The sequence below is a fragment of the Brassica napus genome, chromosome A10 (assembly GCF_020379485.1).
Source record: "Brassica napus cultivar Da-Ae chromosome A10, Da-Ae, whole genome shotgun sequence".
Lineage (NCBI taxonomy): Eukaryota > Viridiplantae > Streptophyta > Magnoliopsida > Brassicales > Brassicaceae > Brassica > Brassica napus.
The window spans coordinates 8,363,735-8,500,347 of NC_063443.1; the positions used below are offsets into that span (position 1 = coordinate 8,363,735).

Sequence of the window (136,613 nt, forward strand, 5' to 3'; positions counted from 1 at the left end):
TAAAGCTTATGATTATGAGCTGGCTCAGCTCAACTCGATTTTTCATAAGCATGACCTTTCTTTTTAAAGCTCATTTAGTAAGTGAACTTAATGATCGAATTTAAATTGATCATGAGTTATATGAACGATCTTTAATGAACATGAACTAACTCATGAGTTTGGTCATTTTTATACATTATATATGTATATGTGTGTGTGTGTATAGATGACTTATATTTTTCTTATGGATAGTTTCTATATTAATCATATTTATCTTTTAAAATTAAAATGTAAAACCAAAAAAATTTAAATATAAATAAAAAAATGTATAAGAATATTGATATCAATCCTTATATCATATATCTTTAGAATTAAAATGTAAAACAAAATATTTCTAAGACTTTCATGCGGAATATATATTTTTATGATTTGAATAGATGAAGACTTTGAAGATGAATCATTTCAAACCTCTTATGTGAAATAGATTTTTGGATCAATAAAGTAGCTTTTATTTAATAAACTACTAGGTTTTGTTTTTATTCAGTATTTAATATTAATGGTGGAGGCAGAGGAAGTGCTTCCTGTTACAGGGTTGACTGAGCAAAGCGACACTGAGATCATTGCAAACGACCCTGGTGCTATGGAAGAACCTGGTGCAAAAGCGACAAAGAAAAAAGGTTTAAAGACAGGGGCTTTCGGTGGAGCTACCAAGAAGCGTCTTGTTCAGAACCTCCTCTCTCCCCGAAAGAGCAAGATGTCAAAGGCGCCAGTGAAGAACGGAGAGAAAGGTAATGGAGAGGGTAAGAAGGCTGGAAGTAAGCCTTGAGTTCTTTTGGAGTGGTGTTAGCGCTCTAGCTCTTTATTTTAGCTTTAAATAATGTCGGATTACTTAATAAAATCCAGGGGTTTTAAGTTGGTTTTTGTTCGTTTTGTTTCTTGGTTGGAGCTGATTTGCTATCAGTTAGGGCCTTTGTTTGACCTGAAATGTAGGGTCTCTGATTGTTTCCATGTTATGAATAAGATGATCGAATTATGGTTTTTTTCATGCGGGATCCTTTTGGTTCAGTCTGAGTGGATGGAGTTTGGTACAAAGTTGTGATCACAAGGATCTATGCAGGATATTTATGGGCTTGTGGTCACTATGGTTGGTTTGTTCTCGGTGTGTTGGTTTGGATTGGTTGTCGGCGAGTCATTGTGAGCTGCAGTGCAGTGGTATAACTTGGATCAAGTGGACTGAGGCAAGAGATAGTTGCTATCTTTGGTTAGATAACTACTGTCTTTTTACTATACGTTTGTTTGGATATAAATATTCTGCATGTAGCTGTTTGGTTGTTTATCTATTTCAAGTGCGGAGATGGGGTTTGGTGGAAGCCAGTTCCTTGTAATGGTATTGATATGTGTACTAATACCTAGCCTTTCATTATGGGAGTTTTGTTTACGTTTGATAGGTGGATGGTTGCGTTATGGGTGGTGGTGTTATTATTGTGGTGTTAGTGTATGGAGATTGTGTTTTTCATGGAGCATTTGTTTGGTAATTGGTACGAATGGTTTATGGAATTGTCTTTTATGGTGTATTTGGAATCGTGTTATGAGATTCGATGTCATTGTGGATAAAAAAGGAAACGATGAGATTTGGGTATATAAATGAATTTTATTGGTTTTGTCTTCTTTGGTATAGTAGACAGATTCTTGTTTTTTCAAATGTGGATAAATGAAAATCTTGAGTTGGAATTGCAACCTTGGTAGTCATTGGACCATTAGTTATTTGAGGGAAATTTGGTCTAAACATAAACCAAATTTTATTTTTCTTTCCGAAACAAAGCAATAATTTGATTTTGTCCAGTCTTTTCAATTTCATTTCGGTTATTCCCATCTTCACACAGTTGATCCTCAAGGAAGAAGTAGAGGTTTAGCTCTTTACTATGATTCAACTTTAAAGGTCAACATCATTTCTTCGAGTAATAGAATTATAGATGTGGCGACAGAATATAAAGGCAAGCGTATATTTTTGTCATTTGTGTATGGAGAACCAAATCAAGGTCTTTGAGATCAGGTTTGGAAGAGGCTTACGAGGATGGGTATTATCAGGGATGAACCATGGTTTATTATTGTGGATTTAAATGAAATTACGGGGAACCATGAAAAAGTAGGGGGACTCTTCGTCATGCGGATTCTTTTATTTCGTTTAATAACATGATTCAAAATTGTGGTTTGATGGAGTTTCCGAGTCTAGGAAATACTCACTCCTGGAGGGGACGAAGAGCGGGGCATGTGGTTAGATGCCGTCTTGATCAAGCACTGGGGAATAATGAGTGGCATAACTTGTTCCCATGCTCCTATGTAGAATATCTGGGGATGATATGGTCAGATCATAAACCAATTGTGGCAACCATCGATGATAAAGTTCTTAAATTTTGTCGGCAGTTTCGGTTTGATAAGAGATGGATTGGAAAAGATGGTTTGATGGAATCTATAGAGCAAGGTTGGGCGTTGAATAGAGGTGGACAGAGGGGAGGAATAGTTGATAAAATTCATAACTGTCGTCATGAGATATCGGCATGAAGGAAGGATAAACCACCATATGGGAAGGAAGAAATAAGTACTTTACAGAAAGACTTGAGGATGTCCAGAATGATATGACAAAGTCGCATGAAGAAGTGGTGGAGGTTTCCCGTAAATTGAAAGAGGCCTATACAGATGAGGAACTTTATTGGGAGTAAAAGAGTAGAAATACATGGCATATATATGAAGATAGGAACACTAAATTTTATCACACTTTAACTAAGCAACGACAGATTCAGAATATAATAAGCGGGTTGTACAATGAGGAGGGGGTCAAATACTGCATGGATTTGTTTCATTCTACCTCGCCGTCTGACTTTGATGGTTTTTTAGAGGAGGTACCGGAATTGGTAACTATGGATCAAAACCGGAAATTAACGGCTTTGGCAATGGAGGAGGAAGTGAGAGTGACATTATTTATGATGCATCCTGAAAAGGCGCCGGGTCCAGACGGTATGACTGCTATATTTTATCAACAGTCTTGGTCGGTAATTAAACTTGATGTGGTTAATATGGTAAATGATTTTTTACGCTCTGAGAATTTTGATGATAGACTTAATTTGACGAATATTTGTCTAATTCCTAAGACTGTTCGGCTAAATCGGATGACGGAGTTGCGGCCAATTAGTCTATGTAATATAGCCTACAAAATTATTTCAAAGGTAATGTGCCAGCGATTGAAAGGATTACTTCCAAACCTGATTTCAGAGATGCAATCTGCTTTTGTTTCGGGAAGATTAATTTCGGATAATATTCTCATTGCTCAGGAGATGTTTCATGGATTAAGAACTAATAATGCCTGTAAGGAGAAATCTATGGCTATTAAGACGGATATGAGTAAAGCTTATAATAGGGTAGAATGGTCTTTTATGGAACGACTTATGCTGAAAATGGGATTCTGTTCGATTTGGGAATGTGTAGTCTAGCGGTATTTTTCCCTAGTTCTTAACCTTCGGAACTCGAGTAAGTAGTAACACACTTATTGCCATTTTTTGGATTATGTTTAATGAAAACAAATTTACGATTTTATCTTCTTCTTCTTCTATTTTTATGTGATTTACAGATCAATATATCGCATTTTTCAGAAAATTTCATGATTCTTCACAATTTTTACAAGTGACTCTTGTAAGTTTTAGTCAAATATAGTATAAATATTCGATCCATTTCAGTTTAATTATCGTCGTAAAGTAAAATTTTTGTTCCTGTGCAAAACTTATTGACTTGTATTCTAATATATTTTCTATTGGTTGAAATGTGGTTATGTATATTAATAATGATATTTCTATTTAATAAATATATAAAATTAAATATTTTCTTAATCTGTGTACCAAGTCTAAAACGATAATTAAAATAAAACAGAAGGATAATGATTTAGCACTTCAAAGTATGATTTTCCAAGTCTTTTCATTTAACTAGATATAATTGAAATTTTAAAGTCACACATATAAATTAATAAAAAGAAATTTTAAAAAAATTTCAAAATAAAAATATCAATACGTATTCACCTAACCACAAATCAACCAATAACTAAATAAAATGCATAATATGAATAGTTATATAGCAAAAGAAAAATTAGTATATTTTTACAATGAAAATTAAAGACGTCATCTAATTTGGAACAAAGTTATTTTTTTCTAAAACATCAAATATTAGTTCCCTCTCTGTTTTGTTCTCTTTACTCTCTATTTTTCTCTTTACTTGTGTTGTTTGTCTTAACACAAACTTTAGTTTGTTTTAGAAAAAGAAAACATGAGCTTTGGTTTATTCTCTTGCCTTTGTTGTAATTTAAAGACATAAACACTTTTGAAGAGAAAAGAGAGAACTCGTTAGGTTTAGATGTCTACATTGTTACTTTCTTACATGAAAAATAAAGTGATATCTTTTATCTCTACCAGAAAAGGAACGTGTGAGAGTAAACAGAGAGAGTAAGTTTTTGTAAGTTGAAATATAAATACAAAAAACAGAGAGAGTGCAGAAACAGAGTGTTAAATGAACAAGAGAACACAACAACAAAAAACAGAAGTTCGCCGTGTAACCTAATACAACGGATATTATTATAGGATATAATGTAACATGTACAGTTAATATCAATGCTGGCTTCTGATGGCAAGACTCCTCCTATGGTGATGCATTACGACTCCAGTCCGGTTTGATGGTCTGGCTCTCTGGTAGTGAAGAACGGTGACTGTGGTGATAAGATGCAGCATCTCCGAGTCGTCTCTTCCTCCATGCACTAACGTATTAAAATTATGTAAAAAGAAAGGAGGAACGAAAGAAAAGAAGAATGAGATCAAGCGGAAAGAGAGGAAGGAAGAGAAGTACAACAACAAAATCATCTAATCACCCTTGACAAAAGTGGTGCGGCTAGGTTAGTGTAGTGAGGGAGATGTTTACATTATATATATAAATGTTGCACGGTTTGACAAAAGAAAAGAAGAGGTTTCTAATTTATTGTAATTAAATAAAACCAAACTAGTTTGGATCAAAAAAAATTGAATAAACTCAACCATGAATTAGAAAAGAAAAAACCGGTCACTACAGTTTTCATTAATTTATTTAAAGTTCTATAAGTCCTAATTTTATTAAGGTTTCATAATGGTTTTTTGCAATTATTACACCACCTTATAAGTTTACATAATATATCTTATAATTTTAAGGTTTCTCTTATTTGGCTAGCCACATTATTTTGGAAAACATACATCATATTTTTTACAAATTTGATGATTCTAAAATATGTTAGACATAGATTGATAGAACTCGTTAAGATAAACATATAAACAACGGGTCGAACTATATATCAAACCATACATATTATACTTGTATAACTGATACAGCTATGTTTTATTTACCAGAAAAGTGATACTGGTATAACTGGTATAATTATTCTGTTTCTGAAATTTATATATATTTCATTAGGTATTCTATATGAAAAATAATCAAATGGCCAAATTGGTAAGTGATAAGATATGTTTCTTATTATTTTTCATGATTTTTTGTTTTGTTTGTTTTTTTATTCTTACACCATCACATAAGGTTGCATCATTTACCTTATACTCTTAAGGTTTGTTAACTTGTTTGTCCACATAATTTTTGGAAAACATACATGAAATGTATATTTTACGAAATTGATGATTTCATTATAACCGAGCACATGCATGTAAACATAAATAAGTGGTACCACTGAGGTAACTGTATTTATTATGTGGTACAACTAATATTTTAAGATTTGACTGCCAAAATACAATTTTGCACAAACTGGTACAACTCAAAAACTAGTATAACTAGGTTGTTATTCAATCATTATTATTTTAAATGTGCATCACGTTTTAAATTAATGTTAGTGTAATGAATGTTTTTAAGAGTTTAATATGATGTTGATATAAGTTAAATCATGAAATTGCTAAAGTAGTGGGTTATAGAAGATGGTACAACTGGTACAACTCATATAATTAAACATATAACTCATATACTAGACATGTAATACTGGTTTAACTAGTACAAGTTCATATTATATACCATACATGTAATACTAGTACTACTGGTTCAATTTCTTCTTTATAGAAATTTAAAATTTCATTTGATTTTTCATACAAAGAAAACAATGACCAAATGGGTGTGTATTTATAACTATTTTAATTTTTTTTTGTTTGGCAATTAGTGTTCACCTTATACTTTATAGGTTTGTTTACTTGTTTGTCCAGTATATTTTTTTAAAACATACACCGAATGAATTTTAACCAAATTAATGATTCGGTGGCCAAATTGGTAGGTGTTTAAAATGGTCTCTTCTAACTATTTTATATTTTAATAAATATATTTTTGACAATTATTACACCATCACATAAGTATTCATGTTCTTACTTATATTTTAAAGGTTTGTTACATGTCCAATATGTTTTAGAAAAACATACATTGAATGCATTTTAACAAAATCAATGATTCCATTATATGTAATATCAGATAGGTACAACTCATACATATTATTTCTAGTGGGGTACAACTATATTTGACAGTTTCACTGCCTAAATACAACTATGTACAAAATTGTACAACCCAAACATGGTATAAATATATACACAATTGTACAATTTAATTTAAAAATTGATACAACTATGTGTTATTACGTTTGAATTGTTTATCACGTTTTAATTGTGTATTATGTTTTAAACATGATAATTGTATCATTCATTTATTATTCTCGACCTCCTTTTCGGCATGGTACAGGCAACAAAAATTATTCTTGTGCTATGGAAGCGAGAAGTCTACCATCTAATATTTAAACAACTCAAATACTGTTGTACTTAGACTAGTTATACTACTATATATTATCATATTTAAACCAGTTGTACCAGTGAAACTAATATTAATATAATTAAACTAGTAATACTACTTATACCACTCATTTGCAGAGAAAATACAACATTGTCATGGTTTTTATATCATCATTTACAATATGCTTTTTTGAATCCTCCTTTACTGAAACATTTTCCGGCTCCGTAGCTGTTCTTAAAGTTTCAAGAGAACAAAAGTTAAAATGCATTTTTTGAAAATAGTATAACTAATGTAATTAGTACAGCTACTAAAACAAAATAGTTCCATACTAAATTTTACAACTAGTACAATGAATAATAGTTGTGGTAGATAAGTTTCACATACTACACAACGAATAATAATTGTGGTGGCTGAGGTTTCAGAGCCGAACCATCTTTTCAAAGCTTGCATTTTGTGACTCTGGGATGCCTCCATTGGTGGTCTCGAAGGCGGCAGCTCTAGGGTCTGGTCTTAGACACGCCAACTTTGGTGAAGTCTCGTTCAGATTTTTTTCTGCCACTTTTGTCCACCGAAATGTGAAGTTCCACTTTACATGTCAATTGTACAACTAGTACAACTAGTATTCCTTGTTAAGTAATAAAGTTGCATAGCTAGTACAACGGTACAACTAGTATAACTACTAAAAGAAATTTAAATATTTAAAAGCTTAAATGGATTTGGGCCAGGTTTTAGGTCTATGGTTTTGGATCCAAATTTAGGTGGTTGGAGTGGTAAATAAGTTAAAAATGTTAAGTATAAAGAATATTTTACCAATTTTTGTATTAAATTTAATTAAAAAAGAAATTCATAAAACAATGAGTCCATATTAGATATTTTGGAGTCCATGCTAGCATTTGATCCACTTTTATCTATTGTTATTTCGAGAATGAGTCGAGTCATACTTTGTTTCCTAGAAGGGACATAGTAACTCATGTTCTTTCATGTCCTTACTCTTAAGGGATCCATCATCTCAAATTAGTTCTTGCAAGTTTTCCTATTTAAAGTACTGAAAACAAGAAGAAGAGGTAGACATAACCACACAAAGAAAATCTCGTGTCATTGTTATGTTCTAATAGCTTTCGACAGGGATCACATCATACTTTCAAATCAAGAGAAATCCATAAGATCTTTTCTTGCCAAAGTAGAAAAATGCTCGTGTCCCAAATAATAATAATTAGGTAATGACCCGAGACATGCTTGGGATGAAATATATATACAAAATGTTTATTACAGAAAAACAGTGAATAAAATGCAAAAAAAATGAAACTTATATAATTTGTGTAATTTTATACTTACAAAATTATTGTATTTTGAAAATGAAACTTACACATATGACAATATATGTGATTAGCATTTAAGAAATGAGAAATTTCATACACCATTTATTAATTGGTTTCTATATGTATTACCAATTAGGAATCTGATATGAAAATACATTTAAACTAATATATTTTGATAAATGATATAATGAATATAGGGTTGATGGCATATGTTGTAATTTTTCTAATAAATAAAAAGTTGTTTAAAATGTAGTGTGAAATGTTTTACGGTGTAGACACATAAACATAATGACAAACTTGTTAATCTTTATATATATAAAAGACTTTGTATCTCTCCTGCGACTGCCAGCTCGGATACCACGCTGGAAATTGAAGCTCCCTCGCGCTGCCACGTCAGATCCGCATCGTTTCATTAAAGTCTGATTCTGTTGTTACGGGCTTGGCAACTTGGGCTTTATGCTGTCTTCGCTTGCGGCCCGATGACCACGGTCTCCTCCTGGAACCCTAATCAGTTTGTACGATCACCTTTGTGTTCTCCGCTCTCTTCGATCGGTGCAGTCTCGATCCATCGTCTGTAACGGTTCTTCGACAATTAATGGTCTTAAAGCGTCTTTAATCACCACTACGAAGCTCCCTCCTGCGCCGCTCCTCTGCTATATAAAGATTTTGAGTATTGGGTTTAGAATTAGGGTAATTGGACTGGTAAGCCTGATTGTCGAGCTCTTTCTTCGACGATGGCGATCTTCAGATTTTTAGGGTTCATCTCATCTTCTTCTTTCTTTCTGTAATTTGGTGGATCGACAATGGAGTTTCTGGAGACTCATGGGAGAAGAAACTTTGTGAAGAATCTCTTAAGCCAGCTCTGTTTGTGTCGTTTCGTCTCAGATTCTTTTCATCCAGACCGTTACGAGATTCATTGATTCGACGCACCATTGAAGACCTTCTTAACTCCTTAGCTCCACTCCAGTCTTGATTACTCATTCAATGCATCTTACTTCTCTTCAAGGCGGTTGGACTCTAGCTATAAAAAGGTAAGCCTCCATCCTGTAAACATCATCCTCACAAATTCTAAAAACATTTGAAACTTTTTTCCCAATGGCAAAAATCATTTATTCTCCTCAGTGATGCTGGCCGTTGTACTTCCAAGCACTTGCCTGGTGAGATCGAGATCTATTGCTACTTCACTGTCCTTCTTTTCTGATCAATCAGAAAAGTAAAACGAGGTTACTTCTCTATCTTGGTGGGGTTTCATTGCCATACTTTGTTTACCAATCTTGATATCGTCTTAGTTCCAAAGTGTTTTGCTTTTCTCCTTTAGGCCAAATCTTACTTTCCAGCTAGCATTGCTCGCCTCAACAGTTTAAACAAGAGAACCCTTGATGTGATCGCTTCAAGATTGTATTTTTACTATTCGTCGAGTTATGAGATGATTGGTGTTCTCGCTGAGTTTCATGGGTGAATAATTCACTGACGATTTGTTTTCATTCTTTTATATTGATTCAACATGTAATTGACTGATCGATTTTACTTTTACTTGCACTACTCAATCTGTGTCCTAGAACCATTATGCAACACTGCGTCATGATGAGTTGGGTCAAATACGTTTTGTGACAAAAGTTATTTTTTTTTCTAGAAACTCTTGATTCAGCTTTTTTTTTTGGTTATTCAATGTATCGATGTTAACACTGCTATTCACTTGGTGATCATCTTTAAAGATGTTTTAGCTTCTTTAGTTCTCTGCTTTAGTACTGCAGATTTCAAGGCTTTTTCTGATTACTGATATTGTGTCTTTTTGGTCCAATCACAACATTCGTTTACTGACAATGAGTCATTATTCTACTAAACTCGGTTAAACCAAGCTAGATTTTTTTTCTTCATCTTAATCCAGTTCTTCTTCATGATTTTAACACCATCTTAAATTACTCACTGTTAGTATCATCTAAAGATTTCAACATCAGAAGTAGAGAGCTTCCACAACAATATATATGCTAAGCAGAGGATGCTAAGGATTGATTTATCATGTAGAGTTGCAATACAATAGTTGTCTCCAGAGAAGAATTACTTAAGGTGAGTGTGAGTGGGTGATCACATTTTGAAAATGTTTTTTATTTTATTTTATTTTTTTCCTAACTGTGAAACTTTTATAGATACATATCGGAGGAGATTGACATAAAGCTCGGCTTGGTCCCTCCATGTCAAATAAATTTTACCTAGGCAGCTCCTCGGCAACAGTTTTCAACTTTTCAAGTAGGTTCAATTATGTTTGTTTTTTAACTTCATAAAATTCTGATTCTCAGCTGCTAAATAAAATAAACTGCTTTTGTGATGTTGTGGTGTTTCACTTTGAACGTGTACAAACTATTGGTTCAATGGATAAATCTGATTATTACAACAGAATTTTAGATGATTACAATATTCTCTGATACGTAAGCTCTGTATTTGACTGATAAAAATAATGAAATCTGGCAAGAAAAAGATTTCCATAAACAAGAAGGAAGAGATTGTGAAAAGAATAGAAGTTGGATCTGAGAAAGTGATATGAAATATCTGGTAGAACAGAACGAGGCCAAAATTATGACATTGAACCTTCATCTTGAAGTGTAACAAAAAAATATTACAAAAAAAAGAACCTCACCTTGAAAAAGAGATGTTCCTGAGATTAAGAAGAATGTGATGATGAAGATGGATGAAAGTGTTTCTACGTCTTCTACTTCCTTGGAAGAGGAACTGTCATTGGGAAATCACAAACAACAATGGTAAAACACTTTTCTGCATAAGGGCAGAGGTAAACCAGAAGCTTTAGGGATATTAGAGGAAATGATATCAGTGGTTAGAAAATCCAGAAAAAATAACAATAATAAGACATCAACAACTTCGGAAGAAGACGAAGCGGAAGATACATCATCACCATAGCAGCATTTAGAAAGAACTAATATTTCATCGAGTAGCAAAGTTTGTATTCAAGATCCTAAAATCGAGCTTTCTGATGAAGCGTTCCTCACATATTATTATCACAGTAACAATAAGAAGTACAATTATAATCAGTAGAGTTTAGCTCTTAAGGGTTGATCATCCTTGAGCATTTTTTGATATATGGCTGGTAACGTTCAAATGCATCAATAAAGAAAAGTCAACATTCTGAGACAAAAGATTGATGGGCTTTTAGAGTTTTGGAAGGAGATCTTAAGATAAGCATCATTGGAAAAAATAAACAAAAGAAGGGAAGTTTTTATGCATTGTCGATGAAGAATAATGTAACTGCTTTGTTATTTTCACAAAGAATAACTCATTATATTTTAACATTATATGATGAAATTTAATTAACCACAATGAAATCAAGGTTGAATATCACAACAACAAACAATTTTAACCCTAAAGTTGATTAACAGAGAAATCAAAGAAATAATGATTTAAAAATAATATATAGTAAAAAATTTAATAATAAATATAATTTTTAAAAATAGGTAATGTTTCATAGTGCTTTGTAATTTAAAAAAAAAAATCTGTGTATCTTATTGATATAGTAAACTAAAATAAACATTGAGAGAAGTTAAATAATTATATTTTTCAAATTTTATTATAATTAAACAAGTTTATAATATCTAAAATAATTTTAAAATACGTAGAAAATTAAAAATATTAATGGTATTTTTAGTTAAAAATTAATTTATATGGAAAATATTTTACTGTAAACTTTTTTCTTACGTTTTTGTGATCATTTGTCATATTTAATCAGAAATCACACAATTTCAATAGAAATTGAACAGTTTTTGGAGTAGTAAAATATAAGCAAGAATAAACATAAATCAATCATTTACAGTATAATATAAACACAAATAAATAATATATATTGTATAGTTTTAACCCAACGAAGCATTTGACTAATTGTCTTTATATATCAAATTTTATAATATAAATTTACTCTAGCTATTCTAATTATTTTTGATTTATAATCCCGCCCGTACCTAGTGATACATAAAATCAAGGTTTTTTTAAATGCTTCTCTTTTAATAATAAGGGGATCATGTATAGCATATACATAGCTTTGAAATATTTCGTTGACAAAATGGAAATTGTCTCCCTCCTCTCTCTCGTATTTTTGAGATGGAGTCGATCAAAATAACAAGGATATGGATGAGCCTTGTCATCTTCAATCATCCTCGTCGTCCAGATCAAGTACCATCTTCAATTTTCTTCTGCTAAGCGGACTTTGAGTGAGTGAAGCACCACCAGCTTCAGAGTCATCACCGGAATCTGCTAACTCATCATCCTCCAGCTCATGATCTGAAAAAAGATTTTGATCTTCTGGAGATGAAGCAGATGGGCCATTCTCGCTGATGTGAACATCTGTATCTGATTCTCTACTGTGCCCGGTGATATAGTCGCGACCACTGTCCTCTTCTTTGCTAGTGGCAATCACATCTGGACTTGTTTCATTCCTATTCACAAAAAGACTTGAGTTTAATTATGAGACATCTCTCGAGATCAATCAATCTCAGACGTTAATTTTGTCAATAAACCAGATAACAGACAAAACAAGTGGGTACTGTTACCTCTCTGTTTTGTCTTCAGAACCTTCTGGAGAAATCTCATTGCTTGGTCTTGTGTGCTTCTCAAGTTTTCGTCTTGTCATGCTCTTCCTACAAAAGACAACTCACAAGTGTTAATTTGCATCGTTCAAAAGACCCAAGTTCAATCTTCATGAGAGTCATCTTGTTATAACATATAGTTAACCTTTTCTTGAATGCCAGTAAGGTTTCGTTATCGGATTCATCAGCTGAAGAATCATCATGGTCATCTTGCAGCTTCATGCCAGCTTCTGACTTCTTACCACGAGGGAGACGCAGCCCAAGTTGCTTTAATTTACGTGAAACTTGACCAGTGGTATATGTGTTCTCAGACCCCAATTCATTGGCAATTAAATAACAGCAGCGCCTTTCGTCCTTAAATCTGCACATAGACAAATATTTGGAATAAAAAAGGAGTTAATAAACCTGTTGCACATAGAGAGTTTATGCAGAGGAGGCGAAGTTTGCCCACTCACTTCTCGTATAATTCCTTAATAAGTGTTTCTTGTTCTTTGCTAAAGGAACTCACTCTTTTTCTGCTGTGTCTGTTTCAAAAACAGAAGATAAAAATCATTAAAGAGAAAAATAATGTATTAGGTTTGGAAATTCTGTAAACTTTTAGGAGATACTCACGAAGGTTGCTGATCTGATGCTGCCTCTACGTGATCTGGATCATCATTTCCATTACTGCCTTTACTTGCTTCCATAGAGTTCGCACCACGCCGAAGTCTTTTCCTTGTTTCTAGCCCTAGCTGTTTAAGCTTGTTGGTTACTTGCGCAGCAGATATTCCACCATCAGGATCCAAAGTTTCGGCAATAAGCCTGCTGCAATCTTTATCATCTTTGAACCTGCAAAGACTTTTATTTTAATCAACCAATTGAATAAACTCTTAACTACCATGGCTCACATGTAAAATTTTGAGTTTTACAACTTCCAGTCCCCATATGAAATCCCATGGATCAATACTTATATTTCAAAGCGAGAAATAGCAGAAACTCCACACAGTGATTTGTGTTATTTACTTGAGTAACTAACTCGACACATCGAACAAAACATACCTTTCGTATAGATCTCTAATTTTTGTCTCCATGTCAGCATCAAGAACAAGTCTTCTCTTTCTTTTAGATGGTCCTGCAGATTCATTTTCCACAATGTGATCGTCCTCACTGCAGCAAGCAAAAATCACAAACTTTGACAAATAGAAATGAACAGTTTCTTCAGCTAACAAGAAACAAGAGGTATATAAAGTAGTATCACAAGGGGAATTTTTCGAACTTTTGAAACCCTTGATCATAAGATATCACAACGTCAGCTTCATCATCCCCAAGAGCATCTGCTATGTTTCTGCGGGCCCATCCTTTGTCCGATGACGAAACATTTTCTTGAGTTCCTGAGGCCTTTTCTTGATTTCCCATTTGTTTTCTTAGATGGCCAAGTTCATGCAACATATATTCGGCATTTATGTAATGGCATTCTTTGCGACTCTTTGGGAAGAGAATTTCCACAAAAAGAAGAGGCTGTGACTTCATTTTCTTCAGCATATTTCTAACCAGATCTGTCAGGAAGGTAACTATGTTTTCATAGTCTTTACTGGGACAAGCTTTCTGCTCATCAAGGATCTTATGGAACGTTATAAGCAGTGACAGCTGGAAAAAATAACACAATAAAACAGTGAGGAAGCTGCAAAGTAATAAAAAGAAACTTACAATTTGGGGTGTGATTTAATACACTAACCTGATACAACATGGGAGACAGTTCCAGGTCTTCTGTAATCCTCCGCAAAATGCTTATTACGTGGTGATTCGTCTGTTTTGTGTTGCTTTTGTAAAACTTAAGCAACCAGCATATGTTTTGAATGATGCTGTTGTTTGCAAAAGCAGAAATAAATGTGGAAACCTTAAAATCAACTTCATCTGTTGCAGTTTGGTCTTCTCCATCAGAAGAATCGTCAGTACCGCAAGACATATCATCGACCACATGATTTGATTTAGGGCCGTGCGTTTGTGGAGTTTCATCAGCTTCAGTCCCTAAGTTTGAATCCCCTGGATTGTTGGGAGGTCCATCCTCAATAGGAACTGTAGAATCAACTACCGGTATGGTTTTGGCGGTGCTATCTTGGTTTGATGTACTTGGATGATTTTCAGACGGTTCATGCAATGTGGCCTCCTTATTTCCCATGGGTTTCTTCTTTCTTGCCTTTCTTGATTTTTTAGAAACCTGGGGCATTAAAAACAGACATTTGGTTGAAACTTTGCATAAATACACCTTGTAATTAAGCTTTGTATATCATCTAATTAGAGTTCTATATCCAATCAGTAACATACCCTCAAAGTTCCACGCCCTTGAAGGTTTTCCATAAGGCCTACTATTATATGGATGCTTTCCACCAGATCTCCAAGTTCACTGGCAAAAAAAACAACGGTGATGTCAAGCAAGTTAATTTTACAAGTTAGGTAATCGTCAGGGACCATCACACAAGACAAAATATAAAAATGAACTTTTCTATCAAACATTTAACAAGTCAAACAAGAAAGCATGCATGCTGTCACGATGATGTATATGTTCCAAGATTCACCGATTGTATAAATCACACTACAAGAATTGACAAATCACTGATGGTGCAAGATAAAGCATGCCCTCAAGATTCTGGAATAAGAAGAAACAGAAGCTGAGGCCATACCTTTTAGGTTGCTTGTGCATGTCAAAACTTCTCACCAGATTCAGGATGAACTGACACATCCCTTGATCAGTTTGGTCGTAAAACAACTTATAAAGCAAGATGCGAACAGTAAAAGCTTCTCTAGAGTCTTCAGGTCGCAATTTAATAACCTGATCTAACAAGCAAAGCTGCAAAAAAGACAGGTAAATAATGAAGAACCTGAGTATCTGCTGCTAATTGCTGAATAAAATGCAGAAAAAGTCAACAATAACTTTTAACATCTCCTATTGGTAAACCGCTCATACATGCATATATCTACATAAACATTGAGCTACAGAAACCGCTTAGGAAAATAAATAGACATCCAGAAGCAACATTATGGTTTTAACCAGAAAGAGATCATGCATATTTTCATACCATAATTTTTACTAGAGAGCCTGCTGCAGATAGAAACTTAAAATCTTTAGTTTCCTTCAGACCATCAAATGCAGTGCGCCATTTTGAAATGACAAGCGAAAACATTCTGTCATTGATTGTTGCTGCAATCGGCGCGCAAATGTCACTCTTAGAAAAGTTTCCTCCGGTATTCTGATTGGTAGAAAGTTCAGGAGTTTCTTCTGTATCCCTTGCTGGCTGAAAAAGATAATAAGCATTTTATAAACAACTATCAGGGAAAATTAAATGCACAAAACTTAGACAAATCAAAGTGAGACAAAACCAACGTAGTTCAATTACTTACAGTGGAAGCCAGAGACTTGTGAAACTGAAAAGAAGTGACTGCCTGAGCAACCTGGAAGAATGTAACGATGTCGCAATTCTGAATGGAAGGATGCTCCTTTTCTATATCTTCACATACGGACTGCATCAAAACTAAGAGATGGTACACTGGCATCAGTATGAAGGTACTTAAAACCAAGTATAAACACAAAGGTTGTTTCTCTATTGTGTCACATACCATTATATCCTCCTGACATAAACTGGTTGATGAAATCATGCAGCAACTTCAAAACATTGTCATTTGTCACGGGAATTGATCCATGTTCCCAGACGATCTTCTCTCTGGCTCCACCACTTATGTGAGGCTTTAGTAATGTGCTTTCCTCATTAGAAGGTATTCCCGTCAGTACAGCTTTAGTACCACCCTACCAAAAAAAAAAAAAAACTTATTCAGATAACACACAACTTACAGCAATCTTTTAAGAAGCATCGCGAGGAACAATACCATGGTGACTCGGGTGAATGTCCCACCAAATTGTGAATGACGCTGATTTGCATTGTTGAGTCTTGCAAGCTTTCTTTTGGCTTCCTCCGCCTCCATTAACTTCTTCAAACTTTCCACAGCAGCCTTTTTCCCTTGATCCAACTGTCAAAACAAAATGATCGACGACAGCATCAATACCAAAAGAAACTCGTTTCAATCCTGGAAACCATATAGATCCAGTTGAAAGACCGACCTTCTCAGGAGCCAGTGCAATGAGCTCCATATCTTGACCCAAGAGAATATAGTGATAGATCTCCAGCAGAAGCAGGTTGTCATGTCTCAGCAAGTTGTTGCACTCGATAGTCTGAGTGATAACAATAAATATATCCATCACATTCTCACGGGACAGGAGCTCAAGAAACTGATCCCTTAGCGACAAAAAGTAACAAGTGGATTCTCCAGCCTTCTGAAGCGGCGAAATATCATGGATAGCCAGTAGATTCCTGAACAGAGTGAGCACAAGCTGAACCAATTTCCAATCTTCTTCGTTGAATTCGTCTCTGGAAGAGGATAAAGATGAGCACCACACAGCAAGTAGTCAACGCAATAAGTTGAATTATCAACAAGAACACTTACAATTCTAAGTTCTCTAAAGGAGTTTCTAACAAAGACACAACCACTGCAACGATGTTGCTTACAGTAAAGGCAGACTTCAAACCCCATAGATACTCAATTTGCTGAGGAACATCATCTGAATCAGACTCTACCGGCATTGTGAGAAACACCAACACCTTAACTGAACAATCAAGTTACAATAACCATTTAAGAAAATTAAATCAAAACGAAGCAGAAGCAGAAGCAGAACAGTACCTGCGTTTAGAACTAAGCTATGTTCGTCTTGGTAATGCTCGATGATCGGAATCAAGTCTTTGGAGACTATATTCCACGCACAGACCTGCTTGAAAACCTCCCTGCTCTGAGGATCGTCCCGTCGCAGAAACCTCAGCAAGTCTTTCAGATTATCTAGCGCCATTCAAAATTAAAACTCATCGAGCTCAAATCAGATTCATTGGCGAGGAAAGGGAAGTAAGTAAGAGTGGATTACCGAGACAGTAGTCGCTTTTGGAGTACCCGATTCTTCTTCCATCTCCGTCTTCCTCCGGTTCGCCGAGATCGCTGCAGATGACTGACAAACCCTCCAGATCCATCTTCTTCTTCGTTTTGGTAGAGGTTCTCTCCTCCGTATCCATTTTCTCTCGACAGAAATCAAATCGCTCTATGGAAACAACCAGAGACTATAGCGAACACACAAACATCGAGCAGCTTCTGTGTATCACTAATCAAGTAATCTCAGTGATTTAGGGCTCTTGTGGTGGCGCGTATTGTTACACACATTTTCCCGCCATTTTCCTATCATCAACACACCAAAGCCCACATGGCTGTATGAAAGTTAATGGGCTACAAATATAAGCCCATGGACTTAAACGGCCGAAAATGTAATCGAACCAGTACGTCGTCGTTTTAAATCCGTCCGTGTCGTTTCCTTGTTTGATTTTTCAAACCTACTTTATATGATTCGTCACTCTTCCAACACTCTCTAAAACCTTTTCTACTTCGTAAGTTCCGCCGATAAATCAAATCTTCACTACTCTCTAAGCTTTTCAACCTCTCTCCCTCCATCTCCTGCAACGACGTCTTAGAGTTCCTTGATCCTTAGATAATGGCTCAGGTAGTTGCTACTAGGTCCATTCAAGGCTCGATGTTGTCTCCCAACGGTAGATCTCTGTCTACGAGATCCGACAAGTTCTTGAAGCCGGCAAGTTTCGCGGTGAAGGTTCTGGGAAATAAAGCGAAGAGGAGCGGAAGAGTCTCTCTGAAAAGCAGAAGAGTGGTTGATACTAGTGTGAGATCCTCCTCTTGTGTGGAGACTCAAGTGGTTCCAGTGTCTCCCGAAAACATGCCTAATGTATGTGATTTTGAGCTTATATAATCATTGAATGTGGCTGCATAGTTTCTGTGACCTGTATTCAATCTATAAAGTTGATCTCTCTTTCTTGTTTTTTTTGTGGATTTTCCGAGGGAGGAGCAATTTGAGCGGTTGATAGAAATGCAGAAGTTCAGTGACACATCTGTAGGGATGTGGTCAAAGCCAACAGTGAGGAGGAAGACAAAGATTGTCTGCACAGTTGGTCCTTCAACAAACACAAGAGAAATGATATGGAAACTGGCGGAAGCTGCGATGAATGTTGCACGGATGAACATGTCTCATGGGGATCATGCTTCTCATAAGAAGGTTATTGATTTGGTCAAAGAGTACAACGCACAGTCTAAGGACAACACTATTGCTATCATGCTTGATACCAAGGTTCGTTTTTCTTTTTTCTTTTGTTTCAAGAGTTTTGTCTTTGCAGTCATTATCTCTGTGTACTTTGACATGTTCTTTTTATGTGTTCTTAGGGTCCAGAAGTTAGGAGTGGAGATTTACCCTAACCGATTATGTTAGATCCTGGTCAAGAGTTTACTTTTACAATTGAGAGAGGAGTCAGCACCCCAACTTGTGCCAGTGTTAACTATGATGATTTTGTCAACGATGTTGAAGCGGGAGACATGCTCCTTGTTGATGGTATGTTCATCTCATTACTTGGTTGGTGAAAATGAATGTTGCTTTGTTTCAGTTATTTTTAATGATGGGTTTTGTTCCGCTGTTTTATAGGTGGTATGATGTCGTTTATGGTGAAGTCTAAGACTAAAGACTCTGTCAAATGTGAAGTTGTCGATGGTGGAGAACTTAAGTCAAGGAGACACTTGAATGCAGAGGAAAAAGTGCAACGTTACCTTCAACCACTGGTTCGATCTTTTGTTCATCCTCTTATTTAAGTATGAATGATGTTACTCTGATGCTTTTTTGTTGTAATTATTTTCTACTTCATAAAAGGATTGGGAGGATATTAAGTTTGGAGTGGAGAACAAAGTTGACTTTTATGCAGTTTCTATTGTCAAAGATGCACAAGTGGTACAAGAACTCAAGAATTACCTTAAAGGTACTGATCATGTCCTAACTGAATACTTTGCCTATGATTCTTCTTTTTTTTTTTGATCTTTTTGGTTACAAATATTTGGCAGGTTGTGGTGTTGATATTCACGTGATAGTAAAATTTGAAAGCGCAGACTCCATACCTAACTTGCATTCCATTATCACCGCATCAGATGGGGTAATCTTTCGCATCAACCTTGTTTGTTCTTCATTTTATTACAACAACAGATTAGAGATTGTAATATGAAACTGAATATATAGAATGTGCTGCTTAATGGGATTTGTGTTCTTCTTCTTCCAGGCAATGGTTGCAAGAGGTGATCTTGGTGCAAAGCTTCCTATTGAAGAAGTACCCATTCTTCAGGTTAGCTATTGCTTCTCATTTCAGATAAACCAGAAAACGGACAAAATTTTCTTGCTTTTAAAAATTATGGTGTTGGTATTACAGGGAAAGATCATTAACCTATGCCGTAGCATGGGAAAAGCTGTTATTGTTGCGACTAACATGCTTGAGAGTATGATAGTACATCCAACTCCAACCAGGGCGGAGGTTTCTGACATTGCTATTGCTGTTAGAGAAGGTGCTGATGCAGTTATGCTTTCAGGAGAAACTGCCCACGGAAAGTAAGTTGCTGATTCTTTTTAGTAAGTACTGAAGGTTTATTATATACACGAAACTGAACTTTGCTTGGTACTAGATTCCCATTGAAAGCTGCTGGAGTGATGCACACTGTTGCACTGCGAACAGAAGCTACCATTACTACTAGTAGTGAAATGCCAGCTAATCTTGGCCAAGCCTTTAAGGTAAGCCGCACCATTTGAGTATTTATATCTAGGGTGAGTCTTGCTTTACTCACAAGAAAAATGTTTACAGAACCATCTGAGTGAGATGTTTGCATACCATGCAACCATGATGTCAAACACACTTGGAATTTCAACTGTTGTTTTCACCAAAACTGGTTTCATGGCCATACTACTAAGTCACTATCGCCCTTCCGGCACTATCTATGCTTTCACAAACGAGTCAGTATTCCATGTTTATTCTTCCAAATCAAATGACTGTGGCATCTGGTAAATTTAAGAAATCATGGTTAGAGAGGTTTTGCTTCTGCAGGAAAAAAATACAGCAAAGATTAGCGTTGTATCAAGGTGTATGTCCCATATATATGGAGTTCTCAGGTGATGCAGAAGAGACTTTCGCTAATGCTTTGGCTACACTACTGGTAAATTCAAAAGAGTCTCTTAGCAAGATACTCAGCGTTAAATAACTATATTAAGCTTTTATTTTTTTCTTTTTTCTATATACATAGAGTAGACGTTTTGTGGTGGTGGGGGTAAAAAGTTTTGAGTTGGTAACTTGTGGGTGAACCGAAACAAGGAATGGTGAAGAAGGGAGAGGAAATAGTGATTGTGCAGAGCGGGTCACAACCAATCTGGAGATCTCAATCGACTCATAACATTCAAGTCCGCAAGGTGTAAAAGCCTCTTAAGGCGTCTCAATGTTACACCTGGTCAGAGTGTTCTTTTATTTTTCTGTGAGACCGGTTTGCAGTTAATTTTTCTTGCACGTCCTTAATTGTCTTGTGTACTACTCTAAAACTTTCTGTTTACTGTTTCTTATTCAGTTTGCTTTACCATGATTGTGTTTCTGGCAGACATTATTGTTAGCTCATTAGTTGTTTTATGGGAAGATTTTAATTTAGATGAGTAATAAATGTTTTAGAAACGTCTAAATACAAACCTATATTGTGGTATTTTAAATTTGAAGATGCAACCAAGAGTGTAAGGACTATTAAAGATCAGAAAATGAAGACAAAATAAGTATAACGATGAAATTAAAAATATGCAAACGGTTCTTGGGATGGAGATTTGCCATGTAAAATTCTTGATATGCAAACTTCTGGTCTTGCCAATTTAAATCAATTAATACGATTAACTGGAGATTTAATAAAAAAAATCAAAGTATTCTAGCTCCATCTTTTATGGCTGAAAATCAAGGTCTATCAAAGTATCAAAATTATTTTGTTAAGAAAAAAATATAGAAATACAAATTATGCAAACTTCTGCTAACAACAGTCTACTACATTGACAAGATTTCTTTAATTCAATTACAATGATTCTATCTATATTACAGATTTGGATTATTTGGTCCATGTTTACTACACAAATTTCTAACATATACAAATACAACAACTCTGCTCAAACCCATTTCTTAATGATCATCATTCCATTTTCCCATTTCCCCTTTTAGCTCAAGCTTCCATTTCATTATCAGTGGAACTTCAATGTAGTCCTTACTTCCAGTTTAAAGTCTTTTCTAAGAATCATCTTGAAACAAAGCCTTTGGTACTGAACTACGAGGCAAGCACCCACCCTCGTGTTCATCTTTCTCATCAGTTTGTGTTCGTTTGTTATCTGTTGTCGTCACTGGTGTCCAGTGGCTGATCCAGACAAATTATTTACAGGGGGCACACAATAAATATAGTTTACAGTATTAAATTATTAATAAAATAATTTACTTTTATTTTTTAGAAAATATTAATAGATATTAAAACTGTTAATAAAATATTATTAATTATAATTTGAAAATAAAATAATATATATAGTAGTTTTGTACAACTCATAAAAGGTTTTATAAATTATTTTAATATTTTTAAAAATATACTACAAATTTTATTAATCAAAATAATAAAATTCTCAAATCAAAACTAGTTAAACATACATACATATATAATTTTAACATATGTATTACAATACCTTAGATGTCACTATATCATAAATAAATACTCTAAAATTATTCACAAAGTAAATGAATTGTTTACTATTTTAATATAAATCAGTTTTGTTATTTATTAGTAATTGATTGTCAGTAGTATAAAATAATACATTTTATAAAAAAAAATGATATCTATAAACGAAAATATAATAAACGAAGTAGGAAAATTCAAATATATAAGCCAAAGAAAAAGTATGTTTTTTTTTTTTTTTTTTTTTGACAGCAAAAAGATTACAGACTCATATAGATCCTGTAAACCAAAGTGGTAACTCTGAATCCATGTGTACGACGAAAGACGGTTGTTGCCGAGCACTACGTGCCAAACTATCCGCCCTTGTATTCTCCGTCCTAGGTACATGAACAATATCTGAGTTGACGAAACTTCTTCTCAACAGCTTAATATCTTCCAGGTAGCTTTCAAATGCTGGCCATTCTTCTGGTTCCGAAACCATCTTCACCAATTGAGAACAATCCGTTGCAAACGTAACCTGAAACTGTCTTAAGTTTCTCATGCATTCCATTGCCCAAATTAATGCCTCCATCTCCGAATGAAGCGGTGAAAGACAAGCCCTTACATTCCTTGCTCCTAGTAAACCATCAAACCCTGATAATGTACTGAGCCAACCTTGTCCTGAAAATAGGTCGTTATCTTTCCAAGAACCATCTGTGAAACACCATCTTCCTGTGGTTCCTACGTTAGGCCTAACTTGTACTTCTTGTGCACACCTGTTGTTACTAACCTGTGCCTCAGCCCAAAGTGTTGATTCTAGTTCTGCTAATCGAAGTGTTTCCCTGGGATCAATATCAAGATTACTGAATACTTTATTGTTTCGACCCTTCCAAATGTACCATAGTATCCATGCAAACTGATGATCCTCCATCTTTGGATTAACTCTCCAAAATAGATGGTCCATATTAGCAAAAAGAGAGCCAATAGGAAAAATATTCGGATTTGATGGAATTTTAGATAGTGCCCAGACTTGACGAGCTGGGGGACATTCAAAAAACACATGGTTTATTGATTCTTCAGGATCACCACACCGTGCACAGCACGTATCTCCTTGTATTCCTCTTGCCCTTAGATTTTTCGTTACCGCCATACATCCTGATATCAACTGCCATAAAAAATGCTTTAACTTTGGAGGACACCTCACTTTCCAGCAGAAAGCTTTAAGTATATCAACATTGGGCCCATAAAATTCTGGTGGCTTTTCCTTATCAGGATAAATCCTTTCCACTTGGTACCCTGATTGTACTGTATATTTCCCATTCTTGGTGAAATGCCATCCATTCCTATCTTCCATCCGATTTCTACACAATGGTATACTTTCGATTATTTTTGCATCGTGTGGATCCACCAAATCCCTAATTGCCTGTAAATTCCATGTGCGGGATTCCGAATTAATGAGAGAATCCACTGTGAGCTCCGGGTAACTATTATGAAGGTTTTTGTTAGCTGGTCTCGGGCGAGTGGATGGGAGCCATGGATCATTCCATACTGAAATAGATGATCCTGTTCCCACCCTTTTAATTAGTCCTTTACAAACCAGAGATCTAGCAGAAGTAATACTCCTCCAGCCATATGACGGGGAATATGAGCGAATCGGATCCAGGGGTGAAGCATTCCTGTAATACCGTCCTTTAAAAACTCGAGAAAAAAAGAGAATTTGGCTTCTCGAGCAGCCGCCACAGTTGCTTCCCAAGCATGGCCGTATTAAAATCAGTCAAGTCCTTAAAACCTAACCCACCATTATCTTTATGGACACACAATTTATCCCATGATTTCCAATGCATACCTCTTGTACTACCTCCTGGACTCCACCAAAACTGCGCAACAGCACCCGTTAGCTTCTTCACAGTCGTTTTCGGTAACCGATATACAGACATCACATGGTTTGGCAGAGCCGTAATCACCGATTTAATAATCACCTCCTTGCCGCCCTTAGTAAAAAATCTTAAACTCCATCCATTAACCCTATTATTTAACCGTTCTTGTACGAATCCAAACACTTGTACCTTAGAACCTCCTAGGCTTTCGGGCAGGCCTAAATAAGATCCCATTCCACCTAAATTCTGAATTCCTAAGATATCCCTCAATTCTTGACGACTATCTTCATCAATCTTATGTCCAAATTGAATTGAGGATTTCTGGAAATTAATTTGTTGTCCAGAGACGGTCTCATATTCCTTTAGAATCCTGAGTATAGTTTGACACTCTTCCTTGTTTGCCTTACAAAAGAACAAACTATCATCTGCGAATAACAAATGAGAGATTGCAGGGCAAGCTCTTGCCACTTTCATACCGGTTAATTGTTTCATCCGCTCCGCCTTTTTAATATTTGAAATTAACGCCTCCGTACACATAATAAATAAGTAAGGGGATAAAGGATCTCCTTGACGTAATCCACGCTGGGGAATAATTACACCTCGTGGCTGCCCATTGAGAAGCACCCTATATTGAACCGAAGAGACACACTCTCGCATTAATTTAATCCAATGAGGATCAAAACCCATTTTTTGAAGGAGAGCCGCAATAAAATTCCACTCTATCCGATCATATGCCTTACTCATATCTGTTTTTATTGCCATAAACTTATTTTGACAAGACTTATTGGCTCTCAAACCATGAAACATTTCCTGCGCGATAAGAATATTATCTGAAATTAACCTTCCTGTCACAAAAGCCGATTGTGTCTCTGAGATTAGTCTGGGAAGACAACTTTTCAGCCTTTGACACAAAACCTTCGAAATTATTTTATAGCCCACATTACAAAGACTTATTGGTCTCAGTTCCGTCATCCTTGTCGGTCTCTCCACTTTTGGTATCATACAAATATTAGTTATATTCAGCCTTGGATCCAAATCACCTGATCTCAAAAAATTATTCACCAGCTCGACCACATCCTTTTTAATAACATGCCAGGAATGCTGAAAAAAAAGAGCTGTCATTCCATCCGGACCTGGCGCTTTCTCCGGATGCATCATAAATAAAGCTTGTCTCACTTCTTCCTCTGTTGCTAACTTCAATAGCCTTTGATTCATCTGAGGAGAAATTGATGGTCCTATCTCCTCCAAGAAACTATCAAACTCCGTAGGATTAGTAGAATTAAACAAACCATCAAAATAATCTACCGCCACCTTCTCAACACCGTTCTCATCTGTGATCCAATTACCCGCATCATCATAGAGGCCCACTATTTTATTTCGGATCCGCCGTTGTTTTGTTAAAGCATGATAAAACTTAGTATTCAAATCCCCGGATGAGTACCACATATTTCGACTTTTCTGATGCCAATACTCCTCCTCATCCTTATAGGCCTCCTGTAATTTCCTGGAAATCTCAATAATATCCTCTTGGGATCTATTGTTATCTGTTTGTACATCTTCCAAAGCTTGTTGAAGATTCTGAATTTTTTCCTTCCCATAAGGTTGATTGTCTTTCCGCCATGAAGATATTTCATGTCGACAATTATTAATTTTGGTAATAAAATCCCCTGGTTGGCCCTCCTGATTTTCTGTCCAACCCGACACAATTGATTCCATAAGCCCCTCCTGACCTATCCACCGCTTATCAAACCTGAACTGACCTCTTTTTTTCCTTGATAATTTATCTTCCAGAAAAGCGATCACCGGTCGATGATCCGATCCCACCATCCTCAAATATTCTGTGTAAGAAAATGGAAAGAGTGTATGCCATTCCTCATTCGCCAAGGCTCTATCCAGTCGACATCTAACCGTTACAGCTCCTTTTCCTTTCCCTCTCCGTCCCTGCCATGACATTTTATTACCACGAGCCGGAAATTCTAATAGTCCACTATTCCTTATCATATTGTTGAAAGGGATAAAGGACGTCGCACACCTTAGAGTTCCCCCATCTTTTTCGTGATTCCCGGTAATTTCGTTTAGATCTCCTATAATAAACCAGGGCTCCGATCTAGCTAAACCATATCGGGTTAACCTTTCCCATACATGATCTCTCAAACTTTGATCCGGCTCTCCATATACAAAAGTAAGGAATACTTGTTTCCCTTTGGCCATTGCCTCGACATCTATCATTCTATTGCTAGAATATAATATTTTAACTTGGTACTCATTATTATAAAAAAGGGCTAAACCACCACTTCTCCCAATTGGATCCACTGTAACCAGACTATCATAACCAAAATGTGATTGAAACCTTTGTACGAATCCAAAATCCTGTTTCGTTTCTGATAAAAACATAAAATCTGGTTTATGTTTATGCCATGTTTCCCGAAGATAACTTATTGTCCAATGACTTCCAAGACCTCTGCAATTCCAACTTAATATTTTCATATATAAACCTGCTTGTATTGCTCTACCGAGCCGGAAGATTGGGGTTTAATGATACCCAGCAATCTTAGAATCTCAAGGTTCCGAAAACCAGTAAAATTACAATCAATCTTGTGAGAGATACGATCAATCCCATGAGGAACACCATTGCACCATTGAAACCCATTATTCCTTTTTTCAATCATCAGAATACGGACATACAAAATGTCTATCGAACCATAATACGTACAATTTCTAAACCCAACTTTGTGGTTAGCTTTAAAGTACACATATAGCTTCTTTGCATACCCATTAACTTGAAAGTATGATTTATTAAGCCCATTTAATCCTGAACCAATATTTTGCCTAATGTTTCCCCAGCACCATTTCAAGTAATCAAAAGGATAGATTAAAATTAGAAAATACTTGTGTTCTAGAAAGATTTGTGCCACCAATAAATATAACCCACCATTCGTAACAAATGCTATGTAGTGTTCTTTATATTGATCTGATAAACCATATGTAATCCCCAAAGCAAAGAAACCAAATGCATTTACTATATTCCCAACTATACCTTTCAACTCCCATACGTCTACCAGCTTTCCACACCAATGCAGATTCAGGACAGTAAACAGGAGACCAGTAATAGGCCACCACACACATCCATGATGCCAAACCAAAAAAGCCAAGCCTTCTCCGTAATATAAAACTTTTACGTATACATCAAGGAACCACCATAAACTCAAGAAACCATTATTATTCCAAGTCTTATTGACTTGATTCATAAAACTAGGTTTTTGGTGGCCCTTGTTTGGGGTTTGATGTACCCTTCTCCTCCAACTGGTTAGAACTATCTCCTTGGCGAGTGCCTTGCGTTGGCTGCTCAGCACATATGAACCTCCTGCTCCAACCGTTGATTTGAACTGCCTCTTGCTTGCACCCTGTTTCTTCACCAATTCTCCAGCAACCTGATCATTCTCTTCTGCCTCATCACCCTGCTTTTCCTCCGCTATGGTATCAACCCCATCCTCCTTGACCCTGTCGTCCTCTCCAATCTCTTCATCAGAGACCTTCTGAGAATCATTCTCAAACTCCTCAATACCCTTACCCGTATGAACCATATTATCAGTCTCATCCAAATCCATCCCATCCTCAACTACCAAAACCTTCCTCTCTTCAACAAATACCGTAACTATATTTACTACAATACCATTATTACCAAATCTCTGGAAATTGATTCCAAAAATCTCTACCCAGCCAACAATCACATAATCAGAAATCTCTAAAAATCTGAACGAAGCCCTAAATTGAATCCTAACTTTCCTTATGCCAATAGAAGAGAAATTCCTAAAGTTCCTTTGAAGATACTTTACAATCCTTCGAGATCTCATTTTGAGGTCAACTGGAGACACACCCCTGCGGATCTGTGATATTGCCTTGATGGTGACAGATATCCAGATCCAAATCCAATTCGAGAGTATTGATGATTTCCTCCATCTTCCAGATCGTTTCCTTCCTTTATCCAAACCAGAACCGTGTAAATCCTCTGAACTCGATCTTGTCAGATCTCGATCTTGTTTTCCTTTCTTCCCCACATCAACCTTCGGAGAACAGACCACATGTATCGGAGATTTTGAATCAATTCCCGGATCCCATCGACGAAGAATCATGGAAACCCTAAATCGCCGTTACAATCGCCATAAATTCTTCTTTTTCTAAAATCCTAAATAAAAGAGATAAGAAAAAGTATGTTAACATAAACAAAAAGTATGCACTTCACCTAGGCTTACTTTAATATTAATAACTTAATTTTTTTTAATTTTTTTTTTTTTTTTTTTTTTTTTTTTAGAAAAAGTATGTTAACATAAACAAAATTAAGTTATTAATATTAAAGTAAGCCTAGGTGAAGTGCAATTAAATGGCTACAATAAACGATGAAAATGTGATAGGACAAAAAGTCAGAAATGTAAACCAAAATAAAAGAGAAAATCGCATCAAAAAATTTTAACTTTCAAAGTGATATTTTTATCATAAAAAACCTTCAAAGAAGAAAAATGACCGGCTGAACATGTTAAAAAACAGTTTTGTTTTCAAAAAATAATTATTTAATTAATAAAATAAAAACATTAATAAAAATTGAAAAATTTAACAAAAACTCATAAATTAAAAAATTCAAAAAATAAATAAAGATTAAAAAATTAAATAAAAAATAACAAAAAAAATTCAAAAATAAATAAGATCAAATTAAAATGGAGAAAAATAAAAAAATCATAAATTTAAAAAAAAAATGAAAATTCAAAAATCAAATTCATTTGAAAATGAATTTTTTTTTATCAACATTCATTTTCAAATATAATGTCAGAAATTATCATTGGAGATATGCCAAAAACCGTATCATTCCAGATATGCCAAAAACCGTATCATTCGAGATATGCCAAAAATCGTCATTTCTGACATATCTCCAATGACGGTTTTTGGCATATCTCCAATGATAATTTCCGACATAATATTTGAAAATGAAAAAAAAAATATTTTTTTTGAATTTTCAATTTTTTTGAAATTTATTATTATGTTTTCTGTATTTTAATTTGATCTTATTTATTTTTGAATTTTTAGTTATTTTTTATTTAATTTTCTAAATCTCTATTTATGTTTCTCACTTTTTTTTTAATCTATGAGTTTTTGTTAAATTTTTTGATTTTTATTAATTTTTTTGTTTATTTATTAATTAAATAAATATTTTTTAAAAAAAAAACTGTTTTAAACCTGTTCAGCCGGTCATTTTTCTTCTTTTGAGGTTTTTTATGATAAAAATGTCAATTTGAAGATTAAAAATGTTAGTGAAAAAACTTCAAGGTTTAAAGTGCTAGTAAGTGACACTTTCAAGGTTTTTTATGCGATTTTCTCCAAAATAAAATGCAAACAATATAAGGAAACATGGAGAGCATCGAACCATGTCCACGGGGATTGATAGGGGGCACCTTTACCATTTGACCTACAGATATCACAATGGTCCTTTCTAACAAAATAGTTTATATAATTTAGTAGGGGGCACGTGCCCCTGCACCTGACACTGTAGATCCGCCCTTGCTGGTGTCTCACAGTGTCATAGAGTTCTCTTTTGGCCATTCTCTTTTGCTGATCCGCTTTGTCTCTAGAGTTCTTCGCTTGTTTCGGTGCCCAAACTCTACAAAGATCAGGCATCCAACTGGTGAAACTCGAGAATCTTCTTGCCCTCTCCCTCCTTTTCTGTGCTTCAACTACTTTCTTAGCTTCTCTGCACTCCCTGGTCTCTTTCTTCAAATAGTTCTTCTTACTCGAACCGGGAACATCTTTACGTCTCTGACCACGATGATGACTCTTGATATTGCTATGAATGTTATCTCTCCCTGATTGACTACTGCCTTCATTGTTCATGAAACTATCTTCAAGATCCTCGTCACTGAACATAAGCAGATCCATCTCTGTATAAATTATGCTGACAGCTTCTCCAAGAATATACGTTCTGATAATGGGATTGTACATACCTAGCTTTAATAATTTTGTCCACATATTTATCAAGGCTCCAATCACTAAAGAATCCACCGTCTAACTTGCACTGGATGGCCTTAAGAAGCATGCAAATCTGCTTTGCAAACTTCTGAGTCACCGACTCCTCACTTCCCAAACCTATCTCTGATTTTAAAATCTCCATTCGGAATAGAATCTGCAGCTCGTATCTTATAGCAGATCAAAGAAAACAAAACAATAGTACCAACAGCATAGATAACAGAAAGAAAGCATCAGTAAATGGCACAAGATTAAAGCATAAGAATTAGTGCGTAGTGTAACCAAAAAAAAGTAATAAGGATACTCTCTAATGATGCTACTGGGTGAAGCTTCATCAGACTTCTGCTCACTTGCCGTGGATGATGAATTTTTCTTCTTAAACATGGCAACTAAATCTTTCGGTTCTTTCAGTAACATTTTGGTTAGTTCCTCAGTGACCAACAAGTGGCTACCACTCTCACAGCTACAATCTTTCTCAAGTCTTTGAGAAGAATGAAGAAGGCAGGACTTGACCAGACGCTCGGCCAGAGCTGCCAAGTCTATTTCCTCAGACTCAATCCCTTGCTTGATTTTACTAGGAAGACTAGCAAAGAAAATATCTGATGACTCTAGTGGTGTAACAGATGTATCATTCTCCTGCCTTACAGATATACGATTTCCACTCAGAGCAATGTCCTCCTCAGATACAGGTAAAGAGGTAGTTTTTTCTGTCCCTTCAGATGAGTTGTGATTTTTGTCATCTGGATCTGTTTGTACATCCTCCTGTGCATCGCAATTACTAGCCACAGATAAGCTGCAACCTTTAGGTTTCCTAATCTGTTTCATCCAACATTTCAGAAACTTATACTTCTTTGATTTGTTAAAATTGGAAAAATATGCATCCTTTATATCTATTTGATCAGAACCTTTCACTGATCTGCAGAACTCCTCCCAACACATGTCATGAAGTGAGTTCAGAATCTTTTTGCTTGATTTTCTTTTATTTTAGCTACAACTCCTTTTCTTACTGCTATCTTCATTATCCACAGTTTGAGGAGAGACTCCACTGTCAAAAACCAATATTAAAGCCGAGGAGAAAGTGAAGGGCTTGAGGATTCCTGTCCGCGCACTACCATCACTCTTCGTAAGAGATACCAAAGCTGAGTAGCCCTCCCTATAGAGATAACTTAACAAGATCTGCCAAATGGGTGACGACTTCTTCGCTACTCTCTCACCCGTCTCCTTTTCTAGTATCTGAAGAACTCGATCAGCCCAGAATCCACTCTCCTGCTCCTTCTCTTGGTCAGATTCCTGGGAGACTTAATGAACTACAAAAGTATCACAAGTATACCTCTCAAGTTCCACAAGATCATCACACATCCTCAAGGCTTTAATACTGACTCCATTGCAGAACTCTCCAATTAGATATTTCAGAAGAAGAAAACTCTAGCTCGCCGCACTTGCATTCCATTGGCTTACCATCAATATCAGCAATCTCGAGACTGACCTGAACAGTAAACTTGTGGCTAGTAGACACCTTTGGCGAAACACCGAGTGTTGGGTATATCAATCCAAAGGGAACGTTTAAAGAACCAAAAACCAACGAATCCGTAGAGCAATGTCCCCAACCCAATCCTCTTACTCCACTATCGAAAAACTCAGACTTCAATTCACGCTCGCTTCTTTCACCAAAGCTAACATCAATCCAGCTCAAGTGAATATCTCTATCATCAAACAAGTCGTTCACATAATCAAAAACCTCCCCAAACTTTGACGTGAACAAACCCAACTCGCGCAAACACTCATCGTTACTCTTAACCTCTGTTCGAAAACGCGGCCGGAGTGACCGATTCCTCGCCGGAAAAACGCTCGGCGGAGCTTCGCCGCCGCGATTTCACCATAGTCGGACAAAAACTCGGTTCAGAGAAAAAACGTATGAAATCTGGCTTTTTCGAATCCAAAATCAGTAATAACCTCATAGATTTTTCATAGTTTAGTGTTAATAATAGATAATCTAAGTTTAAATGAAGTGAATCGCAAAAAAAAAAAAATATTTGTGTTGAAAACACAGAAAAACGGCCGCAAAATTAGGTTAGAGTTTCAGGAAGAAGAAGAAAGCCGAAATTACCTTTGTACCCTTCTATAGAAAAATGACAAAAATACAAAATCATACATCCTGCTGCTGTTGAACCCTGGTCCCAATACTAAATAAATACTACTCTCATCATTGAGCTACGACAATTCAGTGATCTTACTCGGCATAAAAATATTTTAAAGGCGTCATGCATATATTTTTATTTAAAAAATCATTTTTTATGAAAAATTATGCCCCGCATACTTCCCAATTTTATCTCGATTTTCTGTTAACTCGCTAGGCCCACACCGACCGCCCGACTAGCGCCTAGCGTAGTCTTGAACATGGCTCTTAACATCAAGAAACTCAGAAACCCATTTCAAATCCCTAAAAATTGAGGAAAACGACATCGACTCCTCCACCATCCGTAAATCCAAGAATCATATCTCGAACCACAGGCTCCCAAGCGTAATCGTAAACGATCTGTCGCAAAGACGCCGCGACATTGACCCCACGAGGCGATGTTGACGTGGAAGTCGATTGGAGTTCGCATCGCTTAACGACGTCGATGGCGCGTCTGAGAGAGACGAGTGTAGGGGTAGGGAGGTCAAACGAGAGTTTGGAAGATGGAATTGAGAGTGCAGAGAGCTTCGAGGAGGATAAGAGAGATGATAAAGAAGAGATGAAGAACTTGAAAGAGAAGAGAGAAGCAGAGAGAGGAGGAAATGAGAGGAGCTTCTCGGCGGCGGAGATTACGACGGCTAGGTATTGATTCGAATCGGGTGAGAGTATAAGCGGGTTGAGATCTATGAGGAGGACGATACGCTGCGTTTTGGCGTATAACAGATCTCTAGCAATTAAAATTGAAACATAGAGTAAAGAGAGATCCGATTTCAGATTTGGAGTTGAAGAAAAGAAGAGAGAGGTTTATCCTTTTGGAGGGAAAATTATGTTGCCAAATTTACAGAATTGTTGGGCCTTAATTTTATTAAGCCCATAAGCCCACTAGTAAAAGGAAAATTCAATCTGCTGACGTGGCAAGTTCTATACAACACTATCGTCCCCAAAGATAGAACGAGAACAAGTTTCATCTACTTCCTTCAAATTTTCAGATTCTTCTCGATCGATTGTCCGGGAAAATAGCAGTTTTCTCGGTGAATTTTGTTATCATGAACTGCGTCTATACGTTCAAGTTCGTACCATCCGGTATTTTACTACCAAGTGCACAATCAAACCTTCACATTTCGAGCTCGAATGCCTCGATTACGCAGAGATGGCGTAGTTTCGCTTCTTTCTCTTCTTCTTCTTCTTCTTCCCCAATTCGAAGGAAGACCCTAACCCTAGTATCTGCGAAATCTTCGGAAGCGGAGGAGGTATCGGATACGGAGGACGAGTGGCTGAAGAAGCTACCGGAGAAGAACAAGCCACTGTATTCGCATAGCTTGCCGTGCATCGAGGCGTGGCTGAGGAAGTTAGGGTTTTACCAGAGCAAAGACGATAGAGCTGTTTGGTTGATTCAGAAACCTGATTGGCACGCTCAGTTATCTCTTGACGTCACAGATCTCTGCATAAGGTACAGAACAGAGTCTTATTGAGTTCGTCTAAATTTCGATTTTTTTTAATATAGTTAAATTACCTATTTAAGTTGGTGTTAAAGTGTCTGTGAATGTGTTGTTTTGACAATAAACTACTGTCTTTAATAAATGAGGAGGATACTCAGGAAGATGTATGCTGTTGGTTCGATCTAGGATGTATCTTAGCACGAGTTTTGAATGTTTTCGTTTGCTGGAACTGAGATTTGGAAAGCTAAATAAACGTGTGAAACTCAATTGATCAAACCAAATAAGTCTAGACATTGACATTCCTTTTAATCCACCGAGTTGGGAGTAACGCAGATTGATTTGTAACACAGGTACTTGAAAAGCGGGCCGGGAAATCTAGAGAGAGACATGGAAAGAAGGTTTAGCTATGCATTGAGCAGAGAAGATACTGAGAACGCCATACTCGGAGGACCTTGACGAATAAAGAGTTTGTTGAACATCTTTCTTCTTAAACCTTATACTTATGTTACTCCATTAGTTTTCCATTGTATGATGATGAATTTGCTTCTTTGATAAATAAAAGAAATAAAATTAAAACTTTTTTTATTCACGATTCATAACTTGACATCTGAATGTAAAAGTTTATATGCATTTGGAGAACCAATGTGCACACCTTAAAAGAAAATCTGTTGATCCGTATTATCATTTCTGAGAGAGGAGCTCCTCTACAATGTTTTTATATAATCATTTTGAGCGAGGAGTCTCCTCTATAATGTGGTATATTAATCATTTTTGAGCAAAGAGTCTCTTCCAGAATGTGTGTGTATATATATGTCCATAGAGACCGCTTCTAAGCAATTATCAGAGACCGTAGAGAACCATTTTGACTTGTAAAGATACCCTTTGTGAAGCTGAGAAAGTACAATCAAATTTCACAAAAGCTTTGCTTCAATTGTTTAAACATAGAAAAAGATATAAAATTACATAAGACAAAAAAAAAACTTCATATGTATTTTGACAACTTTAAAATCGTGTGTGTTTTGACTAAAATTTCCCAAAATTGGGTTACTATGTGGATTCAAAGCTTAAACCTCTAGAAATATCTTTCTCAGTAGAACTGAAACGAGAAGGCAAAGATCAAAAAGTTCTATTGATTCTTCTTAATAGTGGGAGTGAATGACGAGGATGAGGATGAGTTAGAGCTCTGAATCTGATCATCTTTAGATGTTTTGATTATAAACAGAAGTGTTTCTACAAGCATCGCCAAAACTAGCCCAAGTATCCCACCAGCAGCACTCTGAAATCCGAAACACAAAATGATTCAAAAATCACACTTAACCATATGACAGGTTTCAAGAAAGAAAATGAGAGCACACAGAAAACAATTACGAGAGCGGGGTTGCGGTTGAATAAAGCTCTGAAGGAAGCGTATCCAACCAAATATCCAGTGAACATTGTAAGACCAACGTGTAAACCTATCAAAAACGAAATTCATCAGTGACCTATGTGTAATAATACTATATCAAAGAAAGTTATCAAGAAGAGTGTTTACCAAAACCGAGCTGGTCTTTGTAAGAAGAGAAAGGCTCTTCAACTTGTTTCCTAGGTGTTATATCTTTAACAAGCTCAGCGTATTCCTTCCTCTCTGCTATTTCTCTCAGCTTTAGCAGTCTCAGTTTCAGTTCTTCACTCTACCAGGAGCAACGAATCAAATCAAATTCACAAAGAAATGGCAAGACATGCAGAAGATTTATATATATAATCATAGTTAAGAATTATTTCCTCGCTTCGATTATTCCCATCAACCAAAACAAAAATGAATAGTATTTGGATTCAAGCAAAAAGACAATTGTGCTCATCTTCACTAATGATAGCTAGAAATGTTCCATGAAACATTCGCGTTGGCCCCTAAAATTTAAGTGGCTGATATGTATTAGATTATCCATCCTTCAAATTTGATTATGGCTAATATGCATTTAGCTCACATTCCCTACTTGTTTCAAATCTCATGAACTTTGGCAGGTGATGGTAAAAGGTAATCTCTTCTTGGATTATCTCAACATAATCAAATTAGGTCAAATCGAAATCGGATTCCACATAACATTCGAACTTCACATACCTTTTCCCTGGGTTTGGGACTGGTGAATACGAAACCGGAGCCGGAGAAAAGTCCCAACAAGGCCGGTCTGGTCGAGGGATCGGATCCGGTCCATATAGCGCGGAGCAATTTGTAGGGAACGGTGTTCCTCGAGCGCAGATCCGAAGCGATATCTCTGAGTTCTTCGGAGAGACGACGATCATCGCAGGCCGACGCGAGGAAAGATCGCAGCGGTTCAGTGACGGAGATAATCAGGCCACACGCATTTCTCGGGTCGGGTTGATCCATCTTTTCGATCGAGTTCAGTGGAATTCGTTTCTTCGATGTTTCTCTTAACCGACGTTTCTCACGCGCCAACAGTAGTAGTAACAAGTCAGAAATGGGCTTCGTTTCGGCCCTTTAAAGAAATGAGCAGGGTCAAGTAACCCGATCCAAAAATAGTAAGTAATTTAATTTGTTACCCCTATCACGTGACAGTCCACGTGTGGACACCTAGAAACAGAGCCGGTGAGGGTGTTCTTGTAAATATCAAATGGTGGTTTCACTTTCACGAAGTGAGATGAGTCACGCACACTGTATATTCTATTCAGAACCTATCGTTGTCGCTGCTTCGTCTTTCTCCAAAAATGGATCTCACCAAAACCATCTAACCTCTCATATTCGATCGAGATCGCAACATTAATTATCCTTTTGTTGCGATTCCGTCAAGGATGATTTCGAATCCAAGCCTATTATCCTACACTTGCATCGCGAAAGGAACCGTCGTCCTCGCCGAGTTCGCGTCGAAGGAAGAGCCAGGAATCGAAGACGTAGCTTTGCGATGCATCGAGAACACGCCTCCGCACCATTCACTCTTCTCTCACACCGTTCGCAAGAAGACCTACACATTCTCAATCGATGATGATGATTCCTTGGTGTATTTCGCGATCCTCGACGAAGCGATGGAGAAACCGGAATCCTTGTGGTTATTGAACCGGTTGAGATCAGCTGTCGAAGATCTGGTCAGAGGAGGGGAGACGTTGACCAATCCTTCTCCTCGTTGTCTCCAAGCTAAGATGGATCCAGTTTTCGCGGAGATCGTCGGTGGTGTGGATGTGGATTTGGAGTTGGAGATGGATTTGGTTGGATCTCCGAGGAGCGTGGCGAGGGATAGTCGTAACCCTAGTATTGATTCATCTAAAGGGAGACGAGCGTCGCTGATGCCGCTTCTGGGGAAGCAGTTGAAGGCGTTGAAGAAGAAGAATAAGAGATTGCATACGGAAGATTCCGGTGACGTTGGCATGATGAAGGAGACGTCGGAGAAGAAGGTGGATTTGTGTGGGAACGGGAACGGTGGAGTGTCATCACGCAAGGAACTGAGAAATGGTTTGTTAACAGATCATCATCATCACAGGCAAAAGGCGAAACAGATGTGGAAGAAACATGTGTGGTTTGTGTTGATCTTCGATTTCTGCATCTGTGCTGTTCTCTTCGGAATCTGGCTTTGGGTTTGTGAAGGGTTTCAATGCGTCAATGGGTAAAGTAACCCAGCCAGTCTCGGTGTGTACGTACATCTTCAAATTCATTTTGTTCTCAAGCTGCATCAGCATTTGATCATACATCAGTTCATTCTTCTTCTTTTTTCCTCGTGAGCCGGGTATTCGTTTTTCTGGATCAAAAAGTCTGATCCTTTTTTTCCCTCTCCTTTGTCTTTTTTTTTTGTTTTGTTATTTTTCAAAGATCACAAGAAAGTGTTGTTTCCAGGATGAAAATAGGTAAGTTGAGTCCTGGCTTTACATGTTAGTGATATGTTCATTGTACTTTGAAAGTTATATCATTCACAAGCAACATGTGTGTTTTGTATTATTGTATCTCTCTTTTTTCCTTCTGGTGTATTCTCCCATAACTTGTGTGCTGTGATTATTGAACGTGGGTCGCACAATAATAGATGACAAAGAAAGATGGTTTCAGATCCAGTCGCACGTTACACTGCTTCTATGGTCGGCGGATTTAAAAGAGAAAAAAAATATTCCAAAAGTAAGATAACTCCAGTACTTAACTCAGTCTATGGTTTACAGTAGAAAGATGATTACATTACAAGACATAATTGAAAGAAGAGGATTCGGAAATAAGTAACGAAAGGAGGAGAGAAAGCGTTGTATCTTCTCAATCTCATGTTCAGCCACAAGGAGTGAGTTTCTTGTTACCAGCCCCACGAGGATTATCGTCCTTCCAATCATCGAAAGCTCTAGCTTTCATCACAGCTTCTTCATCTTCGTCGTCATCTTCTTCATCCTCTTCCTTTCTTCTCAGAGGCCTATCATTGTGCCATGAGGTGGTTGCTTCTTCAATGGCTTTTTTGGTCTGTTCTTGCCAATCATTCATTATATTCATCTCTGTTAACCCAGCATCCTCTATGCTCATCGTCGGCATCCTACAAAGCCCCCAAGTTTAAGCACACCTTTTTGAAGGTATTTGCGATGAGTTGTGACTTTGTGTTTGTTTACCTGTGACTTGGTTGGAAAACTTGAGCTATCATCCTCTCTCTCTCCGTAGAAAGAGATCCATTCACAATGCTTGCTGGACCGAATATAAGAGGTTGGTGCTTGTGCTCATGACCCTGTGATACTGAAGCTCTCCCTTCTAACACATCTTGTGCAAATGTAGCACAAGTGATTGGTTGTGCCGGTCTAGAGTACTGTACCCTCGCAGCAGCATCTCTGTGCCAAGTTTCAGCCTTCTTTGTGCGATCATCAAGTGCATCCCGAGAAAACACATCCTCTCCATCCTGATCATCATAACACCATTTTCTTAGCTTATCAAAAGAGTCATAGTACCATGTAAAGAAAGAAAGCAGACTTACCTTCAACTGTTTTTCCTTGATTGCAGAGAGCATTTCCTCTTCTCTCTTTAGCATTTCCAACAGATCAATAGCCTGCAACGAAGCTTAACCATCAGATAAAGGCCACATCTCGTGACAAAAACATAGGATTCCACTAATGATGTTTTGACAAACCTTGCAAATAGCCAAGTTAATTGTGGCGAGCCACGCCTGCAAAGAAAAGACATTCAAGAAAAAGGTTAACAGAAATCTGATTTACCAAAAAAATAACAACACAGAGCACAAAAACAAAACTGTGGACGTACATCTCTTTCTTCTTCGCTGTCATCATCTGGGATGTCTTCTTCTCCAGATTCAACCGGAGTTGACAAGGCAGCAGCCCTTTTTGAACGTCCGCGTCGCTCCTTCCTCTCTTTAATCTCAAGGAGCTTCGCCTCTGCAGTCTTCTGACGTTTGAACCGAGTTATCTATAAAACATAAAGATTTTGAAAATCCGAAAAACATAACATATTCTTCTCAATAGAATGCAAACACAAAGAACGGCGGTGGATGAATAATCTACCTTGAGAGCTCTCCTATCAGCAGGTGGAGCAGAACCTCCTCGTGAAGAAGCCTCCAACTCCTCTTCCGGAACAAGTTCCATTGCCTCACAGAACGAAAAGAACTCCTACACACATAATAAAGACCCAATGTTCAACAATACCCACTAGCAACATCAAAGGGATGCAACAAGCTGCAAAGACTAAGCATACCTTCAACTTAGCATACGAAGCCTTGACAATCGGAATCCGGTCCTCCTGTTTGATTTTCTCCGTCAACTCCGCAAGATAGAAAGGTACCTACAATCACACACAGCCTTCGTCACTACAAGAAAATGTCGATACAAACACACACACACACAAAATCTTATGATCTCTACACAATCGGAACTTTAGTAACTAGAGAAAGCAACTGAAGCTTGAACCATAAGCTGAGAAGATATCCTTTGTTACTTCAAGAAATGTAACACACACAATCTTATCATCTCGACACAGAGCAACCGGTAAGTCTAATTCAAGAGTGCAACCGAAGCGGCCAAAGCTATTCTCGTTCGACCAACCAAACACACGTCCTCTCGGAGAAACATAAAGCCAAACAAGAGAAGACCATACCAAAAGATACTTGAGATTGTTGGTGCTGATATCTTCTTTAGTCTCGTTAGAAGAGAAGAGCCCCAGCTTCCCAACCATGTCTTCGCATTTCTGTAACATCGCACATCCTTTCCTCACAACATCCTAACACACAACAAACCTCCTCCGATTCAGTTAATCGAATTCGTATAAAAAGGTAGAAGCTTTCCAACCTGATCGGCGCGGGATTCTGAAGCCGCGAGATGAATCTTCCTTGCTTCCTCGAACAACGCCGATAATGGCATCTCCTCCATAGCTACACCACCCATCACTGACGGAGCCAAAATGATTCGAGTTTCTTCGAGAAAGTGGATCCGTGAAATCTGAGACAAAATGTTGTTTATGTTTAGGGTTCAACTTAAAATAATAATCTGAACGAGTTATTTTAAAAGGACGGATCAGATCATTCCACGTCAAGTCAAGTGACGAAGTCAGAGTTAGTTTCAGCCGTTAGATCTGTGGACAATTCTTTAACCGACTCGGTTTGTATACATTCTACCTCCAAGATCTAGTGCGGGTGGGTGTAGCGTAACCCCGTAAGTAATTGGTTTCTTGCCGCACGATTTAAAACATCGACGGCCAATAAAATTAATGTATAATATGTTTGGTTTTACTTCTTTTTTTTTGGTTATAAAATGGTTTACTTCAAATTCTATACCATCTTTTTTTTTCCAGCAAACAAAGTTCCCAGCTTTACAGATTTCATCAAAAGGGGGAAAAAGCTTGATTGATTCTCGAAGAAGGATCCCAAGAGAGAAGCCTATCTAAACAATGCCTTTCTTTCTCACGAAACCTTCTTCTCTGATTCAACACTTTAATTTACAGGTACTTCAGTCTTAATCCTTTTACTACTTTAAATCTCTTTCTCTGTCTGAATATTGATTTGTCTCTGTCACATCTCTATTGGACATTCTCAATCTCGATTTCATTTTGGAAAATAATGCATTTGGATTTTGATGTATGTCTGTATCTGGAAATTCCTTTGTATTTCACTATTTCATTGGGATGAAAATAGTAAGTGTTAGAATACATTTAAAAAAAATTGATGGTTTTTTTACATGTGCAGTGTATATATAGTTCTCAAGTGTTTGCAATAATGCCTCAACAAAGGCCCATTATAAAAAAAAGCTGGAAATTTAAGGATTTATTTCTTGTGTAAATTACAAAAACTCTAAAAAGTGTTATTATTGATAGTGAAATGGAATGATTGCATTTACTTGGTCCACTTTTAGATATCTCTAAAAACATTTGTGGTGTAAAAGTCTTTTTATTTCTAAATCATCCATCAATTCATACCAGCTTTGATGATGATGATGAGTATTTATGTCGGAGAAACAATATTTACCTAAGCAAAATATACAACAGACTTTTCTATCTCTGCACCCTTTGTAACTTTTAAGATTAAAAAGTTGAGACTCCAATTTTTTTAGTTTAGTAAGATGGATCTTACTACAAAAACCTAGTTAAGTAATCTCAGTTGTTAATGGTGACACTATTCAAGAAGAATGAATATGTAGTTTGATTTTGCTTTCCATGACAACCAATCGTTATTGAAATGAAATGTCAAAAACAAAAATTATAAAGAGCAGGTGGGGACACATCTAGGGACCTTGTGTTACCAGAAAACCAGGAGAAGCATACATTTTTCTTGCCTTTATCTATCTGTAAGGATGATCTTACATTACATGATTCTTTTGACAGTGTTTCTTTTACATGTGTGTCAGATATTTTATTTTATTTACCTAACTTTATTCCTCTGCCATTACCATCTGGAAAAGAAGAATAAAAAGCTTATGTAACTCCCCACCCAACAATAGAACATGCCATACCACATGTTCTTCCCTGTTTTTCCTTGTGCTAAGACTTTGCAGTTTCACTCAACCTTTGCTTAAGATCTCGGTCATCTTCTTCTATGGTTATGTTCTTCTTTCTTTTGGTTTCATTTTGAATCCTTTTTTGGTTCTTGCATTTGATGTTCTTCTGACTCTTTGCTTTGGAATTTTTCACATTCATTTTTATCACTAGTTGCTCTGATAAGAGTTTTTTTTTTCCTGTTTTCTTATCCTGACAGATGGATGATAAAAGGGAAAATGCATCTTGAGATTCAGATTTAGTCATATCTACAGAGATTGGTTTTGTGTTGTTGCTCTTTTGTTTTTTTTTTATTAAAGAGCAACAACCATGTCCATGGGAGATGAGAAACAGTGTTGTGAGATGAAGAACAAAATGATGCTACTCGCTTTGCTGATTAGGAGAATCTTTGATGAAGAGAAGAGTAATCTTCTTCAGAGGCTAGAGGATGCCAACCGTGAGATTACAGAGCTGAAGAAACTGAGAAACCAAGATGCAAAAGCTAACGAGAAGGTAGTTAGCATAATCGCGTCTCAAAAACAGAACTGGCTAAAGGAGAAGTACAGACAAAGGCTGCAGGTTGAAGCTCTGATGAGGGAGCTAAGGAACATGGAGAAGAGGAAGAGAACTAGCTTATCTGAGTTGCAAGAAAGACTAAAAGAAAAAGATGGTTTAGTGCAATCCAAAGATAAAGAAATTGAAGAAGAGAAGCTTAAACGCCAAGAGGTAGAGGAGAAGCTGGTCAAGTCAGAGAAAGAAGTTCAAGAATTGAGGGAAATGAAAGAGAGAGATGTGAAAGAACATTCCTCTGAGCTATGGAGGCAAAAGAAGACATTCCTCGAGCTTGCTTCTAGCCAGAGACAACTTGAAGCTGAACTGAGTCGTGCGAATAAGCAAATCGATGCTAAAAGACATGAAGTTGAAGACTTGTCTTTAGAAATGGTCAAGATGAGAAAAGATGTGGAAGCAAAAGATCGAATATTGGCGGTGTTGTTGAAGAAGTCAAAACTGGATATAGCCGAGATGCATACATTGCTTATGGAGGCTAAAATGAAGCAAGATGAAGATGAAGCAAAGAGTTGGAGATCAAACTCAAAGTCAAGACGGTCACTAAGAAGCATGTTTGCTTTCGAAACCACAAGTAAGCCTACTAAAACAACCAACAGTGTTGGTTCCATTACTCACATTGATGAACATGTGGAATGGAATAAAGATCCTAATGTCGTCCCAGAGATCATGGGTTCCTACTCTAATGATGATTTCAGTGAACTTGGTAACGGAGTGGTGCATTTTGAAGGAGCCAATGGAGTTGCAAGGAAGCGTGAGAACATGAGTTTTGGTGAAGAAGATTTTTGTATAAGAGTGATAGGGAAGAAGCAAGAGATAGAGATAGGGGTTTTGCCAGAGCATGAAAAGATTGAAGCTTTGTGTTTGCATCTGATGAACTCTGAGTTAGAATCAAACCGGTTGAGATCTTGTATAGAAGGACATAGCCAAGAAATGTCACAGTCGAGACACAACAAGGAAGGCCTTGTCAGTCAAAGAGTGGAAGAATCTGTTGCTATGAGGAAACAACATTTCAAGACACAGCTAAAAAGCTTCATGTCCCACAAGAACAACACGAGTTATAGAAGAAAGAACACAAAAGCAGAAGAACTACAAGTGCAAGAAAGAGTATTTGGATCAAAGGAAAGTTCTAAGGAACATGCGACAGAGAAAGGAAGGGAATCATATTCTCCTGATGAACTGAGACATTTAACTTTGAAAGCTGCTCAATCTGATGCTGAAGAAGAATCTGAAAAGGACATTCTCTTACCAGAGAATGGAAAAGTAGATGGTAAGGAGGAGAGTGAGAGCCAGCCATCAAGCACACACAATCCACCTTGGAGAATGGATCTTCATGCTCTTGGAGTCTCGTTCAAGATCAAAAGGCTGAGACAACAGCTGATGATGCTTGAAAGATATATCGGCAAACAAGAGAGCCAAGAGATTGACAAGATCAGCAGCAGTGATACTGGGAAAAGGGCTTTGTTATTGCTCATTACACTGCTCAACAAACAAGTTACTAGGTATCAATCACTTCAAGAGAAGATTGATGGTATCTGCAAAAAAATGGTAAGCAAATCATTTTTCCTCATATCAATTACATTAGTGCCCCTGTTGACATAAACTGATTCTTTTCATTATATGTAGCATGTGAACGACACAGGAAAGACATCACTAGAGCATTTCTTAGATGAGACATTTCAGCTGCAAAGATACATAGTGGCAACAGGACAGAAACTAATGGAGATCCAGTCCAAGATCACTTCCGGGTTTGTAGAGGTTCTAGTAGGCTTCATCACTACTGAATCATCCTCTACTAGTAGCAGCTTTGATCCAGAACGTTTTGCAGAAAGCATTAGAAGTTTGTTTCAGGAAGTGCAGAGAGGGCTTGAGGTTAGGATATCTCGAATCATAGGTGATCTTGGAGGGACACTAGCTCGTGAGGGAATGATACATTTGAAGCGACGGGACGACGGCGTTCAACGACTATGAGTAGCTACTACACTACATGTAAATCCTTTTTTACAATTCCAGTTCAGCTCTTCTTACGGTTCATGAGAAAGCCTTTTAGGTTTTGTTTGTATATAGAAATTCACTTATTTTTAATCGTTTGTTAGCTTTAGTCTCCGTAAAGATGTAGGAAGAAACATTCTCCATTTCGATAAACTTGTATGTTCTTTACATCATATAGTAAAATCATTATTACTTTGTTTTTTCTAAAGAAAATCTATGTTATATGAATAAAAAAAATCTTCAAAGAAATGAAGTATTTAATCTCTTGCAATGGTTTGCTTCATATAATAAAGGTTTCTCTTAGTTCCTTACTTGTCTAAATCATGCATTACTCAAAATGTAGGTTCTACTACAACAAAAGGAGAGATGTTCACTCCGGTTCGGCTTGGTATCGGTTAGCTAATTGAAAAGCAAACTATATAAAAAAAAGTAGCACAAGATAAAATTATAAAGAGAGAAAAATTAAAAGGAGAGAGTGGGCTAAGGAGAGGATGGGGCTTAAATTGGATGTATCTCTGTCACTTTTGGAAGTGATAATAAAAAGTATTTGCATCTGTTGTTTTTGCTTTGCCCTCTTGTTATTTTGTAAAAGCTTCAAACATTCTATCAACAATGTTTGGTAGTTGAGTTTTGAGATTAACAAAAATCCAATAATATTATATAACTATAAAAAAACTAGATGATAACCCGCGCACATGCGTGAAGTGTGTTTTAATACTAATGTATGTTTATCAAATGGTTTTAACATTTTACAACACTACAATATTTATCGATTATAAAATGACGTATACAAATGTCGGTATCTTAAATGTATCATCGTTGTTGAAGAGTTAACATATTACAATTCATTTTAATTATTTTTAAGATTTCGAATGCACTAAAGGAAATTAAATTTTGAGGCTGATACAAATCACCAAAATGCAACATCGATTGTAAAATTACGAAAGGGGATTAGGTTTTCTACTCTCGATTTGTTTACTATTGACTCTCCATAAGTGATTTAATTTCTACCTCTATAAAATTGTGCTTTCGTTCTAGTTTTTTTTTTAATGATATGAGTTTTGTTTCTTTTTAACTTCTTCTGTGAATTCGGTGAATTACATAAGTGTCAATTTAAAAAGATGAATATCTGTAAAAATTAATTCCACTCGAGATGCATATCTAAAAAAATCAAATTTTTGAAAAAAAACACCGGCAAACTCTATTCACAGGTTAGTGTTCAAATATAATATATCAAGCTGCTATATAAGATAAGTACATGCTCGAAATATAAATGTCTATCTAGTATATATTCACATGTTTTGTCTAAAAATCATTTAATTCTAAAACTACAAAACAAATTATTTATTTTATTAACGTACGCATTTGAGGTTTAGTTACTTAAGACTATGTCGATAAAAAAATATATAATTCTATATCATTCTAGTATATGTATATTATATATAAAATAAGAACTGTTTGATTTATTAAATGATAAACCAAAAAACTTATAATAAATCGTTCAAATCTCTCATTATAATAGCTAGATAGGATATTAGGGAGAAATAAATATTAGACGAATGACCAAATCTCGCATTCTTCAAACAAACTCAAAAGGAAGTGTTTGGAATCTTTTCATGATATTTCATTAAAATCTTTTAAGGAATAAAAAACTAAATTATTTATTCTAAATGAAATAATATATATACAGTAGAAATTCTATAAATTAGTACTCGATAAATTAATAAACACTATAAATTAATAAATTTCTCCAGTCCGAAATTGGACCGATTCAAAATATGACACAAATCTATAAGATAATAAGATAATAAATATTTAAAACATCCTATGCAAATATTTGGTCCCATTAAAAGTATAAATTAATAATTTATATGTATACACATTTTATATAACTATGAATCAACTGTTATAATGTTTGTTTTATATTCACAACGGAACTATTTTTATATTTTCTTAACACTAAATATATTTTAATGATATCATGTAAAATTATATCTAAAGCAATATTTAAATTCTATGAAACATATTTTACATACACCAAATAGTATAATAAAACCAATATAAATGTCGAATTTTTTTAAAAAAATGTATACAATAATATCAAATGTTTCTCCAGTTTTAGATAAAATATATCTTAAAATAAAAAATTTATAAAGTTTTTTTTTAAAAAATAATAACTCTATAAATTAATAAAATACAGTCCCAACATTATTAATTTATAGAGATTTTACTGTATATAGTGCTTCCAAAATTAAAAATCACTTCGAGTTGAAGAAACCACCTATTTGAAAAATAATTTGTATACATAAAAGTATATACATTATAGTAGACACATACATCAAGACCAATACCTTTTGTTTGTTTACAATCATGTTTTTGGTAAATAAATAAATAAAATCATTTTATTTATTTTATATGGTATATAATTAAATTTTAGTGACATTGACATAGATATATATAGTATATTTTAATATAAATATGTATTATTGATACTTCCTACTCCTATGATTTTATTAATATATGTATATTTGCTATAACAAAAATTTAAACTGATACTCACAAAACTTTTAATGTGATATTTTCAATAGAAATTTCAAAATTAAAATACAAAGATCTCAATAATTTTTCACTGAAATTTTTTGAAATTAAAATATTTTTATAGTTTTATATAATATATAATATAATTTAAATGATATTAATGTATATAATATGAATATTTATTAATGAGACTTCATGTTCATACGGTTTATGATAATTTGTATCTTGCTTGCACAAATAAAGTTAAACCATTGATCACAAAATTTTTAATCTGAGACTTTTCCCATTTTTAGTAATTTATAGTCGTTTTAAAAAAAAATTCAAAATATAACCTATAAGAAAAAAATCAAAATTATTTTATTATATGCTTAATGTGATTGTTTAATTTCTTTTAATAATATAAAATTAAACAAAAAGATAGAGGATACAAAAATTGTTATCAAATATGTATTATTCATAATCATTAATTGTCATATATATGTTAATTATGTTAGATAATTTCGTAGTTTTTATTTAAAAAAAGAATTGAGAATATTTTTTTGTACACTACTAATCAATTTGATAGTTAGTTTAATAAAAAATATAATATATATTTATATAGACCAATTTATTTTTTTGAGGATTTTAAGAATCATCTTAGTGATAACATATGGATACAAAAATATGTTACAATGCTTCATGATTAATATATAAGGGATATACCGATATAGAACTTCAAATCGTTCATTTAAAAGGAAATGAAACCTCTTTGACCAGATCGACACAATACATTTCAAAAATCCAAATCCTTGATCAACTGAAGAACAATAGCATCATTTGTATCCAATAAGGTGCCATAGTGGAACTCTTATTCTAGCAATATTGAGATAACAGTCAATCATTTTGTTTTGTTTTCAATTAATTTTATTATGAACTCATAAACGTTGAGGTAACTGGTAACATATAACAAAGGAGAACTATATGTATAAATATTTGTGTCCAAATTTACAATTAAAAAAAATGTTTACTTTAGGTTCAGGTATCCTAGTTTATCAAAAGAAAAATCAAAATTACTTTTTAAAGTATGTACTTTTGGTTCGGATAGCAATACATATTTTCTCCACACTTTATTTATTTGAACACTGCACGTTTCGTAAACGCAACCAAATTGCTTTATGATTAAAACGAAATAGGCCCCAAGTGACAAAAGATAAAAAGGTCTCCTTATGGTTATCTTTATAATTCCATGTTCTGTTTCGTATTACCTTGTATAAAAGTTTGAGAGAAGAAAGTAACATTTGACTAACGTGAGTGGCCTCTCGATTCTCATAACCTAAACATGTTTAATACAGAGCAGTTATCCTCAACTTATACCATTTATCAACATGACTTGCTTCTGATTATTTTTCTGTTTACAACGGAAAATCCGAAGCAGAACTACTAATTTCGGTCATGCACAACGTTGGATAGAACTTGCCACTTATACTACAATAATCAACCCTCTGGGATGAGTCTATTCTCTGGTCATCGTGATCTAATTCTCTTTATATGTCACTAAATACTTTCTGATACTAACTAATTAAAAAAAGCTAATTAAAATGTTTTAGCTATATTATACGCAACCCACTTTGTTTTATTGTTTTCACTAAAAGTTTTGACATACACCCGATCTAAAAATATAATCCCGTGTCCAAATAAAACTCGAAATGCAAAAAAAGATATTCCACTAATTAACACATGAGACTCCTGTCATTTTCACTTCCAGAATATTCATATACATATATAATAATTATACCTATTAATTATATAGTAGTAGTAAATATTTGACTTGTAATCTTGATAATAATGTGTAAGCATCGCAAATTCCGTGAAAACTATAAGATTTGACCTTAAATTTAATTCACACAAATGAGTTTTGACCTTCATTGAGTCATCTTTGTTAAGAAGCAGACCATTGAAAAGAAACCAACCAATTTTTATTTGGTTTAAAGAAGAAAAATAAACATATCCACTACAAGAAAACATATTTTTTACGAGGGCAATATACGTTGTAACTTCGTCGTAAACGGAGTGTTACGACGAATGAACTTCGAAACACGTTTCGTCGTAAAACGCCCGTCGTAACCGACGATTCGTCGTAAATGACTTGTTACGTTTACGACGAAATATATTCCTCGTAAAGCGCAGGGCAGATATTCGTCGTAAATGACACGTAAAATTTCGTGGTAAACTCCACGTAATGGATTCGATGTAAAGCACACGTAAATTGTTTCGTTGTAACACCCTCGTAAATGTTTCGATGTAAACTCCACGTAAAATTTCGATGTAAAGACCACGTAAAATCTTCGATGTAAAAGACTCGTAAATCATTTCGACGGTAATTAGTTGTAAATGTTTACGTCGAGCCTACATCGACGTTTCGTTTTATAATATATTTTGAATATTGTTTTTAACCTCAAATATATTATAATTTGAATTTATTTAAAATTCAGAATTTAAATAATTTTAATTTTAAATAAATTAAATTTTAAAACGAAATATGAAAATAAAAAACATATATAAAAAAGCATTTAAAAGTCATAATATTTAAATTCATAATACAAACCGAAAATATTAAAAAAACTACATATCATCGAAGTAGTCGGTGGGGTTGCTCGGCTGTTGACGGGTTGGATCGGACTCTTGGGGATCTCGTACTGGCAACCCAAGAGCGGCTCGTCTCTGACTCAACATTCTCTGCATAACCGGGTTTCCCACGGCCATCACGTCTAGCAAATCCTCAAGAGAGTCTAAACGAACCTGCTGGCTATCCATTCGAGCTTTCATCTGAGAAGTCTCTTCATCCCGTCTCGAAGTGTATGACGAAGTTGCCCTTGCAACTTGGTTAACGGAGCCTATACCGACTATTCGGCCCTTCTTTCTAGGAGCCAGCTATAAAATTAAAACATATATTAATATAGTTATTAAAAATAATGAAAAAAAAAATTTTAGTTGTACTACCTCTTCGAAGATTCGGTCGGCTTCTTCGGTGGACAATGTGACGGGTAATCCATCGGGAGACTCCTGAGTTAGTTGCGTCTCCCGTTCTTCAATCCGAGTAGCCACTGCTTGAGCGAGTTTCTCAGATGCAGGATCCACAAAAACTCCGTCGGATGTGGCGTGAGTCATCTTGAATAGGTCAGACAGAGATGGTAAGACTCCCGTCTTCTCCAACTACAAAAAAAAAAATATTAAAAGTTATATTAATTGAATATTTTAAAATAAATATTTAAAAACAAAACTTACAACGTCTAGACGGATGCCTGCATGTGGTTTTTGGCCGGTTCTGTGAAGCATGGGCAAATTACCATCTTTATCCTTCGTTCTTCGAGAAGCCGAGCACGAATTGGCCTTTTTGATCGAAGACGGGTGCTTCCAATAGGCGATGAGGCCATCCCACACATCCTTCGTGAGCTCAGTGGGCTTTCCCTCATACCCGTCGAGCTCCCACTTGTCCTTCCAATCGGAGACTGTGTTGCAGAGGCGGATCTTTGCTTTTGCAACGAATTCCGCCTTCACCATCTCGGTGATTCCCAAAGACCAATGCCACTTTTGCTGAAACACAAAAAATTTGAAAAAATTACAATTAATAATAATATTTAAAAAATATATACATATTTAAAAGTTAAAATTTAATTAAATTTAAAAATCTTACCGCAAACATTTTAAACCACGTGATCTTAACGTGATTTGGAGTCTTGCTCCAGTTCGGATATGCCCCGTCGTAGTAACCCTTAATCGTTTTCGAAACGCTCCGGCAACACGGTTATTAGCCCCAAACCTGAAAGGAAAACAATTTAACCGTTAGAAAATAAAAATATTTTAAATTTTTATGTAATAAAAATTAATAACTTACCAATAAGTTCCTCGGGGTCTATCGGGGTCTAGAACATCCAAACCCTCTCGTCCGGGCTGGGCAAGCAAATCCTCTACCGTATATCTCGCGAATGGGGCATATGAAGGCACACGCAAATCCGGATGAACTGCACCTTCTGGGACAGGCTCAGGTGCAGCCGCTGGAGGAGGAGGTGGAGGCATATGCGGTGGAGGCATTTGCGGTGGAGGCATCTGCGGTGGAGGAGGACTCCAAGCAACTCTCTGAGAAGGCTGAGAGTCTGGAACTGCGGTGGAGGATGATGGACCAGAAGACGATGGACCGGAAGAAGATGTACCGGAACCATCGTCGCCAAACAAATCTCTATAACTAGGTGCTCTGGATTTTCTTCTAGGAGCCATCTAAAAAAAATTAAAATAAATTTTATCAGTTACAACATAATAAAAATATTATTCCGTTACCTAACTAATCACCTAAACTAATTACCTAACTAATCACCTAAACTAATTCCGTTACCTAACTAATCACCTAAACTAATTTAAAAAAAAAAAAAAGAGAGAGAAGAGAGAGTTTACCTTAGAGAGAGCAAAGGAGTTTGGGAGGAATGAGCGAGGCAGCCTCGCTCTCGGCGTCCCCTTATATAGATTAGGATTCGTCGTAAAATCGACGTAAATTTACGACGAATTTACCAGGCCCGCGTTTTTCCATTTACGACGAATTTACCAGGCCCGCGTTTTTCCATTTACGACGAATTTACCAGGCCCGCGTTTTTCCATTTACGACGAATTTACCAGGCCCGTGTTTTTCCGTTTACGACGAATTTACCAGGCCCGTGTTTTTCGTGTTACGACGAAATTACCAGGCCCGCGTTTTTCCATTTACGACGAAATTACGACGCTTAACCCTAAACACCGAGAATGAAATCCCTAAACCCCAAAGTGACATATCATCTAACATCATATCTTATATCATACTACTTCTTACTCTTTCTTTTAGAAAATGTTACAATAGAGAAATCCAACATTTGATACATATATTACATCACTCTAAATCGTTTTCGTTCTCATCACTATCATTACAATCATCATCGTCGCTTCTCTCGAACTCGTCTTCACGTGCTTCATCTGTCGCATCTTCGGGAATATCTTCATATTGAAAGTTTTGCGGGTCGATCAAAAGGATTTCATCAGTTGGTTGTTCTGGTACCTCAACTTCAGTGATAGCGTCTTCTTCTTGCAAGGGCGGTTCTTCTCCAACGACAATGCGTCCACGAGGTGTAACTTTGATAGCAGTTACCCAGTTTATCCCGGAAGTTCGAAGCCGAGGATAAGGAAGGAAGCTAACTTGCTCGGCTTGTGAAGCTAAAATGAAAGGCTCAAATTTGTTGTATCTTCTCCCAAAATTGACATCCACAACACCAAATTTGTTATACCGAATCCCTCGGTTCACAACAGGATCGAACCATTCACATTTGAAGAGGACGCATTTTAGCTTCAATAACCCCGGAAATTCCACTTCAATAATCTCCTGCAATATCCCGTAAAAGTCTGTTTCACCTTTCACACATATTCCGTAGTTACTCGTTGCCCGATGTCTCCCATACTCGTATGTGTGAAAGGTAAATCCTCGTGTGAAATACATAGGTGATGTGGTGACCTTTGCAACTGGACCTTGAACCAATTCATGAAACCATACGGGATAATAAGGATCGTCATAATCAACCTGCAAAAAACATATATATATTCTTAAACACTTACTTAATTAATATAATAGTATGAGATATATTACCTGTGATTTTAACCACTTGACAAAGTGCTTATCTTTACGTGTATCCACATCAGTTGCAGATATTCCTGGTATTGCTTCTTCAACTTGAGATACAAACATCCTGCAAATTGAACAAATAATCAAATCATACATAATTAACTTCAATTCATATAATTAACATTCACAAAATAATTTACCTTTCAAAGTAACGGGTCATTGCATCCTCGCAGTTGAGCAGAATATAAGTGTGGGCACTATGTTTATCTTCTTCACATGACCACCATACTTCTTTCGTTTTACCACCAAACCGTCCAATTTCGCAGAAAATGTCAGGAACACCATCAATTGGATATGATGTCGGTACTCCACCATCATCATATCTTCTAGGAACTCTTTTTCTCGTACGAACAGTTGGAGCAAAGTAGTATGATGTGAAGTTAGATGTTTCGGCTGTCAAACTCCCTGCAACTATTGAACCTTCTACCTTTGCAAGATTTCTTGCTTTCCCCTTCAAATGTTTCATCTGTCGCTCATACGGATACATCCATCCGTTGTGAACAGGTCCACGAAGCAATGCTTCATACGGTAGGTGGACAACTAGATGCTCCATGACGTCAAAAAATGAAGGAGGAAATATCTTCTCCAGGTTGCACAATATGATCGGAATGTTCTGATGAAGTTGTTCGATGACTTCTTCTTTGAACGTACGTGTGCTAAGATCTCTGAAAAATGCTCCGATGGCTGTATATTTTAAAAGGAATCAAATTAATAACATTTCGTAACATAGGTATATATATAAATTTATAATTACCTGCAAGTGCTTCGTGGACATTTGCTGGAAGGAGCTCGGCAAAAGCAAATGGAAGCAGTCGTTGCATAAACACATGACAATCATGACTTTTCATTCCGGAGAACTTTTGACCTCGTTCAATACATCTTGACATATTTGAAACATAACCATCAGGAAACTTAACTTCCGATGCAACCCAGTCAAACAAGGTTGTTTTCGCTGCTGATGACAACCGGAAGATGGGAACAGGAACGTTTCCATTGCTCTTGATATGTAACTCACTTCTTGAGCAAATATCAGGTAAGTCCATCCTTGACTTTTTGTTATCTTTTGTCTTCCCAGGGACGTTAAGTAATGTATTCATGATGTTCTCAAAAAAGTTCTTCTCGATATGCATGACATCCAGATTGTGGCGTAAGAGAAGATCCTTCCAATACGGTAGCTCCCAAAATATACTCTTCTTATGCCAATTGTGAGATACACCATACCCATCAGGCATATTTCCAGGAACATGCCAATTTCCTCCAACCTTAACTGTTTCCTGAGCTCCGTAATAATCAATGTCCGCTTCGATCTGCTGGCCGGTGAGATATGGAGGAGGACTGTCTCTGACAATTTTTTTGTGTCGAAACAATGTCTTGTTTCTTCTGTACGGATGGGCAAGTGGAAGAAACCGACGATGACAATCAAACCAACAACTCTTCCTACCATTCTTCAGTTGAAAAGCATCCGTGGATCCAAGACAATACGGACAAGATAATCTTCCATGTGTTGTCCAGCCAGACAACATCCCATAAGCAGGGAAATCACTTATCGTCCACATCAGAACTGCTCGCATCGTAAAATTGGTTTTCAAGGAACAATCGTACGTCCTCACCCCTTCTGACCACAATTGCTTTAGCTCTTCTATCAACGGTTGAAGAAAAACATCAAGAGACCGTTTTGGATGCTTCGGCCCTGGGATTAATATGGTCAAAAATAGAAATTCTTGTTCCATGCACATATCCGGCGGTAAATTATACGGCGTAAGAATGACTGGCCACAAAGAATATTGTCTACCAGACATTCCAAATGGACTAAATCCATCGGTGCATAACCCAAGATAGACATTCCGAATATTTGTAGCAAAATCTCCGTGTACCTTGTTGAAATGTTTCCACGCTCTTGCGTCTGATGGATGTGCAACCTCACCATCTCTCTGGACATGTTCGGCATGCCACCTCATCGACGCAGCAGTCCTCTCAGATTGATATAATCTTTTCAATCTGTCTGTAATTGGTAGGTACCACATCCTTTGGTACGGTACCCTATTCCTCCCACGGCCTTGCGGTTTGAATCGTGGTTTTTTGCAGAATCGACACTCTTCTAACTTGTCATCTTCCTTCCAGTAGATCATGCAGTTGTCGATGCAAACATCAATCATCTCCGAGGGTAACCCAAGACTATAAACCAATTTCTGAATCTCATAATAAGATTCAGCAGACACGTTGTCTTCTGGCAAATACTCTTTAAACAACTCCGCCCATGCATCCATGCAATTCTCAGGTAAATTATGATCCGTTTTAATATTCATCATCCTAGCTGCTAGAGACAATTTAGAGAGACCTTCTCTACAACCAGTGTAGATTGGTTGATTTGCAGCATCTAGCATTTCATAAAACCTTTTTGCATCCAAATTAGGTTCTTCTACATTTCCAGTTCCATCTGCTATTGTTGTAGTTGTTTCTAAAAATGCATCACTAATCATATCTTGAACCCTATCATGATCTACCATCTGCTCCTCTTGATGATAATTATATTCATTATGCACATGATTCGGTTCTTCATTATGATGAGCATCCTCAAAATTAGCATTACTACTACTAGCTTCATTTCCCCCATAACCCTCTCCATGTTGATACCAAATGTAATACTGTGGTGTAAATCCTCTGTTTACTAAATGATTCCATACAGTTTCACTACGTGCAAATTTCGAATTTTTGCATTTTGAACAGGGGCAGAACATCTTACCGCTTTCCTGCGTGATCGGTGTACAGCCCGCCTGGTGCATGAATGTCTCTAGCCCGTTCAGAAATGCATTCGTCACTCTCCCGTCGGAATCTTTGTGCAAATACATCCAACTTCGTAACTCGTAAATACTACCGCCACCGACCATTTTTTCTACTATTTTTTTTTAAATTTTTTTTTTTTCCGTTTGTGTGTTGTGAGGAAGAGAGTTGTGTGTTGTGAGGAAGAGAGTTGTGGGAAATGACATATATATAGAGAAATTTTCGAGTTGGGTAGTTGAAATATAACAACGATTTTACAAGGGAGAGTTTACATGGATTTTACATAGATTTTTTACAACGACTTTACAACGAAACTCGATAAGTTTTTCACCTAAATATAACGGTAACATGATTCGTTGTAATAACGATGTAAAATTTCAATTTCGACGTACTTACGTCGTAATATTACATGGCGTTTACGACGAAATTTGGTTTCGTTGGTTTCGTCGTAATTGCGTTGTTACCCCACCAATTACTATTTCTAAAACAACGATAAGGAACCTGTGTCGTTCGTCTGTCTGCCAATTCAGTGGAACGACAAGGAGAAAGTGGACGGAAGTGCAGCTGGTTTGTACTTGAGAGGAACTTTTGACGATGGTCGGAGGTTTCACTCAAGTATAAACCAACTTCACTTCCCTCCATTTTCTCCTTATCGCTCTACTGAATTGGCAGACAGACGAATGACTCATGTTCGTTATCGTTATCTTCGAAATAGTAATTGGTGGTTCGAGAAGAAGAGAGTTGTGTGTTGTGAGGAAGAGAGTTGTGTGTTGTGAGGAAGAGAGTTGTGGGAAATGACATATATATAGAGAAATATGGTAAGTTTTACATGGATTTTACATGGAAAATTTACAACGCGTTTACAACGAACTTAGGTAAGTTAAAGCACTTTCAATACACGTTTTCACCTTTATGTAACGGTAACATGATTCGTTGTAATGTCGATGTAACGTTTACAACTATTTTGCATTCCACGTACTTTCGTCGTAAACTTACATTAACTTTACGACGAATACATTTCGTCGTAAATTACCATCGAGTTTACGACGAAGTCATGTCGCGTCGTAATTGCGTTGTAAAGCTCATGTAAATTTACGAGGAAATTATTTCCTCGTAAAATGCCGTTGTTACTGCTACGTTTTCTTGTAGTGATCCGTCTTTTAATTTAGACTAGATTTTTTAACCGCGCTACGCGCGGATAAGATATTATATGTATTTTTTAATTCTAAAAAATAATATATAATAGTGTATTACATTATTTAAAGAATATAAAATAAGACTACATAATATAAATATATTTTTTAAATTTTCTTTGTGGAAATCATTATGTTGTTTGATTGTTGTACTTGATTCACATATTTGCATAGTTATTTGTGATGGATGAATAACTATATTTTTATTATCAGTAAATAATATATATTTATTATATAATATAAAAAAAAAAATTATTTACTTTTAAAACAAACTTGTCTCGTGTTGGAGACTCGGTTATAGACATATCATATTCGAATGAGACATTTTTACAGTTATCAATCTTCTTAACAGTCAAGAAACAAATCTGAATATCAAAACAATATCTCATACGATCTCTTTGTGAAATAACTGCTCTGAAGAAATTGAATTTATGCATCAAAAAGGACTGGAAATAGATGTGCAGATGTGTTATCTAAGTCAACTTTACAAAATACTATTATAGTTCATATATCATTTATGTCCATCATATTTTTTTGTCCATCATTTCTTAAACATCTTGAAATAACTGATGCTAATTAATAATAAACTTTTGGCTGGCAAAAATAATCAAATTTGTCTAATTATCGCTTAATTTGTCTAACTGATATATATGTATTTCTCAATTCTAAAAAAATAATGTATAATATTGTATTACATTATTTAAAGAATATAAAATAAGACTACCTAACATAAATATATTTTTTAAATTTTCTTTGTGGAAATCATTATGTTGTTTGATTGTTGTACTTGATTCACATATTTGCATAGATATTTGTGATAGATGAATAAATATATTTTTATTATCAGTAAATAATATATATTTATTATATGTTGACAAAAAAAATATTTATTATATAATATAAAAAAAAATATTTACTTTTTAAACAAAGTTGTCTCATGTTGGGGATTCGGTTATAGACATATAATATTCGAAGGAGACATTTTTACAGTTACCAATCTTCTTAACAGTCAAGAAAAAAATCTGAATATCAAAACAATATCTCATACGATCTCTTTGTGGAATAAATGCTATGAAGAAATTGAATTTAGGCATCAAAAAGGACTGAAAATGATGTACATATGTGTTATCTAAGTCAGCTTTACAAAGTACTACTATTCATAGTTCATATATCATTTAAGTCCATCCTTTCTAACACATCTTGAAATAACTGATGCTAATTAATAATAAAATTTTAGCTGGCAAAAAAAAATCAAATTTGTCTAATTATCGCTTAAATTTTTTATTAATATTGTCTAAAAAGCTTTCAATTGATATTATAATTTAATTTTTATTAGTTTGTTTTTGTTAATTTTTTGTATTTAAGATTTTTTCCATATTATGCTTATATTTCTTTCACATAATATATATATATGTCATAAAAATTACAATCAAATCAGTTTTACTTATTTATTATTTTGTTTTTAATGAAAATACACTTTTTAAATAATTTAATTTAAAATAAAATTATATATTAATTTGTTGTATTCTAACAATTTGATTGATTTAATTAATTTGCTTTGGTGGATAACTTAAAAAGTTTTTATATGAATCGGGGAAAGCAAGCTTATGTTGTTATATTATATTTATTTGTGTATATGGAATCTATATATAATGCTAGTGTAATAAAGAAAGAACATTATTTTTTTGTAACTTCAAAAAGATACATTATTACAATTTGAAATTATTCAAAATTGAATAAAATGGTAATTAAATAAATCTAATTGTTTTGTTATCTTGTTTAGTTAGATTCTCATGAAAAAAAATCTATAGGTTAAACAAATGTTTCAAAATTTGTTGTGTTATTGTTTTGTCTATAAATTACAAAATTTATTGAATTGATATATTTAATTATTGCACCTTAAATAATATTTTATTAAGACATTAGAAAACTATGTTTTGAGTTGTTTTGTCAAAATTGTACAAAAATCTATGTTTTTTCATATTTGTCACGAAAAATTTATATGTTAAACTTACTTTTACAAAATTCTTAACTTTGTCACGAAAACAAAAAAAAATCTATGTTTTTTCATATTTGTCAATGTTCTCACACTTTCAAAGAATATATTAGCTTAGTCACTTACTTATTTTTTTTTACAAAACAAAGTATCGGAGTCTTGAAAGTTGAATCCATATTATTGTAAATGTACATAAGAGTTTGTGATTACATATTTAGTGATTCTTGTATATGTGTCCAAGAAAGTTTCAATTGCTTAGTGGTATCTGCTTTATATTTATATCACACTAACCCGGGTTCGATCCTTTCATTTGCATTGTTTTTTCATTTTTTACAAAAAATAAATGAGATGACGTGGCAACTTCGGACTCTCTGATTGGATAATTTTTTGTCCCAACGTGGACACTCTGAGAGGAGCTTATATCTCCCTTTTAGTATAGTATAGATATTGAAAAGCAAAACTCATAGCACATAGTACATGAGATAATTTTATACAAAATAATGTATATAATTTATAGTAAAACACACAATGTAAATTCATTTGTAAAAAAAAAATAAAAAAAAAATCATTTGTAAAGTCTAAATTGTTGTATTGTCTCTACTTTTTTTTCTTGTGAAAAATGCAAGTGTGATTTTTTTTTTTGAACTAAAATGCAAGTGTGATATTGATCATCAATCATTTAAGTTGTGGTATTGGTTCAACCTCTAGTTTATAAGCTATTTTGTTCTTGCTTGTGCTTATTGAGACTAATAATGCAAGTGTGATAAAAAAAATATACAAGATCGTATGTTTTGTAAACAAAAAAAAATTATTCAAAACTTAAATGTCGTTTACGGTAGCTTAAAAGTTACTGCCGTTTAATTTCTTGAAATAGTGGCTGTTTTTTTGTTCACCGAAATAGTGCCTACTATTTGAATTTGACCTAAATTCCTAATGAAATACTTGAAGAAGTGAGATATCATTTGATAGATTCCAACAGACATATAACTTGCGGTTTATAAATATAATATATAAAGTAAATGTACATCAATATATATGTGCATGGAAGATGAAAGCAAGAGAAGGCGAAGAGGCAGGAGATTCGCATGATTCTCCCAATCTTAGCACTCATTTCTTCACAAAAGTCACCACAAACATAACTGATGCAACGACAAACAGAGAGTGATTGAACAAACAAAGAGCTCCCTTTGACTTTTTCAATCCCTAAACCAAATTGACCGTTTGTCCATCAACACGTCCTCGTCAACGTCCATCAAGGATTACCTTTATTAATTCTCACCCAACAATATTCTCTTCTATGTTTTTTTTCTCTTATTACAAGTTACAAAAGACTACATTGCCTAAACACAAAGCATGTGTGTAGTGATTATGATGAAATGCCCAAAATATGTGTAACGTTTTTGTAACCTAATCATCAATTATACTCTTTAGTTTCAAAATTATCATATTGGTGATTGTGAAGGTACTTAATTAACAAGTCGTTTTCAATAATAAACCAAACAAAAAATATCATCCCATCTCTCGTGAACAAGAAGCACAAGAGAGGAGCGTTTCATTTATTTATTCCTATATTCAGTTCATTTATATATTTTCTTTTCTTCTCCTTCATGTCTTCTCTACCACTATACATCCTCCTTAACTTTTCCTTTTTCATGTTCAAATGAATCCAATTCCAAAAAAGGTTTTCTCTTTCGCCTATAAAATCCCAACCCATTTCACATAACGTCAAAAAACATTATTGGGTTTCATTACAACAATGGGTTTCACTAAAGATCAAGATCGGTTCTGTTCCACGCCTAAGCTTCCTCTGTTTTCATATCCAATGAACATGCCATATGAAACTCCGGGACTAGCTACACCGCCCGTTAACATCGGCGGATCTGTTCCTTTTCTTTGGGAAGAAGCTCCGGGAAAGCCAAAGGCTCGTTCTTCCGTTAGAAAACCGCCGAGGTCGAAACATACCGGAGAAAAAAGAGGAGTCGTGAGAAGCTTGGACCTTCCTCCGAGACTGCTTTTGCCCGGGGAGTCTTGTAAATCGTTTGCGGCAAACGAGCCTTCTCCGACAACTGTTCTCGACGGTCCGTACGATTTGCGTCGACGTTCGCTGTCGCTTCCGAGATCGGCGTATGTAGTCAGGAAGCTGAGAGGTGTTCCGGCACCGGCGCCGGCGAAGGAGAAGAGGTTGTTTGGGTCGAGTAGATGGGGAAGTTTCGGGAAATGTAAAGATGTCTCTGAGGGTATATTTGACTTTCCACGTTTTAGAGACGGCGGCTGTGATTGCCGGAGGGATTGGACCGGAGGAGGAAGTGACTTCTCCGGCGACGGCGGCACAAAAGTGAAACTTTTTAGACTAAAAAGGAAAGGAAACCTTTTTAACCTCTCTCATGCAACAAAGTCGGAGTTCTGGGTAAGTTTTGCTTTTTTCAGCTGAATAAATAATAAATATTCAAAAGTTACATACTTTTCACAAAATTAATAACCTTTTTCAGTTTTGTTTTAAGCTGAGCTATAAAGATTAGTTTTAATTATAATTTATATTCTTGCGCCAAAAAAAATATCTTTCATTGTCAAAATCGTATAAATAATTATAGAAGATTTGTTTTTGGTATGAGGAGGAAGTAATTGAGTAACCCAATTATTCGATATTTAAAAATGTAGGAAAGGGTTTACGAAGGGTTTAAGCAAGCGATTCCATGGAGGCGTAAGCAAGAGAATCTGTAAAGGATTAATTATTCTACTATTTAAATCGAATTTCTCTTAAATTTCTTCTAATTTTATAGCTGATCTACTAATTAATTAGTCATCTCTTGTTTATATATACTACTTTAATAATATGTAAAATCTGCTAATGAAACAACTTATATTATAATTCACAATGAACATTAGGGGAATATGTATTTTTTTGCAGTAAGAAAAAAATGTGAAATGATCGAATTATCAAAATTTTGAATTAAAAGATAAATAAATTGTAGGGATATTGCCAAAAAAGAAATCTTGACCAATAAAATTATAACAGAGCTACATTCTTGCTTTAAAATGCTATATATTATTCAACCATTTCTTATAAAAGAGTAAAATTTTCACCCAACGGTGAAAGACCAGCATATCACCTCTGAAAAAGGTGTAATGAAGTTTTATTTTATATATTGATATATATTTATAAAGAAGTTTATTTCTATATCTTTTTCTCGGTAAAATTTATTTAGATATCTTTGTCTATAATGGACTTTTATTCGTTGTAAATTTGATTGTAATTTATTATTTAGTGTTTCAAAAAAAAAGTGTTTAAAAAAAAAGTGTTTCAAAAAAAAATTGTAATTTATTCAACTCACCGAACTTAATTTCATTCAACAAAATAATTGATAAACGCGTTTTAGTTCATCATGTAAATGGCTCTAATTACCAAAAGAATGATCCGATCCCTAGATATTCTTCTGACCCAAAAAAACCCTAGATTTCCTAGATTTGACCAACTGGGTCACTAAAAGAAAAAAACACCAGTCTAAATAAAATGAAAACATGAATTAGAATTGTGGAGAAATTAAACTCTAAAACAGGCTCAATAGTAACCATCATTGGCAAGTGATTTCTTTCTCTTGTACTTGGCTTTGAAACAAGCTTGCCTCAGCTTCTTTGTCCCATCAGTAAGCTCAGCATCAGGTTCTTGCTCTATAAGAACCCTATGTTCCTCCAAATTCTTCACTTCTTCATCCATGCCAACACCCTATCACCAAAAACGTATTAGATATTGTTCTTATTTAATATCAAAACTATTAAATCTCAATATTAAGAAGGCATTAAAACCTTAAATGCAATTGAAATCATATAAGCAAACGTTATTACCTTGAGATTACTAATGAGAGAGTTGAGACTCTTGAGCTTCCGGTGAGGCCACCGGTAAATTTCAAGTTCTCTGCAACGCTTCTTCAATACCGTAAGACCAACGTTAAGTTCTTTTGCCGCTTTCATTATTGGTCTATCAAAGTACTTTCTGATCTCGGACAACTCCAACTTGTCCTGTCTCTTTGCCCTAGTGTTCCTCTTCTTTGGGGCTTTCTTTTCACGTCTCTCGTTGGTACTTGGACAGTGGTTGTTTTGGACAACCAATGGTGAAGAGGAGTCACTTGAGAAGTAAGGTTCTTGAGTTAACATGAGAATATCAGATGATATTGTGTTATTCACTTCAATGTTCTCGAAGAAATCTTCAAAGCTATTGTACTGATACTCAAAATGCAACCCTGGATCTGGTCTTAGATACTCGGTATCTAGCAGAGACTCTAGCGGAGGCAACCTTCAGATGAAAAAAATGATCAAAGCCAATTTAAAAAAAAAAAACTCAGAAACGAGGTTACTTGTATAGCAAGAAACAAGTCCAGGGTTTCCAACTTACTTTTCTAGCATGTCGAACAACGAATCTGGTTCATATTGGTTTTCGATTTTCATAGAATCGAGTGGTTGAAGAGAGTTAGGATCCATTTCAAGATAGTAACTAGTAGAAACAGAGCAGATTAGATTAGAAGAAAGTACACAAAGGAGACTGTGTTGACGAAGGCATATATAGTCTCTGTAAAGAAACAAAAATTAATGTCCACAGGGAATTGTGTGCAATGTAATGGGAGTTGCGAGTTCCAAAGGGTGCAATCATTAATTGAAAGGGATTACCGTGTGACTTGAATTAATTGTCTGATCATGGGGACTGAATTGTTGGTTAGTCAATTCTTTAGTGATGCTAATGATGTAACTTATTTTCTTTTTATTCCTCCAGTCAAAGTCAATGCATGAAGTAGATAACATCTAAATTTCCGAAAATTCGTAATCGATAATTAATGAACGAACTTTCTTTTTTCGTATTAGATGATGCCTGTGATTATATGTTATGGTTATAGTGTGCATTACCTTTCAACTTTGGGTTAGGTTCCGATTTAGTTCGGTTAGATTAACTCAGTTTTGATAAAACTTTAACTGAATTTAAACAGAGTTAGTTGGTTTAGTTTGCATTCAATAAAAGTTTATAAACATTTTCAAAACATAATTGAAAATACATTTAATATTGTCATATAGTATAAATTTGACAAATTTTTGAGAAATTAATGAATAAATAAATATATAAACATCTAAGAAAATAATATAAATAATATCGAGATGACCCAGTGGTAAAGGGAATGCTAGTAACCTTCTGCTGCTCGGATTCGATATGCATTGAGAGGAACTATTTAACAAATGCAAAAGTTTTTCAGCAAATAAGTGAAAACACTTTTTTATTTTACCATTTTTTACCAAAAGAAAATCTAAGAAAATAAGAGTTATAAATATGGTAGAAAAATAAATTAATACTGAACGAAGTAAGAAATTTCATTTATACCCTTAATGAAAATTAAAACCTCCATACTATAAGGTAAATGAAGATGACTATAAGAAAGTTTCGAAACATTAAAGAAATGAAAATACTAACCACCAAGGATTAAAATCTGTAACTTGGGAATTGAAAATACTAACCATTTGATTTTCTATGAAACGTTTTTTTGGTTCTTGACATGTTAATCTTTTAATTTTAAGGGAGTGACAAGTATTACAATCTACAGTTACTATAATGCAAAAAATTCGTAGATAAAAACTGATGACATTGCCGACCATGGAAGAAAGCAAAGGAACATGGGAATCCGACAGTTGGAAGCTTACAAATATTTTCGGCCAATTTAGAACTCAATTTTCACTTAATCCAGCGGAAAAACGCTAATCTTCTTACAAATAAGAGGTTATGTGTTCACTATCCAGGTTGTACATTTACTATTTTCATTTATATTGGCAAAAAAAATTTGGTTGTGCTTCCAGTCCAACAAAACTTTGGGCCGGTACCGCTGATGAGAGGTTACAAAAAAAATGTAGTGAACAATAACGACGGAACCATAGACAGATTCAGATCAAGATTCAAATAGAAAACCATAGTGAAATTGAACAGCCACATCTTCATGGAATCGTAAGATTTTAATCTCAACAGCGATATGAAGAAACTCTATGTTTTGCGGTCAACCCACTAACCCATGGCCGGGTTTGAACTGCCCACCCACAAACCTCATGGGTCAGACCCGCCAGTTTATGAATTTATATGTCCAAAACTACTCCTTTGCGCATCTTTATTGGCTCAACCCGTAGACCACGGCCTGTATTGATATCTTTAGGTCCACCGCTGCCATATACATATAGAGTTGGTAAACATAATCATTACCCGCAGACGCCGCCATGTTTAATTGTAGGCGATTTGAAAATTCAAACTGCGGTTGAATGTATTTTATACCAGGTGGATGCGCGTCGACAAAATTAACAAAAATATTTTTTTCTAAGAAACATCATAAAACTATTTAGTTAAAATTGGCTAAAAATACTACCAATAAATATTTATGCAAAATAAATACAACCACAAGTAAAAAAACATATACTAATAAAAATGATAATTTAACAGATTTAAATACATTTCGACAAAAAAAAAGATTTAAAAACATAAACAGCATGTAGTAATTGTAAAATACTAATAACTAATAACATTACAAATTATTGTATAATTTATTTTGTAAAATAAAAAAAATAAAAGAACACCCCTTGTGAAATGAAAAAAAAAACATTAAATGTGATAATTTTTTTCTCATTGACTTCGGACTGATTTAAACTTAATAGAAAAGAAAAATAATATTTATAGCGAAATGGCGACAATTTGGACTATTTTCTGCGACAGTTTCTTTTCTCTCTCTACGAGCGGTTGTCCAGCCGGTTTTCCTGTTTCTAGGACATGATGCGTCGGTTTTTCTCCACTAAGCATGATCTTTGGTGGTTTCAGTATGTGGTTCACTCTCAACTACGAAATTATTCAAATGAAACCACCTTGGCCTTCCTTCTATTTAAGGATTTCAATCATTTTGGCTGGATCATATCACATATTCTTACCAATGGCAGAAAATATAAGTAAAAAATGCAAAATATCAGTCTTGGCATTGAAGATGAACCGGTGGCTCTTACTCCTTCTGTGGGCGTTCAAGCAGCTACTATCAATCGATTCTCGTTGGTGGTTGTTCCCATTAACCCAAGAAAACAGAATCATCGTGCTATGATCAATCAATTTCCTCGTGTTTGGGGCGTGGATTCAGTTGTCGGTTGTATCATTGCAGCAAATCATATCCAATTTATATTCCAATCTGAGGAGGCGATGCTTTCTGTCCTTCGTCGTTCCCCTTGGTCCTTTGCGGAATGGATGGTCTTTGTTCATCGTTGGTATCCAAATATTGATAGTGAAGAACTCAAGATTATTCCGTTATGTGTTTAAATTCGTGGTATTACTCTTCAATTCCTTACTCATCCGATGATTGAGTATGTAGGAGAAATTTTGGCTCCGGTATTTTATGTGGATTTTGATGAAAACTATACAAGAGTTGATTTTGTGCGGGTCCAGTTACTATGGAATGGTGATAATCCTCTTCGATTTCAGCGCAATTTTCAGTTCTCTGCAGATGTCAATACCCTACTCTCCTTCAAGTATAAGAGGCTTCGAAGTTTTTTTCAAGCGTGTGGTCACCTATCACATGAGCGACATGATTGTCCCTTAGGATTTGATGATGATCAGCTTCCGGCGGCATCAGATGATGACAATGATGATGATGGTGATGATGCAGATGGTGATGATGATGTTGGTTCGGATCCTCATGAAAATGCTGGTGATGCTAATACTGAAGGCTATTTGGGTGAGGCTCCTAGTGATGATAATTTTCAGGAACAAAGTGACAAAGATTTAAAGAGAAAGCGTGTAGGATCCTCTGAAAAATATCATCAAGAGTCAGTCGTGGTAAGGCTTCTGATGCTCCTTTTACTCCTCGGGTGCTTGGTGATTTCTCCTCGAAAGAACAGTTCTGGCGTCTCGCTCCGATGGCTGAAGTACATACGAAATTTGATAGAAGAATGGGATCAGAGCGAACGCTGCGGAAGTATAATTTCATTGAGAATATCATGGCTGGATCTTCCTCTCAAGTTTCTCCTTTGGATATGGAAGGTCAAGTTGAAGAGGATAAGGATGATGATGACGATCATATTATCCTGGAAATAGAGGAACATCGTGGTGCTGGTTCAATTTTTGGCCAGTATGTTTCCTTCATAGGCATTAATAATCTTTTTCTATCCCTGGTTGAAGAACTTGATGTGTCTCAGATTGTGTATCCTGGTAACTCCTCTGCTCTGAAGTGGTCAAGACCATAAAATATGGTGGTGGATAAATATCAAGTTGGAAAAGAGATCATATCGTCAGAGTTTTATGCTCTTCAGAAGATCAGTGAGGATTATGGAGAGGAAGAGCTTATTTCAGGAGCTACTAACCCAATAGACAAAGGCGCGGTGGACCCGATTCCACCACCCATTCAATGAGAGTCAAGGTTTGGAACTGTCGGGGCTTAGGACCAACACCTCACAGTTCGACGTCTTAAAGAAATGCAAAGGCTATATTTCCCTGACTTGTTGTTCCTCATTGAAAGCAAGCAGAAAAATGATTATGTTCGCGATATTGGTGTCTATTTGGGGTTTGAGCAGATGGTTTTAGTTCTTCCATATGGTTTTAGTGGTGGTTTAGCTGTATTTTGGAAATCTTCTATTTATGTTTCATGTATTTCCAGTAATTTCATACTTGTTGATTTGACTGTTCAATATAAATCCTTGAAGTATTAGTTCTCATATCTATATGATCATCTCTTCCTAAGTTTAGGAATCAGCTGTGGGAAAGGCTCAAACATATAGCCGTCAACAGATCAGGACCTTGGATGATTTGTGGTGAGTGTAATATAATAGTTGATCCTTCGGAGAAGAAATGTGGTCATATAAGGCAAGTTAGTAGTTGTATAAACTTCAATAATATTGGGTAACCCATCCATATTGGTAGGAAGAAGGAGAAGAGGTTGTGTAGTGTAACCCGTTCAGATCCAATCATAAAATTAAAAGCATGTGATATTAAAGATGTTCCTTTTAAAGGTAACCCATTCATATGGGTAGGAAGAAGGAGAAGAGAGATTGTGTAGTGTTGTGTAGATCGGGTGGTCAATTTAGAATGGCGAAGACAATTTCTAGTTACTGAGACTGAGTTTTTAGAGATGGATGAATCGGATCACAGACTTATGATCATTACTATTGATTATATGCAGAGAGCACGTAAGGGATGGTTTCGGTATGATAAACATTTGGTTGAGAAAAGAGATTTTGTTGATACTATTTCATCTGCCTAGAATCAGACTCAGATTATGGAAGACTGGAATAAAAAAACTTGATTATTGCCGTGGTGAAATGGTTAGATGGAAACGAATGAATCGCGCCAAATCTTCAGTTCAGATTCAAGAAAGTAGAGATAGATTGATGAAGCCTTAAGAGACAGTGTTGTATCTATAGAAGTGGTTAATGAGTACCGTAGAGATTTGAATAAAGCTTATTGTGATGAGGAGAAGTTCTGGAGATTGAAGAGTCATAATAAGTGGTTCAATCTGGGAGATCGTAACTCTCGGTTCTATCATGGGGTTACTAAAGCCAGAAGAAGTAGGAATAATATCAAAAGAATGCATGATATCAATGGGATTATGCATATTAAAGATGAAGCGAAATCTCAAATAGCTGAAGATTATTTTGTTACTATGTTTTGTACTTCAAATATGATGCAAGGTAATGATGTTCTTCCTCATATTCAATAAAAAGTTACTCCTAAGATGAATATACTGAAAGAAGTGGCTGATGATGAGATAAAGAATACAATTTTATGATTGGATCTGAACGAGCACCGGGTCCATATGGGTTTACAGCCTCCTTTTATCATCAGTGTTGGGATACTATTGCATCTGATGTCTGTTGGATGGTTAGAAGATTTTTGCAACATGAATTATGGAAGAAAGTATCAATCGTACTCATATTTGTTTGATTCCAAAATTTTCGGGGGCGTCATATATGAGCAATTACCGTCCTATTAGTCTATGTTCAGTGGCATACAAGTTGATCTCAAAGATTATGTGCCAACGTCTTCAGCAATGTTTAGCTGGTATTATTTCAAAATCTCAAGCTTCTTTCGTTCCTCAAATATCTGATAACATTTTGGTGCTCCATGAATTAGTGTCAGCTTTGTATTCTAAAATTGATTGCTCGTACCAATATGTAGCAGTCAAAACTGATATAAGCAAGGCTTATGATCATGTAGAATGGTTTTTTTTGGAAGCTACAATGACTCAGCTAGGATTTGATTCTTGATGGGTGGCGTTAACAATGGAATGTGTTCAGTCTGTTTCTAATTCAGTTTTGATGGTCTACCGTATGGAAAAATTAAGCCTTCACGAGGTCTGCGCCAGGGTGATTCTATGTCTCCATATCTATTTCTTCTGTGTGGAAGTGCTTAGTCAAATGCTTGATCTGGCTCAGATTGCTAATCAGATGCAAGGTATGAGATTGGCAAGAAGGTGTCCAAGAGTTTCACATCTTTTTTTTTGCTGATGATTCATTATTCTCATGTCATGCAACGTTGGAGGATGTCAATTGTTTGGCGTCAATATTTGATCAATATGAAAAGATATCAGGACAGAAGGTGAACTATGATAAGTCATCGATCATATTTGGTAAACGGATTCAACAAGATGTTCGTTCTCAGGTCCATCAAATTTTGAAGATATATACAATTGGAGGAGGTGGAAGATATATGGGTTTACCAGAACAGTTCAGTCGTAGTAAAGTTTCTGATTTTCAGGGAGTTGTTCAGAGTGTAAAGAATCAAATATAGCTATGGTATAATCAATATTTATCTCCAGCTGGCCAGGAGATATTGATAAAATTTGTTCTTCAAGCAAATCTGGTTTATCCCATGAGTTGTTTTCTACTCTAAAAAACAGTGTGTGATGAAGTCAACTCTCTCTCTTATTTGGATTCTGGTGGGGTCAGAATGAAGGCAAAAGGAAAATATCTTGGATATCATGAAATAAAATGTGTTTACTTAAAAAAAGAGATATGGATTTTCGTGATTTGAGAGCGTTTAATGTGGCTATTCTAGCTAAGCAGGCCTGGAAGATTATGTAGAATCCTGATTCATCGTTTGCAAGAGTGTATAAAGGAAGATACTATAACTCGTCGACAAGTTCAACTAGTTCTTCGTCTGGATGGAAATCCATTCAAAAGTGTAAAAATATTTTAAAGATGGGTTTACTTATGCAAGTAGGGGATGAGTGTAATATACGAGTTTTGGAGGATTGTTGGATTCCGTTACTCCTCTTAAGAGTTTGGTGTCCCCTTGTATTTATCAAAACATAAAGGTGTCAGAGTCCATTGATAGTGCTACTGCAACTTGGAAAGAGGATAAGTTGAATGTGTTCCTGCTATTTGAAGAGGTTGAGCTGATAAAAGCTATCAGGTTATCAAAACATAATAAATGTGATCAGTATATTTGGCCTTACACTACAAATTTGGATTATACTGTTAAATCAGGCTATTGGACAGTTACTCATGACTTTGTAGAAGAAAAATTATAGCTCCAGATGGATCCTTAGTACTAAAAGCACAGATTTGGAAGTAGAAATCCTTCCTAAGATTCAACATTTCCTATAGAAAGCTATTTATGGTGCCATGCCTACATATGTGCAACTTTGCTTAAGAGGAATCAATACGGATCCTACTTGTCAGAGATGTTGTGTGGAAGAGGAGACTATTAATCATGTTCTCTTTATTTGCCCTCATGCGCAAACCACTTGGAGATGTTCATGTTTACCATTCTTGAATTTTCAATCTCAGGACCTAGAAGAAAATATATCAGCTCTATTTTTCTCTTATGAATAGTACATACATTTCAACTAGGATCGCTAAGCTATTTTTTTTGGTGTTACAGTATATTTGGAAATCTAGGAATGAAATTCTGTTTGCTATAAGAAATATTCATCTAATGGAGGATATCTTTATAGCAGTTGAAACCAATAATAAGTGGATCTCATTTTATGTCAGTACTAGATCAAAATTGGGAAATGCCATAAAGCCTTCTACTTGGGAAACTCCTTCCCTGGAATGCTTTAAGTATAATTTCGATTGTAGTTTCAGAAAAGAAATTGGTATTGCTGGTGTTAGATTGATTGTTAGAAATGAGAATGGATTATTTATGTGTGCTGGTATGGTTAGGATTCATAATGTACTATCTGCATTACAAGGAGAAGCTTTGGATTTTCTATTTGCAATGCAATAAGTCTGGAGGAGATAGTCTTCAACTCCATCGCATAGTCAATCGTGTGGTACTTCAACATGTTCAACTTGGAAATGTGCTCCATGATATACAGCATTGGATGTCTTTATTATCGGAGTGTTCTTTAAGTTCGGTCAACCGAGAAAAAAATGAGCAGCTGATGTATTATCAAAACAAATATTAGATGATCCTCAAGATATAATTAGTTTTTCAATTTCTCCTATATGATTACTTGATTAATTGTATTGGCCGTATACAATAAAAAGTCAAAAAAAAAAAATGATTAGGATAGCACTAAAAAAGTTTTTATCATAAATATAGCACTTAAGAATAAAAATGATCAAAATAGCACTTAAATGTTTTATAAATTATTTATTTTTACCCCTTGAGTTAACTAATCCTAGACCTTTTTGTTTAGAGTTAAGGAGTGGGGTTTTGGGGAAATGATTTCTAATTTAAAAAATTAAAAAAACTTAAAATTTTCAAAATAAAAAATGAGAAAAAGACCAAAATAGCACTAAATCAAGTTTTTGTTCCCAAACTAGCACTCAAGGCCAAAAGTCACAAAATAGCACTCAAGGGGTGGGGTTTAGGGTTTAGAATTTAGGGTTTAGGGTTTAGAGTTTAGGTTTTAGGGTTTAGAGTTGAGAAGTGAGGTTTTGGGGATAAGATTTCAAATTTTGAAAAATAAAAAAATTTAAATTTTTCAAAAGATAAAATGCTATTTTGGTCATTTTAGTTTTTGAGTGCTATTTTTGTGATATAAACTTAGAAAGGTGCTATTTTGGAGATTTGCCCATAAAAAATGCTATTTTGGTCATTTTAGTTTTTGAGGGCTATTTTTGTGACATAAACTTAAAAAAGTGCTATTTTGGAGATTTGCCCAAAAAAAAATCTTTTTCTCACTTCTCAGATTAATTAGTCACCACCATAATAGTACAATGTTTGATTAACACTTCAATAACTGAATTGCAGCAGGGAAATAAGAAGGATCAAACTTCTTGTTTTTCACACTAGTGTTTTACTTTTGCCCAAATTCTTGAATGGTTCTTGTGGCGAGGGTAAGAACGTCCACAAACGCAGAGAACGATGCTCGGAGGAACCTCGCCTCTAATGCCTCAAAGTGCCTGTACAGTTATCCGGTGAAGAAAAATAATTAAAAACTAGTAAAGAAGTATGATGATGAAAGGACTCTGAGAAACTCACACAGAAAGCTTGTTGTCTGATACCGACATAACTCTTCTCACTTTATCAGGCTGCAACTGCAAAATATTGGTTGCAACACAAAAACAATCGAGTGAAATGAGAAAAAAAACATATAACGTGTGTAGGGAAATCGAACTTCTTATATTGGTAGAAAAATGTCAAACCTCTTTATCAACGTCTAACGTTGTGTATACAATCAAAGCATGTTCTTCTGATTCGAAATTCACATCCAATTTACTGCAAATTTGGGGAGGGGAAAACAAACTCTGTCACATACAATCACTAACTTCAGTCAATCTCTTATTGAATAAAAATTCAAATTTGTTCGTGTCATTACAATGTAAACGTAGAGATTATGATGCAATCCTAAACCAATCTCTAAGAAGGAAGATGGGAACTTTGAAGTTTAGATCAAAGAAACTCCTTTCAATTGTGGCAAACCAAAGATTTCAATAATCGAATCAGTATGTGAGAGCCCAAATCAGAGAAGACGATTCATAAGATTTAGGTAAGAGAAGTTACCAGCTAAAATCCCAAGCTTGGTTAGAAGGAGCACTTGCAGGGACAGTCGCAGCCATTCGTTTTTTTTTTTTTTTTTTGCAGCTTTCTTCCTTTCGTAGCTAATAGAGGTTTTAGCCAAGAAAAAATTAAAAGCTTTGTTTCGACAAAAAATAACAGAGAAGCTGAGGGTTCGTTCGAGTGGGCTACAAAAAAAGGTTTAATGGGCTTTTGGCCCAAAACTTCTCTCTGCGATATAACTTGGCCGAAATACCCTTTACCCGTAAACAATGGTGTCATGAAGAGTATATGCCATGGGAATATTTTTGCATGAAGGAATATTACCAGAATCTCGTCTACGGTCTTACTCATTTTTGCTATCTCTTCGTTCTCTCTCCATCTCTCTCAAAGCTCTTTCTATTGTTATGAAGATTTATACAGTTCAGCTAGGCATCATCTTTCACGATAGATAATGTTTTTCCAGCTTTGGTTACAGACAAAACCAGTACCACCAGGCATGTTCTCTTCCCACCTCTTTGTTTTGTTTCTTTTGTACATATTTCATAACTAGCTCTTGCCTCTTGTCTTTGTTCGTAATCTCATAACAAAAAAATTGTTCAAGTACTAGAAGCTTAGCTTCATATACTCAACATATTGTTTTCATGAAACCTAGAATATTTTAGCATTAAATTGTTTTCTAGCTAGTGGTTAATCTTATCCTAGTATCAAAAGATCTTGGCGTTTAATCCTCTTTATACAGAGATAGATAACCATAGTCTGCAGAAACTTAATCACAAACTTGTATGTTATATAGGAGGGGAGGTACACAGAAAACATTTAAAGTCTCAGTTGAGGTTAAGTCTTGTCTTTACAATACTACATTTCGATCCGAGGTAAATAGAATATAACAAAATGTTTGTCTCTCTACACAAGTACATATCAACAGTTTTGTATTAATCTCTCTTCCTTGTAAAAGCAGCATCTCCTACTCTAGCGTCCGTACGTTTCTTCAGCTTGATCATTGAAGCATTGCATAACCAAAGCTGAAAGAAATGGCAGATTACAATGAGTCTAGTTGCTAAAGTTCGATTTTATCTTGGCATTGTTAAGCAGTCAAGGAGCTTACCGGTGTATGAATTGAAGTGTGAGAGGTTTGTTGGTTATGTAAGAGAAGGACCAACTTTGATGGGTTTCACCACCCTCAAAGCTCTTCTTGCATACTCATAAACCAACACCAGAAGCCCGAAGAGGAAAAGTAGACAGCGATGAAACTTTTCCACTATGAAATGTGAAGGAGAAGCGGCACTCTTGCCTTCTGATGAGCTTCTAATAAGTGATATTCTCCTCTGGAAATAACCTGAAAGAGAACAAAAGAGAGCAAGCAAATACTGATGTCAGTCTCAGAACAACATTCAAAGAAGAAAACCTGTGGTCTTAAACAATGGATGAATTGTGTATTTCTATACCAGGATCTTCCATGGTGAGGTTAGTCCAATCAGTTGCTGTTTTCTTCACTCCTGACGCTTTGATTAACTCAAGAAGAGATTTATTAACCTGTAAATTGATCAGTGAGTTATGTTAATCATTTCTTACAGGTTTTGGGGAAATAGAGATACGGCTAAGAGCAAGAAAATATTTTTCTCTCTCTACCACCATATTATAGCACAAGAGCTGACAAGTTAGGTATCATTATGATTGCTTGCAATGGTTGATCAGTTACTACAGCAGTCGAGAGTTCTTCCTAATATGCTCACTTAGACTTTATCCATATAATATGATTAAATCAGTTCATCAAATTCATAGTCAACTCACTCTTATTTTCAGATTAGTATGATTCTATTTCAGTCTTTTATATATTTTCTGTTAAGTTGTGGTATGATAAGCATAAACATTAACTGCAGATTAAAGGAGATAAGGGACGACAACAAAGACGCATTAGCGACCAAGTCTTTTCAATACATCAGAGACGCAAGAGAGACAGAAACGTTAAGACACGAGTAAATAGGACAGAACAGTACCTCCTCTGTTCTCTCGTGGCTTACAAGATGGCCTCCATGAAGATCAACCATTCTAGCAACAGGGTATAGCCTCTGTGCCAGTCTTCTCGCGTGACATATCTGAGCAATGACATCATGTCTGCATATAAACCCACCACACAGGCTCAAATTAATTGTTCGAATAGGCAGAAGATTCTTTCTTTAATTCTAACTGCATCTGTGTCCACATACCTTCCATGAATGACTGAGACAAGAAATCCAGCAGAGCGTATCCGTTCAGTCTCTGGTGTTGTGATCTTGTGTAACCAACAAGCGTTAAGTTGGCCGTCAAGCCCGTCCTTTGACTGCATTCCAGTTTCTGATATTCCTTTTACATATTGCTGCAAATTTGCATCTCTTCAAACATTAGTTCCTTTAGATCACAACATCATTAGTCAAATGAATGATTTATATGTCTGCATTATCAAACCAGTGTGCTAACCTCATATAGGACATCCCTCCTTGTGTTGGTGCCTATGCGTTCTTTTAGGTAATCCTGCATATACATGTATAAACAGCGTAAGAACTAATCTCTCACAATTTTTCCTCGTGAGGGTAGCCCATCACAGAGTTTTATAGCCAAATCATTCTGCTAGCATCTCCAAGACCAATAATAATATGATTCAATTTCTCAATCTATGCATCGCTCATAACAACCACAACAGAGAAAAACAGCATCGCACTTTGCATAGAAAGAAAATTGCAGTAAAACATTTTTCAAACTCCAATCATCAGATTTATTTACAACCGTTCTATTATGTCAAAAAAAAATTTGTTCTTATAAAAAGTTCAGCACATCAAAAGAAGATCTCTCCACCCGTGAATAATGTGTATCCAAATCAACTTTAGCTCTTTGTTGAGGGGTCTTTGCCATCCAGAAACGTATCGCAATGGAAAGAGTTAGCCGGTCAAGCTGAACAAACATAGAAACAAAAAAGGCTAAAATCAGATTTGTATCCAAATGAAACAGTATCTGTCTGTCAGAGAAACCAATCACAAAAGAACAACTACTCTTATCTTTACACAAAGAAACCAACAGATTCAACAACACGTATGAACAAAAAGTCATTGCTATCAAAGAAGAAGATTGAAGAAATAGAGCCCTGTGTTTCATCCAAGTGTTACCTTGGGGAAACACTCGAAACCTCCACCTGTAACGTTAAGCAACGCAAGAGAGAGAATCCTTTCAGGAATCATTGCAGCTAACTTGCAAGCTATCATAGCTCCTGTTTAATCCACAAACACACAAAGAAAGAAGGCAAGAGAAGAAGAATAAGAAAGAAGAGACACGAGACTCCTTAACGTATCGATCAAAAAAGTTACCCATAGAATGCCCAATCACGTGAGCTTTCTCCCAACCCAAATGATCCAACAAACTAATCGAATCCTTGGCCATTATAGTTGTTCTGCAAAGCACAAAACTGATGGATGAATCGAAGTAAAGGAACATAAAGCACAAAGCATAGGTTATTCACTATTGAGAGTCCTCACGTGTAGTCAGATTTGTGGGTGGGAACGGAGCTACGACCCATGCCACGATTGTCGAAAGCGCAGACCTCCATGCCTTGGCTGGTTCCTGAATCATCGGAAACGATTCCGTCGTCGTCGTTGGGTTGATCCGTTCCCGTCAAGCCCTTGATTTGAGGTCCCCACGATTCATGGGTTCCGGCTAAACCTGCACAAAAAGAGGAAACCTTTGAGAATTTCATCGGAAACCCAATTGAAATCAAGGTCGGAGATCGAGAGAGAGAGACCTATGATGAGAAGAGCTTTGGAAGGACCATGACCGTAGGTTCTGTAGAAGATCTTGACGCCGGCATTGTTAAGCGTCGTTTCTGCGTCGACGTGTTCTTTCACAACCTCGCAATACGGCATCGTTTAACGATTACCTTCCTCTTGAAAATTGGGTGGGATTCGGATTCAGCAACCGGAATAAGAAGAGAAAATGAAGAACAAAAATGACTTTTTCTTTCTCTCTAAAGCGAGAGAGAGAGAGATTGGACGGCGATTGGTTTGGTGGTTAGGTTCGGTTCGGTTGCAGGTGGAGGAAAAGACTGCCACGTGGGACTGGTCGGTTGGATGGCGGGTAATACTAATATCTACAAAGTCAACGGTCAAATTTGACATGGAACAGTTGAGATTTATTCAAAAACATCGGTTTTGGCATTAATAAGGAACTTCTTTCTAACTTTTTGCCAGGAATTATTTTGTTGACATAGTCCCATATGGATTAGGTGCATACCATACCATGTTCGAAAACGCGGCGAGTTGGCCCGTTTAATCGCTGCTGAAACGCAAATCGACCATCAGTCGTGTCGATTTGGAGCAAATCGGTCAAAAAATCGGAAACAAAAAAATATGTCTCTTTATTCTAAATTTTAAGCGTAAAATTATGAATTAGGTTCGAAATCTTTCATATATGGGCAAATCACATCGAAAAATAAGAGTAGAATGTGAAGAATCATGAAAACAAAAGTGAGAAATCGAAAATTAGGGTTTTTTGCTCGACAGGACCAGATGTAAAAGACGAGGGAAATTCAATAAATTTGGATTCATTAATGCGAAATCCAAAAAAATTGACAAAAATGGGCTTTAAGCTTGCTAGAACCCATGACCCGTGACACCATTTCATCAAACAAGGAGGAAAAACCAATGAGCTACCACAAACTCGACGGTATTCGTAACGTTAAAATATATATATACATATAAATAATTTAAAAATCTTAAAATTAATCCCTGATTAATCTCCGATTAATTTCTGATTGTATCATTAATCGCTAGGCGTGACCCGAGCGTACATGGAACGCCTAGCGAGTTTCCGAACATGGGATGCATATAAATAATTTGAATATGCTTATTTATTCTCAAGTGATTTAACTCGAACGGGTTAATATTGTTTTTTACACTGTTATTAAAACTGACTAAGGGCAGGGCTACGCGCAAGCGCGGAGTCGTGAACGTTGTTGTTGCTCTATCTTAATGTATCTATGTGATGCTTTTTTGTGAAGTTTGTATTTTGTGTGGTCATTAATTTTTTAAAAATTTGTATTGTAATAGGGTTGTGGTGTCCTAATGAACTGTGCTACTTTTCTTGCAGTTGATGTTATGTATTTGTTGTGTTGGCAGAGTAGTTTACATGGTGTGATTTATTTGTTGTGGTAATTTTTCACATAATGATTATGCTCTCTGTGATTATATTACATATCTTCTCTTCGTTTGGTATTTTCATTTATCATCATTTGTTTTGTTTCAAATGTGGTGCATTTGTGGTATTTGGTTGCTTACAGTGAGTTTTGTCCTCCTTTCGTAACATTTGTTTCTGAGAGTTTTATAATAGTGGGGTAAGGGCTTGAGAATTCACATAAGAGAACAAAATTGAAACACTGCAGAATAATAATCATCTTCTTTTCTAAAGGTAATTTGATATAAGCCTCACCATAAACTGATGCTGATCATGTTAATGAGAATCATTTTGGCAGTTCCTCATCTTAGAAGTTCCTGCTACCATCAGCAATCTGAAATTTTTAAAAAGAAACACTGAGATTGGGTCGAGACATAACTTTAAGTTTTGAGTTGACAATCACTATAGTTGTAAAACATGCACTGGTTTTCAACGAAGCCAAGACGATACGAGGGATATCGAGCTTCCATGGCCTTCAGATCTTTGACACTTTCATGTTCACCATGAGCCTTATAGATTTCATGGAGAACCTATCAACTTTGACGATCGAACCGTCACGTAAATATGGGCGGTAGTGATTGAATCCATGAATCACTGAATTCTGAGTAGGCAGTCAAATGAGTTAACTCAAACTTCTTTTAAGAAATAGAAAAGACAGAGATGGAAGATATCATGCGTGATAGAGTGAAGATGACTATACCTTTTCATCTAGGAAAAGGAGGGTGATTCTCATAAATACACCGATTTCTTGATGTTAAGGGAATCCCAAAAGCTGAGGAGGCAACCAACATTGAATTGAGAAGTTCTACCAAGTCGGAGAGCTTTAAAGGTTGAGTGGGGAGGGCTGATTGAGCAACAACATCAGAGGAAGACATACAAGATATTTCCGAAGGAGGCTTCTAGGTTTTGGCGAGAAGATAAATAAGAGAGCTTGTTGGTGTAGCTTGATTCCATTCTCATTCCTCTCCTATTTATAGGGTTTGAGGTGTTTCTTCGGTTTTGATATGAAGCTTCGATTGTAAAGAAAGGGAGGCAGAGAGTTTGTGAGAATGAATGGCTTTAATGAGAACTGAAGATTCATTGTATATGTTAAGAGAGAAACGTTGAACAAAGGGTAAGCAAGAGACAGAGATGAAGAGATAGGGGGAAGTAGAAAGATGAGAGGAAGGATTTTTTTTTTAAGAACAACGAATGAGACAGTGATGTTGAATCCTCGAAGAAGAAGAAGACTTCTGACCTAATCAACTTTAACTTTTAACCTAAAGTTTAGCTTTCTTTGAGATACAAAACAAAACCTTATTTAATAAAAAGGCTTGACATATGGGCTTCGAGATAAATCAGCCCACAAATAATATAACGAAATCAGCCCACATTTAAATAACGAACAAAAGCGGGAACATTGGCAGATGAAATAACTACTGTTTAAGTGGGATCCACCAAAAATAAATGTACCTGCTGGAGATCGTTCATATGATGCTTATGGGCTGATTTGTCCGAATTCCACCAAACAAATGAGCATAGATCACATTTCAAAGCCCACTCGGTTGGAGAAAAAATATTAAATGTGAGGTCCACAATCTGCCCATGTGGACAGCCTCAGTAGTGAAGAAATTGTCCCATTATAATATAGATTTGGAACATATTACATCCAAGAATATGACAAATAATGAGAAACTAATGGTCTTTCCACACCGGAAAATAGAAAAGATAAACATGATTGATGACGCATTAGCAATACCAAACTAGTCTTGTTTTGAAAGCAAGGTGAATTAGATGTTTCCGTTCTAGCAAATAGCAGATGGACTTATAATACCTTCAACGAAATCACGACAATAATTCTCATAGTTTTGGTACGTCTTCTTCTTCAGTTGTGTTGATCAATTTTGTCCCAAGTTAGCTTCAATTAAGATACCGTTGAACAAGCTTGAGCTACAAATTACAATTCATATAGATAGTCAGGATTGAGAATTCACGTCCACAAACCAATACGATAAAAACACAAACCACACAAAAGGGACAATAAAACCATAATCAGATCCAAAACGAAGCAAGATCCGTTTCTGGAAAAAGGTTCCACCTCAATATCGAGAGAAATTGATATCTCTCACCAGTCACCACAAAAGCACCGCAAAAGATGCAGAAATAAGAGAAAGTATCCAACCATAAATTATTGTTAGAAGTGTCCATAAATTATTGTATATAGGATTATCTCAAATCAATGTGGTAGCAAACAGTGAACAGAAAATCATAAGTAAGTAGCAACCGTCTTTTGACAAATCAAGATCTGAGGCCGGTCGGTGGTTTTTCTATCACCGGTACCGGCCTCTCACCTTTACCTTTTAATTATTTGTTTGCCTTGGTCCTCCTCACGGATATAATCTGCTTGCTGGTGAGAGGTCCAACAGAGCGGATGCATGTAAAACACTGAGAACTTTGTTTCGGTGTCTCTTCTCTAACTTCTAATTCCATAGTTGGATACCTATGTTTCTATTAATTTTTCATCTTTTTGCTTTGCTTTTGAGGTGAGAGATATTAGTTTCTCTCGATATTAGGGTGAAACCTTCTTCGAGAAATGAATTTTGCTTCGTTTTGGATCTGCTTATGGTTCTATTGTCCCTTTTGTGTGGTATTTGTTTTTTCGTGTCGGTTTTGGGACGTGAATTGTCAATCCCAACTATCTACCTGATTTGTACTTTGTAGTTCAAGCTTGTTCAACGATAGCTTAACTGAAGTTAACTTCGGACAAAATTGATTAAGGTAACTGAAGAAGAAGATGTATCAAAACTATGATAATTATTGTCGTGATTTCGTTGAAACTATCAGAAGTCCTTCTGCTATTTCAGGAACGAGAACACCTAATTCACCTTACTTTCGAAACAAGACTAGTTTGGTATTTCTAATGTGTGATAAATCATGTTTTTATTTTCCGGTGTGGAAATTCCATTAGTTTCTCATTATTTGCCATATTCTTCTATGATGTAAAATATTTTAAATCAGTTTCAATAAAACAATGTTAAAAAAAGAAAACCATAAGTTACATATAACTGAAACAAAAGATGTTCAATCAAAATTCAAGCCATTAAACTACTTTCAGGTCTAGAAATGGCTTACAATACACCTATAATACACTTCTATGTCATCTATAATTGATCCCCATGTTTTAACTTGAACATAGGTTCTAGGTTATAATCTGTATATTAATATGTTAGAAACGGTAATTTATGTGCTTACCAACACATGTATTAAGCAGAGTGATCAAAACAATGCAGTTTTGGCAATGGACCAGAAAGGGAAAGCGGCCAAGAGAAACCGAACTCCAAATGAGAAGAGAGCCCACTCGCTTGTGTTTCATCCGCACAACGGTCATATTCAAAAGCTGAGGTCAAAGAAAAAAAAGCAAAGGACTGATGCAGCAAGGATGGAGAGGTGTTAATGGAGTGAAGCTGTACAACAAGCTCTCAACCCTTGATTCATTGAAGAACTAGGATCTCTCTATCAGTCTATAACACTAGGTTTCAATTGTGTTCTATAAATTTCATCTATTTGTGATTGTTGAAACCTAAGAATGAGTGTTATGAATTTCAGTAAAACAAAGCTTCATCTTCTTCATTTCACCTTTACTCAAAATTCTTTAACATGATATGAAATGAATTCATTTAAAAGTCATTGCAAATTGATGTAGTGTTGGCAACCAACTTGGTGTATAGCTAAATCAGTAAATAATTTGATATAATATTAGAGCATAATAATTTAGTAATCAGAGGTTACTCTATTTTAACTACTTTTTTTTTGTAGTTAAGACTTCTGTATGTTCGGTCCCCCCGGCCGTATGCATATATGCCTTTGTATTGTCAGAGGTTAATAATGGAATTTTATCTTAGCACTCCACGACTTATTCATCCTTCCTACTTTCCTCACTACTTCACTATTTCCGTACACTATGTATCGAGTTAGAGATCCACATGTTTAGTGGACTACGGATTTGAGATATATGCGACCACCAATTAACATTCTTAAGTTAATCTTTAAAATACCTTGTTTGGGTCGCTATAGCAGCTCAGTATGTTGGATATACTCATTCTTCTTATATCGGTCTTTATTTCAGGTTGTGGAGCATGGTCTTGGTCATTGAGAAACAAGCTGTCACTCCCACACGTATGAGCAGAAAATGTGTGAGATGTAACATATTTTATACACTTTCTTATAATTTTTTTTTTCTCTGGTAAACTCGGAATGTTAAAAAAGAGGAGAGCTGCTGAGTGTTGATCTGAGGTTTGTATGTTAAGAGATTCTTTCGTTTAAACACTTTTGCACCAGTGAAAAAACACATGCTTACTGATTGCGGCATTTCTTTCCAAAGTCAAACATGATTCAGGGGTCTATCAATATCTATTGTTTATTCAGTTTAGTTTCAGAAATAAACACAAAAGAAAAACCATAACACCACTAACCAAAATTTTAATATAGAGTAAATTACAGTTGCTTACTTTTACGATAGTTTAAAGATTGTAAAAAAAAAAAGATATATCTTAGATATTTAATACTTGCTGCACAAATTCAATACCCAATTAACATGAATAAAACTAAAAAAGATCATAAATTGGGAATTGAAAAGAAATTATTGTCATAAAATCCTTGATCTTCAAATGATTAAGCTTCAGTTTGGTTTCGTTGGTATCTGTTACTAAATACGTTATCACACAATCACTTTAAGTATGTAATCAAGGAAGCCACTATGTCTGGCAATGGAATGTATATTATCTTTCACTCCCACCAATGCATTGAGAACCGATGATTCTATGACAATAATTTACTGCAAACAAAATCAAAACATTTGACCACCGATACACTATGTATCTTCCCATGGCATTGTAGTACAATTCTTGATGGCTTTGAGGATAAGACAATTTTAATTTGAGAAAATTACATAAAATAAGGCTCATTTGGAGATATCTTTTGTTACCAAAATAATTAATTGAGATATTAAACTTGAGATATTAAACTTGGTAACGATTCCATTTTGAATCATGATTCCATTTAAAAAAACACATTGTCATAAATAAATAAATATAAAATCATGTTTTTGTCTTATTGTATAAAATTTAAAATTTATTAAAATTTAATAAAATTAAAATATAGAGAACAGAAATATGAAAATATAAAACTAAAAATAAAACTATAAATTATCTTTATGCCCTTAATTTTTATTAGAGATATAACATATATATTTAAAATATATTGTGTCAATTATCTATGAAAGATTAAAAATGATTAATTTTTAATAATTTTTATAAAATTAATTAATTTATTTTTTCACAGTTATAATCTGAAATCATTTAAAATTGTTATAAGGGATTTGTTTTTTGTTTCAATTTGAATCATATTTTTAGCCATAAATTTTATTAAATTTTCTTATATTTATATATATATATATATATATATATATATATATATATGGATATATGATTCCAAGACGTATCTGCTTCAAAATCTTACTTCTATTCTTTCATATAGTTCCGTTCGGCGTACTCAGTTTCCGATCGTGCCTACTTCTTTCTAAACTTTGTATTAATGCGTATTTCATACTGAACTAAACAAATATCCAAAAATACTACATGAACTTTACACGTCGTACCTTTTCATTCCCGAACTTTATAGTAGTGCTTATTCCATATCGAACTAAACAAAAATTCAAAAATACTACTTGAACTCTCAAAATCGTGCTTATATATATTGACTGTCAAAGGGACTACTCATCCGTTAATTTATCAAAACAACATCATTTTAGATAAATTCTGCAAAATAAAAAATTAAAAAATACTACATAAACTCTAAAAATCATGCTTATATATTTTAATCGTCAAAGATGTTAGTCATCCGTTAATTTATCAAAATGCACCATTTTGGATAAATTCTATAAAATGAAAAAATAATTTTTGGAAGATTCGAACTTTCACACTAGTGGACAAGTATAAACTAAATATTTGAATTAATAATAAATCATTTAACTTGTTTTTTTTAAACACAATCATTTAACTTGTATAATAATGATTTTTAAAGTTAAATTAAAAATAATAATTATAAATTTATTTGATAAAACTAAAACAATAAAAAATTTATAACGTTTATTTGATTAAGCAAAAACTGATATTTAAGTTAATGTTTACACAATGTATACAAGAAAGTTATTTTGGTCTAGCAATTAATATGTCCTTATTAGTCCACCAATGTGAGAGTTTGAACCTCTCAAAAAGTTAATTTTTAATTTTACAGAAATTTATCCAAAATGACATTGTTTTGATAAATTAATGGATGACTTACACCTTTGACGGTTAAAAAAAAATATTTTACAGAATTTATCCCAAATGATGTAGTTTTAATAAATTAACGGTTGACTAATACTTGTTACACTTAATATATATATATATATATATATATATACATTGAAACCTCTATAAATTAATAATGTTGGAACTACACCAAAACTATAATTTTTTTATTAATTTATAGAGATATTAATTTAAAGAGGTTATACTGTATATATACGATTTTGAGATTTCATGTAGTATTCGTTTAGTATGAATAATGCACTACTATAAAGTTCATGTTGTTGTGGAAGCACCGTAGCCTATTGGTTAAGGTTTAAAGGCTTCTACATCCAGGTCTGGGGTTCGAATCCCAAACTATGCAATTTATTGCAGATTAAAGGAAATCCAGGTTTCAAGTTCCGGAGAGAGCGATTTATTAAACAATTATCCAAACTATGCAATTATGCAGGTAGTATTGTCGGTTGTCGAATCGTATATATAATCTTTCCTATATCATAATTGTAAGATCATAATAAATCAGCGTTAAAAAAAATAAAAATAAAGTTCATGTTGAAATATACCGTTTTCCCAAATTAGTTCTAAGTTCTAACATTTTACCAAAAAAAGTAAAGAAAAAATAAATAAACTATGAAGCATTCCCAAAGTCTCAAACACCTAAACGAGTACGTTTAGCATATAAGCCAAAAAGCCAAGACCGTAATGAGCGCACACCACTAACCTCGCACGGTCCCAACTTTAACAACTCTCTCTTCGCGATTCTCAAGAACCCTCTCACGATAACTAATCTGAAAACCTATTTGCATTGCTCCGTCCCCAGACAAATTGACGGAAAGTTTCACTCCATTTTCCCGAGAAAAAGGAAAGAAAAGTTAATTAACTGCGGAACTTGTAGGTTCTCTTGACTTGAAATTTGGGGGCGAGATCGATATAATGACTAGTTGATTGGACTTTTGATTTTTTCATTTTGCGATTAGCGAGTGTGTGTAATGGAGAGATCTAGATCGAAGAGGAACTATCACTATGACCAAGACTATGACGGAGATTCCATCGGAAGGTCTAAACCTCGCTACAACAATAACTACCACAACTTTGGCGGCGGCGGCGGAAATAACAGATACCGCGGCGGCGGTAACGCACGGCCGTCGAAGTCTCACTCCGACACGATGGCGACGACCACTTACCGTGTCCTCTGCCACGACGCCAAAGCGGGAGGCGTTATCGGCAAATCCGGATCCATCATCAAGTCCATCCGACAGCACACCGGCGCGTGGATCAACGTCCACGAGCTTGTTCCCGGTGACGTCGAGCGTATCATCGAGATTTCCGATAACCGTCGGCGTGACCCCGACGGGAGAATGCCGGCGTTCTCTCCCGCTCAGGAGGCTTTGTTCAGTGTCCACGACCGCATTTTGGAGAGCGAAGCTCAGTACGGGTACGGCGTAGCTCCGCCGCCGGAGGATGAGGAGGATTACGGCGGTGTGAGGCCTGGAGGAGGGAAAGTGGTGACGAGGCTTGTGGTTTCCAAGGTTAATGTTGGTTGCTTGCTTGGTCGAGGTGGCAAGATTATCGAGCAGATGAGGATTGAAACCAAGACTCATATTAGGATTCTTCCTCGCGAGACTAACTTACCTCGTTGCGTCTCTCAGTCTGATGAGATTGTTCAGGTCTGAGTGTTGCTTCAGAACATTTATGAAATGGTGAATCTTGGTTATGAATTATGAATGTGTGTTGCTTCTTTCAGATTGTAGGTGAACCTGCTGCAGTGAGAAACGCTTTAGGTATTGTAGCGTCGCGTCTAAGAGAGAGTCAGCATCGTGATCGCACTCATTTCCAGGGGCGTGTACATTCACCAGAACGGCTACCAGCTGATGACTACATCCCACAGCAGAGAAGACAATCTTCAGATAGGTTTAACCATGGCAATTTCAGGAATAACAGTTTCAGCTCACGCCAATCTAACTACGCAGATGAAGCTCCAGCAGCAGCTTCAGGTGGTGAGAATGTGCAGCAGCCTTTCTACACTGAAGAGCTTGTGTTCAAGATTCTCTGCCCTGTTGATAAGATTGTTAAGGTTGTTGGAGAATCACAAGGAATAGTAGATTTGCTTCAGAACGATGTGGGGGTGGACATGAGTGTATCTGACCCTGTTGCTGGATCTGATGAACAGATAATTACCATTTCTTCAGAAGAGGTACTCTTTAACATCCTTAGATCTTCTGCAGCAGTATCTGTTACATATCAACTGTGAACTTGAACTTCTGGGTTCTTTACTTTGAATAGGCCCCTGATGACCCGCTTTTCCCTGCTCAAGAAGCTTTGTTGCACATTCAAACTCAGATCGTAGACCTAATTCCTGATAAAGACAACCATATAACAACGAAATTGCTCGTCTCATCTAGAGACTCAGGATGTTTGGAAGGGAAAGCAGGATCAGTATCTGAGATATCACGATTAACTGGAGCAAGCGTACAGATTCTAGCTAGGGACGAAATGCCCCAGTGTGTTTCCATCAATGATGTTGTTGTACAGGTTTTTTTTGTCTAATTTCGAGGACTTGTGCATATAATATTATAAAGTACTTTTGGTCTTAGAAGAGAATTTTCATGCGTATGTAGATTGCTGGCGAGATCAAAGCAGCTCGGGATGCACTTGTTGAATTAACCTTACGGTTGCGGAGTCATATGTGCAAGGAGCTCTCGCAGAAGGAGACACCACCGGGTTCCACTTCCACAACTGGCCCTCTTGAAGGTGTTGCAGGAGTAATGGAGGTAGCTTCATCGAATAACACAACTCAACCCCGTGAAGGACTCGCAACCGCGCCGCAATATAAGGTTTTTGTCTCATCTACAATCTTTTCAATACAAATGCGTTCATAATCAGTTAGGGTCCCACGTATTGACAGCTAGCTAAACGTAACACTACCGATGCACAAAATGGTTACTGTTCATGGATTTACATATACTGTTTGTCCCGAGTTTTTCTAGGAAGGTGGTGGATCAGTTGCAAAGGGGGGTGAAAGTGAACACCGGGATGAGGTTCCTGTCACGGCAAGCAGGTAGAGAAACTCCCAAACTTAAAATTATTCTCGCTGTAACCATAGACAAAAATATATTCCACGAAGGCGAGAACTATTTGTTTCACACATCTCCTTTCTGTTGTTATTTTTGGACCTCTAGAATGTCGGTGGCACTTGTTACTAGGAGCACTCTTGAAATTGTCTTACCAGACGAGGTTATTCCTAAGCTTGTTACGAAATCAAGAAACAAGCTTGCACAAGTCAGTGAGGTGAAACTCTCTATTAACTGGAACTAGATTGGTTTGCAAAATCATGTCTTGAAAATCTAATCTTCTTTCACTCTTTACCATTTGATCACAGTGGTCTGGAGCTACTGTAACATTAGTTGAAGACCGACCAGAAGAAACACAGAATGTCATTCGTATTTCGGGTACGCCAGAGCAGGCAGAGAGAGCACAGAGCTTGCTTCAAGGCTTCGTCTTGAGCAGTAAGTTTGTCCGTCTCTTTTCAAACTGAATACTGCCAAGTATCATATACGACTGATCTTTCCTTTTTCTTTGTTTCAGTACAAGACGATGGACCCTGAACTTTTAGACATGTGCATTGGGTTAACGGAGGGAAGGATTCAATCAAGACACTGCGAAATGGAGTTTGTATGAATTGTTGAGTATTAGGATTTAAGTAACGGGTAGAGGTTTAGAGGAACATTTTGAAGTTGACGCTTTGGTTTTTATGTTGTCTATTAGTCGTTTCCTTGCCCTTTCTATAACCTATAAAAGTCATATAGTTTAATCCCTCCATCCAAAGTACTCTTAAAATCTCAAAAGACCTTTTTCCACATGTTCACGCATACTTGTGCAGTGATAGAATAAGAGTTAATTGTCGCATAAACAAAATTTATCCATAGCATCCATTAGGCCTGGGAAACATTTACCGGAACATAGAAACCAAACTGTGCCAAACTGAATTTCTTAAATATCTGAACGGCATGCTAGCTGCAAAAACGAAGCTCGAATAGTGCTTATATAATTCAGCAATCCTCGATAAACATTCCAATATTTAGTCAACATTAGTCTTTGCTAAATAACTGTTTATTTCGACGGAAACTTAACAACATGATTTTCAAAGTATATGAAAAAAAAACACAAATATAATGGTCAATAAAATACTAAACTTATACATTTTTACCAAAAAACACAAACACTTCAATAATCCAAAGTATATATATATATACTTATATTAACCATGCCAAATTAAATATAAATTTAGTCAACATTAAATTCCTAATTTAGCTTCGGAATCTTTTGTGTTATTTTAAAATGCATCATAGAAAATACAAAATAAGAGACTAAAACAAAATGATATTCACATGCCAATCATTTGTTCTTTCTCTAGTCTTAGTTTTTATCAGTGTTCTAAAACGCGCTAGGCGTTCATTACGCGTTAGATGATTGTATAGTGTCTAGCCGTATAGGCGGATGTCTAAACGGGGTATATGCAGATATATACTTTTACACGAAATATAAGTATAAGATTAATATATATATATTATTTTAAAAAAAAACTGAACATAAATCTATTTTAAATCCACTTTTAGGTATAAGTATATACTTTAACATATATAAATAGTTTTAACTTATAAAAATTAAAGTCATTTTAAATATATAAATATGATAAATTTAAAATGATTTTGCAATATTATACTAATATCTACAATTATATAAATACATAAAATAAGTAAAAGTAATATAAATAATAACATTAATAAAATATAATAATAATATTAATAGTTTATTTTTGAATATTAATGCTTAAAACCCGTCTAGGCGTCCACATAGACCGTATAATGTCCGTCTAAACGCTATTATTCATCCGGATTATATAAATCCACATAAAACACTGTATAATATAAAAAAAGTACGGTTGGCTACCGTATTTTAGCTGCCTAGACGGGCGCCTAGACCGTATTTTAGAACACTGGTTTTTATTATTCAAATATCCTTTCTAAATCTGTTAAGACTTGTCTTTAAATTTAATAGAGGTGATTAGTTGTGGTTGTAGATGCTTTAGAAAACAAAAATTTTGTTCATAGTCATATATGTCAATCGATCAAGTTTATTTTCTTTAAAAAACTTACAGCAAAAAAAATCTATAGAAAAATTAAAAATGGATGTATAAAGCTTTATTTCTAGAACAAAAAATTAGTGTTTAGAAAGCCACAATAATGAAAGCTACATCAAATAAATCTACAAATTAAATTTTACAGCAAAAAATATAAAGTTACAGCTTTTAACAATAATCATCCCCAATATTTAGAGTTTAGAATTTATATTTAAGGTTTATGGCTTTTGTTAATATTAGTTTATTTTAAAAATGATTTATAATAATTTTATTATTTCTGAAGTGCAATTTCTTTTGTATTTTTTGTAGTTATGTGTTATCAATTAAATTTATTCTATTTTTATTTGTTTGTAAACATAGAAAAATAAACTTTCCATATAAAACAAAAGTTAAGTGACGTCTCGGCAAAAGAACGATTAGCTATTGTTAGGAATTACATTGGGTATTATTAATAAACCAGCAAGGAGTTTTATTGAAACCCCTGGAACTTGCACGCCTTGTCGTTTAAAACAAACGTAAACGCTTGTCACGGGATAGGGGCTAGAGTTGCAAATCCATAATCTTCAAGGGTGAAAAAACAATTACTTCTTAAGTAAGTTTTAATTTACAAAAAGATCCCTATGCTAAAACCTCGCCTGCGGTTCCCCCTTCCCTTCTATTTCGTGAAAAGGAGGCGTTGAATCGTATCGAACACCGCCGTCGCCGCCGCCTCACTGGTGATTCTCCCGTAACTAACTTCCGCATCCCTCTCGTACCTCGTCGCAGAGAATCTCAAAATGGCACATGTCGCGCAAAGCCGAAACGTGATCCGGCATGTAGTATCGAGAGGAAAAGCTTTCCACAAATCGGAAAACGCGATCCATCACCCTCTCCTTTTCGCCTGTCAAGGAGTTCGTTACAGAAAATTGGAAGTGATTCTCACCACGGTGGGTTCGGTTCGCTGATTGAATGCACTTCTCTTCTTTTCGTTGGATTTGAATCGAATCAAGCATTGGTGATATGTTTTTGATTTGATAGGGCATAGAGAAGCTTGGGAAAGGGGGTGAGACGGTGAAGGTAGCTCCTGGTTACTTCAGGAATCACCTTATGCCTAAGCTCCTTGCTGTCCCCAACATTGACAAGTATGCTCATCTCATCCGTGAGCAGCGCAAGGTTTACTTTTACTTTTATCTGCTTTGTTACTTATGTTTCTTTGATAGTGTTATGGTACTAAGATTATCTTGGTGTAAGTGGTTAGATGCTTCTCCTTTAGTTATTTGATTTCTTGGTGTGAATCTTGTTCAGATGCGTAATTTTGAAGAAAAGGAAGAGGTTAAAGTGGTTCATAAAACTTCTGAAGTTCAGACCAAAGAGTTTGAAAAGGCCGCTAAGCGCCTCGCCAATGCCAACTTGGTAATTTTTTTTACCTTAACAGGCTCTCAGTATTCAACTTTTCTCTTGTGTGAGATCCATTTGTTTTGATCAACAGGTACTGAGGAAGTTAATTGACAAGGAAAAGTTCAAAAACCGTTCCTCAAAGGAGGATAAACCGGATGTACAAACACCTGTGACAAAGGAAGAGATAGTCTCTGAGGTAAACTCTTCCTTCCTTCCTTGCTTCTTACATTTTTAAACTGTGTGTGACATGTAGACTTTTGTAAGTCGTTCTTATCATCATTTTTAAAGGTGGCGAGGCAGCTCTGTGTGAAGATTGATCCGGACAATGTGGTTCTTACGGAGCCATTGACAACTTTTGGCGAGTATGAGGTTCCTTTGAAATTCCCAAAGACTATTCCTTTGCCACCAGCAACTGTTCAGTGGATTCTCAAACTCAAAGTCCGTGGCCATTAATAATCTTCTTCTGCCTTTAGAAACTCTTCTCTCATAATTTTTCTACTTCCGTCTGTTTCATGAAATTGCAGAAAAGCATTGTAGTTTGATGATACCAAATCAGTTGCATTTTCTTTCATTCCCTTGTCTTTTTTTACTTGATGTAAACCGGGTATAATCCGGTTTACAGTTTAAACCATGATTTGAAGGGACATTAATAAGTTTGGTTTTGTGAAATTAATTGGACGGCCACAAATGCGAATGTGACTATTTAGCATTTTTTAGAAACTTTTGGCCTATTTTGTAAGATTCTATTATTTTGGGCCATCTTAGGATTATTGAGATAGACAACGTATTTACGTTTAATAGAGATTTTTAAGGTGTGGTTCTTAACAGAATATAAAAATTCGTCTTTTAACTAAAAAACTAAAAACTGGTTCTTAAATAAGATATTTAAGAATCAATTCTTAGTCATTTTAGTTAAAAATTAAAAGACAGGTTTTTATATTACGCTAAGAACTTCATTAAGAATCCCCATTAAACATGTTACAATCTTTAAACGACGTTCTATCTCTGCCTTGCCTTTGAAGTTGAACTTTCTTTTTGTGAAAATTTAGTATTTTAATTTTCAGGGTTCATATATATTATTATGCTTCTAGATAGGTCACCATATTTCCCAAGATTCGTACAATTTCATCTTTCTTTTTCGATGTGTGATGCAAAATGAATTATTTTAACCATATTTACGTACATTATTATATACCAAAATCAGAATGTCACAGATTTATATACTGTTTGATTTATTACACTAATGAAACGTACATTAGAGATGTCAAATGGAATAACCATATATTCAAATAGTCTCTCGTATTACAAAAATAGACTTACATTCATCTCAAGGATTAATAAGAATCTATGATATCCAATTTTCACGTCCAATTTGAAACAGATGGAAGTCGTCCCTTACAATTTTCACATTGTAACGTCTAGTGTCTCGTATTACAATTTTCACGTCCAATTTCAAGGTGTGTTGGTCTCAGTCTACATTGTCCAAGAGGGGGGCAAATATGGCCCAATAGTTTTTCAAAATATCATGTAAACCTTTAAACACTTTAGTAATGCCCCTTTGTTTGGATTAATTATATGTCCCATGGACTTGGTCTAACAAGACATCCACTCGTGGGGTTGAAGAACGATAGTGAGTTGCGAGTTTGTTGATAATTCTTCCATCGACATACATGTCCTATAAGTCTTATTTCTTGTGGATGAGTAAAGCAGGGACTGCACATGGACTTACTTTTCCATGGAGAAATTTCATAGAAACAATATTTTGAACTTATTTGCGCAAATTTTCAAATTTAGCTTACAGTCAGGTCGGCCTTGAGATATCAGGGATACTATTCAAAACAAAAATATTTACAACTAAATTCATATTTTATAAATTTTATAAACTAAAATTATATTTTCAAAGTTATTTCTTTTATAATTTAAATTTTATTACAATATTATGATAGAAAATTCATCTTTTATAGTATTTCTATAAACAAAAATATTTTTCATCAACTATACGTATTTTTACATTCAACATTTGTATAATCATAAATAAAAAGTATATGTAAACATCTAGCAATTTTTAAAAAAAGTTGGGATCCCATTCAAATGTTTCAGTCCACTCCCCATATACCTGGTTCTGCAATCGGGTTAGGTAATCATGGTTACTAAATGTGATATCAAATAATTGAACTGGATTTTCCATATTAATTTTTAAACGTAAAACTATTTCTAGATAGGTAATAAGGTATTTGATCAAAAAAAAGATAGGTAATCAAGGTATTATTAATTTAAAATAACGGTTTAAGAAGTTTTCTAATAGTTTAGCCATTTAGAAAAGGGGAATGGAATGGGTTGAAAAACTTGGGAAGAGATACTGAAAATACAGTCTTAATTAAAATAAAATAGAACCAGACCGACCCAAACCTAATTTATAAACAAAAACAACCAAACCGAAAATAAAATGCAGTTCTATTTTTTAATTCAAGAAATCATGAGCCGAAGCTTGTAATCTCTTTGGGTCATAAACAATAGTTGGCTGTTAGATCTCTTCTATGTAGCTCTGAGTATTGAACCTGGCATATCTACCCTTATGGTCAAAGGCTTTACCAGTAAAGAAGATATCATCTTTAGATAAGTCATGTATATTTGAAAACTATTTTAAAAGAATTTTTTTTTAGCAATTTAACCTGTTCCCAGGTTTGGATATGTTAAACAACCCTTCAGTTTGAGAAAATGCATCTCAATCATTTACCACATAGTCCATAATATAGTTCTCATCACTGTATAAATTTTGTGATCCGTATATACTTCTGTATAAATTATCTAAATTATGTCGCTTTGAGTTTTTTTTAATATTGTATAAGTGGATAGAGCGATTTTATAGTCAAAATTATTTTATTTTGTAGTTGGAACTTGGAAGAATGTATGCCAATTAATATTTTTCAAAAACAAAATTCCGTAATCAAATGGCATTTATATTGCCATGTTTTTCTGCATACTGACACTAAGGTAGGGTATTCCCAAATGGCCATCCAAAATAATTTTCGTTTTGTCAAAGGCATTTGAATGTCGAGGTTGATTTTCTTAATGGAAAATAACCACGAAAAGTTATAGAAATTAATTAAAATATGCTTGCCATAGCTGGCCAAGATTGATGGGAGTGCCAGGGTATTTTTCTTCTTGGTAGACTAAGCTAGCTTTAACAAGTATTTTCACAGCGACACAGGTTCTCAAATTCCATATATTGAGAAAAGTTAAATTAAAACCGATAACAAACCTGTGTGAGCATACATATCTCAAAGTTGTCAACTCAAACACTCTTCTGAAGAAGCTCAAAACATTGAACAAAATTTGGGAAAAGACACTTCTTCTTGATGCACTGGAAAGGCTTAGGGCAAGATTATCGGTGTCCTTAGAGGGATATCTTAGCAATTAAACACTCATAATTAAATGAAAAATAACCAATAAAAACAAGGACGCCTCTTAATTAAGAAGTTTTCGGTATGGTCCTTACGAGCCACGTGTAGGTCTGAGATTCACTTCGAAAACAAATTGGTTCTCTCTCGAAGGCGATTCAAGCGGCGACGATTCGAGCGGCTCTCTCGACGGCGGTTCTCTCTCGACGCCACATCTCTCTCGACGGCGCTTCTCTCTCAACGGTTCTCTTCTCGTTGATTTTGATCGCAGTCCAGAGGATCTGTTGTTTCATCCACAGCTTTTTCTGCGATTCAAAGGTGAATAATCTACCTGTTTTGCTGAAGTTAATAACTTCATCGGGAGTATCTTCGATCCTGACAGCAAAGGCCGCATGGAAAAGCTCAAGGAAATGGATCCTATAAATTTCGAAACTGTGAGTTACAACATGCTTGTTTGCCTTTTGGTTATATGATGTGTGGGACTGTGATACATCCATAATTTAGGTGATTTTTATCTTTATAGTAAGCCTGTCACATAGCTGAATCTAATAGTAACGGCTGCATTCTGTAGATTTTAATTCATAAAAAAAGTTTGCTTGGTAGTACCCTGATTCTGTGGAGATGTTGGCCAAATAAACAACCTTGGTTCAGTATTTTCTTGTTTAAGTTTCCTGGTGCATATACGTAGCTGCCAGTTGATTGTTCTTGGCAGGTACTGATATTGATGAGAAACCTCACAGTGAATATGTCAAATCCTGATTTCGAACCTTCTGTAAATGTTAAATTTATCATAACTTCCATGCTTGTTAGAAATAAGTCTCCTTCGCTCTTGTTGTGTGTTACTTCTTTAAGCATTCTGGTGATTAGAATGAGGATTGTTGTGCTTTCTAAGACGTATATTACACACACTGAAACAGATGTAATCTAACCTTGATATAGTCTGATGTTGCAGAGGAAGGTTCAGAACACTTAAGCTCTTAGCTCTTGTATGGGATCTTTGGCCAAGAACCAAACAAGTGATATATCTTTCTTGATGGGCTTCTTGCTCATAACAACTGTGTATATCAACTGATATATATATATATATATTTATTTGTTAATGCGTTTTGTAATTTGTAGTTTTCTTTATTGGTTATTTCTTGTCATATATTGAAACCAAAGGCAATGTATCAGCTAGCAAATGCCACTAAATTCATAAAGAGACACATGAGTCTGTTTGTATCTTATTAAAAGTCCTACCAATAATCAAGTCTTTTGTGATTGTCCTTAACTCTGTCTCTTACCAACCAAAAATTATTTAAATAAGCTAGGGACTCAAAACTAAGGACAATCAATAATGTTGCTCTTATAGAAGGTGAAGAGGTCCAACGTCGTTATTATGGGATTAATTAAAAATAAATCTGTGATTAGACTTTTCGTTAATTAATGTTGAAACATTCTTTATGGCTTACTGAAACGTGTTTTAGCATTATCTAACTATTATGCTCTGGCCATTAGAAAGTATTTGGAATTTTGGTCATAGTCATACGCTCTTAGTTGTATGGAAAGAGTTGAATTTTGAAAGTATTGAACAAAAGTAACAGTATATGAGTATATCTTCTCACTTCAATATATAACTTATGTTCTTTTAACCGATAATCAACAAAGTGGTGATCTTAATTTTATGGTTTTCATTCTTTAATTTAAAACTCAATTAATTTTCTCCTTTCGTGTACATGAATACACTCGAAATCTCTCTTCTGACCCATTTCATGCATATTTTATGTAATAAAAATAAGGGAAATTAGGGGCTATGGACATGAAAAAAAGGTAATCTACCCTTTGACGCTTTTACCTAACGGATGTATACACACCGTTAATAATACATAATAATACTATACTATCCTTTTCCTTTAACCGGCTAACCTGCTGCAAAATAAATGAAAAAAAAATATTACTTTTACCCTTCCAAAGTAAATCGTGTCTCTCCTTCTTCCACACAACTTCTCTTTCTCTTTTTTCTCGACGGTTGTTTCTGGAAATCTGAAAGTCCCGGCCGCCTATCTCCTCCTAAGTCTCGCATCTACCTCTGATTGCAATCAGTTTTTACTCCCGTCGTCTTCCCTTCTACTCGGTTCCGGCTTTAACGGCATCGGTGGTTCTGTTTTCTGCGCGTTTTCGGTGGAGGAGAGTACCACAGCGGACATCTCCAACTACACAGAACAGCGGTTTCTTCGAATCTGTCACAACACAGTAAGTAATTTCCCTCTCTGTTTCCTGTACGTTTCTGTTATTTTATTTCCGATCATCGCAAAATTAGGGTTTTTAATTCTTAAGTCTCTATCATCGTTCCTGTTGAAACCCATGGTTCCGGTAACGGAATTCGGTCTTCAAAGATCGGACTTTGTCAAACTGATTTAGGGTTCGAGTTTTCCCGGGTTGTGTGAGGGTTTCTCAAATTTGAATTGTTTCACATATTATGCAAACTATGTGGAGTAGTAATTTATTTCCAATAGGTGTAGAATAGTATGGCTAAGAGTTGGCCTACAATTACACATAGTATGAAATTTCAGATTAGATTCTATCTAGAATGAAATAGTATTCTTATATCATTCAACTATTTCATGCATGATAGTATGATTTTCCGTTCATGTTTGCTTTGTTTCACTTCGTGTTTGGGTGTGGTTCAGTGTGGCGTTGTTAAATTATGTTATGCTTGATTTGGGGTTTATATCTATGTGCTCCATAGTGCATGGTCTAGGAATATGAATTATTTTGTGGACTTGAGTATGCAACACATATATATGTTATGTTATCTGTATATTTTATTTGTAAGTGCTATAGTGAGTGAAATAGTTAATGTTTCATACTATTCCATTTCACATTGAAAAGTACTTTCACATGCTATGCTTTTCCATTCCGTTGCCTGTTCTTCTTCTGTATAACTCATTAGACATTTCTATATTGCATATGACCCTGTGAACTCATATATATGTTACCTCATCTATTTATTTCATTGGGATGTGTCATACTGAGTAGTAATTTATACGGTTCATAATATTCCATTTCATATGGATAAGTACTTTCACATGACATGATTTTCCATTCGGTTGTCGTATCTTATTCTGTTTAATTCATTAGTCATTTCTATATTGCATATGCCACTATGAACCATCTTCACTCTTTGACTCTCTTCATTTTTATTCTTCAGGTTTGGTATGAACGAGTTAGAGCTTCCAAGTAGATTGTTTGAGACAGGGTATGAACCGACCGGCAAGAAAAGGGTTAACAACTACTTCAATCTCCGCTGGATTGAAGTAATAAAGAGTGCATTAGAGGATGAGGATCTCACGATGTTGAATGCGTCACAGTTTGGCCAGGTACTGAAGATGGGGTCCCATACCTTCTCGGTTATGTTTCTTCACTACCTTCTTTCACGACAGTTGATCACTGAGAAGGACTTCGAACTGTGGTGGCTTTTCGTGGGGAAACCAATTCGTTATTCTATTCAAGACTTCGCACTCGTAACTGGCCTCAATTGTGGCCAAATAGTGGACGCTCACCATCAGGCGAAGGGTAAAGGTGCGCGTGGTAAGGGAACCGGAAAATCCACATCATCGAGTGCTTCTCAAACAACATGGGATGTTCTGTTTGGAAAGGAGGATAAGCCCACCACCAGCTGGATAATTGACCGCCTTGTGAAGGGAAAGAAATACAAGGATCCGTTAACTCGTCTCCGCTTGGCCTTATTGGTGCTGGTCGAAGGTATTTTGTGCCCCACATGTGGCACAACGAACATCAGACCTGAGGTTGTGCGGAAGCTGGATAATCTGGATGAGTTCCTAAACTATCCATGGGGGCGTGAGTCATTTCTCCTCACTGTGCGCAGTACAAAATCTCGTCGTCCCAGTCATTATGTGTTACATGACACAATGGCCATCCAAAGTTTCTCGCATGCCATGGTTCTTGTTACAGTTGCTGCTTGTCCCTCGATACTACTTAAGCCCGGAGCAGTTACCCCCCTGGATGATGAGTCTAAAAGCAGTGAAGATATTGTTAACGAGTTGTTTGATAGGAAGTTCAGCGTGAACGTCGTCTCAGCCAAAGCTGTCGACCAAAAGGCCCAGGTAACATTTTCTAAGTGATCTCGACATTTTCTAGGAAGATATTGTTAACGACTCATTTGTTTTTCTCAAGGGATTTGTTGTTCTATATTGGGAAATATTTAGTGTAGTAATTTTGCAGAAGATTTATGGAATATCATTGCGTATTTGAGCTCTCTTTATGACATAGTATGATTTCCAAAATTGGTTTCCACTCCGAACGGCATAGTATGCATATAGTATTCCATTCACATACCCATGTATGACAGTACCAACTACTATTATGTGTTGATTTGATGCAATTTTTGGTCCGCTCTGATTCCATCTGATCTTGTTATTCTCTGTTATGCTTGAAGTTCGGTTTCATTGACAAGTTTTGAATTTTTTCAGGCTTTTGTGCGATCTCTTATTAGATCAGACGAAGCTGGTGAGGAGTTGTATCGTGGATTGGGAGACAACGAAGACGAAGCTGTTGATCACCTGGTTGCATTAGCTCGTGATGACTACCCATTTGCACACAACACATGGGCAGGTGGTGTGAAAGCAGATGATGTGAAGGCGAATAAGGGCCATGCTCTCCCAAGTGAGTCGAGTGACGAGGAGGAACTTGAAGAAACTGATAGAGAATATAGGCAGCAAGGAGGTAGTGACGATGTCGTCCACTCTGGAGAAGGAAGATGCCAACCAAGTATGAGGGAGGGTGAGGCGCCTATTGGTGGTCGGCCTACTTCCGCTGGTGTTGGAGATTTGGTTAGACAAGCGGCTGAGGCGTTTGAAGCACAACTGTTACCTATGTTTGAGGGCTACATGGTCAGTATGAAAGACCACATTTCCAAAGAACTGAGCAAGCTGATGACCGAAGTAGCTTCCGCCAATTCTTCTATTGATGCGGTGGAAACTTTTGTTAAGACTGAGTTGGCCACTCTGCGCAATGGAACCGCCGGAGTTGCCATGTACGGTGGAGACCTGTTTAGTGGGTACAGCCCTGCGATGCGGTCACCCTCCCATGGACCTTCTTCTCCCTCCCGCCAGAGAAATAAGGGTACTGCTGAGACTAGAGTTGATGCAGAAGATTCGCCACAAATTGATGAACTTGATGGGAATGCAGCTATTGGGAAGGTAATTTATGACCATACTTGTAACAATTTACTATACTATATTACTTACACGTTATTACTATGTCATGCCGCAATTATTCCACACACAACTTACTTGGTTGCCACATGGCGTTATCCTGCCTGCAGAAGTCATGCCCATCTGAGACGGCACCTGGTGATCCTAAAAGTGACCGTCCTGAGTCATTGATTGAGGTAATGTTAAAGTAACAAAATTTGCATCTCCATAATTTATGACTTATTCTGATTTGCAAAAAGACTTAGCTTGTATAATGTCGCTTATCTTCTTTCTATTGCTGTCTAATGTAGGAGACTGTTACTGGTGCTATGCCCACATCATCCTCCGGAGTGGATGCCTTCCTCGATGTTAGTGAGGTACGTCTATAACCAGATGAACTTTTTAATATTTATCTACACTTATGTTATTGCAGTTCCATTTTATATTTGTATTTCCCTTTTAAGGAATGTATTTTGTTCACTGTACAGCCATCTTCGTGCATTCCATCTAGTGATGGAGGCAATGCGGTGGTTAGTGCATCAGCGGAAGCCAGAACGACCTTTCTCCAACCGCCTGTTTCTTCTTTGGTTACTTCGGAGGTTAGCTTTACCAATTCGGGTTTTCCTAGTTCAGTCATTGTTTATTCTCACTAATTTTAGACTCATATTTGTTGGAACATACTTTCACCAGACATACAATCCTCAGGCACCGTCTACTCTTCTGTCATCACCGTTCTCAGCACCTCTGTCTGACACACCACCCCCTGCATCATCAGCTGTTGTTGAGGTAATAGTATACCAGTGTAAATATATTTAATTTTGCCTTCCCCATTTCAGACTCTTTCCATTCACATAGTTATTTATTTCAAGAATGTATATTCCATTTATGTTAATTACTATTCCATGGCGTCTAGTTGATGCTCCATTTATCTTACTTTCCATTCCGTTCACAGTCTCTTCATTCCATTTCCTGTGCACTAGTATTTACATTTGTACTGCAACTAACTGCTTCTTCCACTTGCTCTCATCTACTCACTGCCCCAGGTTCCATCAGATGTATCACACACAAACACAGAAGCAGCTCTCGGCTCCACTGTCGACGCCATCCCTACCGAATTGCATGTCTTCCCATCCAGCATTCATGAGGTGATGGCATTTAACTATTCCACTCAAATTAACTACGTGCTCTAACTTGTCTCATTTGGTCACTACCACATGTTCAGACGGATGTATCAGACACAGTTAGGGGACCATCTGCTGCTTCCATTGTGGAATCAGTACCTACTCAATCACCTACTATTGAACCCAAGCTCCATGATGTAGAGGTAAACTGAAATATTACATTCTATTTTCCACCTTCTAGTTCTAAGGTATGTACACTGTAGGATGATGTCGGAGGGTCGGTAGCGACCGAAGAGGATGAAGTCCTCACTAAAAAGACACCATCACAGCCAAGAAAGGTCTACCTGTCCTTATTCTATAATTTATTCCAAATCCTTATTCTATAATTTATTCCAAGTACGTATATAGTGGCTAACATACCTAATACTTTACTAGGCTGGTCGTGCGGTGAAGCTCACAACCGTTGTACCATCTCAGGCCTGCACACGGTATAGCAAACGGGAGCGTCGCAATCCAGACAGATACACGCCGTCTGAAGGACCCGATAAGCAAGAACTTGGCAAACGTGCTCGTCGTGGTGCAAAGGAGAAGGAGAATGTGGTTGCATCCGTTGCTGAGCCAAGTATTCCAATTAAGGAAACAACTTCTCTCATCGGGGGTTTTACACCATTCCTCCCACCTAATCCTGTTAAGCGAGCTACATTCCTCGAGGCTATGAAGGATGCCAAGTAAGTTGTGCATAGTCCCTCTTTCATATTTTACTTTGCTTTTTTCCAACCAAACTACCTTGCGTTAAATCTTTAAGTTTACTGCAGTGTTTGTCTCAATGTTCAGGACATAATCCGCTGCCAAAGATTCTGCTTTCGACGTTCACACCCTAATGCCTCTTTTTGACTCCAGCCGGGTTGCTTCTGAGAAGGTCTTCACTTACCGTTTACTATATGTTTACTTTGCCAATGTAAAATAAACTTCTAACGTTATCTATAATATGTATTCTGATAGGCAATCGATTGTGTGGTCACCTTCATACGCAAGCGCAGGGATGGTCTGCCACGATCTAGATTTGATTTCATCGAGGCTTCTTTTTTTTCTGACCTCCTGACTAACTTCGGGGAGTTTAAAGCTTGTTCAGCAAAGGAGGCTTTCTCATTCTCTCCGTCTTTCAAGAAACAATTTACCGACCGTCCGCAGTGGTTCACGCAAGTTGATATTCTCCACATACCAGTGCTAATGAACAAAAGGCAGTGGGTTGGCGTTATTGTCGACTTGAATATGTGGGCCATGTATGTTGTTGAAGCCAACCCCGGTTGTCCATCTGAGTTTGAACTCACTTCAGTACTAACAGCAGCGTCTATTCTGTTTCCGCACCTGATCGGTCGGTATTGTATGACCAACCATGCGCAAAAACGCAATTTCGAGCCCATGACTTTTTCCAGGTTGGATATGCCTTGTGTTGTAGAGCACCCAGGTTAGTTTCCAGGTTTCAGTTTCATGTCCTATTATTTATCAGTTTTCTAAGGTACTAATGTTGTTGTATTGAGTAGGTTGTTCGGCGGTGGTGGCGCTTATGTTATTAGAGCTGCACGCCGTAGGCAAGGATGTGACTGTTCTGAAATTTACTGAAGAACAAGTACGGACAGCTGGAGAGAATTATGTCGTCGATGCACTGCACCTGTGTCAGGCCGTGCCAATTCCTTATACTCAGTAGAGGCTACCATCTGTTTTTTATGTGTCATGTTTTCTGCTACTACTTTTCCTTCTCCGTTAAGCAACATTGATCTGTTTACTTCCTTGACGGCTTTCTTGTGTGTTTCTATACTTTACTCTACCGCGTTATGACTGTTTATTTCTCCTTCATGCGTTGTTTGACTAGAATCTGGTTACGGTTTAACAATTACTATTCCATCTATTCTGATGCGATTCTATCTAGTTTGCTTTTGTACCTGCACTTTTATCTATTCCATCTAGTTTTGTAGCTATATAGTATATACAAAGTTAGGAGGAACTTGTATATACTATATAGTTATAAATTATACACTTGTACTTACACTTGTATCTTCTCCATCTAGTTTTGTTAGTAGCTACACTTGTAATTCTATTTGTGCCTCTGTAGACATTACCTTCCATGTGCATTATCTTTGTGGACATTACCTTTCCTGTGCATTATCTTCCCACAGTGAATGTGTTACTATTATTGTCATGAAATACATTGAACCCTTCAGTCTGCTTTTGCCCTTGTTTGCATCATGAATGAAAGATTCCTTCTCATCCTTTATATGCTATTGTGGAGTCCTGTAGTGTGACTTCTTATATTGAATTAATCTTTACAACAACCGTCCCCAACCTTCTCTTTACTTAAGTTATTGTTGTCCTATAACTGTATCTGGCAGGCAGATTAGGTGAAAGTTGGTCCATTACTTGACATTGACGAATTGAGCTAGGGAACATATATGAAATAGATTAGTACTATATGAAATAACATAGGAAACATATGAGAATAGAGTTAGTCGTATGGAATAGGTAGTTCCTCTATAGAAATACATTCCTATGCGACTGCCTTGTATGACTTAGTAACTACGTACTTAGACTATAGCAAATATATTTAATTAAAGGTAAGATTGGCATCATTTATTTACACAAAAGAGAAGGCATTCGGGTCTTCATTACAACAACACATATTGTTTTTGCTTATGGGGGTTATATATCATATAATATGTACATCACAAATACACCCATATATGTCACTGACTGCATATATTTGTGTATTTGTTCACAAAAGAAACATCTCCACATTAAAGATTATTTAATATGCCAAGTCCTTCGATGACAATGGTTTCTTCTTATATTACTCATTTCACAAAATATTGCTTGTAGTGCCTTCTGATGCCATCTCCTTTTGCTTACTTTTTCATATAGGATAGCGGCAAGATGCCCTGTTGTGCCCAGTCCGGCCACAACGTGCGCATCTCCTGTTTGATGATGATTGTCCTGACTTCTGCAAGGTATTTTAAGAATTTAGTTAATTTCCATTCTATTTGAACGACGTCGAGATAGTATTCCATACGTTATTATTAATTTACTATTTCACATTCACTATGCTAGCCTTTAAAATCGAAACTAACATTCCCATTTCAGTCCATAAAAAAATGAAGATGATATTTAGTGTGGACTTTGTTACCTTGAACTCTCCACGAGACTTTATGCAAACCTTCCTAGGACGTCCAGATGGTCTGCGGACTGCAGGGGAAGAAGTTCGGCCGTTGTATAAGAACCTACTTGTGACCTACCAACCGAAGGAACTGGATAAATTTTTCCAGCAAATCCTTGTCTCCATGTTGGGACCCGATACGCTGGTGCAACCATTGCGTCAGATGGAAACCCAACCTTCGAGGATGCTGCTAGAGCATGCGGACAGGGGATCCCAATTTCGTCATACTCTCTACAAGAACAACTTCCAACGGCTAAGTTAACGGTGAAACACTCTCCCCTAGGGTCTTGCACTTGGAACTCTAGTTCACTTATGTCACGCACAGCTAAGGCAGTTGAGAGGTCATAGTTTTCTTCAACAAGTTTACGCACGTTTGGTGTCAATGTTCCCTTCTCGTCGTTTGCTTTTGCACGACGCAATGCCAACCAACCCATCACCGTTGTACGTATGTACTCGAGCATCATGATCAGTGGATACTCTCTTGCTTCTTTAATGGCGCCATTCCATGACTCAGCTATGTTGGAGTCCATTATATTGTATCTTTGACCTTTGAAGTGTGCTCTTGTCCAGTGCGTAAACCCTGTGACGAAGATAGTCGGGTCAAATGGGGTCGAAAATGGAATAGCAATGTATATATCACTACGTGCCATAGCATTACATGTATTAGTAAATGGAATAGTACGAACCTATATCCACTAGATATGCAGCACAGGCATGGTTAATTGTCTGTATCTGTAGGAACAGCCTGTTAAATTCCGTGACAGTGAATGCGCGAGCTGCAGCGGACATTAGGTTCCAAGTCTCGGTGTCTTATAGAGGACTTGAATATTCCGCCATAGATGGACCACACACGCTGCATGGTGTGCTTTTTTGTACACCTACGGAAAACGTTACTATACCATTTACTACATAGAATATAACATAATGGATTTATATTTAGGGTTTCCTTGCAATTGTTACCTTACGAAGACCGGTGTAAATGCTAGCATGTCAGTCCGAGATAAAGACAAGCTCCGGGCAGTCACTGACAAATGTGCTCAGCTTCTGGAATAACCATTCCCACGCATTATCGTTTTCGCTATCAACAACCGCAAAAGCAAGAGGAAATATTTGGAAATTTCCGTCCTGTGCGGCTGCGGATAAGAGGCACCCGCCATACTTCCCTTTCATTGAAGTGCCGTCAACAACGACTACTTTCCTCATGAAGGCGTACCCTGCTACAGACGCTCCATAAGCAACAAAGCAGTATTTAAAGCGTGTGCCCCCCTCTGGTTCATCGTTTTGCTCCATAGAGCAAAGGGTGCCTTCGTCTGAGCGTTGCAACAATCCCAGATATGCAGGAATCAGTGAATAGCTCCCGGCCATTGTCCCATGGCCTGTTCCATGGCTAGCTCCCTTGCGCGCCAAGCTTTCCAATATGATACATTCACATGGAATTCATCAAGCAGTATTTTCCTTATTACTGCAGTACTGGGGCCCTTCTTAATTCCTACAAAGCGGGATTGTAGAATCTCTCCTATGACTTGTGTTGTCGCAAGTTTGTGGAAGTTCCGACGCTCGTCAACAGTGCATGTGTGAGTTAGACTAGCTTGTCGGACTTGGAAGTTACCAGTACCTTCTAACTGCATCGCATAAACGCGCCATGGACATGACTGTCCAACACACTGAATCACAAGCAGCGAGGTATTTGATCTGGTGGTCTTGAAATGGAACTTCCGATTTATTGCATGTATGGCCAGCTTTATTTTGCAGTCCGCTTTAGACTTGAAGACTCGCCAACAAATATCTCATCTCCCTCGTAGTGAATATCAGATAGTGCGGAGTCGACACCTATATTTGTACAAGGTGAAGCTATGAGTTAGTTATTCCATATAGTATAGTTAGGAACCATGTTCCATACTATTTACAGTTGCATGGGCAACCACGGTTTAACTCACCTGATACTAGGCGCGCGTTAAAAACCGGAGGGGCATCCCGACCAAGCAGAGCCGGATTTTCTGGGTCATTCAGCATGTCGTGTAGAGCTTGATCAAATCTTCCCCAATGTATTCCGTCATCAGGTGGCATCTGTTCACCTTCTTGTGAACTTGCTGAACTATTATTAGGGTCTTCTATTGGTTCTGGAATCCCAAATATTAAACGTCTACGCACTGGCATGTTCGCTCCTTCGCCTATATCAACCGACGTTCGCAAAACAGGGACCACCATATCATCATCTGAGTCAGTGTCACTGGATGACTCACTAGGCATTTTGTTCTTCCCCTTGTCCGTAGCTGCAATAGGTGGAATTCTAACACGAATGGCCTGGGTAGGCTCTCGGATTTCTATTCCACCTGTTGTGAATGGAATAGCACGACGGCCCGTGTAATCCACACCACCTTCTTGACGTGAAATAGAATCATCAGGGACTTCTATGACACGTTTGTTTGCATTCGCCTCTGTTTGTGGAAGGGTCAGTGGGGTCTCCGATATCGCAAAGTCGTGCCATGATTCGTCCATTGTTGGATTCACCCGTGCTGCCATTGTTGGGTTCATATGGGCAGTCTCGCGCGCGATCTGTAGTCCTCCTGTGGGGCAAACTAAGGACACAAACAGATTAACCTCCTCTATTGCTCTTCTCATCTCGATGAATCCCCGCACTTCTATATCATCCGTTATGTATACAGGCAGACCCAACTCAGGGTCGTCGAATGAGACCCACTCTGGGTATTGATAGGATAGTTTCAGCGTCACTCCTTTGGTTGTTACTTGTAGTCGCTCCCTAACGGCTGTAAGTAACTCACGGAACGTCATCCCGGTACGAAGTCGGATATAGTGCTCGAGTTGGTTAGATATGTCCGGTTCGAAAACCCATTGTTTGTATTGGTCACGGACCCACGAACCGATAATGAGTAGAACTCTATCTTGGCTCGTCATCTGCAGTAATAAGTTACAGTATAATTAGTATATCTCAATATCTATTCCATTACGCTGTCTACATAATGTTATTCCAACTAACAAGTTTTATCTGAAACACCATTAATTACAGTACTCTGAGGACAACTAACATGATTGTCTCCTTCCAGCATTAACTACCTTGCTTCATCACCTTCTTCTTTTTTTGGAATTGTTCAGATGGAGTTACAGTAGTAAATAAATGGAATACACTTTTTATCGATAAAATGTTTTAACTTAGACCACTTGTTTGAATGTACACAGTGAAAATATCTTGGTAATTACAATTAGTAACGTGGCTTCCCCCTGTTCTTTCAAATGGAATAACTGTAAACAACTAATAGCCATTTACTCCATTGCATGCGTCGTCACGTCACCTACCACACACGTCAACCTTCTAGATAACACTTGTAGTAGATCACTTTTGTGATTCTCTATTTCTATTTCATTTAGGGTAAATGAAATGGAAATGGTTTTATTTCCACTCCATCTCGGTTTAAAATTGTAGTTGGGTTTAAATAAATGGAATACACCTTTTATCGATAAAATTTTTTAACTTAGACCACTTGTTTGAATGTACACAGTGAAAATATCTTGGTAATTACAATTAGTAACGTGGCTTCCCCCTGTTCTTTCAAATGGAATAACTGTAAACAACTAATAGCCATTTACTCCATTGCATGCGTCGTCACCTCACCAACCACACACGTCAACTTTCTAGATAACACTTGTAGTAGATCACTTTTGTGATTCTCTATTTCTATTTCATTTAGGGTAAATGAAATGGAAATGGTTTTATTTCCACTCCATCTCGGTTTAAAATTGTAGTTGGGTTGTGTAAGTTTGTACGTTTGGTGTTCATATATGAGGTATTTGCAATAATTTAATTTCACTAAAATTTGGGTTGTCTATTGATTAGTGTTTATATTTTTCTAACTTGGTATTAGTGTTCATTATCAATTGTTTGTTTATATTTTTCTAACTTGAGTTACTTATGTATTGGGGTTTATATTTCCTTAACTTGGGTTTAGTGTTCTATTATGATACCCAAAAAATTTGGGTTAGGTTGCATACATATTGGGGTTCATATTTCCGTATCTTGGGTTTATTGATTACTATCAACTCTTTTATTGCCATCCCCATTAGTTTTGAATTTCATATGCCTTATTAGGAATGTAAATACATGTATCATATCTCCCATTACCTTACTTAGATATATACATGATATGCTATGCAGCTATGTAATAGTTAACATGAAAAATGTTAAATGGAATAGTAGTTTTCAGAGGTTAATGACATTATACACACTATTTGGAATATAACTTCTCATATAATAAACGCTGTTAATGGTAATTCAGATCATATATTATGAGAAGCTAATATTGGCATCATTTCATATAACCAAAATAGAAGATCACAGGGTTTTCAGTTCCACAAACACAATATTTATTATTACATGGTCATATACCGCTTAGTAGCTATATCACAAATACACCCATAAATGGCATTTCTGCAGTTATGTGTGTATTTAGCAACAAAATCCATCACTTCCCCATCCATGTTTTTAAAACTGCCAATTCCATATATTGGAATAGCTACCGCTTATATCACAAAGTTTCCAAAATATTGCTTCACCCTCCCTTCTGATGCAGGTACGGTTGTTTTGTTATTACATTGGGAAGCGACAAGATGCCTTGTTGTGTCCGTAAAGTCCACAACGTATGCACGGCCGGATTGATGATGATGACGTTCCGAAATTCTGCAAGTTTGTACCACAATGAAGTTAGTTTCTATTAATGGGAACACCTTTGCTTACCATTCCCTCATGCAGCAAATATACCCAAATGTTAGGAAAACGTTCTACTTCTCATTAACATTAGGCTATTTGCCTTTCTATATTTAGGCAAAGTTCATCAGTTCGATACAGTGAGATAATTGTTACCTTCCCAAACAGTGTGGTAGAAGCAGAAGTGGTGCCATTCATATTGGTTTTTGAGCCTCCCCCAACAAATGTCTCACCTCCCTGAATATGGACATCTGATATTTCTGACTCCACACCTACAAAGAAATACGGTGAGTTAAAATATGTCGCATTATATAGATCACGGCATTTAAGCTTTTCCAGTTACTTATCTAAGCACACTACCCGATCTTTGGTGTGCCGTCCGCTGGGGGGGGGGGGGGTTCCTCCCTTTCAAGCAAGTCAGGAATACGTGGGTCATTCACCATATCTTGTCCTTGAGCTGCTGCATTATATTGACCAGTTGCTGTGGTTCTTCTTCTATCATTATCTTCTTCACATGTGTTTGTAATGCCTGGAATGCCATATATTAAACGTTCCCATATAGGCCTCTTCCCTTTTCCCGATAGATCAGCAGCAGTTCTGAAGACGGGCACTACCATATCATCATCAGAGTCAGAGTCTGTGTCTGAGGGTGTTTCGATCTTCATTTTTTCTTCCCCTTCTCCATCGCTACACCAGGCTCAGGTTGAATGCGTTGTCGAATATTATGCTCTGGTTCTCGTATTTCAACTCCACCTATTTGAAATGGAATAGCTGGTGTTCTTGAGTATGCTATACCACTAACTGCATGTGGAATAGCATCGCCACTTTCGAGATTCTTCTTCCCTGGATAGCCCGTCGTATCTGGAATGGTCACAGTGTTGTTAGCCATCGCAAATTCATGCCACTCATCATCTTCTATGTCACAATCTTCTCTCTCTCTGTCACGTTCAGCGCTTCTGGCATTTATATATGAAGCTGGCCCCTCCTCATGCGCCTTGGAACACCTTACTGAGACAAGTAAATTAACTGCCTCTATTGATCGTCTCAGTTCGATGAAGACCCCCACTTCTGTGTCCTCTGTTATGTATTGGGGCATATCAAGAGCTCCACCGTCAGCTGAGATCCATTCCGGATATTGATAAGATAGTTTGAAATTCACTCCTTCATAAGTTGGATCTATCTCCTCTCTTACTCCCTTGACTAAATCAGACATGTTCATACCGCTGTAGAGGTTAATGTAGTGCTCACCTTTGAAGGAATGATCTTGTTCGAAAACCCATCTTTTATGTGTGTCAGTGACCCAAGCTCCAACAACCAGTAAAACTTTATCTTTGCTATTCATCTTCAGTTAGAAGTAAGTGGTAATCTATTTAGACTTTAAAATATATTCTATTACAGATACAGAATAGTATTTTTCTATCAGAAGAGAGTAAATTTGCTATGAAACCCGGTTTATTAGAATATTCTCACACAAAATTACCTCCTCCTTCCTTCAGAGCGGTGAATCTTTAAATTTCTTCACTTTGTTTCTTCTGAGTACTTTGTTGCTTCATATTTTCTTCACATAGATTTACAGTGATTATTATATGGAATACACCATTTATGGTTTGCTTTGAATATACATTTAAGATTACCTCTGCTAAGTTCCACCACTTGTTTACCTATGCACAGTAAAAATATCTTCAGTAAATCTACCTTCTCTACGTGGCTTCCTCCTAGTCTTAAAAACGGAATAGCTGTAATCCACAATTGTAAATTTATTGCAGTAAATACATCATTGCCTCTCCTCAACCGCCCACTCCACCATCTTTGTTCGTGATTATATTACTAAAGTACAAACATGGTTCTATTCTACGTAGTCATGTCGAATGGAAACGTCTCTCATATAGCTGAACTTATATTATTCTATCTGAAATATGTAGTATGGAACTACATTCTTGTGGCTTTCTCCTACTCTTAAAAATGGAAAAGGTGTAACCCACAATTATAAATTTATTGCAGTAAATACATAATTGCTTCTCCCCAACCGCCCACTCCACTGTCTTTGTTCGTGATTATATTACTAAATTACAAACAGAGTTCTATTCTACGTTAGTCATGTCGAATGGAAATGTCTCCCATATATTTGAACTTATACTATTCTATCTAACATATATGGTATGGAACTACATTTTTGCATTCTCCGTTAAACACCGTTGTTTCTTTCACACTTAAGCTTTTCATCATTTCGTTTTTTTCCATGTTTTCATTCCTTTGTTTTTGAATATGATTTACCTATGCGCTTTCTAAGATGTGTCATTATTATTAAGAACATAAAATCACCACGTTGTTTTCTCCATGAGTTAGAACCGGTAACTTCTTATGTACAAAGACATAACCGGTAAAAAAGCAAACAAAAAGCGAAGAAATACATTACGTCAAAATCTTGTCCATTCCCTTGCCTTTTTTTTTTGTGGCTACTCAGCCAATTAGCTCTAAAAATAAACGAAATAGATAGAATACTACAGGTGCAGACAAAAAAGACATAATAACTTATATATCATATGATTACGTCACTGCCGTAAAATAAAATACAAATGTTACGTGCATTATGGGTCCATTTTCAATTACAAATAGAATCGAGTCACTGCTTTAGTTTTCCGACACCAAACCAAAAATGAATATGGAGTATACTACAAAAATAACATCATTCTCTCTCTTATTTCTCTCTCTCATAATCCCGACCTTGGCTACTGCCACATGCAGTACCGCCGTTTGTCGCAATGGCGATCCAATTATCCGTTTCCCTTTCCGTTTAAAATCCCACCAACCCCAATCTTGCGGTTATGACAAAGGGTTCGACCTAACCTGCGGTAATAATAACGGCGTTAACAGAACCACCATAAGACTACCATTCTCTGGTAACTTCACCATCGAGGTGATCGATTACGCAGCTCAAGAGATTTTACTCGCCGACCCAAATAACTGTCTTCCTAAGCGCATCTTAACGCTAAACCTCACTTCGACGCCGTTTGATGGCGTTTACACACGTCGGTTCACGTTTTTTAGCTGCCCGACGTCGGGATATCTTCGTTTTGGGAGGTTCAATCCGATAACGTGTTTGAGCGATGAAAACAGCACGGTGTTTGCCACTGCTTTACCTAGAGTGGGGAACTACCTGTCCGCTCAGTCGTGCCGGTTAATGAAAACCGTTGACGTTCCGGTTCTTTGGCCGGTTTATGAGCAGGCCGTTTCGTATTGGGGACTCAGTGATAGCCTCTGGCTCACTTGGAGGGTCCCGAGATGCCGCCGGTGTGAGAGTAGAGGTGGTAAGTGTGGGATTAAGAGTAATTCTTCTCGTGAAATCATATGCTCTGATGCTCCTAAACCAGGTAATTATTTTAATCACCGTTATCTTCCATTTTTAATAGTATTACAGAATGATTAAAATTGTCATTGGTCTTAAATTTTGATGGCAAGAGTACAATTTAATATATATCAAGTCAAAATACAACTAATACGACGATTAGAGTATATAATAGTTACAGTTGACGTAGACCATGACGAAATTTCGTGTTGAATGAGTCATGCGTATTTGCGTGTTAGTGTTTATATATATAGAATGATGAATATAAACAAATTTGGAAAAGTTGCAAGTTTAACAACCAAATATTTTGTCGGTTTTAATTGTCTAACTATGAAAACCTCATGAGACGGCTTAAGACGATATAATATTTGTAGATATGCGTGTTGTACACATGCAAATTCTTCTACGAAACAAATCTAGTAGAAACAGTACATCCACCTACAGAATACGTGAAAATTTCAAAAAGTCACACAGGAAACAAAATACTATCGAGTCCTATTCCCATAGTGTCAATTGACAAGCTTATATATGAACGTTTTTTTTAGAACAGCTTATATATGAACGTTCAAGGCTCATCAAACCTTATTCCTCACGTCACACGCATAGTAAAAGTTGTAAGACTTTTTTTTACTGATTATCATATGCTACTGAGAAAAAATATATAGATCTTAGACCAAAAAAAAAATATATATAGATCATATAATACGTACTATCTTCACTTATACTGTTGAAATTAATTCAAAAAAATATTTGGTTTTAAATTATCAGTTTTAGCAGAAACAAAATTTGATTCTTTAACATTTGAAACAAACAACAATGAATACAACTAAAACACGATTCGTCAAAAAATGAACTAAATATGGTTTAAGCCAAACAAAAGCTAAATATGGTAATTGTGATTTTATAACATTTACTTACATGTCTGTCGTCAAAAGTAAAATACTATACTATACGAGGAAAAAAGATAACATTTTTTTTTGTCAACAAAAAGAAGACATTAATTGGGAAGAATGACAGGTTGAGCGATAATTACTAATTATCTCGCTGCCATTATATGCTGAAAGCTTTTATGAGTCTGACTTCTCCTCACTTTAATTTGGCCTTCTTTTCTTTTTAATCAACTCATTTAGGGCCTAAACTCATTTAGTTGTTTTGCCTTTTAACACCATTTATTTATCTTTTTAGTTTTTGTTTTTTTTTTATAGAAAAAAACTGTTGAAGGTAGTATTTATTGCTCGCTGTTGTTTGAATATTTTTAAAATATTTGAAGCTATTGATTTTTTCTTCTTTTTCTCTTACCTTTTCGTTATTTTCTTTACTTTAATTATGAGATAATTTGTACTGCTAGAGATATTTTTTAAATCCTATTTATGTATACTCCTTCCTTCTGTTTTATATTAAATACAGTTGTAAAGTAAAATTTTCGTTACGAAATAAGTGTCGTTTTAGAATTTAATGAAAAATTTATTAATTTTGTAAGCAATATGACTCTTTATAATTTTTGGTTTATTTTTATATTAGTTGAAATATGGTTAATTAAGTGTAAAGACAATAATGTTTTATTTAAAATATTTACAAAATTAAATATTTTTCTTAATTCGTGTGTATAAATCTAAAATGTTTAAAATAAAACGGAGGAAACACACTTTTTATTAAAAAAAAATAATTGCAGATATTCAAAATCTAAATACCTAATATCATAATATCAAATAAAAATGAGTCACGTTATGTATTTACTTTAGGTCTGAATATATTTGGATCATGCATAATATACTTTACCTAGTACCAAAGAAAAAGTAGTTTCACTTCAAGAGTCTTGACACAATCTGTCATGTTGTATCGTATCACATGGCTTTATCTCCACCGAAGAAAAGAAAAACGCCGATCGGAGAACAGACAAATTAACCCAGTGCCAATGGCAATCTTATAACAATTCACATTAGAGAATATATATATATATATATATATATATAGTTAGTTAGTTTATGCAGCTGATCTATACGTTGGTTTAGTACTTGGTTTACTTTCGTTTATGATCTCACTTGCATTTAAGCACACTTGTGTTCTACATTTCAATCAAATGAAGGAATTAACATGATTCTCTCTAGAATCTAATAATTTATTAAATAATTATAGGGAAACCTTCGGACACGAGCTAGAGTAGATCCATCTAGTAATAAAAGTTATGTAAAAATGATGTAGTTACTATTTTCGTGACTTTGGTTTCCACCAGAAACATCTCATATATATTAATCCTAGAGCATTACAACATGTTTTCGTAACCATATGTCATCACGAGAATGCTTTTTATAATTGTTAGAAAAATACGTTAGTCCATATAAACATATACTATGCTTTTTATTAAACTAACTATCAAATTAATTAATAGTGTACAAAACAATATTTTTTCTTTCCTTAAATAAAAACTACAGAATTACATAATATGGTTAACATATATATGACAATTAATGATTATGAATAATACATATTTGATTAAAAAAATTATAACCTCTCTCTTTTTTGTTTAATTTTATACTATTAAAAGAAATTAAACAATCACATTAAGTATATAATAAAAACAATTAGATTTTTCTCTTATATGTTATATTTTGAATTTTTAAAAACGACTATAAATTACTAAAAATTGTAAAAGTCCCACATTAATTTTTTTGGATCAATGGTTTAACTTTTTTTTTGGTTCAAACAAGATACAAATGATCATATATCATAGGGGTGGGCGTTCAGATACACGTTCGGGTTTGTATAGGATATATCAGTATAAAGGTATAGAACCCGTTCGGGTATTTCTACACTTTGAGTCGGGTTCGGGTATTTTATGTTGGGTTCAGATATTTTGGGTCGGGTTCGAATATTTAAATTTTGAAGAAAAAATAAATAAAGTATTCATTGTTTAAGTTTTTTGTATTTAAAATATATATTAACTTAACTGTTTTTTTTTTAATTTTTGAAGGATTAAACTATTAATAGGTTTCGAGATAAAACTTTAAAAATAGAAAGACCCTAATTTAGTTGTTGTTTTAGAATTTTTGATGCAACTTTTGTTAATGCAAGAAACAAAAACTTGATATGTATTTTAAGTGAGTAGCAAATGATTTTGTCCATAATTATAGATATATTATATAATTTTGAGCAATAAGAATCATTAATATAAATATTTTGAATAAAATGAGAGAAATAAACTAGAAATATAGAGTATACTTATGTTTGGTTATCTTCAGATATCCATTCGGATTCAGATATTACCCGTTCGGATTCAGATAGTATCCGAACTAGTGAAATAAATAATTTATTTTGTTGTTTTAGAGTCAACACTTATATCCTATAACAACTTGATATATTAGATTTAAACACTAACTTGTTAATATAGTTGCCGGTAATTTTTTCAAAATTTTGATTCTTAGATATGTATATGGAGTGAAACTAATTTTTACAGATGTCCATTTTTTTAATTGACACTTATGTAATTCACTGAATTCATAAAAAAGTTAAAAAAGAGAAACTTAACTCATATCAATGAAACAAAGACGAGTACAAAAGCACAATTGTATAGAGGTAGAAAATGAAATCACTTAGTCAATAGTAAACAAATCGAGAGCAGAAAACCTAATCCCCTTTCGTCATTATACAATCGATGTTGCCTATTTGGTTTTAGTGATTTGTGTCAGCCGCAAAACTTAATTTCTTTTTGTGCATATGAAGTCTTAAAAATAATTAAAATGAGATGTAATATGTTAACTCTTCAACAACGATGATATATTTAAGAGACCAATATTTGTATTCATCATTTTATAATCGATAAAGATTGCAGTGTTGCAAAATGTTAAAATTATTTCATAAACAAACATTATTATAAGAACTCACCCTGTGCATGCGCGCAGGTTATCATATAGTTTTCTTACTACTTACATAAACTTTAGCACTGGATAATCTTCGATTCTATTAATTTTAAAGAACACAATTATTTTTTTTTGTCTTTGATTACTTTCTTTAATCATTTTTTTTTATAATAATTGCAGCTATTCCGAGAAAACTCGGTTATGCAATAGCCATCGGTGCAGGGATCCCAGGAACTTTAATCCTCTTCGGTGTTTTCTGTTTCGTGTACAGCAAAATTAACGCCTTCATCAAACGACGCCATCTTATTTCACATCCGGAGATCAACAACACTCAAGCCCACTCTTCTCAGTCCAGTATCATGATAAAGGGTTTCGTATCTGAAAGATTTTATTACTCTCTTGCTTATGTTTTGTTTTATCTTTACTTCATAAATGATTGTATATTAGTTTTTTCTTACTCTTATAACTCTTATTGTCTCTTATACACTACCTATAAGACAAATATACTAAAATATAAACAAGTTAAAAAAATAGAATTAATTTGTTATTGAAACGGCACAATTATTTATATACTTTTATTTTATAATATTTATCATTTTTATGCAATGTACCTTTATAATATCTATTAATTCAAATTAATAATCTTCTAAATCTGTTCACCCCGCGCAGGGCGCGGATTATCAGCTAATATTTGTTATTTTCATATTTTTAGGTTCATATACATCCAATGTTTTGAAACCCGACCCGGACCCGCAGTTGAACCGTTAAACCCGGTGACCCAGAAAAAATCCGGTTTGGATTTTGTGAAAAACCCAATATTTAGAAATCCGCAAAAACCCGTAAAAACCCGCAAAAACCCAGTAAAACCCAGAACCCGATGCCGGTTGAACCACAGGTTCAACCAATAAATAATTTTTACTTCTTTTTTAAAGTTTTTAATTATGTTTTATATTCTAAGTTTCCAATTATGAAGTTAGGTGCTGACAAAAAAAAGGTTCCCTTTTCAGTTTTATATCTGTGATTTTTAGATTTTGATGAAGATTTCACTATGCCACATGAAGAAAATGAAATGAACGATGGTAGAGAAAACCAAAATTAGTTGATGTGATTTGGTGTTAGTTTATTTTTGTTATTAACAATTTATTACAATAATCTTTTACTTTTGGTTTATTTTGTATTTGAAGTTTAATTTATTATTCACATTAGACATTTAAATATTTATAAATTTTATGTCTTGATTTTTTTAGATGTTATAACTCTTACCTTGTTAGAGAAAATTTTAAATAGTCTAAACTATTTTTTGATATTATGTCAAATGAAAATAAAAATATAAAAACTAAAGTTAAGTATTTTCTAAATATTTTTAAACATAAAATATATACATATCCAAACTATTATTTTATGTTTTAATTTTTTTTTAGAAAATATTTAAATTTAGTTTCTATATTTTTATATATTATTATATAATAAAATTAATTCATTTATTAACTTGCGGTTCACCCGTGGTTCACCCGCGGTCGACCCAGTGACCCAGTAACCCGGTAAGCCGTCCGGTTCAGTGTCCGGGTCGGGTTTAAAAACATTGTATACATCAGAACTCAACCATCTAAACCTGAAAGGATTCAATTCGAATGCATACATAAATTTATAATATCCAATCGAAGCCTAATTTCAAAACCCAAAAAAAAACTGATACCCAAAAGAAACAAATAAAAAAAAAATTATTTCTATGTGTTTGGCTAAACTAAGTGAAATAGAAAGAGTTTTTATTTTATTTATTAAAATAGTTATATGGTGTGAAAAATTAAGTGATAATATATTTAACACAATTTTATTATTTTGAGTGAAGTTATTATTTTGTTTACATAAATATGTCTTTGAATTATGTGTGTTGGCTACGTAGTTTTTGACCGATTGAAACTAAGATAAAAAAATAGTTAAACAGACTAAACCGAACTTTTTAGCATATGCAAAACCCGATAATTTTACATTTTGATTTTTATAACTAGTACAAAGTTAATGTTGATTAACTAATAAATAAGAACTTGAAATTTTATTATTATTATGATAATATAAGTAACGATGTGATGTATTATTAAAGTAATATTATTAATAAAGTTGTTAGTTCTATTTGTACTTTACTAATTGTTAGTAATATAGATTATGTAATTGTAACTTATTACAATATTGATATTTTTTTTGTTTAATAAACTCTTTGGAGTTCTTATTGATTATATTCCTCTTAGGAAGAGATTCTTTAGTGTACTAGAGACAAGGACATCTTCCGTTCATTCTTCGTGGGGCTTTCTTCAGTTTTGTTTATAAAAATAATGTGACATCTTTTCTATACATTGTTAGATGATGATAACCTCCAAACATTTATCGACGTTTAATTCATTTAATGACGCGTGTCTCACATCTTTTTCAATTTCTCAGATGATGACTTTTCACTACCAATTCCTATTGGTGGAACATTTTAAATTGTGAAAGAAAATAACTTAAAACAATAAAAATTGTAAAAAGTCAAGTCCAGCTGTTATTTTAAAAATGCTCAATAATAGGATCAATTCTTGATCAGCTGAATTCATGCATAGAAGCTAGGCCTCTCTGTGTTTTTACCCCAAGCCGAATTACCTAAATCTGACTCAAAAGATCAAAATTGGATTCCAACCGTTATACAAAATATCCAAACGTTATGAGTTTAGTACTTTGAGATTTGGATATACCTAAACCGAACCAAAATCCAAACTAGAATTCGAAAATATCTAAAATTAGTTAAATATGTTAATATTTTTATATATGTTTAGGTAAATTAGATATTTTATAGTACTCTAAATATTTTGTGAGTTTGTTTTATTTTTCTTATTTTGAATAATATTAGGTTAATTTTGATAGTTTAACTAATTTTTAATTAGATTTGTGAATAGTTTATATAATTTGAATTTTATTTCTGTCAAATTTCAGGTTAAAAAAAAAAAAATTTGGACGATTTCATACATTTGTTACAATCCGAACTGATTCCGTAAAGAACCAAACCGAACCTAATCCAATAATTAGTAAAATCCTAATGAGACTTATGAGCATAATATCAAAAATCTGAAAACTCAAATCAACCGAATCGAAACCAAGGTCTAATAGAGGCTAAAAAGGTTTTAATCAAGTTATTAGGCTAAAAAGGTTTTAATCAAGTTATATTTTAATGTTGAAATATAATTAAAAGAAAACCCAGGAGAATAAAAAAAAATTAGAAAAGGTTTCGTTACGAGTCTGCCGTGGGTTAGAAAACAAATTGAGCTTTACGACACACACACACAGAAAGTGCGTAAAAGAGAAGTCAGAAACGCAACACCGAAAGAGAGAAAGAGAACAAATTCTCTCTTTCCCTTTTTTCATCTTTTAGTTTAATCTTTCCCGCTCTCTCTATTTTCCGATTCATTCACAGCCGCGTTAACCACCAGGTCTCATTCTCTCTCTCTCGGTCTCCATCCATTAATCTGTTTTGCCTCTGTGTATGATCTCTGATGTTTTGACTGTTCCTCAAACTTGATTTGCTGGGTTTTATAACCCAACTCATTTCTCTGTTGCTGTCTGAAAAAGTTACAGTCTTGAATTTCCTAAAGTTATAGCCTTTTTGTATATTCGGACCAACCCTTGTCTGCAAAGTCTTCGACTTTCCAGTCTGTAAGATTCTTTAACTAACGCTAAATATATTCTCTCTTGTTTTGGCTCTGAACAAATTTGCTGAATCTAATTCAAAGCTGTCAGTTTTAAGAAGTCTTGCTTTTGTGCCCTGATGTGGATTCTCTTGTTTTCTTAAATTTTATTGGCCCTGTTTGCTTTTTGTTTGTGCAGTATACAAGAGGCTGGAGCTGGGGAAGAAGAAAAGGATTGTCTATGGAGGGAGACGGCGTAAAAGGTTTGGCATGCCAGAAGACTATGGATGGGAATGCGAGTAATGGGAATGGTGTGGAGAAGACTGTACCTTCTTGTTGCCTCAAGGCCATGTCTTGCTTACCAGAGGAAGATGCTAAGTGCCACTCCACTGTTGTCTCTGGATGGTTCTCCGAACCTCCTCACCTTCGCTCTGGTCTCTTTACTTTGTTATTTTCTTCTCTATTTTTTCACAACATATGTCTTATTTTTGGACTTCTTTTTTTTGGTATTTTGGATGCAGGGAAAAGAGGCAAAGCAGTGTATTTCAATAACCCTATGTGGCCAGGTAGGTCACTGATCTCTTAATAGACTTGTTCCTTTTCAGTATCTTTTGCTACCTTAAGATTGTCTTTGTTTGAGGTTTTTGATGTGTTTATTATATGCTAACCTGATGTGCCTAGGAGTGGTTGTACATGTGACTTATGCAGTTGTTTTGTGTTGATTGTAGGAGAAGCACACTCACTGAAAGTTGAGAAAGTTCTATTCAAAGACAAGTCAGACTATCAGGAAGTCCTAGTGTTTGAGGTTTGAGCTAGATTTTCTCCTTCTTATCATCTTCGGAATTCGTCAGTTTCGAACTGTGCTGATTTGTTTATGCTTTAGGATAAGTTAAGCTCATTTTTGTTCTTGCAGTCAGCTACCTATGGGAAAGTGCTTGTTCTAGATGGTATTCTACAGCTGACTGAAAAAGATGAATTTGCATATCAGGAGATGATAGCCCATCTACCTCTATGCTCCACACCTTCACCTAAAAATGTAATTTCTCTCACCTTCAAAGTTTAGCCTTTGCTTGCCTATATCTCATGTCCTCTTGCAAGTAATTGAGTTAAAAGTATGTACAGTTTTGTGATGATTACTCCTTTTTTTGATGAACCTGATGGGACACAATGCGCTTGCCTGTTTTAGTTCACGTTTGATCTCATGAGATTGATCATTTCGCCAATGCTGATCATCCCCGTACATTAAACATTTATTCAGCTCTCAGTTTGTTTAAGGGTTGTGTAAATATTTGCAGGTCCTGGTTGTTGGTGGAGGTGATGGTGGTGTTCTGAGGGAGATTTCTCGCCATAGCTCTGTTGAGGTTATTGACATCTGTGAGATTGACAAGATGGTTATAGATGTAAGTATAATGGTCACTCCCTTTAATATTTTATTAAAGACTTCTATTTTTATATATTGGCACTATACGCATATAATCATCACTATTGAAATCCGGTTCAGCTGGTTTCTGAAGTAGTAGCATAGGTGGCATTCGTTCCAGCATCCTCGGTTTACGTACTGAACCGCTCCTTCGTATAGTCCTCAAGATATTTGCAGCAAACCGTGACGCGTACACCGTAGCACCAAAGCTCGGGGAGCTTCCACAAGCTTCTTTAGCCAAAGCGTCCTGCAACCGATTCTCCTCTTCTCTAAGAGACTCCTCTAGTCTCTTCTTCACGCATCTTCTCCAAAAGGCTTGTATGAAGCAAGCAGCCCAAGTCCTCCATTGCTGCGAGTAGAACCTGAATGTATGTCTCAGCTGTTTGCTGTGGAGACGTCTGAACTGAGACGCCACGAATTTGAGGTTATCTGCTTTGAGTGCGAAGGCTTCGACTTCCACGAGAGCTTGAACGGTTCTTGTCGAGATTGGGAGGTTTGTGGAGGTGTGTGGGTCTAAAGCCCAGGTTAGAAGCTCCTCTCCGCAGAAATCACCAGCTCCAAGATGCTCTGAGTTGAAGAAACCGGTTCTTCCACCGTTTGTTGTCATTGTTAGAAGCTTTCCACGCATTATGAAGAGCATCTCATCTACAGGATCTCCTTCTCTGACGATGTAGCTTTCCTCTGTGTACAGCACAGGTTGCAGACGGTCACATAGAGCATCAAGAAGCTGCTCGTCCATTTGCTCAAACATAGGGACCTGGATAAAGACATCATGATACTTTTAAGAGTGAGTTTAAAGAGAGGAGATGAGTTTTGTTTTTTATAGTTACACGCATGACAAGGGCGAGGCAGAGATGGCGTTTAATGTCGCGTCTAAGATCTTTAGGGAGGTTACTAAGGAGATTCTCTTCGTTAACGCCTCTGGTCTCTTGCCATTTGTACTGCTCGTATCGTCGGATTCTTTTCCTTAGATTGTCGGGGAGCAAACGGTGAGACATCCATTGTTCAGCGTCTCTTCTCTTGACTCTCATCTCCTCCAGCCTTGTGGTTGTTGATTGCAGATACGTCTAGTTTACAACAATAACCAATCATTCATTTCGCAAACAACTATATATGGGACAGTTTGATGAAGGTGAGAGAAGCTAACCTGCATGTTCCCGATCAAGAAAGAGAAGAGAACCAGTCCGGAGATAGAGATGAAGACAGCGAAACAGTTCTCCCAAATGTATGTACTTGTTTTAAGGTTTTGACCGAGCGAACTGGATCAAGAAACACACAAGAAAGAAGGAAGACCCAAGAACACTTAATGTTGTGTATGATCCAAGACATAATGTAAAACTCAATACCTGAGATTTTGAAGACCCCACCAGAAACAGTAGAGGAACTTCTGAGGGAAATCATGAGACTCCACTACACCGGACTCAAGTGCGCCAAGGAATATCCCAAACTGGAAACATGTTGCGTTTGGTTTCAGGACCGGACAAAATCCATTCAGGAAAGTGTTGTTTCCTACAGTGTCAGGCTTACAATACAACGACCGCATATCGCATTTGCTCCTCCCGTCTCTGTTCCAAGCTTGCTTCCAGCACACAGTTTTGCGCTCGATAGAGAAGAGATACCAGAAAGCACCAACCACCTGCGTATTCACCCGTTTTTGATTTTAAATGATCATAGAAAGAAAACGGGAATAGGACTCACATGACTAGCAAGCATGTAGAGGAAGAGGTTAAAAGCAGCTCCTGCCCAAGCTGTCTCGGTGAGTATGCCTGAGGTTCTAGTCACTTGCTTATAGAGCGGATAGATTCTCATAAACCTCGGTATGTATTGGAAGAAGACTATGAACTTCAACATGTTCTTCGTGTGCAAAGTCTTGGGCTCTCTCATACGCGGGATGATTATCGAAATCACCATCTGTGGAAGAGGAAGCACGGCAAGAATGTCGATGATGAAATGTGAGGACAAGTAACGTTTAGCGATCTTGCGCCTGTCCTCAACAAGAACACCTCTCCCAAATACACGAGAAGAAGGAGCGATGAAGCCCGTACGGAACTGGAAAACCATGTGAATGGCGTAGAAGATATCGGTGACGGAGCGCAAAACGCTAGCGGTTGTCTGCATTTTCTTGTCGACATCAAGGCAGTTGTTGGCCTTGTCGAGGACAGGGACGTAGAAGAACAAAGGGTCGACGGAGACAGCGATGATACAAGCTAGAACGAAGATCTTGTTCCACTTCTGAAGGAAGGTTCCTTGTGGGTCAAGTATCTCGTGAGTGGAAACAATCCCTTTCGAAACCGTTTCTTTGAAAGAGTAAGATGTTCTCAACATTTTTATCCTTAAGGAGCTTCTGTGGAACTTGTCTGAGATTGAGCTTATTGCTCTCCGGAATAAACCATCTGGAATCTCGGAGTATTCCACGTCGGAAGCCTTGTCGGATTTCCAGTCGTGAAACCTGATACAACAAGTGTGAACAAAACCAGTTGAAATTAAGATCCATGACTTAAAAGAGTTTGAGGAGACACTGACCTAACGGACTTATCTGGTCGGAAATTCATTGTTGGAGAGTTTGTTGATGCACAACTAATTGTGGTGTACCTTCTTTGTGAGAGGAATGCAAAACCCTGATGATTCCACAAGAAGAAAGAGTGAGTGAAGTGAGCCTAAACTTCATGTTTTTGTGTAATGAAGAACAAGCAGTGGAAAGTATTTTAACAGCTCTATTTCTTTGAGTAGAAATCGGACCGAACTCGGACATGCGTTTTGGGTTTCGAGGAATCCAGTAGATTCGAAGAGAGAGCGAGGAATTGAAATTTTTTTTTTTCACTTTTTAAACCCGCCTGCCAAAAGAAGAAGAGACAAATCTTTGTTTTGTTTTTCCGAGAAAGAAAAGATGGAAGAAGAAGAAGATACTGGCTGGATGATGAAACTTGAAAGCAAAGCCTTTATGTGAAGAAAGAGGGACTTTGTTACTAATCTTTTCTTTATACCTTTGCAACTCCTTCCATTCTTTTTATAGATTTGGGACCAAACATGAACAACTTATGAGTAACTCTGACTATTAAAATAATTGAGTAACACTGAATTTTAGCACAAAAAGTCATTTTTAATTGAAGAATTTGGTAAAATAGAACAGAAAACAGGTCCACTCTCCTTATGTGGTTATTGTTAACTTTTTACAAACAGCTGGTGTTAGACAACGATCACAGTGTGTTACACACGAATACGAAAGAAAGAATAAGATAAACGTTTCAGGTTTATTCTAGAACAGTTTTAAATGAATTAACTTGTCAGAAATACTTTGATATTATTGAGATTCTTAGATATTGTATATAACTTATTATTGACCTTTATATAGAGATCGAATCATTGCAAGTATACGAGGCATAACTCTTCATACTAAAAGACACAACATACAATAATGAACCATCTCAAGATCCAGTCAATGCTTTATCATGCAATAATGCTCTAAGTGCATGACTAACCGAAACACATCAAAGGAAGAAAACTGATTACTTGACTTAATCCAAGAGTACACTGAATAACGATAATTAAGCAAGCATTTTATAGTAGTTCCTATTATCCAAAGACTAAGTGAATTAAAGAAAGAATGTGATTATAAATGTGATTAGTCTTTCGGAGTCGATTTGATTCAGTTTTTATGCATGACATCTCTTTGCCTCGTTTCCGTTAGATCTTTCAGACAATCCAAAGTTTATTCAGTGGAATCACCCAATGGTCGTCTGGACTTAACTCAGTCACAATCAAGTAAGCAAAAACTTGAATTTCTCTCAACAAGCGAAGATTTATCTCTTCCAAGTTCTCTCTGTTTCTTTTTTGTAGAATTTTCGTGGTAAAATGAATAAACAAAGCAAATATACAATTAGATGAAGCTGTTGAGATATTTCAGTCCACAAATATATTCACAAACCGTTCCCACACGTTTTTAATTAAGCCAGAAAGCAAAAACCGTCATCCTATGCTATTTTTCCTTTGTTGTGCGACTTTTCTCTCTTTGGTGAATAATTGTTTGGTCCAAAATTACTTAGGTGAAAATGAACTCATGTTAACTGTCTAAGCGGACAAAATGTAGGACTGGTGCCAACAGTTAATCACGGAAGAAAGGAGGCTCAGCGGGAAGAGGATTGTACCATAAAAGCAAGGAGGTCAACCTCTTTCCAATAGATAACATGAATTCTGGCAATGCAATGTAGTTGGGCTTTCATGTTGATCCGAATGAATCATCTTTTTCGCGGAATGAAATCTTTGCCTGCTAGGCAAGATTATAGGATAGCAAGTTACAAATTCTGTTTCGGTAAGCTCATCTGACATATTTGAATCCGACAATACTTATCTGAATCAGACCACTGTTGTCTGAATCGAATCATCATTGTCGAGTTGACAAAATTGACCGTCATGCCTGAATTATGACAATCATTGTCCAGATGACAAACTCAACCGTCATGTCTAAATCCGACAACACTTGTCTGAATCCGACCATTGCTATTTGTTAATTTCAAATTGTCTTAATAACTGCTATAACTTTCCTATAATTCACTAACTAAACTAATACAGCTGATCTTAGAGTAAAACCGACTGTCTGAGCTTTTTCTAGCTCAAAAAACAGAATGATCATAGTTTTATTCAAAATCATTGGTGCATTAGTCTGATGCTTACATAAATTCATCTATATCATTTTCTACTTACGCTTAGTGTATCCAACATTAGCAATCTCTTTTCAACATCATTCAACAACATAATTTCAAATACAATTACCTTGTTACGATTTCACTCCAGTTACTACCTGATCGACTCGTCCGAACTATCTAGGTGAACCGTCACAGCTCAATACGCAAAATATTTTTTCTTTTTTTGTTGATCCGATATATCATACAGGCCGAACCCAACCGACTAATCTCCGGATGGATACCATCCACGAGCGCCTAACAGATCTCGTTGTTCCAAGGGGAGTTAGATACCCATGTCTTCTGACCACACAGTTGAGTAATCTGAGTGTGAGGTCTCGAACCCGGATCCCCTAGGGATTTTCCGTGCCGTCTTCGCCACCCAACCACACCCGCATGGTTTATCTACAGAACATTGAGTGCTATACAATTCCTCAACAGTCTAGGTGTTTTGTCTATCTAATTTAAAGTTTATCCTTTTAACTTGATTCATCATATCTACCCTTTCAAATTTCCCTTTTTATTAAAAATCATTTTCATTTTAAATTCACATGAACGATTCGAATAAAACAGCCGCATTTAATATATACGGTGTATATTGATATCATGAAAGACTTGGATTATAAAATTAGGTAACCTTAATTGAAAAGAAACCTATATCTTCCAATTATTAGATCATACTTTTCAAACTTAGTCCTAACATCTTTAATTTCTTAGTGACATGTTTTTTTCCGTTAGGGAAACACATCACCCCTTCCTTTTGCTGTCATTAAACACGCAAGACCTAGTATATGCAAACAAAAAAAAATCAGATTTATATATTAAACTTCTGTAGTTAATGGTTGTTGTCTCACATGAATGGTTATAATCCTTCATATTATAATTGATGCATTTGTAAGCTACTTTGAACGTAAACAAATATAGATTTTTAAAATGAAAAAAATATAGCAGCAGGCGGACCAACATGGTTACATCGTAGTATTGAGCGTGAAGCTCGGACTTGACTTGCAGGAACAAGGCTTTCCCTCTCTTTATTTTTACTCAGGCTCGGAAGTGTCTATTGACATCTATCCTATCTAGAGCTCAATGTCTTGTAGTTTTTTTTCAAATTTTGCTTTTCTTTGGGTGATCACCCAATTTGGCCACTATGGTCTGTTTTTTGTTAGAACCTTCATGGTCTCTTTGAAAGTTAATTTTATCAGTGTTAAAAAAAAAGTTTGCAAAAGAAAAAAAGAAATATTGCTGCTACCACTATCATTATTAAAATCAATACTCTTTTTCGTATAGAACTATGTATATTGCTGCTACCACTATACATTTAAACGATTTGAACACAATAAAATGAACAAATGTTGTGGACTTTTACAGTAGCAACAATCCCATATTAAAATATTTAGTTGTCAGAAAATTTGAAACATTGCGACTGAAATTGGAATCGTTTATTTGTGTATTGGCCATGAAGCATCGAAAGGCTGATACAGTCTCATCCATGGCTGTGCTTGGTTGGTTTGACGACCGTATAATGATATGTGTGTTGAGCTACATGATTTACATATCTCTCTCTTCTCCTTGAGGCCTCTCCTTGGTTTGTTAGAGGAAAGTTCAATGAAGTTACACACCCAATTCATAATATTCTTCTGCAGCTTGTAACTATCTTACATCTAATCATTGACTTACAAGCATGCATTGATCAAATGAATATTAGAGATACAGTAAAAACTCTATAAAACGATAATTTTTTGGATATCATATTCTAAATAAATTGTGTAGATTTGAATTTCATATCTTTTCTTATATTATTTGATAAATTAGTATCAAAGTTATATATCCTAGAATATAAATATGTTTTATATGTAATTCTATAAAATAACCCAAAATATTGAGATGCAAAGAAAAATTATAGATGAATTTCATTTCAGAAAAGAAAAAAAAAATACAATGCGACCATGTATTTACACAAACCTTATATACATATACATATATAATAATCCTTAATTTATGATTTAATAGGACTACGTATTTACCTCAAAATTGTTAAAATTTATTATCTTATGTTATTGAATTATGTAATATATCACATTGGTTTAACTTGGACTAGAGAAATTTATAATCTAACAAGGATTATTAGTTCATCGAGTATTAATTTATAGAGTTTTTATTCTAAGTGTATCCATGAAACCTGACTTCATGATCTAATAAAAAGTCGGGTAATCCTAAAATGAAAACTTACGACGTGGTTTCATTAATGAAAATTGGTTTACTACATTTCTCAGAAGCTTGGCAATCTTTCTGGCCCCAAATAAAACTCCTTGCCTTCATGGACTTACTTCGAGTTCGAGTCCTGTAATGGTTCTTTGACGGTTTTGTATAGCGAGGTGTTGAATGCTATCACTGGATTTGCCTTGTCAAAAACATGGAGGGTAGGTGGAGTCTTGGCAATGTCTTGGGCCTTTGGAAACTGAATGCTGATGCATTTGTTGTTGCTGAACCCGAGATACAAGTAACGCCTTCTCACGCCAGCATAATACTCTCCCCTTAAGGGTGTTATATTATGTTGCTATCTTATCCTATAGTACATCCTTGAAGTGTTGAGATTTTGTGACACAAACTGTTTATTTTGCAGGTCAAAAGATAGATCACGAGGCAGAGTTTCTTGTGATTGCAGCTGACGGTTTATGGGATGTGGTACCAAATGAGGATGCAGTTTCCCTAGCTCAGAGCGAGGAGGAGCCTGAGGCAGCTGCCCGCAAGTTAACATTTACTGCCTCCACTCGTGGCAGTGCAGACAGCATCACGTGCATTGTTGTTAAGTTCCGTCAACACGAACTCAAATCAAACCTCAATGCTGAGACGGGAACCGAATCAAGCCCCAAAGCTGAAACGGAACCGAATCAAGCCCCAAAGCTGAAACGGAACTGATTCGGGATGCTACACCCGATTAGAAATCAGAAACCGGAAAGAGAAGCAGAGACCAAGGATGAGAAGGGGGTGAGTATGTAGACAGCCAAGGGGAGAGGAAGATGCATGTGGGGCCAAAATGAGGCATGTGCAGACAAATAGATAAATGTAAAAAAAATTAGTAGTGTGTTTTCTGGCTACTCTTAACTTTGTGTTATGGCTTTTTGTGTTGCATATGACATGCCTGCCTTTGAGGACGAAGACGCATTGACCTGTCCCTCAATTTTTGTTTATTCATTTTGCTTTATTTTTTTGTTGGTGCTTCTCACCCTGAAAATGGAACAAGACACCATTAGTTATGCTCCTCTCACTTGTTTTTATATTAATCATCTAATAAACAATTCTTTGTTACTCCTTCCCATCTCCTTTTGTTTTCCTCGGCCGTCTCTGCTTTTGCTGTTGGTAAAGACAAAAAAACTGGTGGTTAAAAACTTAAAACAAAGGCGTAAAAGCATTTTAGAGATTCCTTGTAGAATAAAGCAGATGAATTTGACAATATGGCGATATAAGAGTTCCAAGATTTGTAGCTATTGTGATGTTCGGATGAAGACAATCAAATGCTAATAAGAGAGGAAAGGTGCTTTTCTTTCTATGCCAAATGATAAGTCTCCATCATCCATATGGGTAATACTTTGAGATTATCAATGCAGTTTCTTGGAAAAATTATTTTTGTAGAAGGGTATAAACTCCATAGTAGTACTCATGCCAAAAATGTGAAAGAGATGATGAATAACTACTAACTTGTTTCTTGGTGTAGTATGATTTATAAAGTGATATCCAAATCTTTGTAGACAGGCTGAAACAAATCCTTCCAAAGTTCAATTAGAACGAACCAATCGGCTTTTATAAATGGTACGTTACTGATCAAGAATAAGTTGCTTGTAATGGATCTAGTCAAAGTCTAATACAATAATGAAATTTTCTCTACTTTCTTCCTATCTCTTCTTCTTTTTTATGTAACTCATTATCACTATCTCAGTAACATGATTCAAAATGAGTTGATCGAGATGCTTGGGAATGAGAACAAACAAATGATATTAAAGAATAATCGATAAGCAAAGTATTGTTCAGTTATTCTTGACGCCACTCATGATATCAGCCACAGAGAAAAAAATTTCCATGGTTATCCAATGTGAGAATATTTCTGAAATTTCTTCAAAGATTAATTTTTTTTTTGTTGACATTCTTGGATGTTAAACACAAAACATGAGAAGGAATTTTTGATACCCTTCAAGATGCATTGCATAGTTTTGGACTGACTACAGATGACATATGAGCGCAAGGTTATGATAATGGATCAAACATAAAAGGAAAAACTAAAGGAGTACAAAAGAGGTTCCTTAAAATTAATCGCAGGGGTTGTTTACACACCATGTGGTTATCATAAACTAAATCTTGTACTTTCTCGTATCGCTTAGTCATCAACGATAGTAATATCATTTCTTGGAATATTCAGCGCATCTATTCTTTCTTTCTTTTTTTTGCTTTTTTCTATAAACAACCAGTTTTCAGAGAGATTAATGTGAATGGTGTTACAATAAAACTATTATCACAAACTCGTTGAAAAAAGCACATCAAAAGTGCTAAACCAATACGATTTCTGGCTCCACAAATACCAAAAGGCTTTGTTTTACTTGGCTGTAAACAATGCAAATCCAGGAACACTAAGTGAAGCTGTGATACCAGCTCAAATTACCCTAGAGCTAGCTAGGGTTTACTCTCTCAAATAATAGATTCAGTTGTAGTAGTTAGGGATTGAATCCACAAGGAGCGTAGGCACACAATAGATCAGATAGAATATTAGATTAAGCTAGGCTAGAACGTATTAAGCAATAATTAAATATTAAAACAATAAATCAGATAGAGATGTGGGTGTAAAAAGATAAGACAAAAGCTAGATTTTCAGTTTTAGGTAATCTAAATTATGATATGAATGCTAAGAACATGTGATAATCAATCCTAAAACTTGAATGCAAATATACTCCAGATCTCACTGTGAGTCTAAATGTTTGAATATGTACCATACTTTCATTTCATATGTAGTACAGAACGAATGTCGATCGATACACCTATAGGGTGTCGATTGATACACTTCCAAACATGATTTAATGATCGGATCTATAAGTTCACTAATCGACAATTGACCAGCGTGTCACTGCGCCTACTGAAAGCTCAACATGATTATATTCAGGTATGAGCCTACTTTCGCAGTTGTCAACTCCTAAGATCAAGATTCTACTTAGCTACTCTAGAATGCACACAATAAGATCTAATTCTCTGAAGGATGTTAATTAATCACCTTAGAAATTCTAAATCAATAATTCATCATTACCATATCAAACCCTAAGTCTTACAATGCATCTACTCAAACATTATAGATGAAGACATAATCAAAGAAAGAATAGAAATCATATAAATCAATAGAAAAACCAATAGAGTTCCAAGAGGACTCTAAAGGAGTTCATCTCTTCTCTCCTAAATAGGGATGTTGTCATGGGTAAAATTACCCGACCCGACCCGAACCTGAATTAAACCCGTCCAAAATATACTCTAAACTAAAAACCCCGAAAAAACCCGGTATTATTAAGGCAATCCGTGAAAAAACCTAGAATTTTAGGGTTACCAAACTTTTTTTTGTCTAAAAATCATCCTTTCTAAAGTTTTAATGGTTTATTCAATAAAACTCAACTATATCAGATAGATAATGACATTGTAAAATTCTGTTTGTAAATGTTTGTTTTGATATGAGTTATATGAGTAGCTGAGTAGCTAGGAAACGTACTTTGATTCAATATAATATATAATGTAATTGCAATCGCTTTCGGAAAAAAACCGTAATTGCAATATATTTTAAAAATTAATTTCAAAACTCGACTTCATACATTAATCATACTTCTCGCGCCATTTCACGGTTTAAATTGGTTTTGGTTTATTCCGATTTCAATTAGCGCTCATTTTCAATTTCGTTTCGTTAATATTCAGTTTACCAGAAAAAAACCCCTTTTCTTTCAGTATCACACTGTGTTTTCCTGCACCATGTGCAGAAATAAAGTTTCAAAATTATATTCATAAATAATTTTTTTTGATTTTTTATTTTATTATTTGCGTACAATATTTTAATCCTATGTTAAAATGAAGATAAAATAAATATTTGTATTTACATTTATATTTAATATATATATATATATATCTTGGAAATATTTTTATTTATTTATTTTGGTTAATACTTATTAAATAAAATTCTATAAAGTTAAGGGAAAGTTTTGTTATGTATAATTAACAAAACATAAAATTAAATGTATAGGGGATAATATATATAAAAAAAGGTCGAAATGTGGTATGTGTCATTTTCAGTGTTCATTAAAAGTGTTTTGATGTCGAGTAACTCTCATGTTATTGCTGGTAACAAGCTCGAATTATGAAATCTAGTTTCTCACTAATGGAGTGGAGCTCTTCATGACGTCGTCGTTTTGTTCTAGCAATTTTTTTTTAAAACCCATAGCCTTTTGATTAAAAAAAACCAATAGGGTGTTCGACCAAAAAAAAATCTATAGGGTACCCAAAACCCAATAAGGTAACCCCGATCAGGTAATTTACAAACCGCGACATACGGGGTTTGGGCTTAAAATTTAATAGGGTTTACGATATCATATGAGTTTTTACCCACTATTAACATCCATACTTCCAAACTAAGAGAAAACAATAGAATAAAGCTTAGGTAGCATAGTTGTCAATAATGGCTTAAAAAACTATAAAACTAGGTATCAAGTCGTCCATGGGCATTATGGTAATTTGTCGTGACGTTTAGGCCCAAATTGGTCATGAAATACACTCGGCTCATCTTCTCGCAAAAGTGTCTTTTGACACCAATGTATTTGTGGGTCGACCGACACTCATTCATATCTTCGACAGCTTCATCTCATGAGTCAGGCATACAACTCTTCAGTAAAATATGCATAACTTTATATCTATCCATCAGATGCACCTCAAACCGATGGCATTGGAAAGCTAACTCAAATCTCTATCTTGTGCCAGAAGATGAGTTCAATGCCACTGTGGGAAGGCTTCCATACACTAAACCTATGATGCGTATGTGCAGTATTCCACCTCACAAAGCTCCATAAACACTCCAAACACATATAATAGACTCAATAAAAGACTTATACCATGGCCTTAAAAATGGTAAAAACCATGGTATATCAAACTGAGTTTCTTGCAATGAGTTAAGTTTATACGGTTGGAAGCTTTGAGTTTTTTTTTTATTGGAATGATTATTTGGTATGAACTTTTGTTTGTTGTTAACAAAGTAAGTAAGAACCTACAGTCAGAAGATATGGATATTGATATTCTTATTGCTCAAGTATAAATTCTTATTTCTTTATCTTCTTCTTTTTTTTTAACTATAGAGAAACAGGTTTCCAAGCAGCAAAAGTAAAAGCTGAACATATTGCTATTTCTATGTAAATTGATCATGTATTTTCTGTGAAAGAAAAACAGTTCATTGAAAAGAAGAAATATCATGATAAAGAGCCGAGAAAAGATGAAGAAGATGTGATATTTACAGAAGAAGAAATCTTCAGAATCAATTACTTCATCAAAATTTTGGATCAGAGGTTGGTCTCTTTCGAAAAAAGGTTTGATCAGCTCCAAAGTTATGAAAACGCTTTTACATTTTTGTTTGAACTGAAGAAGCTAAAGTTGACAAATGATGATGAATTGATGATTTCTTGTGTCAACCTTGAAGTTTTCCTCAGGCATGGTAATCGTTCTGATCTTGATGTTAATGAATTATTTATGGAGTTAAAGCTTCTGATAGGGAGTTTACCAACAAATATTCAGAAGGTCACTGGGATATTGGATTTTCTTAAAAAGGTGGATACTTGTTATCCAAATACATGAACTTCATATCAAATAATGATGACAGTTCATGTTTCAGTTGCATCGGCAGTAAGAAATTTTTCGAATTTAAAACATAAAATCTTATCATGGTCGAGTATGTCACAAAATATATCTGATTGAAAGGAGGATGGGTAAAGGATTGGACTACAGAAATTTTATGAATGAGTTCACTAATAAAAATGCACAAAGAATTGTTTTTGAAGAATACTACATTTTTTCTTTTTGGTACTTCAAATATATATATATATATATATATATATATATATTACATTGATTTTTTTGGATATATTCACGCTTTTTTAATTGAACATACGAAAGGTAGTCCACTTTTACTTTTGCTTCTAGTCTTCCAAAACTTTTGACAGGCACCGGTATGTTCAGTGAAATGGGGCCCAAGTCCTTGATGCCCTACTCAAATTTTAAAAATGTGGCCCCTTTTCTATTGTACAAAAAATAGATAAGATTTTTTTCTAAGCTTAAAAACTCACAAAATATCTGTACCCAAAACCATTGCTTATTATGTTTGTGCGATGGGTCAGACATGAGTATGTGTTATCAAAATTGTTATATAGAGAAACAATCTAACAATAGATTGAGTATCACCCTCGATGCAAAAATGTTAGTTGGACTCTTTTTTAGTTTTAGAAATCGCGATTCCTCTATTTTGCAGGAAGACTGAATCTAATCACTTCGGTATTATGGATACATTATATTTTATATGTGGGTGCATTTAGGCTCCTAAAAGCTTTGTATCATGAGATTGGCAAAATGTGTATCATTTTCTTATGGTTGGGATCGGTTGTAATAACTCAGCATGGCTGTCAGTAGAATATTTGTGTGTTTGGCATGTGGTGCATTGAGACATATATTTTTGTACATCTTTCTTCAACTTATGCCAATGAAATAGACACTGAATTATTTTGATTATTTTTTAAGATCCATGAATAATCACCTAGTCTATTGGCATGACATTCCTTCAATATGAGAGAAATATGTGGTGAGGTGTAAGATACCACTAAATTATCCTTGTAGAATATTCTTCCTGACACAACTGCGTATCCATTCCCATATTTTTGGCCTATCACAACTAGAGTTATTTGCTTCTGAATGACATGCATCTATAAACTAGTAGTCATTGTTACTGCACACAAGAGACCCCTGTGTAAAATTCTCTGAAATGATTGGGAAAATACCATTTGTTGCTTTGTTTTCAATACTATTTGTACACGATTCTTAATTCATGACCAGGAAGTTTCGTAAGTTATTACTCTATTCCTTAAAGATGTCCATTTTATATAACAAGAATTTTTTTATTTCTTTGGTTAGTATGTACCACAAAGTGACGACCAAGAAAGTAAAGTTTTCATTTATGAACTGCATTATTATTGCCATTAACTCGCGTTCGTAGACTAGTTTGAGTTGCTCCCTATCAGTTAAGCCTCTGCCAAAATAAAATATTCTATGAATCAACAAAGCTTCCAATGCTGATGGATGTGGTCTGAAAGAGGTGATGGTAACTACAGAAGAAGTGATTGTTGTATGGAGGAAATGGTGGTGGTCAAAGAGACGGTGGAGGAGCCTTTGGCAGTGGTTGTAATGGCTATAGTGTCGGTCTGACAGAAACGGGGTGATCACTCTTGGTTAACAATTACAAGAGTTAACCAAGAGTTACAAATATTAACACTAAGAGTTACAATTATTAACAATAACAGTTTTTTGCAACGGTTAGCCAAAAATTACGATGGTTAATCACCAACGGCTTTAATCATCAATGTTGCAATGGTTTATCACCGAACGTTACGAAGATTTATCACTAATAGTTATAATCACAAACATTTGCAATTGTTCATCTAAAAAATTGTAATACATAACTTAAACGGTGCAAGAATTCACTTAAATTTCTAATAATTCTCCCCCATTTAAGTATAATCGCATATTCAATAAATAATTTAACACATATATCAAACTCATGCATAAATGAAAATAATACACACATGTATTTCTATACTATTCTAAATGTTTACTCGACACTATTATAAGTCATGGGTGTTATCCATTCATGAACGTACACAAAGTTAAGTCCCAGCTTTTGAACCGCCATCACTTCACACTTAGATAGGTAAATACTTTCAATTATGCACTTGCAAATTCACTTTTTCAAATATATATTAAGAATAACATTTTAACCTGTACGTTTCTTGCATGTCCAATCACATACTTTGGGATGATATAAACATGTGTTTCATTCTTTAAGTATATACTTTCCACATTGAATCCAGCCTTTAACGTTGTATTAGAGGGGAATTGAGTTCCCACAATTAAAATTTCAAATGGACTTTAAATTTATCCATTCAACAAACTTAGTTACCAAGTCTCTAGCTAATCATTTCGTCAAATAATCTGTTACATTCTATTAAGATCGAACAAACTTTATGGTATTCACCCAGTGAGTGATCAGTTCACATGATACGCTATATTTAACACCAAGATGTCGCAACTGTACTTTTATTTGCATGTATGATTTAAATTACAAGAATCATAACCACCTCTTCATGTCTTTCATTGCAAAACTTGATGAAAATAGTGTGCTTTTGTAAGCTCTACTTGTCTAAGGCTAGTGCCAAAGATCAATATGTCATCAACATACGAACAAGTGATATTCCATTACTGGACTTGTCAATTTGGTATATAATACATATCATCCTAGTTTAACTTGAAACTACTTGATAAGATAACCTCATCAAATCTTTGATTCCACTGCTTAGATTCTTGCTTTAACTCATATAGTGAATTTATCAACTTATAACCTTTCAATGACATTACGTTTGCACCTTTTTTGTAACATTACGTCGCACTCTTTTGGTAATTTTACATTTACGAACTTTCATTAATGTTACATTTGCACCCTTTCGGTGAAGTTATGTTCACACCTCTTCGATGGTGATGTATTCTCACACCTCTTTAGTGAATTAGTTTACACCTCTTCGGTGACGACACGTTAGCACCCATTCGGGGATAATATGTTTGTACCTATTTGTTACATTTTCACCTTTTTGATGATAATATGTTTTCACCTATTCGTTCACGACATGTTGGCACCTCTTTGGACACAACACATCTAAAACCTTTCGGACATAGCACGTTCGCACCTCCTCGGACAGGAAATGTTTGCACCTTTGGTCACGACATGTTCATACCATTTGGGTGACAACACGTTTGCACCTCTTCAGTGACAACCCGTTTTCACTCTTCAGTGATTACATGTTCGCACCTCTTTGGTGATGATCTGTTTGCATCCCTTTGCTGACGATCCTTTTGCACTTATTTGGTCACAATATGGTTACACCTTTTGGTAATTTTACATTTACACACTTTCAGTAATGTTACATCTGCACCCTTTCAGTGAAGTTATGTTTGCACCTCTTCGATGGTGATGTATTCTCACACTTTTAGTGACAATAGTTTGCACCTCTTCGGTGACGACACTTTTGCATCCCTTCAGCGATAATATGTTCGCACCTATTCGTTACATTTTCACCTCTTTGGTGATAATATGTTTTCACCTATTTTTTCACGACACATTGGCACCTTTTTGGGCACAAGACATCCACACCTCTTCCGACATGGAAAGTTCGCACCTCTTCGTACAAAGAATGTTCGCACCTTTGGTCACAACATGTTCACACCA

General features: G+C 35.6%; 15 protein-coding genes and 2 pseudogenes across 19 annotated transcripts; 10 read left to right on the plus strand and 7 right to left on the minus strand.

Annotated features, from left to right (window-relative positions):
- Positions 1–12,119: 12,119 nt before the first annotated feature.
- Positions 12,120–17,902, minus strand: LOC106430533 (protein timeless homolog). Of its 2 annotated transcripts, none has more exons than XM_048742779.1 (18): positions 17,667–17,902; positions 17,432–17,584; positions 17,198–17,312; positions 16,815–17,121; positions 16,583–16,723; positions 16,316–16,502; positions 16,100–16,230; positions 15,778–15,993; positions 15,382–15,548; positions 15,026–15,104; positions 14,436–14,918; positions 13,977–14,347; positions 13,760–13,867; positions 13,334–13,549; positions 13,177–13,245; positions 12,867–13,082; positions 12,686–12,772; positions 12,120–12,571 (listed from the first exon to the last, which is right to left on the minus strand). In XM_048742779.1, exons 1-18 carry the CDS (start codon positions 17,809–17,811, stop codon positions 12,283–12,285), a joined length of 3,480 nt encoding a protein of 1,159 aa, XP_048598736.1. In that variant the 5' UTR covers positions 17,812–17,902; the 3' UTR covers positions 12,120–12,282. The 2 variants fall into 2 exon arrangements, with proteins under 2 accessions (XP_048598736.1, XP_048598735.1); XM_048742778.1 differs by having other exon boundaries at positions 17,198–17,357.
- A 225-nt stretch (positions 17,903–18,127) lies between these two features.
- On the plus strand, positions 18,128–21,297 carry LOC106430542 (annotated as a pseudogene).
- Positions 21,298–29,496: 8,199 nt separating this feature from the next.
- On the minus strand, positions 29,497–33,184 carry LOC106430539 (annotated as a pseudogene).
- A 123-nt stretch (positions 33,185–33,307) lies between these two features.
- On the plus strand, positions 33,308–34,410 carry LOC106430538. Its single transcript, XM_013871328.3, has 2 exons — positions 33,308–33,836; positions 34,176–34,410. The coding sequence occupies exons 1-2, from the start codon at positions 33,433–33,435 to the stop codon at positions 34,279–34,281; spliced, it is 510 nt and encodes a 169-aa protein (XP_013726782.1). The 5' UTR covers positions 33,308–33,432; the 3' UTR covers positions 34,282–34,410.
- Positions 34,411–34,710: 300 nt separating this feature from the next.
- On the minus strand, positions 34,711–36,261 carry LOC106430550. Its single transcript, XM_048742780.1, has 4 exons — positions 35,924–36,261; positions 35,357–35,495; positions 35,194–35,279; positions 34,711–35,101 (listed from the first exon to the last, which is right to left on the minus strand). The coding sequence occupies exons 1-4, from the start codon at positions 36,188–36,190 to the stop codon at positions 34,952–34,954; spliced, it is 642 nt and encodes a 213-aa protein (XP_048598737.1). The 5' UTR covers positions 36,191–36,261; the 3' UTR covers positions 34,711–34,951.
- Positions 36,262–36,416: 155 nt separating this feature from the next.
- On the plus strand, positions 36,417–37,746 carry LOC106430572 (phytolongin Phyl2.2-like). The gene has a single exon (XM_013871362.3). The coding sequence runs from the start codon at positions 36,613–36,615 to the stop codon at positions 37,420–37,422; it is 810 nt and encodes a 269-aa protein (XP_013726816.2). The 5' UTR covers positions 36,417–36,612; the 3' UTR covers positions 37,423–37,746.
- A 163-nt stretch (positions 37,747–37,909) lies between these two features.
- LOC106430571 (PP2A regulatory subunit TAP46) lies at positions 37,910–40,245 on the minus strand. The gene is made up of 9 exons (XM_013871361.3): positions 40,066–40,245; positions 39,875–39,997; positions 39,476–39,562; positions 39,286–39,390; positions 39,029–39,190; positions 38,898–38,933; positions 38,745–38,816; positions 38,389–38,669; positions 37,910–38,315 (listed from the first exon to the last, which is right to left on the minus strand). Exons 1-9 carry the CDS (start codon positions 40,159–40,161, stop codon positions 38,060–38,062), a joined length of 1,218 nt encoding a protein of 405 aa, XP_013726815.2. The 5' UTR covers positions 40,162–40,245; the 3' UTR covers positions 37,910–38,059.
- A 306-nt stretch (positions 40,246–40,551) lies between these two features.
- Positions 40,552–44,501, plus strand: LOC106430574 (golgin subfamily A member 6-like protein 22). 2 transcript variants are annotated; one of them, XM_048742781.1, is made up of 3 exons: positions 40,552–40,717; positions 41,964–43,858; positions 43,937–44,501. In XM_048742781.1, exons 2-3 carry the CDS (start codon positions 42,074–42,076, stop codon positions 44,279–44,281), a joined length of 2,130 nt encoding a protein of 709 aa, XP_048598738.1. In that variant the 5' UTR covers positions 40,552–40,717; positions 41,964–42,073; the 3' UTR covers positions 44,282–44,501. The 2 variants fall into 2 exon arrangements, with proteins under 2 accessions (XP_048598738.1, XP_013726821.2); XM_013871367.3 differs by lacking the exon at positions 40,552–40,717 and adding an exon at positions 41,009–41,807.
- A 15,554-nt stretch (positions 44,502–60,055) lies between these two features.
- Positions 60,056–61,358, plus strand: LOC106430543 (uncharacterized protein At4g00950). Its single transcript, XM_013871333.3, has 2 exons — positions 60,056–60,894; positions 61,146–61,358. The coding sequence occupies exons 1-2, from the start codon at positions 60,244–60,246 to the stop codon at positions 61,206–61,208; spliced, it is 714 nt and encodes a 237-aa protein (XP_013726787.2). The 5' UTR covers positions 60,056–60,243; the 3' UTR covers positions 61,209–61,358.
- Positions 61,359–61,585: 227 nt separating this feature from the next.
- On the minus strand, positions 61,586–71,267 carry LOC106430567 (protein RKD4). The gene is made up of 3 exons (XM_013871357.2): positions 62,878–71,267; positions 62,331–62,778; positions 61,586–62,211 (listed from the first exon to the last, which is right to left on the minus strand). The coding sequence occupies exons 1-3, from the start codon at positions 62,961–62,963 to the stop codon at positions 62,047–62,049; spliced, it is 699 nt and encodes a 232-aa protein (XP_013726811.2). The 5' UTR covers positions 62,964–71,267; the 3' UTR covers positions 61,586–62,046.
- Positions 71,268–73,231: 1,964 nt separating this feature from the next.
- Positions 73,232–76,432, minus strand: LOC106430562 (dihydrolipoyllysine-residue acetyltransferase component of acetoin cleaving system-like). Its single transcript, XM_022692984.2, has 10 exons — positions 76,199–76,432; positions 75,936–76,119; positions 75,768–75,850; positions 75,570–75,670; positions 75,262–75,357; positions 74,887–74,940; positions 74,637–74,785; positions 74,427–74,544; positions 73,875–73,962; positions 73,232–73,765 (listed from the first exon to the last, which is right to left on the minus strand). Exons 1-10 carry the CDS (start codon positions 76,317–76,319, stop codon positions 73,569–73,571), a joined length of 1,191 nt encoding a protein of 396 aa, XP_022548705.2. The 5' UTR covers positions 76,320–76,432; the 3' UTR covers positions 73,232–73,568.
- Positions 76,433–84,638: 8,206 nt separating this feature from the next.
- Positions 84,639–87,770, plus strand: LOC106430534 (RNA-binding KH domain-containing protein RCF3-like). Of its 2 annotated transcripts, XM_048742783.1 has the most exons (9): positions 84,639–84,842; positions 84,929–85,618; positions 85,696–86,145; positions 86,235–86,483; positions 86,570–86,785; positions 86,939–87,009; positions 87,131–87,239; positions 87,331–87,457; positions 87,537–87,770. In XM_048742783.1, exons 2-9 carry the CDS (start codon positions 84,941–84,943, stop codon positions 87,554–87,556), a joined length of 1,920 nt encoding a protein of 639 aa, XP_048598740.1. In that variant the 5' UTR covers positions 84,639–84,842; positions 84,929–84,940; the 3' UTR covers positions 87,557–87,770. The 2 variants fall into 2 exon arrangements, with proteins under 2 accessions (XP_048598740.1, XP_048598739.1); XM_048742782.1 differs by having other exon boundaries at positions 84,653–85,618.
- Positions 87,771–89,716: 1,946 nt separating this feature from the next.
- On the plus strand, positions 89,717–91,141 carry LOC106430541 (50S ribosomal protein L9-like). The gene is made up of 5 exons (XM_022693232.2): positions 89,717–90,017; positions 90,109–90,243; positions 90,376–90,483; positions 90,560–90,664; positions 90,757–91,141. The coding sequence occupies exons 1-5, from the start codon at positions 89,868–89,870 to the stop codon at positions 90,919–90,921; spliced, it is 663 nt and encodes a 220-aa protein (XP_022548953.2). The 5' UTR covers positions 89,717–89,867; the 3' UTR covers positions 90,922–91,141.
- A 4,520-nt stretch (positions 91,142–95,661) lies between these two features.
- Positions 95,662–101,893, plus strand: LOC125578972. Its single transcript, XM_048742140.1, has 14 exons — positions 95,662–95,678; positions 97,060–97,975; positions 98,342–99,070; positions 99,196–99,261; positions 99,376–99,441; positions 99,553–99,663; positions 99,755–99,850; positions 100,108–100,209; positions 100,287–100,388; positions 100,449–100,523; positions 100,621–100,913; positions 101,086–101,143; positions 101,188–101,653; positions 101,730–101,893. Exons 1-14 carry the CDS (start codon positions 95,662–95,664, stop codon positions 101,891–101,893), a joined length of 3,261 nt encoding a protein of 1,086 aa, XP_048598097.1.
- Positions 101,894–110,658: 8,765 nt separating this feature from the next.
- On the plus strand, positions 110,659–116,067 carry LOC106430553 (putative RING-H2 finger protein ATL21A). Its single transcript, XM_013871343.3, has 2 exons — positions 110,659–111,484; positions 115,497–116,067. Exons 1-2 carry the CDS (start codon positions 110,770–110,772, stop codon positions 115,865–115,867), a joined length of 1,086 nt encoding a protein of 361 aa, XP_013726797.2. The 5' UTR covers positions 110,659–110,769; the 3' UTR covers positions 115,868–116,067.
- A 3,143-nt stretch (positions 116,068–119,210) lies between these two features.
- Positions 119,211–120,373, plus strand: LOC125578973 (spermine synthase-like). The gene is made up of 6 exons (XM_048742141.1): positions 119,211–119,403; positions 119,491–119,535; positions 119,698–119,774; positions 119,883–120,005; positions 120,265–120,324; positions 120,368–120,373. The coding sequence occupies exons 1-6, from the start codon at positions 119,211–119,213 to the stop codon at positions 120,371–120,373; spliced, it is 504 nt and encodes a 167-aa protein (XP_048598098.1).
- LOC106430577 (cyclic nucleotide-gated ion channel 1-like) lies at positions 120,271–123,781 on the minus strand. 2 transcript variants are annotated; one of them, XM_022693235.2, is made up of 7 exons: positions 123,100–123,781; positions 122,913–123,007; positions 122,088–122,838; positions 121,736–122,025; positions 121,537–121,648; positions 121,220–121,456; positions 120,271–121,146 (listed from the first exon to the last, which is right to left on the minus strand). In XM_022693235.2, the coding sequence occupies exons 1-7, from the start codon at positions 123,139–123,141 to the stop codon at positions 120,403–120,405; spliced, it is 2,271 nt and encodes a 756-aa protein (XP_022548956.2). In that variant the 5' UTR covers positions 123,142–123,781; the 3' UTR covers positions 120,271–120,402. The 2 variants fall into 2 exon arrangements, with proteins under 2 accessions (XP_022548956.2, XP_022548955.2); XM_022693234.2 differs by having other exon boundaries at positions 123,129–123,780.
- Positions 123,782–136,613: the final 12,832 nt, after the last annotated feature.

What these genes read in the sequence shown, in the direction of transcription:
- LOC106430533 (XM_048742778.1), bottom strand. Translation starts at nt 17,811, where the DNA reads ATGGATACGGAGGAGAGAACCTCTACCAAAACGAAGAAGAAGATGGAT. An exon ending in TAGCTTAGTTCTAAACGCAG is followed by an intron (nt 17,358 to 17,431) that starts GTACTGTTCTGC and finishes TTGATTGTTCAG; the next exon opens with TTAAGGTGTTGGTGTTTCTC. An exon ending in TGTCTCCCATGTTGTATCAG is followed by an intron (nt 14,348 to 14,435) that starts GTTAGTGTATTA and finishes TATTTTTTCCAG; the next exon opens with CTGTCACTGCTTATAACGTT.
- LOC106430538 (XM_013871328.3), top strand. Translation starts at nt 33,433, where the DNA reads ATGAACTGCGTCTATACGTTCAAGTTCGTACCATCCGGTATTTTACTA. An exon ending in GTCACAGATCTCTGCATAAG is followed by an intron (nt 33,837 to 34,175) that starts GTACAGAACAGA and finishes TTTGTAACACAG; the next exon opens with GTACTTGAAAAGCGGGCCGG.
- LOC106430550 (XM_048742780.1), bottom strand. Translation starts at nt 36,190, where the DNA reads ATGGATCAACCCGACCCGAGAAATGCGTGTGGCCTGATTATCTCCGTC. An exon ending in GTCCCAAACCCAGGGAAAAG is followed by an intron (nt 35,496 to 35,923) that starts GTATGTGAAGTT and finishes TGCTCCTGGTAG; the next exon opens with AGTGAAGAACTGAAACTGAG. An exon ending in CAAAGACCAGCTCGGTTTTG is followed by an intron (nt 35,280 to 35,356) that starts GTAAACACTCTT and finishes CGTTTTTGATAG; the next exon opens with GTTTACACGTTGGTCTTACA.
- LOC106430572 (XM_013871362.3), top strand. Translation starts at nt 36,613, where the DNA reads ATGATTTCGAATCCAAGCCTATTATCCTACACTTGCATCGCGAAAGGA.
- LOC106430571 (XM_013871361.3), bottom strand. Translation starts at nt 40,161, where the DNA reads ATGGGTGGTGTAGCTATGGAGGAGATGCCATTATCGGCGTTGTTCGAG. An exon ending in CTTCGTATGCTAAGTTGAAG is followed by an intron (nt 39,391 to 39,475) that starts GTATGCTTAGTC and finishes TTATGTGTGTAG; the next exon opens with GAGTTCTTTTCGTTCTGTGA. An exon ending in CTGATAGGAGAGCTCTCAAG is followed by an intron (nt 39,191 to 39,285) that starts GTAGATTATTCA and finishes TATGTTTTATAG; the next exon opens with ATAACTCGGTTCAAACGTCA.
- LOC106430574 (XM_048742781.1), top strand. Translation starts at nt 42,074, where the DNA reads ATGTCCATGGGAGATGAGAAACAGTGTTGTGAGATGAAGAACAAAATG. An exon ending in ATGGTATCTGCAAAAAAATG is followed by an intron (nt 43,859 to 43,936) that starts GTAAGCAAATCA and finishes CATTATATGTAG; the next exon opens with CATGTGAACGACACAGGAAA.
- LOC106430543 (XM_013871333.3), top strand. Translation starts at nt 60,244, where the DNA reads ATGGGTTTCACTAAAGATCAAGATCGGTTCTGTTCCACGCCTAAGCTT. An exon ending in CAACAAAGTCGGAGTTCTGG is followed by an intron (nt 60,895 to 61,145) that starts GTAAGTTTTGCT and finishes TTAAAAATGTAG; the next exon opens with GAAAGGGTTTACGAAGGGTT.
- LOC106430567 (XM_013871357.2), bottom strand. Translation starts at nt 62,963, where the DNA reads ATGGATCCTAACTCTCTTCAACCACTCGATTCTATGAAAATCGAAAAC. An exon ending in TTGTTCGACATGCTAGAAAA is followed by an intron (nt 62,779 to 62,877) that starts GTAAGTTGGAAA and finishes TTTCATCTGAAG; the next exon opens with GTTGCCTCCGCTAGAGTCTC. An exon ending in CTCTCATTAGTAATCTCAAG is followed by an intron (nt 62,212 to 62,330) that starts GTAATAACGTTT and finishes TTTTGGTGATAG; the next exon opens with GGTGTTGGCATGGATGAAGA.
- LOC106430562 (XM_022692984.2), bottom strand. Translation starts at nt 76,319, where the DNA reads ATGCCGTATTGCGAGGTTGTGAAAGAACACGTCGACGCAGAAACGACG. An exon ending in CAAAGCTCTTCTCATCATAG is followed by an intron (nt 76,120 to 76,198) that starts GTCTCTCTCTCT and finishes CTTTTTGTGCAG; the next exon opens with GTTTAGCCGGAACCCATGAA. An exon ending in ACCCACAAATCTGACTACAC is followed by an intron (nt 75,851 to 75,935) that starts GTGAGGACTCTC and finishes TGTGCTTTGCAG; the next exon opens with AACAACTATAATGGCCAAGG.
- LOC106430534 (XM_048742783.1), top strand. Translation starts at nt 84,941, where the DNA reads ATGGAGAGATCTAGATCGAAGAGGAACTATCACTATGACCAAGACTAT. An exon ending in CAACCGCGCCGCAATATAAG is followed by an intron (nt 86,786 to 86,938) that starts GTTTTTGTCTCA and finishes GAGTTTTTCTAG; the next exon opens with GAAGGTGGTGGATCAGTTGC. An exon ending in TCAAGGCTTCGTCTTGAGCA is followed by an intron (nt 87,458 to 87,536) that starts GTAAGTTTGTCC and finishes TCTTTGTTTCAG; the next exon opens with TACAAGACGATGGACCCTGA.
- LOC106430541 (XM_022693232.2), top strand. Translation starts at nt 89,868, where the DNA reads ATGGCACATGTCGCGCAAAGCCGAAACGTGATCCGGCATGTAGTATCG. An exon ending in GCCTCGCCAATGCCAACTTG is followed by an intron (nt 90,484 to 90,559) that starts GTAATTTTTTTT and finishes TTTGATCAACAG; the next exon opens with GTACTGAGGAAGTTAATTGA. An exon ending in AGGAAGAGATAGTCTCTGAG is followed by an intron (nt 90,665 to 90,756) that starts GTAAACTCTTCC and finishes TCATTTTTAAAG; the next exon opens with GTGGCGAGGCAGCTCTGTGT.
- LOC125578972 (XM_048742140.1), top strand. An exon ending in CTTCTTTGGTTACTTCGGAG is followed by an intron (nt 99,664 to 99,754) that starts GTTAGCTTTACC and finishes TACTTTCACCAG; the next exon opens with ACATACAATCCTCAGGCACC. An exon ending in CATCATCAGCTGTTGTTGAG is followed by an intron (nt 99,851 to 100,107) that starts GTAATAGTATAC and finishes TCACTGCCCCAG; the next exon opens with GTTCCATCAGATGTATCACA.
- LOC106430553 (XM_013871343.3), top strand. Translation starts at nt 110,770, where the DNA reads ATGAATATGGAGTATACTACAAAAATAACATCATTCTCTCTCTTATTT. An exon ending in CTCTGATGCTCCTAAACCAG is followed by an intron (nt 111,485 to 115,496) that starts GTAATTATTTTA and finishes TAATAATTGCAG; the next exon opens with CTATTCCGAGAAAACTCGGT.
- LOC125578973 (XM_048742141.1), top strand. Translation starts at nt 119,211, where the DNA reads ATGGAGGGAGACGGCGTAAAAGGTTTGGCATGCCAGAAGACTATGGAT. An exon ending in ACCTCCTCACCTTCGCTCTG is followed by an intron (nt 119,404 to 119,490) that starts GTCTCTTTACTT and finishes TTTTGGATGCAG; the next exon opens with GGAAAAGAGGCAAAGCAGTG. An exon ending in CAATAACCCTATGTGGCCAG is followed by an intron (nt 119,536 to 119,697) that starts GTAGGTCACTGA and finishes TGTTGATTGTAG; the next exon opens with GAGAAGCACACTCACTGAAA.
- LOC106430577 (XM_022693235.2), bottom strand. Translation starts at nt 123,141, where the DNA reads ATGTCCGAGTTCGGTCCGATTTCTACTCAAAGAAATAGAGCT. An exon ending in TCTACATGCTTGCTAGTCAT is followed by an intron (nt 122,026 to 122,087) that starts GTGAGTCCTATT and finishes GTGAATACGCAG; the next exon opens with GTGGTTGGTGCTTTCTGGTA. An exon ending in TCTTGATCGGGAACATGCAG is followed by an intron (nt 121,457 to 121,536) that starts GTTAGCTTCTCT and finishes GTTGTAAACTAG; the next exon opens with ACGTATCTGCAATCAACAAC.